Source organism: Camelus dromedarius, chromosome 2 (genome assembly GCF_036321535.1).
Source record: "Camelus dromedarius isolate mCamDro1 chromosome 2, mCamDro1.pat, whole genome shotgun sequence".
Classification (NCBI taxonomy): domain Eukaryota; kingdom Metazoa; phylum Chordata; class Mammalia; order Artiodactyla; family Camelidae; genus Camelus; species Camelus dromedarius.
The window spans coordinates 59,228,668-59,330,820 of record NC_087437.1 but is presented as its reverse complement, the minus strand read 5'-3'; the positions used below and the strand labels follow the sequence as shown (position 1 = coordinate 59,330,820).

Genomic DNA, 102,153 nt, shown 5'->3' with positions numbered 1-102,153 from the left:
CACCCTTTCTTTTCCACTCCTGCCGGAGAGGGCGGGTGCTAAAGGGGAGGAGGTGGGCGCGGCCCGACCATGGACCCGCCCACTCCGCCGGCCCCGCCCCTCCCGTCGTCCCCTCTGCTCCCCTCCGCCCTCGGCGCGGGATGAGGCAATCACGTGAGCTCACATCCGGCGCGGGAGTCCCGAGCTCGCTGCGCGCGCTCCTCCACTCTCCCGCTGCCTCTACCCGCAGCTCGATCCAGGCGCCACCGCGGAGGGGAGGGGGTCTGCTACGTTGCTGACGGCTGGAGGCCGTTTCGGAGTGCAGACCGCCCCTCTCCCCTGCCTGCTTCCCCCTGCCGCCCGCCCTTGTTCTCGCCCTGCTTCGGCTGCGTACCGCCGCCGCGGGCGCCAAGCAGGAGAGCGCGGACGCCCCTGCGCCCGGCTCGGCCCGGGCTCCGCCGCGGCGCCTCCCTCCCCTCACCCCGAGCCGCAGCGCGCGGCGGCGGCGGCGCCTCGAGCCCGAGCGACCCGCGGCCGCCGGCGCCGGCCGAGGGCAATGGGGCTGGGCTGAGGCGAGGCGGCGGCGGCAACAGCTGCGGACCCGGGCCCCGGCCCCCCGTGGTCCCTCGGCTGCTCCAGCCGGGAGGCCGCCGAGGAGACGGCGCGGTGGCGCCTGGTAAGTGGCGCCGGGTTCCCCCGGGCACAGGAGGGAAGGGTGAGCGGGGCGTGGAGTCGGTGGGTGGTGGTGATGGGGGAGCTTGGAGGAGGTGAATGATACTGTCGGGGGTAGCGGTACCAGGTGAGCCTCCTCGGGATGGGATTGGGCATCACTTCTCGGGGAAGGTGTGTGGGGAGGGGACCGCTGAGACTGCGGAATGTCCGTCTGGGACAGGTGAGGCGAGAAGGAAGGCTTCACGTTGTGAATGTGAAGGCCTGATTGGGATACGCCGCTTGAGGGGACTACGAGTGTGTGTTGGAGTTTGGGAGTGGGATGGTGGTCCAGCCCTTTTAGAAAGTCCAGGAGATGGTGAGGTCGAAGGTAGTGGTAATTGGCAGGGCGTTTGATGGGTTTGTGCGGGTGCTGACTGAAGGAATCTTGAGTTCGTCCTTAGTCACGGAGTAGTAGAGCTCCTTGCCAGTCACCGCATTGAGCTGAGTGAGGTCAAGACGAAAAGTGACTTAAGACTTGCTTAAGGCCTCTCACTTTGATTCCGATAGTGAGGACTAGAACCCATGGTCCTTTTCTCCAATACTTCCAAGGCCACTTTCCTTCTCTCCGCTCCATTCGCAAAGTTAGTTTCTGGTGAATATGTGACTTTGTTTGGAGGGGGACTCGAGGGAATCTGGGGATTGACAGTAATACTTAAGAGTTTCCCAATTTGAAAAGCTTTTGTGACAGGTGTTTATCATTTCTTCTTCCCAGAGATCTGACAGAAACATCCTTGAATCTTGGTGTCTGGACATAGGAGGTATGAATCACTCACATAATTAACTACTTTTAATCATCAGTGTCTTAGAGCTATATTTGTTGGTTATATTAGTGCAAAATGAATGAGTATGGAGTCGTAAACCTAGAAGCAGAAATCTGTGTTTCCTACACATGATTCCAAGCTAAATGAGTAGAACATTTGTGTATGTAATGACTATTTTAGATCCATGAGTCAGGAAGTTATAATTAAAAAAAAAATCTAAGAAGTGCAGGAATGTGAAAGATTATTGTAAAATGAACACTTTCTAAAGGCTTTGTTGCTCAAGTGAAGATGTTCTGATTGGACTGTCTTTTGAAGGGTTATTACTTAGTTAAAAGTTCTCTACCTTTGCTTAGAATTCAGCCTCTTTACCAAGGCACATGTATTCATTTTGTTTCACTGGAACATATGTGGTTTTCTTTTCTTCGGAGGATTGTTGCATTGCTGAATAGGCTACAGTTGCCAAAATAAATGTATGTGGGCATCCCATTCTGGTTTAGCGACCCTTTTTAAAGGCAGATCAGTTTCTGAGAATTGCTTGAAATAGTCAGCCTATTGTTAATATTGTTATGGAAGTTTATTTTTGCTACTATCCTTGTTTTGCATTATCCTCTATTAGATCAGGTGAGGGTGAGACAGCTAAGTGCGATTTTGGAAGGTTAGGTTATTGGGTAGGAAAAAATGATGACACTAATTGCTTTAACTTACAAGTAGTACCGTTATAAATAAGTAAAAATATTAAGTAGCGGTTTATTTTGATAAGAAAGCTGACAGGCCTCAATTTGACTTAGTGTTCAGTTATGTAGTAGGAAAGAGGAATTCTTTGTCTAGGCCAACCAGGGAGCCTTATTTGGGGTAGCTCTGGTTATTAAGATTTTAATTTACAACTGGTTTGCGATAAATAGGGTAAATTCCTATATAGATAAGGAAGTAGTTTCATAGTGATTAGAACAGAACTCTATAACCTGAATATCTAAACAGTATTTTCTGATGAGTTTTCTACTTGGTTCTCCTTATTAGATGTTAGAGCTAAAATACTTCTGTTGGTCTAGTTAGCCCTTAATAGTTATTTCATTTAGGTAACATCAGTTCCCCATCTATGTTATATTCCCAGTATGGATTCTTATGTGGATAATAATGTGTTTGCAGCTACAGCACATTGTAGCAGAAAAAGCATGAACTGGGGAATCAGACCTGAGTTTGATTTCTGACTTTTTTTTAGTAGCTATTTGACTTTGATCAATGATAATAGTTATTGAGTAATCTTACTGTATACTAAGTTTTGAAGTAAACATGACCTGAATTACCTCATTTAAGCCCCATTTTACAGGTGGGGAAACTGAAGTTAGAAATACTAAGTTGTGCAGAGTCACATAGAGCTAACCAAGTAAGCCTAGAAACAGAAACTTCTACGTCACATATGGTAAATGAGCGCTAGGACTCTGGCTGTCTATACTGTAAGTTGCTTAACTTCCCTGTTCTTCTTCTTTTTTTTTTTTTTATAATTAACAAAGGAGAATTTTAACACTTAGCTCAGAGTTTTGAGGATTAGCTGAGAGCCCGTGTAAAGAAAGGAGCACTCTTCTGTACATAGTAAATAGTTGCTTTCCCCCTTCCGTTCTTTATACCAAATCGGGCTGTGCTCGTTTAGCGTGGTGGTTTTGTAACCATTGTGAATGTAAGGTTTTAAAATGTGAATATACTTTATTGCTAAAATTGATAGCAGTCCTAGGAGATGGGCAATGATATGGGACATCCTGTGGGACTTTGTCTTTATTCCGTATTTTTTTCCCACTGGTCTAGGTGATGGTAGAAATAGGAAGTTCATACTTGTGAATCACAACAAGGTGGTGGTTGTAATTTCTAAAATCTTAGAAGACAGAATGTAATTTCAAAATGGTATTGGTCACTTGGTTTATCTAAATCTGGGCTTCTGTTCACTGGTATACTTGGCAACCTAAGCAGTAGACCTTGTGAATGCACCCCAAGTTGAATAGGAGTTAGCAGCTTGTTGTTTGTTAAAGACAACATTCTTAAAACAGCTCGTGGTAGTATACTAAAAGAAGATAATCTGGTGTCTGACATCTCTCTGATACATAACCAGAAGGTTTGTTTCAGTGATACTGTATTCTGAACGTGCTGTATAGCTCATCTTGTTGAATCTGGATCTAGGAGTTAGCTGATGGGATTTAGTCTTTGGTTTTGGAACGGAGTTTGTGTGATATGAAGCCAATTGGCCTGTTGGAGAAGAGTAAATCTGTAGCCATCAAAACTGTATTCTAATTAATCTACTTAACTAGTCCAAACAATATGCAAGAAGCAAGGAATTATCATTAGAGTCTTGAACTTTGTTGATCTTCATATTTTGAGAGTAGAGAAATAAGAGAGGATCAGAATTGGGCCACATATTTTAAGATTTAGGTTAAAAAGTAAAAGGTTCTAGGCTTATTTAACCTGGAGAAAAGTGCATATCATAAGGCAGAAGAATATCCTGAAGTTAATGGTAACTAGTAATTACAAAACTTAGAGTTAAAAACATTTGTATTAGTAAGATTAAAAATAGAGGTAATGTGAAATGTCATGAATAAATGGTAGTTGGGAAAAACAATCACTGTTATAATTGTGAATTAAAAATGTTTTTTTTTTTATCATCAGTAAAAAGGCAGAAAAGTGGAATGAAGGAAAGGAAGAGCTGTCCAAATAATCAAATGTCTGAGACTGAGGAAAGTTGAGGATGGGGATTGTTAAAAAGTGTCCATAGACCACTCTCCAGAGAGAACTGTCCCAGCAGCAGACCTCCTAACATCTTAACCCTAAAGGCTCATGTTAGGGCCTTTGCTATGCCTGAGATGGTAAAACGTTAAGTCAGATAGCAAACTTGGAGACTGCCCAAACTAAAAAAGGACTTCTGTACCACACGGTGTCCCCCTGAGGGAAGAGGCCATATAGACTTACGAAACGGAGTCCCCCAAGGCATGCTACTTTGGAAGTTCCAGGTGAAAATGCATCTTTATCTCGTCCTATCACCAAAGGCCGCACACACTAGGATGAGCTGAGAATGCAGGAAGAAATACACTGTTTGAAGTCTATTTTTTGTATATGAGATGGGGTGAATGAAGTGAGTTATAATTAATCTCTTAATCAAAATTTCTCTCCTGTTGACTTTCCCACTTACTTGCTGTGGAACTTCCTTTTCAATGATCTGTTGACACTCAGGTACTAGTTAGGTAAGAAATAAAATTCTGGTTAAAGTGAATTAACTGTGTAAAGTAGAATCTCCTGATTATATGATGTGGACCTTGCTGATGTCTGTAAAATTTTTCTCAGAAATTTTTAATAAAGCATTTATATCTGTCGGGTGGTGGGGTGAAAGAGAGTTCTACCTCACTGATAGCAGGCTAGATGAATTGACTCCTATTTTAAGTTTTTCTTTTTTTTTCCACAAAGGAATTTGTGAGTTGGACATAAAAATAGGGAGGTATGAGATTGGGAAATAATAATGCTGAGTGGTTGTAGGTTATTTAGACTAGCCCCTTCTTTTTACAGAAAAAGAAAACTGATGTCTGGAGAGGTAAGTGCCAGCATATGAGTGAAGGAGAAGCTTTGTCGTAGCTGGGGGGTCTTCTCACCCTCGTCTTCATATGCTGTAGTAATGGCACATCTCAAAACTCTATGTTTTGTGCTTTTTTTTTTCCTGTTGAGAACCAACTTTTAAGGATTGCTTTTGATCACTTGACAGACTTCTGTTACATTTTTAGTTTATTTTAAAATAAATCATGAAACAGCTTCCACATGTGTGTCTGGCGTGGCTTCTTTATAGGATCCCTGTTGCTCTATTTTTCCTATTGTGAAATAGGCCGAAAAATATGTTAGTGACATACTTTGATATATAAAAGAAAAAGGTTTTGGTTCCTAATTCCTTCTGATCTAAAGAGCTGAGTAAAGTGAAATCCCCTTTTATGTGGGGGCTTTAGGCCTAAACTCTTATGTAAGGTAAAAAAAAAATCTTGTGTAGTCAGAATTACCTGGAGAAATTTCACCAGTTTGAAACTTGATTAACTGACATTGTTTTTCAATTCTCACAACAAGTTTTTCCTCCAGCTTTTAGAACAAGTTACTTTTTTGGTGAGCTGGAATCATAATTGGTTATGTGACATATATTTTGACCCATGAATAGGACTTTAGATTGACCAAGGACAGCAGGTTTAGTCTCCATGGCATGCTCTCTCTGCAATAGGGATGTAAGGGTGGGTGTCCTGCCACCAGTATTTAGAGTATTTTTTTCTCTTTTTTTTTTTTCTTATGGCACACAGATAGTTGAATTGATGTAATTAAGTCCACAGATGATGTGATTCCATAATGTGAATAATGAAGAAAGAAATTAGGTGTTTGAAAATCTGCTATCTCTAGGGTTATACTGGCTGTTTTATATCACACAAAGAACCTAGCATAATTAAAGGGCTAAGTAATAAAGTTGGGATTATTGGGGCACTGTTGGTAATTTTTATAATTCTGGGTTGATACTCACCTACTTTCCGTATCTTTGAGAGTTAATGTCTTCCTTACTGCTAGCAAGACCTGCATTATTTTAAAACAACTAAGTAAGCTGTTCATGTTTTCCATGAAATTTAAAGTATATGAACTCCAACATCACTCTGCGGGTAGCAATGGTAAGAAAACACTGGTCTTGATAAAGAAATGTTATGGTGGTTAAAAATTTAAGTCATATGCCGTGGGAGAGGGCATGGTGTATGGGTTAAAACGTGGCCTCAGAGCCATGTACAAGTGATTTTGAATTTCAGCCTCTTCATTTACTAGCTCTGTAGTCTGGGTCAAGTACTTAACCTTTTTTAGTTTCTTCATTTGCTGAATGGAGGTACTAAAACCTACCTTAGAGAGTTGTGAGGGTAAGAGGCTCAGAAGTCGGTAACTTACTATTATTTGTTAGTTTAATAACATTTAACACATTCAAAAGAAGTTGCACTTGTGTGTGTATGTGTGTGTCATGAGAGAAAGTGTGTGGAGTGTGATTGAGGATTGCTTTTTTAAAAAACTGAAACAATAGGCAACAATGACATACTATTAAATTCAGGCTTTTCATAACAAAAATACCATGATTTTGCATCTTTAGCAACATCCTAAAAAGTTCAAGATGCTAATTTCATGTATCGCTAATGTACTTTTAATGTATATTTCTATCTTTCTCTTTGTGTCTCTGGGCATGTTTGCAGTCTTTTTCTTCCCCTGTCCTCTGTGTTACTGATCCTCTGTGTAACTGTTAACTTGTTGTCTGTCTCCCTGGCTGCATTATAAAATTTAAAAATCTGTTTAATTATGTTTATTTAGTAGGATTTCATGTTCCCTTATTTTCATTTAGAAATTCTGATTAGTGAGATGTGTCTACATCTTTTCTTTGAAAAGAAGACTTGAAACTATTTTAATTCTGTGGCCTTTGGATTGATTTCTTTAAATGTGAGTCACTAGTTCTTCATAGACCAAAGATTTTTCATCAATCTCTAGATTATACTTTAGTTTCTTATCAGTTTTCTAAGATCATATATAATTTCTTTTTGTTCCATGATTACCTATGTTTATCTTTAAAACTTTTTTCCTTATTATTTTCCCAAGTACCCAAGATGGAGTTCTTATTTACATGCTAATTATAATGATACAATTCAGCTTACTAAGTAAAATGTAAAGTACACAGGCAAGTAGTCTAAGTAGCACTTAATTATTTGAAAGACTAGACTAACCTAGCAACTTGTTAAAGTAGATTTTTATTTCATGGGTCCTTTTGATATGAAAATATGCTTTTTATGGTTATCACTACTCTCAGAGTCAGTTGGTGAATAATTTTTAGCTAATTCATGGTTGTTTTCTGTTCAGTTTTTGGTGAGAAAAATAGAAAACTGCATAATTTTGTCCGGTTCAAAAGCATCTTAATGTGTTTTTTTCCCCAAATCTTTTCTCATCTCTAGTGCAGTCCATAGTGAATGACCGTTTCCCATGTTCCTTTAAAAGTTGTGGTGATTAGCAGTTATTGTAGTGCAGAAGACAGTAAGGAAGGAAGCTGGGTTAGGGCCTCTTGGTTATGCCCTAAGATTGTGTTAGCACATCTGTTCAACACTTCTTTAGTTCCTGTCTTTGCCAAGCACAGGGCTAAATGCTGGGTATACATTGGTGAGTGAGTTCTGCCTTCTCAGAGATAGACAGTCTAGCAGGTGAACACTGCTGCATTGCACACCGTTCCCATTGTATTCTTTGGGAATGTGGTCCCTTGGCATGGCCTTGGATCTCTTTCAGTTGAGAAAAGTTCAGAATCTCCATCACATACAAGTTAATCCATATCTTTATTACATCAAACAAGGTCTTTCATCATAATCTCATTCTGTTCCATCTTCTCCCCCTACTTAATGGAGGCACTAGGGATTGAACCCAGGACTTTGTGCATGCTAAGCACGCACTCTACCATTGAGCTGTACCCTGCCCCCACTCCATCTTTTTAAACTCCATTTCCCGCCATTCCCCAGAGGCCATCCTGTGCTCCAGCCAATTTAAGTAACTTGTGTTCCCGACATTTTCTAAGATTTCTCACCTTAATACTTCTGCATATGATAATTCCTCTACTTGGATTCCATCCTTCTCTTCTTTCTTTTCTCCTCTTGACTGCTTGTTTGCTTGATGAACTTCACACCTGTCAGGTCTTAGAACAAGGAACAGCTGTTATCTAAAGTCTTTTCTGGCCCTTGCCCTCCTCTTCCTTCCTCCTGGTGTCTCTCTCTGCTCCCATGATACTTTACTGCAGCACACAGCCACTTTGATGTGTGTAATTAACTTACTTGTCTACCCTAGATTTGGCTTCTTGAGGTTAGAAATTTAATCTTTGTAATCTCTAGCATTTAACACATACTTGGCACATGTAGACAATGACATTCTAACAAATGATTTTTTCTTATGAAATAGGAAGTAGTGATAAACCATGATGATTCTTGCTAGAATGCTAATTTAATATTTACAGATAATATTTTGAAATGTACCTGGGCAGCATCTTGGTTTTCTCAATTAATTTGCCTTTTTCTAAATCATACAATGGTCTGGGGTCAGATTTCAGGATACTACTTGGTTAGGATAAAGGCACTGTTGCAAGTTCATCAGTGAGCTTGTTGGTAAAACTTTCTGTCCATAATAATGAAAAATTGACATTGATGGTATCTAAAACAAATAAAGCTTTTCAATCCAAGAAGAGTGGGGATCTATAGGATTGCCGCAGCAGCAGCTCCATCTGTGTCTCTGCCAGTAGCACTCACTGCTGCTGCTGTGCAGGAGTGGATGAAGTGACCAAGTGGGGATGCTTCAGGGAACCCCAGTCAGAAAGACTCCTGTGCTCTCTGAGTGGTGGGACTGCAGTGCCTACTCCCCATATCACCTCCATACTTTTTCTGTTGTTGTTACTTAGAGATTTCATTTTAGATTTGTCAGCTTTGAGATTTGTCAGCTTTATGACTCATTGATGTGTTAACCTCTGAACAGAATAACTTGATGAATTGAAAGAGGAATTAGTTAATGCTAATGAACGTAGTACTGTGGTGGAGGTTGCATAGGGTTACATGAGGTCAACAAGGACCTGCGAAGAGGATATTGGGAGATTCCGACAGGGCATAGGGGCGAGATGTCGGAGCATGGCAAAATCAAAATTTACTTTGTTGTGAAATTTTGCCCAGAAAAAGGGAAACGATTTTACCTCTTCCTCACACCCTGTCTTGCCCTGTCTGGTTCATTCAGCTATGTTGCTGGGTACTGGTCTGGTTCCCAACTTTTAAAGTTTTTCGTCTGTAAACCTAATATTGAGGGACAAGTGTTCTGACATATACAGAGGAGGGACAAAGTGAGGAGAAGCCCTGTGCTGGAGGGTGGAAGGGACAATCAGAGCTCAGTGGGGAAGATAGTTGACCAGGGTCTGATAGGACTAGCAGGAGCTCTTCAGCTAGACTAAGTTAAAGGAAGGGCATTTTTGGCAGAAGGAACAGCGTATTTAAAGGAATGGAATCAGGAAACAGTAGGGCCTTTTTAGGAACTGCAAATTGTGTTCTGTATAGATGGCGATGTAAGGTTTGTAAGAGGTGAATGGTAACCATTGGTGAATGGAAGATGGTGTTGACAACTAGGCAGGGCCAGATTCTGAAGGATTTTATGTCTTCCAATCAGTTGTGACCTTGTTCTTGGAGCCCAGTTGGGGCTCTTTTCCACCCCACTTTCCATGGTAGGGAACACATAGTAGTAGTGTGTGTTTTAAGACTTTTCAAAAGTCTTGCTCTGTAAGAGGGCTGCTTAACTTTATTTAATCCAGTATTTTTCTTCAATTTATATGGGCAGGCAATGCCTTAAAAAATTTTATTTTGGAGGGACTTTTACCAGTTGGGAAATGCTGCTGCAGACAGTAGGAAGCGATTGAGATTTTAACCAGAGAGAAATGGTCGTCTCTGGTTTGTGTATTGGTTTGAATGGGAAGGCTAGAGAGGAGATCAGGACCTGAGCTGAGGCAGTGCCAGTGCAGAGAGGGCACAGTGAGATGGGTTTGAGAAAGGTAGAAATGATAAGACTTAGTGTCCAGTTGAATATAGAAGGTATGGGATAGGAAGGAGTCTAGGATGATTTCCAAATTTCCTGGCATGGCTTTTTAGGCAAATCCTATTCTTTTTTTAAATTTTATTTTATTGAGGTATAGTCAGTTTACAATGTTGTGTCAATTTCTGGCGTACAGCACAATGCTTCAGTCGTACATGAATGTACATGTATTCATTTTCGTATTCTTTTTCCCCATAAGCTACTGTTCTTTAAAGGAATAGAGGGAGTTGATAGTGGCGGTGGTAAGAAGAAAGATGTTTGGACGAAAGATGAAATGAACCTATTGAATGTTAGCTGTTTGCAAACATGGATAGTAGACTTTTGAATCTGTGGGACTGGAGCTCATGAGAGATCAGTGTTGAAAATACTGATTGGTAGTTGCCACTGTAGATGGGCCAGTAGTGCCCACTCTTTGCCCGTGATACTGTTACAAAGAGAGACGCCTGGAGAGTATTAATAATTAAGAAGTGGGCAGAGGAAATAAAGGCTTGGTAACCTGGCTACCTGCCCCATGGCCCAGGCTAATGGAATAGGAAGTAGAATTCAGCAGAACTGTGGGAGGTAAAAAGGTCATTTGTGGGCTGTCTTGGGAACCTGGTCACTGTTTTCCTTATGACAGTGTATATTTCAAATACATTTTATTTCAGATGAATTTTTGGAAAACAGATTATGCTGCCCGCATGTCACTCCACGCTTGACTAAATAAAGTAGATAATGCTAGTAGAAGTATTTAGTCAACTAAAAATCCCTGTACAAATATCAGTTACTATTATTGTGGTTGACATTGTACCCAAATACATTGATTATTATTATTATTTTTTAATCCTGGATAGTGGATTACAGAATGACCATAGGAAAGGAGGACATTTAGGTTTCTATGATGGTTGTACCATGAATAAGGCCAGTATCCTCTTCCACAACAATTTGAAGTGCTGTATTATTGAGATATTTGTTAAATGTAGATGTTAAGGGCTTTGTACTTCCTTTTTATGCTGAGTCAACATGGGTAGGTCTCAAATTGGGGAAAAAGGAGTAAAGTGGAAAAAGACAAATCCACATAATTTTAAAAAGCTGATCCAAGTGCCTGTCAGTTAAAGTTGTAAATTTGCAGGATTGTACTTTTTGTGTAGAATGGTTTTCTGGTGATTTTGTGCTTCTTTACGGTTGGGTCTTCATAACATTTGGAAGAATGAACTGTGAGCCATGCTGTAGTATATAGATCATGAGTAAAAGCAATTTTGTTTTCTTGCACATGTAATACAGTAATCCGGAAGTGAACTATGCTGAGTTAATGAAGAAAAATTATTTTGAGTTTTGTTGTTAATAAGAAAGATGAGTAAGTATCTCTGGAGTCTCCGTGTGACTCCTTAACATGCTGAAGACTTAGAAGTATAATTCTCTGGAAAATCCTCCTGTTCTTCCGTCTTGTTTTTTGTCTTCTCTGCTCTTTCCTATTCCCCCACCCCTCCTCATCCTAGTCCTTTCTTTCCACTCTGCTTCTCTGTTTTGATCTTTTGTGTGTGTGTGCAAATGATTACTTTTTGTTTCAATATTCAACTCCAGTGTAATACTTTTGAATACTTTTAGTCATCGATTTAAACTCAGCATTGTCTGCCAACAGTGCACTTTCCTCGACTGAAATGATGATGCTATGAACAGTTGACACCAGCTTTGAGCATTGACCACTGCCTCACCACCAACTGCAGCAGTAAGGTTTCATCTAAGCTGCATCCTGATTTTAACTATGCTAAAATGTGGAAAGTATGAGTGTTAGAATTAATGAATGTTTAGATTTCAAAGACCATCTTTTAAATTGCTGATTGAAATGTCAAACAAGTTATTAGAGACTTGGATATAGGCACATGTGACATGGATTTCTATTTGGGATTGTTGGATCAAAGAGTGCGAAGTATGTGGCAGATTTAAATTTTCATATACTGTCAGTTGGTTTCTCACAAAGCTAGTACAGAGTCACTCTTACAGCCATGTATAAAGGTTCTCCTTATATTTTTTCTTTGTGCTGGTTTAATGGGAAAGTAATGTTTCACCACATAATTTCCTACTTTACTTCATCTTGTTCTCTGATAGGATCATGTGCTCTTTAATTGTCACTTGTTCTACAACATTGTAAGTTCCCTAAATTCTAGTCTCAGGTGATTGTGAATTTGGGAGTAATCTTTATAGAGGGAGTAATACACCTGTCTTCCCCTCATTATCATTTGTTTTGTGTTTATTGCATGTCTTCTTTTTCCACTGAGACACATGCAACAGAAGTTCTATTATAAGCAACTCCTACTTTCTCATATTAATATTTCCATTGGTACTAAAAAAAATCTATATATAATTTCTCATTTTCAATCATTCTTGATCAGTGACTGCCCTGTTAAGTGTTGTGAAAACTGTCAGCCTCTTCTTACCAGTGTTGGAATGTCACCTAGTGGTGACAGAGTGCAACAGCAGGCTGTATACACAGGCAGTACTTGCAGAGGTCAAAAACTAATGGTTGGAATGAATCATGAATTATTACAACTGTATCATTTTAGTGGAGAATTTGAAACCAGGATGGTAAAGGAACTTGTGAAACAGTTCATGTTGAATTAACTGACATTTAAGAACAAGTTAAAGCTGACTCTTGACTTCTGTACTGTTTTTTTGTATTTGGGTGGTAACGTTGTATATCCCCTATTCTTCCTAATACAGTAACGAACATGGCATATGTGCTTACTTAATACTTATAGATGAATTAGTTTGATAAAATAATTTAGAATCTGCTGCTGCTTATGCTGTGTCACTGACTAGTACTTATTATCCTCAGTGGAGCTGAAGTATGGAAGAGATATAAAAATGAAAACAGTCAACTGTAGCTTCCCAGAAATGTGCTTGTTTAAAGGAGCCTTCACAATGGCTCCTTTCCCTTGTCTGGGGTAAAGTAAGAGTAAGAGTGAGATCCAGGCAGAGAGAATGGGATGCTGTGATGGAGCAGTGTGGAGTGCTTTGGTGGTTCCTGTAAGTTGAGGCCTACAGTTGGCCATACGTGGTACAATTGCAAGTGTGTACATATACTCAGTCTTCCTTCTTTCTCTTCTTTTTTCTTTAACTGTTTTGAAATATTATTGCACGTAGATGAGAAAAGCATTCAAAAAGCACTCAAGTCTCCCTTATTCCCAAACCCACGCGTTGTCACCCTGGTAGCCATATTTTATAGATATATTTAGCCTTTGTTTGTCTTAGGGGTGGCTGCCAGTTTTCTTTCTAGGCCTTTTGGGGCCATTTTTGAATATTCATTCTTTAGGACTGGTCTTGTCACAATGATCCTTTCCACTATTTTTAATTGTCTACTATAGCGTTTTTCATAATAGGTGGTAAGATTTTGAAATCAATCTAGCAGTTATAACACTTTCATAACTCTCAGGCCTTTAGTGTGGAGTTTTGAAAAGTCTCATACATGAGAAAGATTCAAGGGGAAGTATAAAAGTTTTAAGATCAAAGTAACTTGAATCAATGAAAAAAATCTCTCATGTTAAGTAGACAAGCTTTATTTAATTATGCAAACTTAATTATGTTGTATATAAATGACTTATTTTACTCATTTCTTTTTTTTATAAAGAATAAAACATAGATACTACTTGTCAGGCCAAAGGTACCTTCTTCTATTTTTTACTGATTAAATACTATACAATTAACTATAATACTCAAAGCCATTATTTTCTCTAATGATAGTCTTATGACATGGAGTTTCTCTGAATAAAAGGGTTGATTTCTTTCTTTAAATAGTGTACATATAAAAGTGATAAAAATACATGCAAGTATGCTGGAGTGCAGGCTATTATAACTCTTAATGTTCTTCAGTTGAATCTAAGACAGATAATTGCATTATCTTTCCTAATTATAACTTATTTTTTTTTATAGGTATCACATTGTTTTGTAACATACAAAAAAAGTATAATTATACAAAGACTACACTTTACAAATGTAAATACAGTTTTGGTTTGGTGTATATTGGATACAATGGTCTTCCTTAAGCCTAAACACAGAAACAAAAGCATGTATTATAAGAGAAAGTTCAAGATGGGAAGTGATAAAATGGGTATTGAGTAGAGCTTTGTTAAAACTTAGCTGGTATGCTTGTAAAATTTCCATGTATTCATTAAATTATATTATGTCATTCTTATTGTTAGGAGCTGACTTGAAGTGTTGAGTTTTGCCTTCGTGAGTTGTCACAGTTTGGTTATTGTATTTGGGAGGTTGAGATTTTTTTCACTCTTTTAACACAAATATTTATGTAGATATTAAGGTTGTACAGTGAGTAGAGTTAGTATTTTATATTTATTGGGGCACATCTTATTTCAATTGTAATTAAATTAAGGTCATTTAATTGCTGTAGTAGTTACAAATTTAAAAATAAAATAGTATTCTGAATGCTGGCTGTGCTGTTGATACTTCAGATCTTTAAAACACACTTTGCTTTGTGGTGCTGAAAGATGGGTTTATCAAATCTTTATTTAACATGCATAGGTATGTTTAATTCTCAGGGAAAAAAACCTAGAACTACAAAACAAAGTGGGATGATTCATTTTGTCTTTCAACTATACAAGGTGACCCAAAAGTTTCAGTGCATTTTTATATAAAAAATACTATTTGAGAACTTTTATACTTACTTAGTTCTGTGAATTTTGAATAATACATTTAAAATTTTTTTTCTTACTTTAGTTTCCCAAAATTGGCAAATACCAATTAAAAAATTAAAAATACACAACTCAAAATTACTTAGAGGTTTTACTTGGGTTGAAGATCATTCTCTAAATCACCTTGTGAAATTACCTACCTTGGAATTCTAGGCACATACATAGAATTTGCCTCAAAAGCCTCCACACATACTATTAGAATATTATTACAGCACATGAGAAACGCAGGTTTTCCATGCTTCTTGAGGCCAACTCATCTTTTAGGAAATGAGGTCTGACTAACTCTTCGTCTGGATTCAAGACTGTACTTTAAATTGTTCTTAGTAATTATACAATGTGAAAAAAATGAGTAAACTTTCACAAAAATTAGCATCAGTTTTAGTGAGATTTATTCCTGATAGCTTCACTTTGTCTTGTGCTGCTGTTTTTACTCACACAAAAAATCAAGTTCATTGTAAATGCAAGGAAGGGTTTGGTTGAGCACAATAGCCTATAAGCTGCTTGCTGTTTAGATAACATCAAGGCTGTGGCGTGCACCGCGGAACTGGGACTTCAGCGTGCTAGCTGGATAGGACTTACTCAAGCAGTAGGAGCTCTGCAGTGGCAGTCAGATGGTAGGGGACAGAGCTTCTGAAAACCCATTTGAAATTGGTGAATTAAAAAACCCTAAATTTTAATATCTTAAATCATTTTGAAAGCAGCTCAAAAAGAACCAAAACAAGTATGTGGCAGAAAATTCTCATTTGAATGGATTTTTATGCTTAGTTTTATTTTATTTTTATTGTTAACAGTTGGCTTTTGAAAGCTCTGCTAATATCAGCTTTTGAAAGGAATGATGATATAGTGTTATTGGTAAGAAAATTTTATTTGTTGTTTGTGATCTAGGAATTGACTTGATTAAAAAACACATGCACTCAAGCAAACCACTGAAGTTATACTTCTGTAAGTTAAATGGATTTTACAAGCTTGATATTAATGCTTCAAATGTCTAATTGGATAAATGGTAGAATACTATTTAATATTTATTTTCATCTTGATAAGCAATGTATTTTGAAATATGTTTATATAGATTTTTATCTTCATGATGTCAGAAATGTTAAGAGCTTTTTACTTATGTACATGTTTTTAACATTTAAATATTCATTTACAGTATGTATATGTTTTAAATGTGAGCTGTTGCAGTTGTTTCATTGGGTTTTACTGAAAGTTTATGTGAAAGGTGAATTCTTAGTAATTTCCTATGAAGTATAATATATTTAAAGAGAATAATAATTGGTGACTTTTAGAGCAACTTTTAATTTGAATTATTTAAATCATTTTTAATATTTCAGCTTTGGTAAAATTTAGTAAAACTTAAGAATTTTACCTTAAAAAATAAGCTAAATTTTAGAGAAATAACCCTTGTAAAAAGAGCAATGATATAATATGGTCAAGAATTGTTTAGAGAAGTATGAAAATAGATTGTTATAGGCAGTGTACCATGTGTGTATCTCATTTAAAATTAACAGGAGTATTTTTTGCTGTGGTCAGTTTTTAAGTGTAGAAGATAAGATGAAAATATAGTTATCTCAGACTAATGTGAACTATCTATCAAGAGATATTTGGGGAAAAGACTTTAAATATTTATGAGTATATGGAATGAAAGAAAACATTACATTTTAATGGTAATTCTTTTTCTAAAACTATGAAAAGAATGTTTATCTACAGATATATTCTGCATTGAAAAATTAGGATTTACAAAAATGGGGAAGTACATCTATATTTCTAGGCAATGGATAAAAGACAAGAGTGAAGAAGAGTTAGATTCTAAACCCAGAAGTAAGAGTTTATAGATAATACCTGGTACGTAATAGGTTGTCAGTGGATTTGGGACTCAGAGGCAGAGTCCTCAAGATTTATAGCCCTTGGTGCTAGGAAGGACTATTCTCTGAAAATTTTCTTCTATCTGAGAACTTCAGATGGGTGGCTATTTCATTTATTTTAAAAAAACTTTCTATTGTGGACAGTTTATACATATTAAAGAGTAGAAAAATTAGTATAATGAACTCTCATGGACCCATCACTCAGCTTTTAACTCAGCTTTAGCAGTTATCAACTCATGGCCATCCCCTAATGGATAAAGAGATTAAAATTTTTTTTTCTTTTAGTTTTTTATTTGGAAGTAAGTTCAAACTTGCAGAAAAGTAGGTATGTTTGTGTAAAGTTGTTTGTTAGGTTCCTTGATTATCCTTCTGATATCTGCATAGGCTCTCTTATTCCTGATATTGGTAATTTGTGCCCCCTACCCCTTCTCTTTGAGTTTATCTAGAAATGATCAATTTATTGATGTCAGAGAACTAGCTTTTGGTTTCATTGCTTTTTCTTCATTTTCCTGGTTTTTAATTTTTATTTATTTCTTCTCTGAATTTAAGTATTTCCCTTAAGTGTTTGCTCTGGGTATAATTTGGTCTTTTTCTTGCTTTCTTAAGAACCTTACTTAAAAAAAAAAGAACCTTTTAGGAGTATACTTTGATTTATTTATTTTTCCTATCTGAGGACTACTTTTGACATTTTTTTTTACAGTGTAGTTTTGCTGCTGATGAATTTTTTTCCATCTTTATATCTGAAAAAGCCTTTTATTTCACCTTTGATTTTAGGAGATATTTTTGCTAGGTATAGAATTCTCAGAATAGGTTCTTCTTAGTACTTCAAAGATGTTGCCTCAGTGTCTTTTTACCTGCATTCTTTTTAGCGAGATATTTAATGTCATTTTAAAAATCTTACTTTGTATGTGACGTGTCTTTTTTCTCTGCCTCCATATATATATATATATATATATATATATATTTTTTTTTTTTTTTTCATCACAGATTTTGAGCAGTTTGATATACCTTGGTGTAATCTCTTAATGTTTCTTCGTTTGATGTTAGTGGGACTTCTTGGATCTGTGGGTTCATAGTGTTTTGTCTAATCAAGAAATTTTAGGGCCATTATGTAATTACATATTTTTTGCCCCTCCTGTCTTACATGTGTGCATGTCAGGCTACTTGAGGCTGTCTCACAGCTCACTGATGCTGTTATGTTTGTTTTTTCACCCTCTATTCTTTTTTTCCTCTCTATTTAAAAATTTTTGGATATTTCTGTTACTGTGTCTTCGAGTTCATTGATTTTTTTCCCCCTGTAATGTCTAATCTTCTGTTAATCCCATCTAGTATATTTTTCATCTTAGACCCTGTACTTTTTATTTTATGTTCAAGTAGGTTCTTTATATCTTTCATGTCTCTGCTTCACATGTTCAGTCTTCCTCTTGCTTTTTGAACATATGGACTATAGTTACAACAGGTTTTTTAATTGAAGTAATAGTTTACAAGTGTTAATTTCTGGTATATGGCATAGTGGTTCAGTTATACATATATATTCCTTTTCATATTCCTTTTCATTATAGGCTATTATAAGTTATTGAATATAGTTCCCTGTGCTATACAGTAGGCCCTTATTCTTTATCTATTACAACAGTTGTTTTAATGTTCTTGTCTAACAATTGTTACCTCTGTCAGTTCTATATCCTTTTCTGTCCATTGATTTTTCTCATGGTGGGTTGTATTTTCTTGCTTCTTTGTATGTCTGTTAAGTTTTAATTGGATGTCAGACATTGTAACTAGATATTTGGTATTCCTATAACTCTCTTTGAACCATCTCCTGTGAAGCAGTTAAGTTACTTGGAAACAACTTTATTCTTTCAAGTCTTAAAAGCTTTGCTAGGCAGGGCCAGAATGGCTTTTGGTTTAGGGCTAATTTGAACCCACTACTGAAGCAAGACCCTCTGAGTACTCCCCCTGATTCCATGCAGCTCATGAAGTTTACCACTGTGGTTGGTGGGAACAGGCACTCTTCCCAGCTCCGTGTGAGCCTGTTGCATTTTTCTCCTAATCCTTTTGGTGGCTTTCCCCCTGGTCTTGGTAGTTTCATCACACACAAGTGCTAATCAGTAATTCAGCAGGAGACTTGAGAAGGGACCACCATGCAGATTTTCAGTGTTCCTTCTCTGTACAGATCTCTCCTCTGGTGATGTGCCCTGCGAACCAAGTCACTTTGGTGCCTCCCCACACTCCCAGCTTCAACTCACGAGGCTGCTGGGCTCCCCCTGGGTTCCCTGTCCTACATTTTTTTTTTTTTAATCCTGTAAATTATTCAGTTTGTGAACTGGGACAATTTTAGAGCTCACCTAGATGCTTCCCATTCCTGTATCAGTTTCTTTCACTGTCTGACATCCAGTTCCTTGAAGACTACAGTTTTATATATTTTATCCATTTTGTTGTTTTAGGCAGGAAGGCCAGTCTGTTCCATGTTTTTCCATCTCAGTTGGAAGCAGAAGTCTCTCCATTTAAGAATTTGAGGTACTTCCTCCTCTCAAGAAATGTATTTTAGATAATGGTGGGAACTGGGGATCAGAATTGTATGTTTTGGTTATTAAAATGGCTCTGGTGAATCCTGAGTAATGATCCTTAGATTCAGTCCAGAACTTAATGAAGAACCACAGCTTAAAGGTTAAGAACCCCAGACTGGGTTCTTTAGTGGGGACAGTGTCAGGGCAGAGTTCCTTTGCCTTATTACCCTTTGGAGGTAGGCATGTGCACATTTGAAACCTTGCAGAATTGGACTATACTTTACAGGTTCAGGCAACAGCTGATCTTTTCTACAGGGAAAGAGGTTGGACTTGCTTATTCTCCCCATAGTTCATAGCAAGGTGAATAGCCCTTGCGAATAACTGCCACCTGGAGTTGCACTGATTTGATAGAACAGTCTTGCAGTGGTGCAGTGACTCTAGTGTTGTGCTTCTCAGGGCTGTAACACTACCCTAGACTGAGAAGAAGTTGTTGCTAAATTGCCTAAAAGTTTTTGTTTGATAATATGACTTGTTTTCCTCTGAGAAACAAGATACCCCTGAAGCTTCTTTTCCAAGATGACACCAAGTCAAGTATGTTTTGTGTGTGTGTGTGTGTGTGTGTGTGTGTGTGTGTGTGTGTGTGTTTATGTTTGTAATCAAACTCTGGCATTTTATTTTTGTAGAAAGCCCTGACCCTACCTAGCCCTGACCCCACCTCCTGCGCTACCAGAAAGTAGAGAAACTTTGGGTGCCCAGGCAGGAGGCATCAGTATTTTTTATTGGTCATTTTGTTGATGACATAGCCAAGAGATTTCAGTAGTCTTATGGGGGATTAGTTTGAAAGCCTGCAGTTGGTTTTTACTTGCTATTAATTCATATCATGTAAATGTTACATAGCTATTGCTGTCTTAGCACAAATTCTTTATTCAGTCATTCATTCAGCAAGTATTTTTTGAGTGCTTACCATGTGTCAGGCCTGTGATATACACTGGACAGATGAGTAGTGGTATAACAACTGGAATTAGGAAGGTTATTCCCACTGTGTTCTGCAGTGGTCAGCCTCGTCTAAAGCAGTGGCTCTCAAACTCTTGGGCTCAGGGCTCAGACCCTTTTACATTTTTGAAAATTATTGTGAACTCTAAGGAGCTTTTGTTTATGTGGGTTATATCTATTATTGCCACATTAGTTACAGATATTTAAGAGTATTAATTTGATAGAACAGTAATCGACCATTACATGTTAATTAACATTTTCCCCAAAAACATGTATTTTCCAAAAGCCAAAAAAAAAGAAAAAAGAAAAACTGGCATTGTTTTACATTTTTCAACTTGAATGGGTAGCTGAGTGTCTAATATTTGAATTTACTCTCTTTTTTAGTATAGGAGAAAATTTTTGTCAGTAAGTTTTCTCCTAGACAAACATCATAGTTAGTCCAAAACAGTAAGATTGCTTAGTGGACTTGGATCGGAATGGGACAGTCAATTGAGTGGTTTCCAGTAGGGGTACCCCTGCTGTAGGGATTGACAGTTGGCCAGGGATTATCATTCATGTGTGAAGTGCTCAGTGGATGAGTCTGGGGGAGTGAAAAAGGAAGATTCTGGCTATGGTAGTTTCTCTTAGAATTTAAATTGCTTTATAGCAAAGCTAGTGCCAGTATAAATTAATTAATGAAATATGCCAAGTTTTGTGGTTGGAAGTCATGCAGGTTCAGGAACTGGCACGGCATTGAAAACGTCATGGGACTCAGCAAACACTTCAGTAACTGCTTAAGATACCAGTTAAACTTGTATCAAAACAAGATTTCTGATAGCATGAAGTTATATGTATAGTTTACTAAGACACAAAATAATGTCCTAATATTTGTTCCTTTCTTCCCTCAGTTATCTTCAGTTGTTCTGAAGCACAAGACCTTTCCAACCACTGTAGATATGGACAAAGAAGAAAGGAGGACTATCAATCAGGGTCATGAAGATGAAATGGTAACCAGCTTTTATAATTTACTTGTAAAATGTGAAGAGTTTGTTTTTCTAGGGAGGTAGAAAACTACATTAAAAAACTGCTAAAATAGATATAGTGAAACAACGACTAAATCAATCTTCATTCTGACTTGTGTTTTTTGAGCTGGGATTACGTAACATCTCTGGTTCTAGTACATTTCCTGTTTCACTTGTGAATGCTTAAAACTTACAGGAAAGAAGTATGTTGTTCCATTTGATAATTTAAGAAGTTACGTTAGCAAATACTTAACTATAATCTCAAATGCAAACCTTCTAATTTTGATTTATTAAAAAATTTAAAATCAGCTTAATAAAAACTCACCTCTTTTTTTGTGGTGTGTGTGTGGGAAGATAGGATTGTCACTTTGGAATTTAACTCCTATCATTTGAAATTTAATCATGTGATGGCCTTGTCCTGAAGGAGATCTATGGCTATAATTTGTGTCGCTGGAAGCTTGCCGTCGTCTCTGTTGGAGTGGTGTGTACTGGGGGCTTTCTTCTCCTGCTCCTCTACTGGATGCCCGAATGGCGGGTGAAGGCGACCTGTGTTAGAGCTGCAGTTAAAGACTGTGAAGTGGTGCTGCTGAGGACTACTGTAAGTCCACGTGTTTACCTGTAGCTAATGATTTGAGGAGTAAGATAATGTTGTTGTGTGTATTTTGTTCAAAATAAAATGTGAGGAGAATATCACTGCTAGGATATAACGAGGAATACTAATCCTGGTATTTTTAAAGCATCTGCACTTGAAGTGAATATTATCCCAGTGGGTAGAGTTTAAGGGAATCTTAAAGACGATCAAATCTACCCTCTTCTCTAGCTCTTGTTGCACTGAGAGGTTAGATGGACGGCTATTCTGTCCAGGTCACCTGACAGGACTGTATCCCAGATCTCTTCTACTGTGTAGTGCTCCCACACCCCAGGTTCTTAGAAGAAATCCTGATTGGAAGCATTTTATAAGAGGCTCTAATATCTAGTCTTAGTATGTAGATGGGTAAATTACGAAGTTACTCACAGTCTTCTTAGATACTCTGTCGGTGAAGTGTAACATATAAAAAGCATTTGATGTTTGAATTTATGCATCTTCGTGGAATGGTTTAACATTTAGTAAATTGGAAGTGATATTTTCTCAATTAAAGACAAGTAAATACCATGTAAAGAATGGAAATAAATATATATAGTTATATAATATGCATAATTGACTCTTTACCATTTTCTCTTTTAAGGATGAATTCAGAACATGGTTTTGTGCAAAAATTCGCTTTCTTTCTGTGGAAACTCACCCATTTTCAAGTCCACAGTGTTTGGCTAATAAGATTTCAAGTGGCCGTGCGGTTCACTTACCTGAAAATCTGGCTGAAGAGAATAAAGTTGAGATGAGTAAATATTCACAGACTCAGTCACAACAGGTATTGTGACCTTAGTCTCGAAGTTTATTTAAAAACAAGAATTATTACATTTTATGCTATTACGGATAGTCTGTAATTTTGTACTTACAGTTATTTTTGTTTGAGATAAAATTCTGTGCATATAAAATGCCTATTTGTCGTTGTATATAACACAGCTTAGTTATTTACTGTGAGAAGCAGATTACATGTCATGTATATTTGCTTACATTTTAAATAATTGTTATCCCATATGCTAAATTTGTCTTAGTAAACTTAATTGTTAGCAAGTGATGATAATGTGCTTTGATGTAACATGTATGTATGTTCTACAGATTCGTTATTTCACCCACCACAGTGTAAAATACTTCTGGAATGACACCCTTCACAACTTTGATTTCTTAAGGTAAGTACTTTTCTTTTGTTTGGATTATATTATGAGTATCTTGAAAATATTCTAGATAGAAAAGAGTTCATTTTAGTGTCACATAAAATTGAAGAGGTTTTTATTACATAACTTGTATTCACTTATTCATTAATAACTCTCTGGTATTGTTTGAATACTCATTAACCACTTTAGAATAAGTCCTGTCTGTAACTTGTACCTTGACAAAATTGACATAAAAGTTAGACGCAGTATGCTCCCCAAATCCAGCTTGAGTTTGAGTTCTTTTCTTTTTGAGGATTCATCTCAGAGTGAATTTTGAGTATACCTTTAGCCTGTCAGTGTTTGAATTACCACCTTTCAATTTGCTGACAGTTCCACCCACTTGTACTTGAGGGATGGAGTGATAGACAAACATAAACTTAACTTTAATATATGAATAAGGACAGGACATTGTCAAATGCGTTAAGCCTTGGTTAAGACAAATTGGAATAATCCCTTAAAATTTATTTTTTTTGGAGGCTTCCAGTTATATAAGTACTAAGTTAACTAGGATTCTATTTTTATTGCTGTTGTTAAAGTGATGATTATAAACACTTGTGAAGTATCATTGCTTGAGAGTGCCAAAGGAATTCTTAATATTAGTGATAAAAAAAGAATTGCCTTATGAACATTTAACAAACACTGCCAATGAGCTGTCATTTTTGTTTTTTAAAAAATTTGACTTGGAGCTGATCCCTGCTGCCTTTGGAGAAGTAACGTCAGTAGGGGGAAAAAAAGTCAAACATAATTTGCTGTGTAGTCTTTGCCAACCATACCAACTTGTAGAGTTTAAACTTATCCCAGTGTTAGTGGTTAATTATGGAACTTAATGTTTCTCTCTGAAAGAAGTAGAAAAGGATTGGAGTTAAATGATTCTTTTCAGAGTTTTATGAATAATATCTCAGTTAGAATAAGCATAATTCAAACATTTGGGGGAAAAGTAGATATGTGAGTTGAACCCCTGTTTGAATTGTTCCAGATTTCTGACATTGCCTGTGACTCACACAGATTCTGCACTTCTATCCTGAGTATGTGTTAGAGGAGGGAAGGATTTAAATTGATGCTTTTGTGGAAAGAAAAATAAATGAGGAGGATTTCTTAGTGTAAAGCTTAACATTTTTTTAGGTGGATAAAAAGTAAAAATTTTTTCATCAATAGTTTGGAGTTCTCAAGTTACCCATAACTTTACCTTTAATATTATTAGCTTTTACAGCGTTGGCACAGACTTAAAGGATAATAATACTATTATATAAACTTGAGTATTGCGAGCCATCTTATCATATGATAGATACATTGGTTAACTTAGGCGTTGCCACATTTGAGACTAAGACCTTTCATTGCTGTTTATCTTAGGAATTTGAGATTTAAAAATTCTTATCCATTATCTCAATTTTTGTTAGGGGTTTCTGTTTGTAAGGAAGTCACACTTTAAAATCAGAAATATAGAAAAGTGAGGCATTAAGAAATTTGGATATTTTAAACTTTGTTTAAAGTAAAAACTTTGGATTTATTTAGGGGACTGGATGGAGGTGTTTCTTGTACGTCAATTTATGAAAAGCATAGTGCAGGACTGACAAAGGGGATGCATGCCTACAGGTAATTTTTATCCGACTCAAGTTAGATGTATTATCAAAATTCCTAAATAAAGTAGTATATACAGCCTACCCTTTTACCATATAGTTGTAATATTAACAGGTGTTTAAATATTATAACATAGTCGTTAACAACTTGTTGATATTTTATTTGGGTAAGACCATCTCTCAGTTTAAGAATTGTAAAAATGTTGAAGCTGATATTGAAGTGGATATCCCTGAAAATGTACTGTATTTCATCAGTTCTAAGGTACACACTTTCCTACATTTTAACGTCTTTAAAAGGAGACTGTGCCATACAGTGGGTGGAGTGTCATCCTTTACTTGACAGTGTTTTTAATCTTTCTCGATAGTACATAAAATCATGGTATGTCTTAACAATTGATAGCATCTTAGATTAACTGAAATATTGGGAATTGTAAGCACGAGCTCAAATTTACCACAATGAAAATTTGTAAGTTGGGAGACACAGCCTTTTTTATAGTGTTGTTATTTGCTGAAATATAAAAGTATGCTAGTGTATTACATATTGTAAAGATAAATACCATTTTCAAATTAAATTAGGAATTTTCTTGTACTCCTATAGCATGTTCTTTCAAAGGGTTGAAATATGAATTCATTCAGGCTTCTAATTCATGAAAGGCAAGAATTATTTTGTCATATAGAAAGCACTATTGTAACATAAGGAATTTAAACAGAAGGATTTAAGCAACTTTTTAAAAGCAGTTTTTAAAAAAGCCAAATGTGTAATGTTACATTTTTAGTACAGTATTTTTATTAGAAAAATAGTGTAGGATGCCTCAAATTTACTTAATGTATTCTCTTGCAAAAATAAATTGCAGTTCAAAATTGTTGAGATATATTGTATTCATGGATAGTAAAGAAAGTCTTTTGCTGACATGGTTATTATGGACTAGTGGGAAAGGTACTTGTCACACAAAAAGATAAAATGGAAACCGTATAGTTAGTTATCCAGTATTGACTATGTTGATTTAAATACTTTAGCTAGAGAATTTAAATTGTAGAAGACAACTGTTTAGAAACGTGAATGTTTAAGTTCCAAATTTAAGGAGCAGTCGGTTTGAGCTTCATCTAATGCAATGCCCTCCCTAAATTGTGCTTTTACGATACAATATAATGTAATATTCTTACTATATTTTCCTGTTATAGAAAATTGCTTTATGGAGTAAATGAAATTGCTGTGAAAGTGCCTTCAGCTTTTAAGCTTCTAATTAAGGAGGTAAGACGATTGTACTTGTCTCAACATTTGTGATCAGTAGGTTTGTCAATTGAAAAGGGCCAGCATTTAAGTAATAAGAAGGTATTCTTGGTTTTTTGCTTCCTAACTTCTCTTTGCTTATTTTTTCACTTGGAAGGTCAGAAAGATATTTCTCTGGTAGATCAATAATTCAGGGCGTGGTTATTGTTTTAATTTTTTTGCTTTTCTTGTCTGTAGATTTTTTTTTTTTTACTCAGGAAGTTGTACACCTAAAACTCGCCCTATTTTACAGATGTATACACCTGTCTTTTCTTTTCCCCTACTAATTTAAAAAAACAATTTATCATGTTTTTTTCATGCGGCACACTGTTGGGAACTAGGCATCATGCCAGAGGTTTGGAACAAAAAACGTTACGTGATAAGGACGTTGAGGAACTTGTCTTTTAGCCCGAGAGGAATGCATGTCGGTAGTTTTACTGTAGTGACTGTTCAGTTGTAAGGCCGTGGAAGGGGTGTGAATAAAGGATTGTGAAGGCTCTCCAGCCTTCCCTCTGATTTTGGGCTAAAGATTAATAATTAGCTGTGTTGGGTGAATACTTTTAGTAGAAGTTACTGATTGTTTTCCATCAGTTTCTGAGAGTGGCCATATAATGCTGCTTTAGAGCATAGCAAAGTGTAATGATTAGGAACTAGAAAGACTGGTTTGTAATGTGACTCCATCAGTAACTAGCTTTGATCATTTGAAGACCTTTCTCCCTGCTGCTCCTTTCTTGGAAAAACTGGAGTCAGTCCTTTCTAGTGATCTCATTTGATTTTTAAGTAAAATGGGACTATATATGTAAAAGTGCTTTTTGAAAAGTACAGAAGCATCAGTTTTAAAACTTTGGGGGGTTATTAATAAATTGATAAAATACCATAAAATTTGAGTAAACAAAGTCCATTTTCAGGACTTCTTTTTTTTTTCATTCAGGTTTTAACCCTTAATTATTTCCTTAGAGAAAGCAAAACAGTATAACTTATCTCATGTTTGTCTTCTCTTTGGACTCTAGTGAACCTTTGACTTACAAGTAAATTATTGTTCCAGTTCATAATAAGTAAACATCTGTTCCATTTGGTTAAAAGTTTTGTATTGTTTAGCAGCACATTAACTATTGGAAATAAGTGTATTTTATTGCTAAAGCAGAATGAAGAACAACTAAATTTACACTCTTTAGCTGTTTCTAGCTGAATGTGTATTTGGGTTTGGTATGAATCTAAATGGATGCAAGTAATTCAAATTAAGCTTATGTTTTTTAATTTTTTTTTTAAAGGTAATGTCTTTTCCTACTTTTTGAGTAGTTATATGTTGCCCTAGCACACTGTAGAGCTTATCCTGTGGTATCTTGTTGGTTATTTCTTAAATCTGTATGGTAATACAGATTTCTTTCAATTTGACTAAAAAATCTTGTTTTTTAGGTTCTCAACCCATTTTACATCTTCCAGCTGTTCAGTGTTATACTCTGGTGCACTGATGAATACTATTACTACGCTGTAGCCATTGTGATTATGTCTTTGGTATCAATTATAAGCTCGCTGTATACCATTAGAAAGGTAAGTCTCATTTATTATGGGTTTCACAACTATATTTGTATTTTTTAATAACATGTACGATGTATAGAATGCTCCTTGGTATAAAGTAAGTACGCAATACAGTTATTCTTCTAGTTATGTGAGAATGTACTCCCTTTCCCTCCTTTTTTGAAGTGGGGAAAGGCAGATGCTTTTTAAAGTCAGAGTGTCACTTGACGGCTTCAAGGCTGAAGGGATCTATAATTGCTTCTCTTAGACTGCAATACTGGAGGGCTGATTCTGCTGTTTTCAGGGCTTGTCTCATTAAAGTGCTTCTTATTTTATCTTGAGCTAAAACATTGAATAATCTTTGAATTTTTTGGTCTTGACATTTTTAAAGGCAGAGTAATATTCATTTATTATATTAGCTTTCCTTATTTTATATTACCCTTGCTTTGAAATATCTTGAAGAGTGGGTTTATGTTAACTAGTTAAAATTTTTTCTTTCCTGATTCAGCAATATATTATGTTGCATGACATGGTGGCAGCTCACAGTACTGTGAGAGTTTCAGTTTGCAGAAGTGAAGGTAAGTACTTCAGGTTGCTGTTGGAAAAATAAACCAAAAAAGATGTCTACTAAACACTAATGTGTAAGCAAGCCCAGTGTATTATACATATTCACTCATTTCCATAAGAAATAAAAATGTGTTTAGGTTTGAAATCATATCTCTATATCAAATTCATTCATTTCTGTCAAATTGTATATTTATATAATGTGATAGGTACTACATTAGGCTTTTGAGATGCAGTGGTTAACTAAGATGGACATAGCCCTTGCTGGCACTGAACTGCAGTCTAGTTGGAAAGACAGATGGTGAACAGACACAATGAAGTGTGATAAAAGCTATGATAGGGAGAGGTCAGGGAACTTAGAGAGAGCTGATTTACTGCAGGTGTCAGGGATGGCTTCTTTGAGAAAGTATTTTTAAGTGGTTGAGTTAGCCAGGTGAAAGGTAGGTGAGAAGGTGGTAAGGTCAGGGTGAGAGAGGGAGAGAAGAGGGTTTTAAGTGCTCAGAGGCCTAGAAATTAGAGAGTTTGGTCATTGTAATAACTGAAAGAAATTCAGGGTCGCAGATGCAGCAACTAGATGGTGGACAGCCTTCTAAGGCCTGTTCAGGAATTTGGACTACTCCAGGTGCAGTGGAAAGCCATTGAGGGGTTTTAGCAGGAGAGTGATAGGATCATACTTGCCTATTTGAAAAAAATCATTCTGGCTGCCATGTTCAAACTGGTTTAGAAGAGAGTAACGTTGAAGGCATGAAATGGATCAAGGTGAGGGTTGTAGAGATGGAGAGTAGTGAGATGGGTTTGAAAGATACTTAAATGTGGGCATTGTAAAAGATTTGATGATTCATTGGCTGCAAGGTGGTAAGAGTGGAGTCAGGCTCGGGGGATGGGTGTTGGTGTCAATTAGATAGGGAACACTGGAGGAGAAGCTGGAGTGTAGGGAAGGATAATGTTTTGGACATGTTAGTTTGTCTGGTGAGGCAGTGAAGAGGTAAAAGGAGATAAAGGGGAAGCAGCACAGTGTCATGGGCCTTGGAGACAGTAGCCACTTTATCAAGAAAACCAAGTCATTCTGCATTCTTTTGGCTTAGTGTACTACATCCAAGTGTAAACCCAGTTTGGCCTTAGCAGGTTGCTTCCTTCCTTGTGCTACTTGGTCACTTGCTACTTTAGCTGGGAACATCTGCCTCCCCTAGCTGCAGCCTTAGTGGTGCTCCTCCCCTCCCAACTCTGCCACTGCCAAAGGTCCTGGGGATGCTAGGACAGGTGTACTGGGCAGTGTGTCTTCCTTGCCCCTTTGCATAGTCCAGCCCTTCACTGATACTTAGTTTCTTGGTACACCTCGGAGGGTCAGAATTTCAAGAGGCGTTAAGGCAGTAAGAGTCAAGTTTTTAAAATAAGGGATCTCATTAAGAAATGAAGATTATTATACTTACTATGTGTTAAATAGCATTAGAATTCTTTAAGTTGTTTGCTCATAGCTTAGTAAACCACCTCTACCTTTTTTTTTTTTTTAAGAAAAGAGTGTCCTACAGGCTAACATCACAAATGGTAGTTTTCTCCTCACCCATCTTTGCTTACAAACTAGTGTCAGTCTCTTCTAACCATAGTTTAATAAAATATGGGGTGGGGGTAGAATGAGAGAGAAAATGCCCAAGTATAAGGTCACCTTTTATTTGGGAAGCTCTTTTAAAAAAGTATTTAACTAACTTGGATATAATACATAAATTTCTAAGGAAATGATGAACTAGGTAAGAAATTAAAGTTCAGTTTATTTTATAAATTTGTTTTAAATAATATCTAAAGTATTTTGGGACTATTTTAGGAATATTGAGAAGACAGTGAGACATTATGGGTAGCAACAAGAAAAAGAATGCTGGTAAAAAAAGAGTTCCAATGCTGTTATCTGTTTCCATGGCATTATAGAAATCTGAGTTTATTTACCTATTGCAGGGCATCCCCTGTGTGGACTCATTGTTCGTTTACTCACAGAGCTGATAGCTGAGGCTGACAACCACCACTGTAATGAGTGCTGAAGCTTCCCACCTGTTAGGTTAGAGGGGACTTGGCATCACCAGTGTGCAATTGGCATCCTCCCTGGGGACAAACTAGCTGACACACTTAAACACCATGCTTTGTTAGCTAAAGGAATAATACTCTTATTTGTCAAAATTTTTCATCTATTGAGATTTTCCTATTGAACTCCATCCTATTTTTAACATCTTATTGCAATCAGGTGACCTTTGGACAGATCTTTGTTTGCTGTATTTTTATTCCAAATTAAAGGATATTCTTTTCAGACTTTTCTTTCTTCTTCTTTCTTTAATTCCAGAAATAGAAGAGATCTTTTCTACAGACCTTGTGCCGGGAGATCTCATGGTCATTCCATTAAATGGGACAGTCATGCCTTGTGATGCAGTACTTATTAATGGTACTTGCATTGTAAATGAAAGCATGTTAACAGGTAAGCTAAATTAAATGAGTAAAAACGAGATGAGTTATTTATAACGATATTAGGGTTAAGTAGTTACTGACTAAGCTATGTCAAAATTAACTGCGCTGTTCGTGTCCTTTACTCATGAATGTCATGAATGTGATAGATACTGGAGATTTTTTTTTTATTCTGAGTGAACCAAATTCTGCATTATACTCAACTGTGATACTAAAGCACAGTGCTGGTGTTCACTGCGTCTCTTGTCCTGCTTTTGTCCATTCTTTTGAAAATGAGGAAATGATTTATAGTAAGGGAAGATGAAAGAAATGCTTTGCCCGCAGAGATTTCAGCATATTTAATTCTCACTTTGATGTGCAAAAGTGGGAATAGGGAGTTGATGTTTTTCTTAAATTGTGGGAAAATAGACTTTAAAATAACTTCCCTTCGGCAGTTCACAATCTGGAGGTAGAGCTTTGTATCTTTTTATCACATAACTAATTTTTTTATTGTCATAGTCAATCTGGCAAGAAAGTGATTCCTATATAATACATTTTTGAACTGTTAAGAGTCTGTCTTAAAACACACTCATACACATAAATATCCCCACGCACCTGCTGCCTTTGACACAAGAAGTGTGAATGCTACAGAGCATTACATTTTAATGTTAAAAAGAATTTGGCTGTTGGTTACTGTTGGAGAGAATACTGTACTCCTGCCTTGCTCAGTTGCCTGTTCTCTTCCTACTTGTGTGTGTGTGTGTGTGTGTGTGTGTGTGTCTGTGTGTGTGTGTCTGTGTGTATGTATCTGTGTGTGGCAGGGTGGGGGTGGTTAGGAGGAGGAGATCATCATATGTTGTGTGTGCTTGGGGTTGCAGAATACTTCCCGAGTTAGTTCTAGAGGTACCAGAACAGGTGCTGGGGTGACAGCAACAACCTCGTCTTCTTATTTGAAGCGTGTTTCAATTATTTCCAAATGTTTACCTTTGAGTCACAGATCACTTCAGGAATTACCATAGAAGACAAGATTTGATATTTCTGGGTAAGGAAATTGATAGACAAAAAGCTAATTGATTAGGCTATGTCATTCACATGGGAGGACTCAACTATTGTCGATAGTATGATAACATTTAGGGTATTTAACAACTCAATATTTGTGTGTTTGATACTGATTTCTATGCTTTAATTTATGATTTTTTTTTTAAAGGAGAAAGTGTTCCAGTGACAAAGACTAATTTGCCAAATCCTTCAGTGGACATAAAAGGAATGGGAGATGAATTATATAATCCAGAAACACATAAAAGACACACTTTGTTTTGTGGGACAACTGTTATTCAAACTCGTTTCTACACTGGAGAACTTGTCAAAGCCATAGTAGTTAGAACAGGTAGAAAACATTTAATCTATTCTTGCATGGTTTAGTATGTTTGTTGCCTATTGAATGTTTAAAAAGAGATTTTGTTTTGGGAGATAATCCTCATTTTCTTATAAAAATACTGTATAGTCATTTTCTTCTTTAATTTTTTTTAAAAGGATTTAGTACTTCCAAAGGACAGCTCGTCCGCTCCATATTGTATCCCAAACCAACTGATTTTAAGCTCTACAGAGATGCCTACTTATTTCTACTATGTCTTGTGGCAGTGGCTGGCATTGGGTTTATCTACACGATTATCAATAGCATTTTAAATGAGGTATGTATGTGTGTGGGAGCCTTAATTATCACATGTGGCTGTTGAGGATTTGAAATGTGGCTAGTGAGATTGAAAAACTAAAATTTTAATTTAATTTAAATTAATTTAACTGGGAAAAAAAAGCCATATGAGACCTGTAGCTATTATATTAGAAAGTGCAGATATAGAATATCATTATAGCAGAAAGGTTTGGTTGGCTCTGGTTTAGATGGTCTACTTGCTCTCTTGTGACTTAAAAAAAGGGAGGGGTGATCATATACCGAAGGCTTTCTTTTTTCTTTTTTTAATCTCTGATGTATATGGCATTAAAATTATTTGTAGTTACTGAATTGGAGGTATTTCTAAGGGACCTTGTCAAATTTCTCTTTTCTGTCCCCTGTAGAGGCTGGCGTAGTAGTAAGAGTCAATATCTGACAAATGTTTGTTGAACTTTGAAGTGTGTAGTGTATGAAGTATGTAGGGCTATTAAAATAAGATTCTCTTTAAAAATAGCTCTCATTCCAGAGTCTGTTGACAATTCATTGAGCTTCCTATTTTGCAGAATCTCTAAAGGGAAAAAAATTACAAATGGTTAATAGATGTATATACATACACACTTATTATGTATGAAATTGAAAATGGCCTACAGATTTTTCACTAAAGAAACACCCACATTAGATTAGTAAATATTTAATATTGGGGTCCTGACATTTATTTTTATGTTAATTTTAGGTGGAAGTTGGGGTGATAATTGTTGAGTCCCTCGATATCATTACAATCACCGTGCCGCCTGCGCTTCCTGCTGCAATGACCGCAGGTATTGTGTATGCCCAGAGAAGACTGAAAAAAGTGGGTATTTTCTGCATCAGTCCCCAAAGGATAAACATCTGTGGACAGCTGAATCTTGTTTGCTTTGACAAGGTTGGTTCAGTTTAATTATCATTCTCAAAGGTCACTTTGTAGCTTTTAAATATTCAGGTTAATGGTTTCTGTATTCTTTATGAGCTAATTTGCACAGATTTTTTTTGAATATTTCTTTAATTTTCCTCTTTTTCAACTTATTTGGCACATGTATCTTTGTATATTTCTTCTCATTTTTTTCAATGTTTAATACTTTGTATATTATATATTTGCCCAAATCTACAGTTGACGGACCATCCGTATCCAACATTATGCCTTGCGGTGGTGGTAGTAGTGAAAGTTAGCTGCTCTTTCATGTTTTTAACAGAATGGGCTCCGTACAGGTTTTGACTGGAATGTTCTTGCTATTAAGCATATACGTTTCACGTTCGCTCTGTGACTTTACTGAATGTGTTTCAGATTGTGAAGGACGGTGATTATTTGATTTTATGTGAAAATGACAAGTTTTGTACCTGTATGACATGTACCTTGCCTCTTACAAAGGGGTCTCCTTTCCTCACCTGGAATTAGTTTTCCTCAAAGTTTAAAGAATTAAACCTTGACCAAAAAACCTTTCATCTGACTCTTTGTGGGTAATTGATATAAGAATTAGATTTTTATGCATCTTCTGTATTAAAGAAAAAAAGATGTATTTTACTAAAAACAATAAAAGGTCATATCCCATGGCTATGTTGCATATTGATCTGTTCAGAAAGTTTCACTTAGGCTTCTCTTTTTTGGAAATGTATTTAAAAATTTTAAGCTAACCCAGAAGTGGACAAAAAGATACAAGTATCATAAAGTCTCATTTGCCCATTATCCATCTTAAACAGTTACCAGCAGTTTGTTAATCTTACTTCATCTGTCCCCTCATTTTGAAGGTGCCAGTGTCAGATGTTATTTTATCCATATACTTCAGTATCTCTAGAAGGAAGATAAGCTGTTCAAAAAAAAAGAAATTACCACAATACCACTGTCACTGCTTACTAGACTTAAAAGTAACAATTCCTTGGTATTGTCTAATATCCAGCTCATATTCAGATTTCCCTGCCTTTCTCAAAGATATTTCAAATTTTTACAATCTGTGTTTTCAGTCAGAGTTGAAATAAGGATTGCATTGGTTATAATTAATCTGTGACTGTAGCTTGTCTTGCCTCTTATTTCCAATTGTCTTATTGAGGAAATCGGGTTATTTGCAACCTGAATTTGGCTGATTGCATCTCTTGATTTCATGTAACTGGTTCCTCTTCCTTTTTGGCTCCCGGTGCCCTAGTCTCTCCCTCCTTGTTGGCATCCTTTATTGATTGATAGGTTGATTGGTACGTTCCACTGTTTGTTTAATGATAAAAGCACATAAATATACAGTTCTACACATACCTCCCCCAACCCTGCCTCACTCACATAGAGGAACCATACCGTAAGGAGCATTCTACACTCTTTTCCCCACTTTTTGTCCTGGAAGTTATTCTGTCAGTACACAGAGATTTTACTCATCCCTTGGCCTCCTCCCGCTTTTAACAGCTATCTAGTACTCCACTGTGTAGATATAATGTAGTTTTTCATGATTTTTTTGTTTTTGGAGGCATTAGCTACACTTTGTAAATGTGTGCTTTTTTTTTTTTTTTTTTTAAATAGACTGGAACTCTTACTGAAGATGGTTTAGATCTTTGGGGGATTCAACGAGTGGAAAATGCACGGTAATTATTAGCTAAACTAGATCACTTATTAGTTACTTTTTAATAAATATTTTTATATATGAAACATTCAAACATATAGAAAATAACATAACAGACAGCTGAGATTAAACAGTTGACATTTTGCCATATTTGCTTCAGATCTCTTTTAAAAGATTTCAAACATTTACAGATATCGCTAAAGTCTTAACCTATTTATTTCTCCATCTCTATTATCTATCATTCTGAGGTTGTGTTATTATCTCTCCATGTTTTTATATTTTTGCTTCATATATATCTTCCTACAAACAAGGTCTATAAGTAAATATACGCAGCTAATCTTTACTGTACATGTTTTTGCTGCCTTTCTGCCTCTTAACATATATAGAGATCGAGTTTATTAATCTTAACTGTTGTTTAGTGTGCTATTAAGTGATTAAATTATAATATTGTTCTTCAGCTAAGGGACAATTTCATTTATTCTCCCTTTTCCCTTCCACTTTCACAAACAGTGCTGCAATTAAAATTCTTAGGGGCACAACTTCCGTGGGCATGTGGTTGAGTTTCAGTAAACTAGCTTCTTTAAAGTATCAGTGCTGGGTCACACAGCACACGCGTGGCTACCGCTCTAGTAGGTGTTGCCTAGCTGCTCTCTGAGTGATGGTGCAGAGTCACGCTGTCTCCTTCAGTGGGCTCCACATCCTGGACAAACTCAGTACTGTCAGATTTCTCGTTTTCCCAGTGAGAAGATGGAGAAATACCAGATGATATCTCACTGTGGTTTTGTTTGCAGTTTTTTCATTACTTACAAATTTGAGTGTATTTGCATGTTTTTGGAAGGAGGGTCATTTAACATTCTTCTCTGTATTGTCAGTTTATATCCCCATTTTTGGGTGTGTGTGTTGTTTGTCTTTTTTTAGTCCCTTGTTAGAAGTACTTTGCATTTTCTGGGTGGTAATCTTTTTCAGTACTATCCATTGCAGAAATAGTTCACCAGTTTCTGTCTCATCTTTTTACCTTGTTTTTGTTGTCTTTTGATGCTTAGAAGTTTTACTAATACAGTTGTGTTTTTGTCAGTTTTTTCCTCCTAAAAGTTTGTGGGATTCTGGTTTATAGTTTAAGAGACTGTTGTTTGGTTCATGTAATATTAGAGTTGTCATCTTCTTGGTAAATTGTATGTCACATTGTGACCTTCTTTATCCCTAATAATGCATTTTTGCCTTAAATTCTGTGTCGTCTAATACTTATATAGTTACACACCAGCTTGCTCTTGCCTAAGGTTTCTCTAGTGTATCTTTTTTCCATCTCTGCTTTCCAATCTTTCTGTACCATTGTGTTCACATTTATTGTAATTTCAGGTATATTTGAAATCATTTCTCCCATCCCTCACTCCAGTTCCCTATACATTTTCTCATATTTCTCTCATTTTCCTCACAATTTATGCATCCTAATCTTTTACTAGTCCTCAAGTTATTCATATTCATATTTAGAGCCAAAGTCCATGGATGTCTTTATTGGTTTCTAAACACCCCAGAAACCCATGGATTGTAGACTGCTTTTAATTTGATTATTCCCCTCCCTTCTTATATGTACCTGCTACATAACATTTTGTGATTATGATTTTGGTTTTCTACAGTCTGCATGCTAAGATTTACCTAGGTTTACAAACATCTTTGCTAACCATTGCTTCTTGTATCCCATTCCTCTGGATTTAAATTGTCATTTTCTGTAACTACATTCATTAGTAGTTCTTTGTTTTGTTATCCCCCTTCAACGATGGTGTAACTATATAGATTCCTAGGTTGACAGTTGTGTTCCCTCAGTGCCTTGAAAGCGTTATTCCATTTCTCCTGACTCCTTTTGTTATTGCTGTTGAGAAGTCTTAGTCTTCTCTAGTAATTTCTTTTCTCCTTTGCTGTTTGAAAGGTATTTCCTTATGCTTGATTTCTGCAATTTCACCATCATCTTTCTGTTTGTGTAGGACCCATTTTACTTCCTGATTCCAAGGATTCATTTCATAAATTCCAGAACATTTACAGCCTCTTTCTATTCCATTATGGCTTTTCCCCCATTGTTTGTTTTGTCTCCATCTGGGAATCCTAACCATATCCTGCACAAGAAATTTCATTTGGTTCTTTCCAAATCTGCCTCTTCCCGCCATGGTGTCTAATTCTTTTCCTAAGTCTGTAATTTTAAAATGCCTTCTTTGCATTCTTTCAGACTGCCATTCTATTATCTCAAGTTTATGGGATTCTAATTCTGTCTTTGTTGGGCCTGCCTGTTGAGTCTTGAGAATTGTTTCCTGGTTCGTTTTCAACTTATAGACTCATCCTTAGCAGGATTTTTCTGTGAGGCTCCTTTGTGGCTGTGTTGTGGGAGCTCCTCCCCTAGGAGTTTTGACTTTCCTTGGCCAAAAGCATTGTCAGTGGAGCCAGACAAATTTTGATGTTACTTTCATAACTTGGGGATTTCTGGACTAGGCAGTAGTGAATAATCAAGTCCAAATCCCATCCTGAGTAGTGTATTGGTTGAGTTTAGACCCTAAAACTGAACCTCCTGTCTTTGAATCCTTACTTTGCCACTTATATGCTGTGACTTGACAAGTCATTTAACTGTTCTGCTTCAGTTTCCTCATCTATATATAATGGGGATAATAAAACACCTTTCTGTGGTATAAAGGATGAGGTGAGTCAAATATATTTAAAGTTCTTAGAACAGTGCCTAATGCATAGTAGATATTATATAGATGTTAACTATTTTCCTGAGCTTTGGGTGGGGCAAAAGAGATACGCTTATTCTTAGTTATGCCTTTGGGTCTATAGATAACAGACCTGAAAAGGCCTGTTAGAATGTTGTCTTCAGTCTTGGGGTTTATGAATCTGACTCAGTGTATTTTCTGTTTAGTTTTCTTTTGCCAGAAGAAAAGGTTTGCAGTGAGATGTTGGTCAAGTCTCAGTTTGTTGCCTGTATGGCTACTTGTCATTCACTTACAAAAATTGAAGGAGTGCTTTCTGGTGACCCACTTGATTTGAAAATGTTTGAAGCCATCGGATGGGTAAGTTCAGTGTTTTAAAGTACAAGTAACTTTAGGAAAATAGTAAAAAACTCATTTACAGAAGGATTGTTTCTTCAAGTTGTTTTGACAATAGTCTATTTTGTACCATAAAAGGAAACTACATAATTTCTAGAGATACATCGCTGAGAGTTATTTATGATTGTGTAAAAACTCTGTTGTAGTTAAATTGATTCATTCAAACAGCCTTTAATAGAGGATGACCTGCTCAGGCCCCCGCTTTATGTTTACAAGAGAAAGTGGGTGTCAGTATCTTGGGACCATAAGCCTGAGTTAGTAAGATGATCTCAGTGGCAAAATTCATTGGCCATAGGTAAAATGTATAGAGTGGTCCTGTGTCTTTGGTGTTCTTTTGTCACCGTCTTTACTTCCTGTGTCCTTACACACACACACACACACACACACACACACACACACACACACACACACACACACACAGAGGTTTGTTTGTTTACAACTTCCTGCTATTTGTTGTGCCATTGATAATTTTAGTTTCTGAGTGCTTACTTATATTTTCTGTTTCCATTTTACAGCATCCAGTTCTTTTATAGATGTAATCATAGTTTGTTTTTCAAGTTCCCTTCTTCTTTCTAATTTATTTATTTTCTCTGGGTCAGGTTTTCTACCCACGTTCCTACACTTAATCTTTTCCTTCATGCCTTTTTTTTTTTTAATTCAGGTATCATTGACATCTCCTTCGTGCTTTTTGGTTTTCATTATACATCTTTTTTTTTATTGCACATTTTAATTTTCATTTATTAAAAATTTTTTTTTGTGTGTGGGGGAAGGAGGTAATTACGTTTTTATTTATTTATTTGTTTGTCTTGGAGATACTGGGAATTGAACCTGGGACCTTGTCCATGCTATGCGTGTGTTCTACCACTGAGCTATTACCGCTGCCTCTCCCTGCCCCCATTATACATCTCAGTGGTACTTTCATACATAAGAATGAAGGTGTGATTTGATAATTCTGGGTAGCTGCAGCAAGGTTTTTATCCTTGCCCATATGTATGTTGGTCTATTTTCCTGAGAAGTGCCTTCCCTGAATGGGAAGGCTGACTGGGGCAGCTTGTTGTATGTGGAGGATGGGGCCTCAGCAGCAGGCATTCTTCAGTTTTAGGGGAGCAGAAGTAGTTTTTGCTCTCCCCACCCACTCCCCCCAATGCTTGCACAAGCAGGACTGTACTCTGGAATGCTGCCCTGCCCCTCATATTAGCATCCCTTCATCCTCTCGGGGAGGTAGTATATATCTGGAGCATGACTCCTGGGTTTTTGGGTTTTTTTACTTTTTTTGCTTTGCTCAGCTATTCTGGCTGATAAGAAATGTTCCCACCTCTCCTGTGTGTCCTTTTGTGTTTATTCCGGCTACTGTGTCCTTCATTGCTATATCCATCAGTATTTCAGTTTTCCTTTGTCTCCTCTCCCTGCTTTGCTTTCTGTTTACTTTGACAGGGTTATTTCTTCTTTTGTGTCCTGTTAATACTTTGAAAGGGAGGGAGATGAATGAAGAAGTACTCTGCCATCTTCTAAAGGCCTACAATAAATACTTATCAAATTTAATTCCCCAAAGGAGGCCCACTTCATTATAAAGAGTAAAACAAAGTAGAGCTGGTTCATCTCTGATAATCTCTACAGCTTTTCTCCAACTGAATAGATTTTTAGTAGATTTATTGTGTGTATGTGAATATTTAAAAAATGGGTTAAATAAGTAAGTTTGTGTAATAGCATGCTTTTTTTGACTCTGAGATGCTTTGATGCTTGATTTTATAGGGTGTCTGTGGAATATTTTCATACAACTGGGCACTACTGTTGTTTGATGTGATTGATGCCATGTAAGATACACCTCAATTTCAGAGCTGTTAAAATATTTCTTAAGGATTGTGTAAAATGGGCTACTTGGACATAGCTCTCTTCCCCATCATTTTCCCACTGATGATTTCTTCACTTATAGAGTCACATTGGTTTATGCATCTCGTATATATGTATTTAATTCAAATTTTTGATTGGAGTTATACGCCAAAAATTCTTTTTAAATTAAATTTCAAATGGGTTGTAGTAGTAGTACATTAATTAGAAGTGTTCAAGTGGGAAAACTGCATTCACATCTTTGTACGTCAGTGTGCTCTTGCCCAGTGATTCTACTAACCCTATCTGAGCTCCATGTATTTCTGAATCCTGTTCCATTAGCAGAAAGGAATCCCTGGATGATAGACTGACAATTTTTTGGAACTGCAGGGACTTTCTGTACTTTGCTGCACTAGTCTGAACTAGTCTCTCAACCTAACTGGTTGTAGGAGCAAAATTTCTCTATTTCTTTATTCCACTTCTAACTTCTGCTCCCCTCTCCCATGGGTTGTGAGGACTTTAACTAGCTTTGTTTATATTTTGTTTTACTTATGTTAATGATCTAGTAGTGCTCATTTATTCCCCGGACACCCTTTTCTTTTTTTTTTAACACTTCGCTGAAGATAGCCAGAATGTTTCATTTTAAAGTGGAACCAGTAAATTGAATTTTATGAATCAGTGCTTTGAATATTTTCCTTTCAGATTCTGGAAGAAGCAACTGAAGAAGAAACAGCACTCCATAATCGAATTATGCCCACTGTGGTTCGTCCTCCAAAACAGCTGCTTCCTGAATCTACACCTGCAGGAAACCAAGAAATGGTGCGGAATCACTTCAAGCTAGCTGATACTGTTGGCACTCATGTTTTGTCCTCATTTTGAAATACTGCTGGAAGATGAAATCATATTCTTTTGTTCACCTCTAATGCAGATATGAATGTCTTTGTTGCATTGATCAGAAACTATGCCTGGTGTGTTGTAGGCATTCTTTGTAAAACATTGAGATTTAATTCTTAGTACTCTTTCTTTTCATTCCTATTTACTGAGCAGTTAGTGCCTTGTGATTTAGATACATGACAATGAAGCCTTTTAAAGTGCATCTGTATTCCTAGGATTTAATAAAAAGAATATGAGAGGCTTTATTTTTAGGTTAATTTTTACATATGTTCCACTTAGTTTATTTTAGAACTTAATATGTTAATATTTCTAGGATAGCAGAATGTTTTAAAATACTCAAGCATGTACTTTTTAGAAATGGGAGGTGGTAGAGAAGCAAACTTGAAACCTGACTTTGAAATATTTAGAGTTCTTTGCTATTTTCCAAATAATGTTTTGTGGATGTATAGTTAAAATTTTTTTTAACTTGAGTGTATTAATGGACTTAATCTGTACAATTACTTTTTTCTTTTTGTCTTATTTTTAGGAGCTGTTTGAACTTCCAGTAAGTGAAGAATATTTGTTTCCTAAGTATATCTTTAAAAAAATTTTTTTAATTGAGGTATAGTAGATATGTATATTTTAAGCCTTAAAAAATAATAAATGCTTTGTGCGTCTTTTGAAATTACGTAGGCTGTTTATGAGATAGGAATTGTTCGCCAGTTCCCGTTTTCTTCTGCTTTGCAACGTATGAGTGTGGTTGCAAGGGTGCTGGGGGACAGGAAGATGGACGCCTACATGAAAGGGGCTCCGGAGGCCATTGCCGGGCTTTGTAAACCCGAAACAGGTAAGGAGGCAGCTAGGCTTTGAGTGAAATTCTGGTATTTGTGTAAGCTGTGGTCACAATTGTAACAGTGACCTTTATTTTCTCCTTTTTAAAAGTTCCTGTTGATTTTGAAAAAGTTTTAGAAGATTACACGAAACAGGGCTTCCGTGTGATTGCTCTTGCACACCGAAAATTGGAGTCAAAACTGACATGGCATAAAGTGCAGAATATTAACAGGTGAGGTTGATGAGTGGGTTTTCTACAGTTTTTCCAATAAGGCATCATTTTTGTTTCTATAGGTCTTGTACAGTAATTTATATTCAATTTATCATTTATTTACTAACTATATTGAATGTATGCAAATACATAACATTATGCAAGGTTTGTTTTCAGTGAGATAAAAGTACAACTCTCTGGAACTACTCTTAATTTATTTGTTAAATATTTATCAAGCGCCTGCTATGTGTCAGGCATATTCTAGGAACATAATTATGTTTTTGGTAAACATAATTAAATAGAAGTGTATTTTTCCCAAATGATCTACAGTTACTTCTTGGTATCTATAGGGGAATGGCTCCAGGATCTGCCGTGGATTCAACCATGGATCATATAGTACTGTAGTGTTTATTGAAAAAGCAGCCATACTTGCTTTTGCCCAGTGGTTGAAACAAGTGCTTATTTGGTCAGAGTATCATGAGTCACAATAACCATACCTCCCACCCTGCCCCCAAAGGTCAGATGGCCATTAGCAACATCACATTTACTTCCAGGTATAGCTGTGGGTTTCACGTTGCAGAATTGTCACTTTTACTGTAACCGGTATAGACCAACCTTTTGAAGATAACACTTTTGTTTAGGAAAATTTCATGGTGTATTTAGCATTTTGGAAGCAGAAAGAAATATTTATTGGCTCTCCTGCTAATTCTGCCTATGAAATAGACTCTTCTTCTCACTTTCCCCGCTGCCATAGTCTCTAATTTGGGAACTCAGCTCTTTTCTCCAGTCTTTACTGGGTCTAATCTGTGTGCCACACACTATGTCCAGAGAGAGCTATTTAATATTCAAATCTAATACCAGTCTTCTACTTGGAATTCTTATAAATGGCTCCCAGTCACCTTCTGGAGGAGTTCACTATCAGGGATGTGAATCAAGAAAGAAACAACAAACCACATACTTAATTTGAAAAAAGGTAAATGATGCAAACAGATAATCATCAGAAAAAGACCTACAGATAGCCACTGAACACATGAAAAGGGTAAGACAGTTCAGTTCTTGGGGAACTACAAAATTAAACCACAAGACATAACTTCTTAAGATATATAAAATTGAAAAGATTGGTAATATCAAATGTTAGTGAAGGTTTGAGAAAATTTTTAGCCACATACTGCTGCTATATACTATTATAAATTCATAAAGAACATGCCTTGTGCCTATCAAAATTTAAATTTGCTTGTACAGTTTGATCCAGCAAGTGCAGTTCTAGGAATCCCCTATAGAAGTATTTCTATGTGTGCATAAGGTTCATGTTTAAATAGTGTAAATAACATAATACTAATATGGTAGTGGTTAAATCATGAGCTATTAATACTTTGGTTAATTATTCCAGGTATGTCAAATGAAAAGGGTAGGACAGTGTTTATAGTACATTCCTGTTTCTCTGGATGAGAACTAAAGGAGTGGAGTGGATAGCCAAATAACTGAAAGGAAAAACAACTTTAGGAAGTCTGCCTATTAAAACAGTATTTGGGGGATTTGGTCTAAGCAGGGACATTTCAAGAAAAAAAAAAAAAGAGCAGTAACCTAATGATCTGATGCATATGTGTGATTGGGAGCCACACATGTAAAAGATTATACCCTAATTCCTACAAAGGGCATATTAAGGTCTTCTTTCTCCGTAAGTCTTGTCTTTTATCACTTGCTTCCCCCTCCCCCCCATAAGAATTGAATTGCCTGTGGTTTTGAGTCTGTCTTTCAGGCATCCCTCCATGCCTTGGATAGGCTGTTCCTTCTGCCCAGAATACCCTCTCAACACTTCTCTCTCTCTCTCTTCCCATTCTTCCTCATCTTTAAACCAAGACCTCTCTGTTTCCATTTTACCTGTAGGAACAGGTTTTGGCATTTCTCTTACAACTTGAACCTCTGTATCTTGAATTGAATATTGTACTATTCATTAACTAGAGGGCAAGATTTCCATGACCAATACATTCGTAGGAGAGTTGGAAACCAGCAGCAGCCAGAAGCTAGTATCTCACAGGAAAGTGGTAACAGAACTTTGATGCAGTAGTTTCACGTTGGTACAGCTTTGTGCTTTGAAATGCATTTTCATCTTGCAAGGCTTATTTCTCCTGTTACCACCAGCAGTATCATTTGTATTAAGTTTTCTAACTGTTCTGTAACATCGTTACCATCCACTGTATGTTATATAATTTCAAAGATGTTTAGGTTTCATTGTTGTTTACTTTAAGCACCTTTATTGTTGAATTGTGTAGAAAAACCACTTGGTTATTGCAAGTCTGAAATTTGGTCCCTAACCTCAAGCCCACCGCCCCCTCCTTCTCCATTGAAAAGAATATTTCTGTGATATAATTTTGATAGTTTTAGATTTCTTAAGAATGCAACTATCACTGGATAGACTTCATCTCCATTATAGTGCTGAAGCACATATTATTTTTGTACGATCTCTTTGCTTGCATGTCTGTTTCCCCACAAAAGGGTCTTGAGAGTAGAGAGCATGCCTTTTCATCTTTGACCTCCCAGTGACCAGAGTGGTACTTGGTGCATTGTAGATGCTCAACTATTTGAAGGAATAGCATCTTGATAAATATTGAATTTAATATTCTAAAAGATCCATCTGTGGGTCCTGAAAAAATCTCATTGTCGGACTGCTAATATTTTTTTTTTATTATTCCAGGATCAAGAATTTGGTCATGAGTTTTATAAAATTCCTCAAAAACTTAATGATGAATCTAGTATAATAACTGTATCAAATCTGCTTGTGGTACAGTTTTTTCCTTTTCTCTTAACATTTAAATTAGGGTATGTTGTATAGGGGGCAGTAAAGAATAGATGTATTTTATGCTCATTCATTTGGTAGGTAGGATACAAGATAGTTACTCCTTAATACTAGAAGTGTTTAGTGCCTTACAGAGACACACATTTCTAAATGATCCTTATATGCCGATGTTTCTGGGGGTAAAGTTTAATTTTAAAATGTATTTCTTGGAAATTGTTTTGGCAGATTTAAATTTCTTGAGATTGAACTCATAAACTTACACATTATGGTTTATTTGGCATATAAAGTGTTTTAATTTGTAATTTATGATTATTTTAAATTGCCTTACCAACATAAAGTAAACAAATACCTATTCTCTTAACTAAACCATTATGTTAAAATTTCTTTTTCTGCAGAGATGCCATTGAGAACAACATGGATTTTATGGGGTTAATTATAATGCAGAACAAATTAAAGCGAGAAACCCCTGCAGTACTTGAAGATTTGCATAAAGCCAACATTCGCACTGTCATGGTCACAGGTTAGACTTCATGAAAGGACACAGAAAAAATTGAGTGTGACTGTTAGAGTTCAAGTTATCTAATATTGAGGAATGATAATGATCAGTTAGTTATAAAAACGTTTAACTGTTACTCTATAGCTCCATCTAATACCATACTTATTAAAACTGTATAATTCAAGTAACTAAATTTGTTACATTGTGGCTCCATCTTACATTGTCCTATTTCAGCATTGAGTATTTTTCTGAGATGGAGGACAACTTTGCAGTACACTTTGGAGGTCTAGCAAATCTGTTTATAATAAGTATAATAGTGAAGGGCACACTGTAAATATTTAACTTTGCTCTTTTTTCTTCTCTCTTTAATCATCTATTTCTTTGAGTTATTTTACCTTGTCTTGTGTTAGTTATTTGTAGATTTGTTTTCTGTACTAGAAGATTCTTGAGAGTTAAGAATATATTTTACTTATTTTGAGATCTTCTATAATTTTTAGAACTGTGCCAGATACATGGAAAATGGTTAATAGATATATATTAGAATTATATTTTTGTATATAAGATAGTACGTTTATCATTGCTTGAATGTGTAATTGTGAAAATAGCTGTTTTTTTGGTTTGTTTCTTGACTGCTGCATCTAAATGATTCTCCAAGTGTTATACTGTGGATAATATTATATAATTCCCATTTCTTAGCTATGTGAAATTGTGGCAGCTCTTAAGTTTTTTTTTTTTTTTCTTAACAAATAATCAGATTTAAGATATTCACTTAATGGCATTTATGTGTTCTGTAAGACATGTGGAGAAGGTCTGTGTACATTTTTATGTTTTACACTCTGAGGTCCATCTGATACCATACTTATTACCTGTAGCTCAAGTAACCAGATTTATTAGCATCCCAGCAATTCTTGGTTCTAATCATTCTGCTTCAAAGTACTTTCTGTCTGTATATCTCTTTGCCCTTGTTTTCCTGCCATGACAGAATATGGCTTTGTGTCCCAGGAGAGTCTGTCAGGTCACAGGAACACAGGCATGGAAATGGTGTGTGGGAATTGGGAGGAGAGACAATAGTGCCCTTCAGTTCTGGTAGCAGTGGGTGCCCTAAACCTTTGCTTGCTTCTCCCGTACATTTATATTTCCCTCTTTTGATCTTATCCTTATAGTGTCTTCAGTTCTTTCCTCATGACTGAAAAGTTATCTGTCTTGCTTCTCTTTATATCTTGTAAAGATTGTGTTCTTGTTACTTCACTTATCTTTTTGTTTTGTGTGATTTGGCTTTTGTAATTCACTTTTTTCTGTGAAACTACTCTCATATGCTTGTACAGACTACCTGTCACTCCTCAGTTATTTCAATAATATTTATTGAACATCTGCTCAGGTGCCAGGTGTTGAGTGGGTACCACTAGTGCGTGACTCAGAAAGATTGAGAATGTATTTTGCTTTAAAAATTGTGGGTGAGAATGTTCTAGTTAGCGTCTATGTGCTTGAATTCTTTGAGGCTTTCTTTGATATGTATGTCCTGATTTTATTATTTTTAAACTCTAAGAGTAAGGACCATAAATGACCAGATGACCCAAATGACCGTATCTTTATTTTGCCCAGCCCAATCATGGGGACTGTAATAGATTCTCAGTGACTACTTGTTTAATACATTCATGTTTCCATTTTAATTTTAATGTATTTTCAATGTTTTGAAAATCAGGTGACAACATGTTGACTGCTGTCTCTGTAGCCAGAGACTGTGGAATGATACTACCTCAGGATAAAGTTATCATTGCGGAAGCATTACCTCCGAAGGACGGGAAAGTTGCCAAGATAAATTGGCATTATGCAGACACCCGAACACAGTGTAGTGATTCATCAGCAATTGACTCGGAGGTACCGTCAAGTAGAATTTTTTTTCGAAGCTTGCTTGTTTTAATTTATTCTGAAAAAATTTAAAGTGATGCATTAAAATGCAACAAAACAAAACATAAAAACAGAAGCCTGAGCATCTCCTCACAGGTTCTGATTCATTAGGACTAGGGCAGATGCAGGTATCTCAGTGTTTCAATTTTGATACGTAGCCGAAGTTGGGAAGCACAGTTTTAAAATACAAGAATCCCAAACATTTAACCTATTTAACCTATTTTAAATGTAGTAGCAAATGATGCAGGTGGATCATTTCAAATTGAAGCTGATATTTAGCCTTCCTTAAGTCATATTTTTTAAATAAACAATAAAGATAAATTACCTTAAAATGGAATTTTCTTTTACTTCTAATAAATGTTAAACATTCAGTGTCTTACATAAAATATGAAATGAAAGAATTTAGTTTTGAATCAAACATGTTTAAAATACGATTGGTTGCTTGGTCTGGCTGCCTGCATATTGTTCTGAATGTCTTATACGCAGGCTATTCCAATTAAATTGGTCCATGATAACTTAGAGGATCTGCAAGTGACCCGTTACCACTTTGCAATGAACGGAAAATCATTTTCAGTGATACTGGAGCATTTTCAAGACCTTGTTCCTAAGGTTAGTGATTTGGGCTTATGTATATATTCACATGAGTACATTGTGAACAATGTTTTGAAGAAATTCATATTTTTTCCAGCTGATGCTGCATGGCACGGTGTTCGCGCGTATGGCGCCTGATCAGAAGACACAATTAGTAGAAGCGTTGCAAAATGTAGAGTAAGTATTGGTGGTTTTGTTTTTTAATTCTTAGGAATTATAGTTTTGTTTTCAAAACCAGAAAATTAATGTATATAAACTTGTCACCTGTAAGACAGGGAAGGGCCTCTTTAAAAGAGGCTCATGTGCTTATCTATTTAGCTCACGTCCAGTATCCACATTCCTTTTCTGGGTGATGTCTGTGAGGTAGGGTCTGTTCACTCAGCTTGACGGAAGTGTTGTAATAGTTTTTAGTAAATAACTGTATTTCAAGTTTTTAAGGGAGAAAACTTTGCTGATAACCTTAAAAGTAAACGTACTAAACACCGTGCAGGCCCAAGTCCTTTGCTCTGAAGATTAGGAAATGGAGATGCCAAAATGATAAACTGATTGCCCGTCTTGTGACAGAAATAGGACAGTGACCTAGGTCCTCTGACTTGCAGGCTGGTGGTGTTTGCAAAGGAACGTTCTTGTGGTTATTGTAATGAAAAGACTCATTAATTCCACTGGGGGAATCGTGGTCTGTTAGCTCTTCATAATACTGTACTGGAGAAAAATCTTAAGTTAAATGTTGTGTATTTTAAGAAATCAAAATCTTAAAACATAATTTTTGTCTCTTAGTTACTTTGTTGGGATGTGCGGTGATGGTGCAAATGATTGTGGTGTAAGTATAGATTTTGTGATTTTATAGTTCTTTCTCTGGCCTAAGTCACATGCACAAAACTCAGGCAATTTTATTCTTCAAACCATCAGGCTCTGAAGAGGGCACACGGAGGCATTTCCTTATCAGAGCTCGAGGCTTCAGTGGCATCTCCCTTTACCTCCAAAGCTCCTAGTATTTCCTGTGTGCCAAACCTTATCAGGTAGTACCCGTTGAAAATTTTCCCATTGTCTCTTTGTAACTTGCTCTTATAATATAGGGAAAAATGTCATAGAAAGTAATAGGAGTTTGTTTTAATGGTATGTTATTGTAAGTCTTTAGCAACAGATTGATGGCTACTCCCCATTTCTTCCGGTTCTGCTTTGGCTTAGTTCTTTTGGTAGAAAAGTGCTTTGTTGTAACTGTTGAATGTTGATGTTCATCTGTCAAGATATAATTGTGGTTTGGAGGAGGCATTTAGAATGCTTCTGTTCACATGCCAACATTTGTTTTCACAGGGAAGGCCGTGCTGCTTTAATGACTTCCTTCTGTGTGTTTAAATTTATGGCTTTGTACAGCATTATCCAGTACTTCAGTGTTACTCTGCTGTATTCTGTGAGTACTGAAGTTGCTTGCAGAGATGGTACTTAGTGTTAAGATATTTAAATTAAGATATCGAGTATATATATTTCATTTTGAATGCATCCATGGTGGAATTAAATAACTAGCATCTGTAAATTTTTCTTTAATTTACTATATTTTGAGTAGCAAATTGAAAGTCTCATTAATCTGGAATAGCATTTTCCATAAGGCCAGCCACTGTGGATTTAGCATTGTGAATAAAAGATGACTGTATTCTTTTTTGCCTTTAGCATGTATTGGACATCTCTTTAGAACTCTTCAAAATGTCAAGCTGTGACATATTTTAGAATTGCGGTTAACTTTGCTATACACTCACAAGGAAAGGCCAGAATGCGAGTGGATGTCTCAGCTCTAGTTTAGAATTTAGCGTTTGGAGAAGAGGTGTGAACTAGTGGTATCTGAACGTACACCATGGATTTTATAGTTGAAGTGTTTTCACTTTAGATTTTTCTCTACATGATCGTTGGTGACATCTCAAAGAGTCTTTGTGAGGCTACCCCTTTCTATCATTGTGGAAAGTATTAGGAGGGATGGTGTTAGATAATAAGGAGGCTTCAAGATACTTATTTTCAAAAATATTGAATATTGTGAGTAGAAGTTTATGTTTTCTTTTTGCCAAAAAAACTTTCAAAAGGCTTTCATTGGATGAGTTTTGGGGCACTACCTTTTATACTAATATATTAAATTGAATTTTGCAAGTATGTCATATTTCATTAATTTAAAGGCAAATACGTTCAGTTTTTAAGCAGGTCCAAGTGTCATTTTGAAATTGTCATTATTGGGGGAAAAAAATTAAAACCAGAGAGGAAAAAGCTAATAAAACCAGGGGGGAATGGTATAAAAGTGGTACAATAAAAATAGTTCCTGAAAACTAACTTTTAAAATAATTGCTTCTGTAGATCTTAAGCAACCTAGGGGACTTCCAGTTTCTCTTTATTGATCTGGCAATCATTTTGGTAGTGGTATTTACAAGTGAGTATTTTGCTTTGTTACTGTTTTTAAAGTGTATGAAATTCTGATGTGGCTTATTAAACTTTGGTAAATTTATGTGAACGATTGTAACACAGTACATGTCTCTCCATTTTTCCTATGAATATGTTCTTTTATTATAAGTTGTTTATATTTTGCCCTATTTGTTTTATTCTTTCTCCACTTTTTCCTGAAATATTTGGGAATAAGTTCATGTTATCATGCCCCTTTGCCCCCTTTGCCTCTGAATATTCTAGTATATATTGCCCCAGACAAAGTTGTTCTCTTATACAGCTAAACACAGTTATAAATGTCAAGAAGTAACATTTATATAATATTACCTAATCCATACCTGTATTCAAGTTTTGTCATATGTCCCAATAACATCCCTTATACCTATTTTTCCCTGTGGTCCCCTTGCCCAGGATCTAGTCCAGGCTCCTAAGTTTCATTTAGTTATCGTATCTCTTTAGTCATCTTTAATCCAGAATAGTACATCAGCCTTTCGGGGGGCTTCTTGACATTGATGTTTGTGAAAGAAGATGATCTGGTTATGCAGGTTTGTTTGTTGTATTTTCATTAGACTCAGGCTGTGCATTCTTGGCAGGAGTATCAAAGAAGTGATGCTGTGTCCTGGGTATATCGTATAAGGAGATAAGATGTTGATTTGTTTCAGTACTGGTGATTTTAACATCAAAATAAATAATGATGGTAATGGGATATGACTTACTTAATCAAGTAAAAATTCACAAGTCCATAGTGGAAATAAATAAATGATTGGGAGAGAAGGGAAAGCTCTTCCTTACAGTAAAATGCTAACTAATAATATAGACAGAATGATTGGCTTAGACCATGGAAAGACTCTGGTCCTGCTGACGTTTAGGCCAGCTAATTGTTTATTGTTGGGGGGGACTATCCTCTGCTTTATAGGCTGCTTACCGGTATCTCTGGCCTCTACCCACGCCCCCATTTATGATAACCAAAAATACCTCCAGACATTGCCAGGTGTTCTTTGGGGTCCAAAATCATGTTGGTTGAGAACCACTGAGTTTGACAGTCTTTAGTGGATGCTAAAACTAGTGAATGAAAGTTGAGGAACAGGGTTTTTACACAGTCTCAGTGTCTTTCCACAAATTACTTATTAATTACAAAGAGAAAGACATAACTTTACAGTGGAGAAACTTGGTGGACAGAAGTGATCAAAGCCTCTTTTATGTTACTGTTATGTTTATATAGCTTCAAACCTTTGTTAATATCTCCTTAAGAAAAAGAAATATGTGTTATTTTAACTGTGGCTTTACAATTACAGATTCAGAAATAAATTCTTAGTTAAGCATATAAGGTTGGTGATGATATATGCTTGTCTTTAGTATTCTTTTTACTTGTACTAGGGTTTCCTTTGAATTTCAATAGATTAATGTAAAAAGTATTCCTGAGGCATTTTTGAAAAAGCCTTTACAGATTACTTAAATATGTATGGCATCTGGCTTGGTTTTTGGACATTTTTCATATTAAAGATTTGTTGGGAAAGAAACCCAGTTTTTTTTAAGTTCCTAAATGAATCTGACTTTGTAGTGACAAATTAATTTAGATATAAACTTTTCCTCTCTTTCTTCTTAATATAGTGAGTTTAAATCCTGCCTGGAAGGAACTTGTGGCACAGAGACCACCTTCAGGTCTTATATCTGGGGCTCTTCTCTTCTCCGTTTTGTCTCAGATTATCATCTCTATTGGATTTCAATCTTTGGGGTTTTTTTGGGTCAAGCAGCAAGACTGGTATGATAAATGGCATCCATATTCAGAGTAAGTTGGTCAATCCATTAAAAAATAAGTGTAAAGTGAGTGCAATATATATGCATGTAAGAATAAGTTTAAAAATGTATGTAAAAGTTTGCATGCAGCTTGGTTAAACAATTAAAGTAATTCGGCCCATATTTGACTTCATCTATCTGTAGGAAGGTGGTCAGGCAAGGTCCTAATGATCAGATCAAGATGGGGACATTGGACCAGTTTCTTCATTTGCTGCTGAGCCTTGGCTTTCCTTATCTATAATATGAGGAAATTGAAGTTAATCACTAGGGTTTCTTCTAAGCCAGAATGTTTGTGTTTCTAACTTCTCTACCCCCAGTTTGGGAAATGACATTTTAAAACCTAAAAAAATTTAAGAAAAGGTATTAAGTGCATCTTGTGTTTGTTTATGGGCAGAATGTCTTCAAGTTCACAGATTATGGTAATGTAATTTTAATTAATTATACATAGGTAAATGCAAAGTCTGTTTACCTTTACTATGCTAAAGTTACTCCCTAACTTAAAAAGTGGGAAGAGTTTATTAAAAGTGAGAGGGGCTTATTAATTAATGAGGTCTCTTACTTCCTTCTGAATTTTAACTGATTAGAATGTGACTAGAAAGAAAAATTAGTTTCCTTTGGGAAATAGATACTGTGTTTACTAACACAAAATTTTTTTCTGTGTTTTAGTGCTTGTAACACAACAGGAAGCCAATATAGGAATTCTTCAGATTTAAACAATGAAACTGATTCTGATTCACATAATATACAAAATTATGAAAATACCACAGTGTTTTTTATCTCCAGTTTTCAGTACCTCATAGTGGCAGTTGCCTTTTCAAAAGGAAAACCCTTCAGGCAACCTTCCTACAAGAATTGTAAGTTTGGCATTTATTGTGATTTCCATCCTGCTTCCCTTCTATAAAGTAATGTAAGAATTGAGTTAAAGCTGTTCTTTCAAAGTAAAATGGGTCTTCACAAGTAGAATGAACCTAGTGATTTAGATGTTTACTGTCTTGTTTTATTCTCATGGTAGCTGCCACCCTAAGTTTAAAATTAAAGACAGCAGTTCTACACATTCCTGGTTTTCACACCCTGTTACTTCTGGCTCCAATTTTTATTTTTACAGCCCATTGCAAAGAGAGTTAGAATTAAAAGCAGGAATAGAAGTTCTTCAGTTTGAACAGTGGGTATTATACTTTCCTTCTGGGTGGTCTGCATGGCACCAGCTGTCTTTTCTCATTTTTGACACTGTTCCAGCCAATATTCACCTGGAATTCTTCACTTCTGTCACCTTTGCATCCACAGCAGGAGGGGCCAGTAGAATGGAGGCTTATGCCTGTGTAAGCTTGTCTGCCTGTGGCAATAGAATACAGCATTTGGATTGATCAGTTAGGGTTCTTGGGAAAAAATCATTCACTGTATATAAATTGCTGGTTTTAAAAAATTGAGGCTCTACTAATTAATATATGGAACAACTTAAAAATTATTTTTTCCATATAGAACTTTAAGACTTTTACAGTACCTTGGTGTGAATAGTAGTTATTCTTTTGCTGTAAAGAAATGCCAGTGTTCTGGTTGGTAAAATGTCAGGTCACAGATTTCGCTGTGGCATAGGACTGATAACTGCTCACATCTGTATATCTCACGTGAGAATTTACAAAGCATGTTCACATACATTATCTTGCTTAGTCTTCTGTGTGGTTTGTAGGACAGATTTTGTTACTTTATATTTTGGACAAGTAAGATTTCAAAATATAAGTAACCAATAATAATTGAAATCTGTTTTTTACTTTTTTTTTTTAAAGAACTGATATTTCTTATCTAACAAATGGAAACTTTAGAGAATCATGTTAAAACCACGTTGTGGGACAAAAAGCTTTGCATAGTAGGTGAACTTAATAATTAAAGTTGATGTACATGTTTTTTGGTTCACTGTTTCAAAATTTCAAGGAAATATTGAGCATGCCCAGGGGTAGCTAAAATATCTTTCAAAGAACAATACTTTGTTTACAGAAAGAAAACTGACATTCAGACTTGTTGGTAAGCAAGACAGCTACATCTTTTATATTATTTTGGAAAACTTCAAAAAAAATGAGAGGCTTAAAGTGTTTTATATTCCCATTTAATTTCGGATTGATTTAAATAAACTCAATTGTTGATCACTGGACTGTTTTTTTAAACATGTGTTAAAAATTATATTTTAGCAGAAATATAGCCACCAAACCTTTGTCCTTAAGCTAAGCAGCTTGTGCATGTCTGTTAGTGGAGACAGAAGTGTGTGCTGTCATAAGACATGCCTTCCAGAAAATACAATAAAGTCAGTGTATTACTTTGCTGATTTTCACGTCTTTGTCTGTCTGTCTGTCTGTCAGTCATTGGAGTCCCCTAATCTTGGAATATAGTTGTTACTGATGAGTAAAGAAAGAGAAGTAGAGAAGAAAGTAAGAAATGATAGAAATAAAGTATTACTGTATAAAGTGTTAAACGATGTGAAGTATAAATATGGATGGAGAAGAGTGGGGGAAAGGTTAAGGCTTTACCAAAGCTGTCATCAGCCTTTCCTTTCCTCCTCAGAGTAGACAGTTCACAGATCTTCACCAGACCTGCTAGTTACTGTTCTCAGTATCTAAACTGTGTAATGTGTTGTCTATCTTGAGCATATTATTTTAAAGGATTAATCTCAGTCTTAGCTATTTAAGGTATCCTCTACAGAATCTGTTGCTCTCCTCTACTGGTTCTGGTTGAGACTAAGTAAAACCTGACTTCCGTCTGTGGTCACCCATTTTCACCTGAAGCGCAGTTATTTTCTTGCTTGACTTCACTGTTATTTCAAGGGCCGTGATCATATGGACTTAATTCTGACACTCTTTTAACCAGATGTGATTTCTTGTGATCTGGCTTCAGTTTTTGCTGGTTTTTTTTTTTTTTTACTTGATGCTTATCGTTTGCTGCTTGTGAAATCCAAGTTCTTTCTCTGTATGAAGGCATTATTACTGAACTGCCAGCATCTCTCCTGTTCAGGCTTATGTATCTTTTTCCAGTTCATCCCCATATCCGAAGTGGTTGGAGCAGATACCTAGGGGCCCTGCAGGCTGAGGTGGCCTTTTAAAGACAAGTAACTGAGTCAGGAAGAGGGACTAGGAATAAAAAGACTTTAAATTTGTGGTTGTAGGTCAGAAGATCCCAGTTAGTATTTTTGAGGAGGAACAAGAGAGGTATATATCAGAGCCACAGACAAGTATTGCAGATTTATTTACTCTCTGTAAGTTTTTACTTTTGAGTCACTTACTGAGGGGAATATAAGGGAAGTCCTTTATAAGGTTCTTATTTTGATGCCAGATTCCATCAAAGGGAACTGGTGTCATTCAGTTAACAAGTCTGTGATGCTGTTGCTGGGACATATTTAATAATAACTTAAATCTGCTCTTCCCTTACAGGATCTCATCTTATCTGTATTTTACGGTTAAAATAATTTGACTCTGAATGACTTGGTGATGTTCACCTAGCTTTGTGGCAGCATCTGAAACAGAATCTAAATCTTTAACTTGAGGAACATTCTTCCTCGGCCGCCAGTCACCACCAGCACAGAGTTTGTTTTGATAGCTGTCTTCAGTAGGGTTAGTAAGGAATCACTGACCATGCCAGGAGAACCCGGAGCTGAGAGCATGGTCTGCTAGAAACTCATGCCTCTCTAAAATGAGTACTCAGTTTTTCGATTCTTGTTTGAAATCCTTATTGATCTTTTCATTTTGGTGGTTATGTAAGTCTGCCAGCCTCTTTTTCTTTCCTGGTGAAACAAAGGAAAGACTCAAGTATTTATTTTCTCCTTCAGATGGAAATCTTGGCAGATTTTTAGAGGTGTGATCAAAGGGGGTGGTTATAGGAGAAAGATGAAAATTTGAGAATTACTGTTGAGGTAAATGTCAGAAGTTTCCGAGCCTGAATTTAAAAAAAAAAATTTTTCTTCTGGCAATATGTCAAGACTAGATTGCAAATCTATTTTTGCTTATTGTTTTAAAAATGCAATAGGATTTGAAAAACGTTCAATATGGGCTATTATTTTCTTGAAACAAAACTTTCTCTGCTTCCATGTCTCTCTTTGGCATTTGTATCCTGACCATTTTTTTTGTGTGTGTCCTTTTTCTGGTTTTGTCTGGGGTGTGTGTGAGTGTGTTCATGTACTTCCAACTAGCACTTTCCAAACACTTTAAACTGACTCTAAACATTTGAATGACTATATAACATGTATTACTCTCTGCTTCATTTATGGAAGAGAATATTGCATTACTTGTTTGTAATTTAGTAGAGTGTTTTAAAAATAAAAGTCTGGAAAAAATTCCTTTTTTATCTAACTGGATTGCAAATTTTTCATCCTGTTGGTCAGTGGCTCATAGTAAAAAGGTTTCCCCACTTTTGGCATGAATGTTAGCATAACTTTCAGTCTAAGCTGTTAGAACAGTAAATATGTGTGTGTGTGTGTGTATATATATATGTGTGTGTGTAACAGTAAATATATCAGAATATTATTTCTATTCACTTCTTGACACACTCTAAAGTCTTTATGATAAAGTTGTGGTTATATGTGGTCTTAGTAGAGTTTGAATTTGAAGCCAGCCACTAATAGGAGCTTGGAAATAAATACCCAGACCAAGAAAAAAGAAAGAAAAAGTTTGGGGCTGTTAATATAATTGAGACTTTTTTTTTTTGGATTTGTGATTTTGTTTTTAATTCTGAGACTATTTCTGAGCTTTCTCATGGCTCATTATATATAAGGGTGTGCTTGTATATGTGTGTGTGTGAATGTATGTATGTACACAGTTAACAAAATGACCACAAGCAGGGAGTTTTATTTTTGAGTTAGGTAAGTGATTCAAAGTGCTGATGGATGGAATTTACCATTCTTAGCTACCACAGCAAGCCACTGGCTTAGCCCACATTTAAAATAGTAGATCAACTCAATTTCTGGGTCTTGAGCTAGCATTTTCTATGGAAATATTTTCACAAAGGAAATCAATGAAAAAGTGGGATTCACTTAACAGAAATATACTTAAATTCAACTTAGAATGCCTGTTTAGGGTGATAACATACCCAATACTGAAAATAAATGTTATTCAGCATTTTTACAGTTAGCAATAATTTCATTGCATACATATTTTAAATGATAATCTCATTTTTCCATACATAATCTCCTATTTGTGATTTGTATAGTGGCTTATCCTATAAAGTAGCGTGAGAAGAACAAATAAATGTCCATAAAGGTTTGTCTTGTATTTTTGTAAATGCAGATGATTTTCACATTGTGTAAATGAATCCTTTGGGCCTGCATGATGTATTATATGCTAGGAAATATCACAGAGCACACATTTTATATACTGAATCAGCCTAAATAGAAGTATTCAAAACTAAATTTAGAATTGACAGCGAACCAGTCATTACATTATATGCCTTTTTAATTTAAAGGAACACCCTAATTTAATTGTTTTACTTTCTTTTTCAGATTTTTTTGTTGTGTCTGTGATTGTTTTGTATGTTTTCATATTATTCATCATGTTGCATCCAGTTGACTCTGTTGACCAGGTTCTTCAGGTAAGGTGTAAGCACATCAAGTTATTACTGGTTGTGCGGGAGTGGTGGTGTCTGGGGCAGCAGGGGTGAGACAGCAATGGAAAACGGCACTTGGTATACACGGCCCAGTGAGACTTCTGGATGCTTGCTAGGACTTAGGATCTGTCCCCTTCCTCTACTTTTGTGGAGAAAGAGACTGAACTGTTTATGTTTCTTTTTTCCAATATCTCTTATTTCCTAGTTTTCTAAGTTAAAGAATAAGGAACATAAATAAAACAGCAACTTATATTACCCTGCCTGTTATTTTTCTTTCCTGTTTCTTCAGTCTTTGCTTCTAATTCCATTTCCCTTTGTCTACAAACAAATGTCCCTTGGTCTTTAAAAATAAGGAACTTGGATCCTGTTATTTGACCTCTCCCTTATCAGCCTGCTCCTTGGGTCGTCTGCACCCGCTGCCTCATTTTCACTGTCCATTGTGTTCTTCATGCTTGTTCTCTTTAGAAACTTTATGAAAAATGAAATACTTATTTTATACAAAAGAATGTGCACACAAATTAAAGTTGTTAAGCATAATAGTAATAAAATAACACCCATGACTCTATCATCTAGCCTAAAAAAAGCATTACCAACACCAGCGAGACAGGGCCGTGCACCTTTCTCCAAACATCCTGAGGGCACCACTACTTTGTTGTCTTACTTTTCACTGTACACTTGCCGTATATGTATAAATCTTAAAAGATAGTTTTGCTTACTTTGGAACTTTATGAAATCGGTGTCTTGTGATCTCTATTTTTCTGTAAGTTGCTTTTTCCCATCAGCCTTACTATGTTGACACATGCATTTCATTTTCATTCTATGTAGTATTCTATTATAGGAATATACTGTAATCCACTTCTCAGTTCTCCATTGGTAAACAGCTGGTGGGTGTATAGTCTTTTCCTGGATTGATGGTGCCGATGTAAACATTCTTACATACGCCTCTTAGTGTAAGGGAGTAAGTGATGGTGCACCAAAGAGTTCATCCAAGTGCAAGCAACAGGGGGTGGTGCAGTGCTGTAGAGAATTTAAAAACAGCAGTAAAGCCCACTGAAAGTCCATCTGCTGTTAAATATCACCTTGTCCTGGGAATTCTAAACAGTGTCAGTGGTAAAATGCTCCTTCCATTAGCAGCAACCCTACCTTGGTCTACCACTACGGGCAAAGGGGTCCTCTGGTATATTCTGTTACAATTTTGAGCTTGTCCCCTTTAGCTTTCTGAGGTTCCAGTTGCTTTCCAAAGTGACTGAACCTCCATCAGTGTATAAGATCTTGTTCCATATCATTGCCAACATTTGTCTAGTAGGTTAAAATGTCATATATCCTGATGGTTTTAATTTGCTAATTATATTAATTTTAAATTGCCAATGGTATTAAGCATTTTTTATGCTTATTGACCATTTTTATTTCCTCTGTGAATTGTTTGTCTTTTGCCCATTTTTTCTATTCATATGATGTCTTTTTCTTATTATTTTCAGGAGTTTCTAAAGTATTTGGCTATATATGTGATGAATATCTTCCAACTTGTGGCTTATCCTTTTGCTTTGTTTATAATATCCTTTTTAAAAACAAGTTTTTACAGTAGTCAATTTTAACAGTTTTTTTTTCTTTACGTTCTGTGCTTTTCATATCTTTTCATATCTTAACTTGGCAGCTTGTCCTGTCTCAAGGTTACAAAGAGACTAACTCTTTCATAGTTGGTCTTTAATCCACCTGGAATTAATATTACGTATAGCCTTTGAGATGACGATAAGATTTCTGTTTTCCTCATGAATACCCACTTGAGCATTATTTATTGAATAGTCGTATCTTTACCCACTGATCTTCAGTGATACCTCTGTCCTCTATCAGTTTTCAGTTGAATGTGTGTGTGTATAAACTGTCAACCTGATAGGGGTGCTGCATTTTTTTCTTAGGTCTCTGTATTCTCCTCTGTGCTAGGACCACATTGTCCAAACTACTGTGACTTTATACGTAATTTTGATATATGATTGGATAGGACCCCTTATCCCCCACCTCATATTGTTCATCATGATCTTTTTGGCTGTTCCTGAGCTTTTCCTCCTCCATATAAATTTTAAGGTTAGCTTGTCAAGTACTGGGAATTTTTATTACAATTACAATGGGTTTATCAAAAATTGAGTTGGAGAATTGATTTAGTCTCCCTTTCCATGAACAACATCTCTGTTTCTCTAGGTCTTCTTGAATATCTTTCAGTAAAGTCTGACAGTTCTCTCCCTAAAGGGAGACAAGTGTTTGTTAGATTTTTCCTGTAGTAGTATGATTTTTGTTCTTCTGATAAGTATCTGTTTAAAATTACATGTTCTAATTCTTTTACGCTGGTGCACACAGTGCAGTTATCTTGGATAGCCATCTCATCTCCAGCAGCCTTGTCAGACTTTATTCTTGCAGTTTTAGATTCTCTAGGATTTTGTTTTAGACAGTTTTCATCTATAAATAGTAACAAGTTTTTTGTTTCTGACATTTCAGTCCTTATGCCTTCTATGTATTTTTCATGTCTGTTGACACCACATTCATGTTGGCTGCATGACAACGAGGCCTGTCTTGTTCTGACTCCTCAGGGAGTGCTCCTGGTAGTTCACCCTTGGGTGTATCATGGGCTGTAGGTTTCTGGTATATACTTTTTATCAGGTTGAGGAAGCTTACTTCTTTGGTGTTGTTAATGTAAACAGATGTTTAATTTTATCTAGTGCTATTAAAATGATCACATAGTATTTCTCCCAGGAGATTGTGGTGAATTACAGTTAACTGATAAATGTTGAACTAACACTGCATTCCTAGAATAAATCCAATTTGTTCATGATGCATTCTTTTTTATATCCTCTGGATTTGGTTTGCTGTGATATTGTTTAGGATTTTTGCTTCTCATTGCATGAGTGAGATCAGACTTCATTTTCTTGTATGTTCGGTTATATGAACTTTATGCAATGAACATTCCATTTCATGGATTTTCCAAATTTTAACTAATCCCCTTTTAATGGATATTTAGGTTGTTTACTATTTTCTTGTTATAAACAATGCTATATTGTGAATTCTTGTACGCTTCATTAAGATAACATGCATTTTTAGAGGTTAATGTGCAGAAGTAGAATTGCTTGATCAAAGAATATCTAGAATTTGGGTTTTATAAATACTGTGTTATTGAACTTTGAAGAGGTTGATGGTTTATAGTCTTACAAGCAGTGTATGAGCATCTGTTTCCCCACATGCTTCACTGAGGGATTTAGATAAGCACTTTAAGCAAAGAAGAAAACAAAACATATTTATTATTTCCCTCTTACTACACATGTCTTCTGCTTCACAGCCAAATTATGGTTTTGAAAGAGTGCTACATTCAGCTCACCTCCCACACACTCATCAGCTGGTCTGGCTTCTACTCCTGCCAGATCTGCTGAGACTGCCCTTGCCCAGGCAGGTAACAGCCTTCGTGTGAAGTCCAGTGGACTTGTCCCCTTGTTTATTTGTTTATTTTTCCCAGTCTTACTTGACTCCTCAGCAGAATTTGATAGTTAGCCTTCCCATCATTCTTGACACATTCCCCCTGGAATGTTGTGATGCTTTGCTCTTTTCTGGTCTTTTCCTACTTCTGTGACTCCTCATTTTCATTCTCCATTGTGGTTCCAAACCCTCTGCCTGTTTCTTAAATGTTAATGTTCCCACACATGTGTGTTCTTATCCCTTGTCCTACTGTATCCATTCAGATGACCTCATCCTCATCAGGGCTACCTGTAGTTGCCGTCTATGTGTTGAAGACTCCCAACTTTATACCCTTAGCCTGGTTCTCACAATTGTGCTTTAACCTGCATATCCACTGGCACACTGAACGTTATATGTGTGATTCACCCATCGGTTCTCACATTCAGCATTTTTAAAGCTAAGCTCATCATGTTCTCTCTCAGTCCTGCTTCGACTATTTCTTGGTACCACCATTTATCCAAGGCAGAAGTGTGAGTGTGTGTATGTATGTGTGTATGTGTACATGCACTTGTCTCTTCCTTTTCTCTTCATAGCCAGTCTGTTTCTAGATTCTGTCAGTTTTCTTATTCTGAATCTCTGTTTCTCTCTTTACTCCAATCCCATTTGCCCCCTAAAAGGAAACTGTTGTTTCTTGCTCACAACACATCTGACGCCAAATGTGTGGGGATTGTTCCACACCAAACAGTTCTCCAGCACTCCGGACACTAACTGGGTATCTTGCAGTTTAGTTTTAACACTAACTACCTGGAACCAGCACAGACCCTGCAGGTTGAGGGCTCTGTCCCATAAGTCTGCCCCCACTTCAGACATCAGCTGCAAGTTCCAGGTTGTCACCTGTATTTCTCACCAACCAGCTATAAGTCAGGGTTCCCACAACCTCCTCCTCAGGCTTGGTAATTTGCTATAATGGCTCACAGAACTCAAGGAAACACTTACGTTAATTGGTTTATTATAAAGAATACAATAAAGATACAAGTATACAGCCAGATGAAGAGGTACATAAGCCAAGATCTGGAAGAGTCCCAAGTGCAGGAGCTTCTTCTGTCCTGTGGAGTTGGGATGTACCACCCTCCCAGCACATGGATGTGTTGACCAATCCAGAAGCTCTCCAAACCCTGTAGTTTAGGGATTTTTTTTTTCCCTTAGAGGTTTCATCATATAGGCATGGCTAATTCTTGAGTCAGTCTTCAGACCCTCCCCGCTTCCTGGAAGATGGGGGAGTGGAGCTCAGTCTTTCTGGTGACCAGTCCCCATCCTGAAGCCATCCAGGAGCCCACCAAAGTAGCCTTATTAGAAGTGAAACACTCCTGATACCCATGAAATGCCAGAGAATTTAGGAGTCTTGTGTAAGACGCCTCTATCTCCCCCATCACACAGGAAGTTAAGAGTTTTAAGAGCCCTGTGTCGGGAACAGGGACAGAGACCAAATATATGTTCCTTATTATTCCCCGCACCAGTCTAGTGTGGGCTCCCATCGACTCTTGCCTTATCACTGGAGCAGTCTGCACCCCTCAAATCCTTCTTGCTGGAGTCGTAAATATCTTTCTAAAACGTGTTAGATCATACTGCTCCCCAGCACTTAGCACAGTATCTTAGGTGCTCAGTCAATATTTGTGTACTAAAGGGATGAATGCATGAATAGGATTGTTTTTCTTTTTCTTTTTTCTTGTCTTTTATAGGCCTTAGAAAAGAATCACAGATTTTAAAGTGAAAACTTACTTAAATTGATCTGCATAGTTCTTTTATGAATTTGTCTTTATAACAGTGTGGGGTTTTGAGTAGTACTTTAGTATTAGATCACTGTCTGCCTTTTATTATTTAAAGGTAGGACTTTATTTTAAAATCAGGGACTTGTTAGATATTCATGATTTAGTAGAGCATGGACTTTGAGTCTGGATTGGATTTGGCTCTAAGCTCAGCCACTTCAATGCATTTTTTAAACCTCCAGTTACTCCATTTTGAGTTTTATCATCTGGAAAGTCGATACAATATCTACCATGTGGCATTGTTGGGGATTGAAATGGTGTATGGAAGTGCTTGGCATATAATAGGAATTCGATAAATCTGGAAATTACAATATAGTGCTATAATATCAACTGCATTAACTTAACAATTTTTGCCTTACAGATAGTGTGTGTACCATATCCGTGGCGTGTAACTATGCTCATCATTGTTCTTGTCAATGCCTTTGTAGCGATCGTGGTAGAGGTAAGCACATCACATAGTCAGATGGCACCCTTGCTGCTTTGAGATTCTTGGTGATTTAATGGTAATGGGGGAGGAGGATAGATAACATTATGGAAGCCCACAAAGAGTTTCAGTTTCTTTGTAGTTAAATTCATTTAGCCTCCTCTTCTGATCTTTTCCATGAACTGATAATAGCCGTATTAAGAGATATGACTTAGCTGCGCTCATAGAGATGGGAGAAAATATGCAGTTAGAAATCAAAAGTTAGTAATTGATAGAAAGGAGAGAAGATTGGTGTTTAGGTGGCCCATAAACTGGTAAACCAGTGGCCATGAAATCAGAGTACCACCCGAGTCTCCCATTTAAAGGAGGAAAGGGAGGGGGCTGTCTCCATGAAGTATAGCAAATGTGAATAGTAAGAACGTTTATTGTCAGTATAAAATAGTGGCCATTCTGAATTTACCCAGTCTCACCACTGATTGCATTGATTGCTGGAACTGCCTCCTTGGTGTTAACTTTTAAGTTTCCCCTGGGGAAAGAGGCCTTAAGTGCTCTTTGATCCATTGTATACTGTATAGTTATTTTCCTATTCGGATCGCCTTTAGGTCGGCTTCTCTGAAAGGAGATAGTAAGTTCTCACTTGCTGCTTATTAATAAAATGTAGTCTCTTCTCAGAGCTGCTATTATAATTCACTCCTCTGGTGGCAATATATCAAACGAAGAAGGAGATACAGTTGTGATTTTTAAGTTAAGGGTTTCATAGAGTAGGCTTTTGAATTTAGGTAGTTTATGGGACATACGTGTACTTTAGAGATAATAGTTCTAGACTTGGAAATTACATGTAATTTGTTAGCTTTCTAAAAGATGACTTGGTATTTAAATTGGGGCCACAGTAGGCAGCATGATTATGTGGTACTGATCTCTTCAAGTTGTCCAATTTAAAGTATTTTTGCTATTTTATGGACACTAGAAGGCACATCCAAGGTATTATATTTTAAAAGCTTTCCTTTTTCTATAGTTTAAGTTCACCTTTTCATTCAAGTGTTATTTCAGATAAAATCTTTTTAAAAAACAATTTTTAGGTACTCTTTTCTTAATTCCTCTTAATTTATTCTTGCTCACTATCAAAAGAATTGTTTTGGACTTTGATGAAATCATACTCTTTTAGATACAAATAACTCACTGTTAAGAGAAGGGCTTGAGGTTGTAAGTATTTTAACATGGGAAAGACCCGAGGATTCAGATAAAAGCCATATTTTGTAGAAAATTTAGAGGCCCCATTTTATCAAGAATTTTTATGATGATTTCTATTTGTTACTAAAGTCCTGTCGTTATTTATCCTTTTGCAGTAGTAACTGAAATTCTCTATGTGAAAACCAAATCATGTTTTTTACTAATGTTCAGCATTGTGTGAGCCTTTGTAAATGTATGCATTAATAAGGAATGACATGGTCATTTTTAATTCTTCACTCACTGGAATATCTCTCAGAACTTCTTCCTTGACATGGTCCTTTGGAAAGTTGTGTTCAATCGAGACAAACAAGGAGAATATCGCTTCACCATCACACAGCCTCCGCAGGTTGGAAATCAGCCCTTTTTCACGTATATCTAGGCTCTGTCAGTTGTGTGCTCTGCATCGTGTAGGGTGAGATTCTGTTGTGTGTTGTTCAACCTTTTCTTCTGTGCCTGGCATTTCATTTTTTTTGTAAGGAGTCCTAGAAAACTCATGGTGAACATTTGTTACAGGCTTCTTAGGACTTCAGAAGTTTCATAAGTCTCTTCTCCATTCCAATCCTTACCTTCTGTTTTTGTGAAGGTCTTGTGGTGTAAGAGTTAATTTTCCATTTTTGTCTGTCTTAAATTTTAAGTTCTAGTTTTGATGAGTCCTATTAGAAGCTAAATGAGATTCATATAAATAAAGTTATGAAATGGGAATCTTTCTTCACGAGTCAGAGTTGAAAGGTCAGAATTCTGAAGAATTATTTCTGATTTCTTATCAGTTACTGTGCCTCAATTTTGAGTGGCTCTTTTGGTTTTCCCCAGCATGTCTCTCATTCAGAAAAATTTTCAGACCATGCTTTTTTTTTTTTTTTTTTAATACAAACCATGCTTTAGGACTTTTGACTTTTTTTGAGGTAAAAATAAAAGAGAAACAGATGAATAAAACCTATTTTTTGGTGTTAGGCTGACATTCTTCATGGAAAATATGAGTTAGTCTTATTTTTTTAAACCAGTACTGTTGAATCACAGCTCTGAGCCAGCTTTTTTAGTATAGAGAACTTGACGATATAAAGTCTCACACCCTCATTATTTTGCCCGTTGCTGTTTGTAGCTGGGTGATATGCTTTACACTCATGAGTTTAAACCGTTCACTCATCCTGGGCCACAAGGAAGCTTGTGGAATCCAAGAGGATTCCCTGGCATGGGTCACTCACTCATTTTAGCCTTCTTTTACCTGAGTAGCCACATCCTGAGCTTCACTTCGGTAGTTCATTAGGCTTGATGCCTGGTGTGGCATCACGGGATCGGCTAGAGGTCCCGGAGAGCACCATTTCGTTTTCTAAAGCTTGATAATGAGTAGGAATAGTTTTATAATGATGTGATGAGTCCGGCATCCACTTTAGTTTCTTTTTCTCAAGGCAGTGCCTAGTAGTATGACCAGAGCTGTGTTAGAAGCTCGAGTCCTTGAGCTAAATCTCCTCTGTGTCTTTTTTTTTTTTAGCTCTTGGTGCCTCATTCTGTTACTTCAAAGGGTTAACTTTGGCTCATATTATCAGTCCTCATATAAAAAAAGTTTGTATTGGCAAGGCCTAGGCCAAGGAAAACATTTACATTGAATTTTTAGCTTTTCCAAAGAGGTCTCCAACTATTGATCTAAACAGGGAATGTGGGTTCTGAAGAGTTAGATCCTGATTTAGTCGAAAGTGGGTATCATAAAGCTCCTTTAAAACATCTAAATTGGAAAACCCTTCTCACTTTTTATCCAAAATTAAGTGGCAGAAAATTCTATCACTGGCTACGTCTGTTTTCTAAAAATTTATGAATAAGTATGTGTCCTTATTTCTAAAAGGCTATGTTTTTCATGTGAAGTTGTACCTCTAAAAGTGTCCTGCGGAGAGAGTGGCCTAGAGCAGGGAGGCTCCAGCAGCTCCCAATCTTTACTGGTTCTGAGCATCATTGCGTAGACAAGAATTTCAGCCTTCAGTTTCTGTGGTCACAATTAAAGAAGCATTTTAAAAATAATTGGCTTTAGAAAAGAGAGTTTGTATAACCTCTCTGCACGTGAGGCGCACTGGCTGTTCACATTCATGACCCTTCAAGAGCTGAGCAGTTGGTAACGTTACTGGAAGGCTGAGGTTCTCAGTCAGGGGTAATCTCCCCCCACCCCACCGCCACCCCCTCCCGGGGACATTTAGCAGTGCCTGGACACATTTTTGGTTGTCACAGTTGAGGGGGTGGTGCTGCCGCTGGCATGTGGTGGGTGGAGCCTGGGGACCATGTGGTGGGTGGAGCCTGGGGCTGCTGCTAAGTAAACATCTGACAGCAGCACACAGGCCAGAGATCCCTGCCGTAAGCTGAGAAAGAAAGTAAAGGCGAGAGTGACTTCCATGGCTGCCACAGCGCCCCCTCACCACAAACCCCCGTTTCACACCCGCCCGTTCTGTGCTCTTTTCTACCAAGAATCTCATGAGGTCTTCCCAGACTGCAGCTCCCAACCTTCTTTTACTTTTGGGGGAGCACAGCCATGTTTCTCCTTTTCCTTCCTTCCCATATAGACCCGGAGACCAGGGTTGGAAGTTTCAAAGCTAGAGAGCCTGGACTAGGCTGCAGGTCTCACACATTTGAGTTGGGAAGCCAGGAACCTCACCTGGAAGTCCCTAGTAACCATATCCCAAAATAACCTGGTGATCGACAAGGCAAGCTATACAATGCCTCCAGGATCCTTCCTATCTTAAGGTGTTTCCAGCTTCGTTTTATACATAAAGAAACAGCATTCTGTCGACATGCTCTGCTTACGCAGCTCATGAATGGCAGAGCTGGGAGTGGAAGCCAGGGTTTCTGATTTCAGGACTGTTTTTTCCACTGTGCCACACTGCCTTATGCTGTGGGGCCGCAGAGATGCAAACGAATGCAACAATCGGGTGACAAAATGGAGACAAACAGTAGCCACTGTTTTCAATACCCACCTTCTGTGGTGGATGCTGCGAGGCATTTTGTATAAATTCCCTCAATTGTTACAACCGCAGGAGATCAGGATAGAGAGACTAAAGATACCCCTTTCTTCACAGATGAGGAAACAGTGTTAGAACTGGAGTTCAAATTCAGTTTTATCTGGACCCAGGACCATAATATTCCTAGAACAGAAAACTTCCATATTCTTTAAAGAACTTTTAAATGAACTTCAAATGAACTTTTAGGCATCATTTTTATTTAATAGTAGACATTTTAGCTGTTATGTTTATTTGGCCCATTGAACATTCATGCAGCTAACCTAATACAGGAAAGATGTTTACGTAGTAGTAATTTATTTCCCGTAGTGATTCTTTTTCTTTCTCATTTGGCCTCAATAAGTGTCCATTGAATCAAATTGAAAATAGGTTAAATAAACCGTTTGTAAATAATCAAAGTTAAAACTTTCACTTAGCTAAGTTTCTTTTTCCTATAATGATCTTTAGCAGCCCAGATGCTAATACTTATTCTCTGACTGAAAAAAAAAAAAGATTCTTAAGATAGTAATATTCAGAAATGCCTTAAACTCCGCTCTGGATCTGCTGAATGAGAAATCCTCAGTGCAGGCGCCGTCATCTGTGGTTTTCTGTAAAGCTTTACCCAGGTTGGAGAAGATCGGTGCTGCGTATTCCCTTACGGAGACGCATTCCTGCCTAGCCTGCACCCGCTAAACCCAGGCCGCTTAGTGGTAGATGTGGAGCTGGAGTCATGAACCATTATGTATTTTCATAACACCTGCGAATTTGCCCTGATTAAGTTTTCCTTTTTGGGGAAAAATCCAGATGTTAACTATAGTCTTTATGCTACTTAGGATATTATTTCAGCTTATTTAGACAGAATGCTAATTCTGATTGTCTTTGTGTTATATTCAGGATTGGTATGGAGGAAGACTTTTATGAAAAACTATAGTACCATTATAACACACCCCCCCCACCACACGCATGGCTATATGTCTTACATATTACCCATGAAATCCTTTCCTAAAAGACACTGCTACTCCAGGAGTAAGCTGGCATTGGAGTTCTAGAATGAACAGCTTGGACTGGTCTAAGAAGCAGGAGAATTTTAGCTGTAGATCTTTTAGAAAGTTCTTTGTGGTTTTTCTGCTGGACTGTGATAGCCTCTTTCCCTTCTTTAAGGGATATGCTTGATTATTTAACCATTCTTTCCAGGAGCAAGTCACAAGATCCAGTTGTTGGGGCTCCTGTGATCTCCTGCTTCAGGGACGTAGCCCAGACTGGGGAGACCTGGCTGCTCATTCTAAGCCCCGCGATGCTCCAGCTTTTCCCTCTCCTTGCACATGCTTGCCTCTCCCCTCTTGCCATCGTCTGCGCTCCCTTGATTTCGTTGTCATTCTAGCATGCCGGCAGCTCCTTTTATTTCTGCTCGTGAATTAAATTGTGGCTGAGGATGTGTGTGGTATGCTTGTGTTTGTAAACTAACTTAACGCTTGCTTACAGTGTATTTTTTGTGTATGATATTTGGGGAGGTGTGGTTACAAGGACAAAATATGAGTCTAATTACAGTGGAGGGGGGATCCCTAGTGTTCCTTGTGACTTAGTTTATTTTTAAAATTATAACAAGTGTTCGTTGCTTTTAATAGGGACGTGAGGATTTTTTAAAAATGCACATTAATATAAAAAGAATACTATTTAGTCGTGATTCTGTTCACAGTGGAATTAGTTTTAATTTTATTGCTTGCCTCACTTTCCACAGTTGGGGAATGATGGATTTAATTATGTGTGTGTGTCTTCTATTTAAATATCCTTGGCTTAACTCAGCCTGTTACGCGTTGCCTTCAGCCCAACTGGCTCGTCTGGACATACAGACAAGGCCCATGTGTTTCTGCCCTCTTTTTTAAGTCAGCATTTCTGTTACCATTTTCTGTGATCCTTTAACAGTACTACTTGCTATAAAACAAAAAGTGACAGCTTTCACATTGATTTAGGAACAGTGATTTTTTTTTTCCCTGCAATTAGATTGAAGAGTTTTAACACCTTAGGGAGAAAGATAGATCCAAGTAGTGAACTGTCACCTCAGATTAAATACTAAAGTTTGTCATGTGTGTGCTTGTACTGGAAAGGAATTATTTGTTATTTGGATCACCTGAAGCATCCTATACCGAGTCTCTTCTGTATCTGTCCTAATGCTAAATATTTTCTTGTGGACTTCGTTTAAGGTGAGGGTAAAAGCTCTCTTTTTAGCTATGACAATAAAGAGGCTACCAGATGAATAATCTTCAAATCTGTATCCTCACCTACCCACCCCCCACTCCCAATCTAATGTAGCTTCCTTGTGACAAATCACAGTTTTTGCCTTCAAGTTCTTAGTAATGGTGCAGCTTACTGTGTTTGGTTGATAAAGTAAACTAGAAGGCATTTAAAAGCACATAGTTACTGGGTATCGTGCCCTCGGCACTGCCACATGCCCACTCCAGTTTTTGAAGGAGAGAGTAGTGGGTGCCTGGCGGTTGGCTCAGTAAGATGAGACCTACCAAGTCAAAGTGTGAAAATGTTTTAGAGAGTTTTCATTTTTAAGTATGTTTGCTGTTTTCCACTGGCCAATTTAGAAACATGTGTTCAGACTCTGTTATAGCAAATTTGCCTTTCTTGATCATGCAGATATTTTGAGTGTCGACATTAGAATGCCTGTCCCAGTTACATCTTGCCTGCATTTTGTGAGATTACAGTTGACGCTTGAACAGTGCCAGGGTTCGGGTTGCTGACTCTCCCTGCGGTCAAAAATCCACTCTAATTTATATAATTTATGGGCCCTCGATATGGAGTTCCTCCACATTTGTGAATTCAACCAATCGTGGATCATGTAATACTGTAGTATTTACTACTTATAAAAAAACAATCCGTGTATAAGTGAACCTGCATGGTTGACCAGTGTTGTTAAAGGGTCAGCTTTACATCCTTGAGATCTGACCTGGTTGCAGCCTGGATTATATGTTGATGGCAAAACAAAACAACCTGGGATTGAAATTTTGCTTTTGAGGAGCAACAGCCAAAATAATTAAAAATTGACTGTTCTTCAGAGGTGAATATAGCTACAGGTCTCAGGATAGTCATTTAGTTTTATTTCATTTATTTCCAACTTCAGTTAAGACATATTCTGGAGGTTTATATTGAATTTACATTTTTGTACAATAACCAGGGACTCTGCTTACTTGTTCTCCAAGAACTGTTTATCTGAGATCACATTCATTAAAAACAGGGTTGATTAGAAGGATTTCCGTGACAGTGGAGCTTTTTACAATAAAATAATACCAAGAAGTAGTACTTGCTTTATGCCTTTCTATGTGCCTCTTTCCAGTTGTGGAGCACCAAGGGGAAACCATCATTATGAAATAAAATTGTTTTTCTGTTGAATGTGGTTTTAAAATAAGTAAATGACATTAAGCATAATCTGAGTTCTGATTTTGACCTAACAGTATTTACATAATGCTTTGAAAGGTGATATTAACAATAACAATGGTATTTGTACACCGATCAGGTGCTTAGGTTGCTAGAAGCAATGGAACCAAAAGATAGTTTGGGATAGAATATGAGGGTTTTCACATTAAATATTAAAAATGTTTTCTCTTTCTGAGTAAAGTTATTCTTAATGCATTAGATGTTTTATGTTATAGAATCACAGACTCCAGATACGCAGGTTATCTTAAGAATGTAGCTGTATACAAGAGGAGACAGGTACATGGAACTAAATAAAATGAAGTAAATTGCATGGATAATTTAAAAATATAATCTTAAAAAAGTGTTCCTAAATAATTGAAAGCTGACTTTTTTTTTAACATGGACTTTTCTTCATGTGTTTGTTGTGCTCAGCAGTCATTTCCTCTTATTTTTCTGTGCTGATGAACTGTGCTTTAACAAACTAGTTAAAAACAGCAGCTCTTAATCTACCAGGATGTTCTTCTTTTTCCTTATTTTCTTAGGAGTCAGTGGATTGGTGGGGAAAATGCTGTGTGTCCTGGGCCCTAAACTGTAGGAAGAAGATGCCAAAGGCCAAGTACATGTATCTGGCTCAGGAGCTCTTGGTTGACCCAGAATGGCCACCAAAACCTCAAACAACAACAGAAGCTAAAGCTTTAGTGAAGGAGAACGGATCATGTCAGATCATCACCATAACATAGCAGTGCATCCGTCCCAGCGGTCTTCCAGCAGCAGTTTTGAGGAGAATATAAATGTGGGGCTTTATCTGATTCTACGTGTCAGAGTGGCACTCTTTCAGTTTATGTCCCTTCCAATACAGTAGCTGATTTGAGAGCTTTTTTTTTTTTAAACGAAACAAAAGGAGGTTCGCCTGTCAGTTAAATTAATAATCAATCTATAAAGTCTTATACCGTCACTCAGTAACTCTAAATGTTATACATATTTCCAGAATTTTCTTGCTTGTTACCCTCAGTAATAATTATAGGGTACAGAAGAAAGTTGGTATTTGGAAGATTTTTAGACATTAGCTTCTAAGACTGAGTTTATGCCTTTACATTTATTTTCACAGCCCCCTTATTAAAAGAAGTCATCATTTATATACAGGTCCTAAATTTGTGATTGATAAATAAAGTAGGTGTTAATTAGTCTCCACTGAAAAGTGGGTAGAAAGCCTATTTTCATTGGATTTCAATATTTCTCCCGAAGAAAACTCGGTGTACATGCATCAGTTCCCTTTGGTAGCCTAGGCTTAGGGGTGAGTTTTATGGTGTTGCTTATAGAACAACTCAGGTAATTTCCATTTATGAGTTTATATTTTCTGTAAAACTGCCTGGGTTTTATTTTTCTAATCAGCAAGGTGCTTCACTGCCTTCTTGAGATGTCCCTCAAAGCTATTAAATGGATCTTGTGCTATGTCTGGTGTCAGTAGTGTAATTTGCTTTAGTTAAATATTGTAGAACCTTTTCAGTAGGAAAAAGGCTGATTTCTCTTGGCAGTAGTTATAGATCTATCCTTCTAATATCTTTTCTTATCTGTTCTTTCCCTCTCAGGTTTTATATTATTTTAAATGTCTTTTTATTTTCTTCTATGTCTTTAATTACCTAAAGGTAATAGTGAGTTGTTTTGGGTTTTTTTTTTTTTTAGTTTTTTGAGTTAGAATTTTACCTCCCAAATTTGTAAAGGTTTGACGTATGTCTCTCCTATCCATAATGAGGCTTAAAAAATGAGTGATTTTGAATGCTATTTTTTCAAAGCAATATGAACCCGGTGAGTTTGTTTTATGCCATTAGGTGGCGCCAGAGGTCAGAGTCACCGTATTTTGAATTGGATGTTTATGAATGAGCATGTTGGTTATGGAAATTTCTGGGAGAAAAAGAAATTGAAACAAAGTTAAAAAGTTCATTGAGCCAAAAGAAATGTGGAAGATATTTTTCACGTTTCTTTTTTGCCTGGGAAATGTTTAAATTCTAAACAAAATTAAGATAATTTATAAATACCTTTATAGGTAAGATCCAGCAGTTTGGCAAAGCCCAAAGAAAACTGATATTGCTGTAAAATGGACACTAAACTACTAAGACTGTGTGATCTTATCCTTTGTTCGTTGTTAACCAGTAGCATGCCTGTGCTTTCCACATCCAGCTGATCATTATTTTCTTGATATATATTTACCAATTTGATCAAATGTTATCCAGAACCGTAGAACCAAAGGGTTCTCGTTTTTTATGCTGCAGAGACCTGATGATGTTTGGTACCTGTAGAAAAATGTAAGTTACACTCAGGATCACTGTTATTGCTACAGCCACTGCTGATTCTGACAAAAATACAATCGAAGTTTTCCATCAGAAAGTATGATACTATATTAATATATATTAGCTGATAAGAACAGTTATTCCAGGAATGATTCAATGAAGCTATGCATTTAGACCTCTTGAGCTGTGAATTAGCACTGTTTTCTATATTCTCTTGATCATTTTATAATTTCCACATTCATTTCCAGTACATGCAAGTGTGAGTCTTCAGTGATCTCCCAGAATTGTAAAGTTTTTCTTTCATTTAAATACTGAAGCATATAATTAAAGTAATTGCTAAGTAGCAGCTTAAAAATCAACTATCAGATTGTATTTAACATCTTTAAGAGCATGATCATAAAGAACTATATTTTTGACACCCTCCCCCCTTTTTTAACATTTAGATTTTATAAGGGTTTTATATCACATCTGTCCATATTGTTTTTCAAAGGAATGAGGTTTTTAGATAGGTGGGAAAAGCACTTGTAGAAGGTTAGATTTGAAAATAGACACGGTGGGTTGTTCAGGTTGTAATTGATGGCTTCCTGAATGTTATTTGAAGAATGTCTGTGAATCCAGATGTGTGTCCTACTCAGTGCCATAGGTAGATGAGTCTTCTCTCAGTAGGTCACCATTACATAGTAATTTTGATTCTGAATTTCACAGTAAATTATTTGAGTGTATACAGACCTAAATTTAAAAATCTGTACATATATTATTTTGATGTATTAAGAGTAATAAATATTGCTGATTTAAATTTTATTTATGCACATACTTAAAGGACAAAAATGTCCAGGAAAGTAATTGTTAAATAATATGTAACTTTTTAACTTTTTAAATAAATAACAAGATTTTTAATGTGTGTCTCCCTCAGGGTTGTTTAAAGTTTTTTTCCTCCCTCAAATATAAATAGTGGTAACTATATGTTTTATATCTTCTAGCACCAACTGCTGTAAAGCAATGCTGCAAATAATGCTTGAATAAAAGTGGCTAAGCCAACAACAAAATAAATACTTTTTATATTAGTTTTATAATCCTTACATTCGAAAGCTTTCCAAATTGTACTTGTGTTTAAACCAAACTCTTGCAATTTTTACTGTTTGTTTTGTTTCCCATGTTTATGAAAATACTGCACAGTTTCAAAGGCATGGTGAATTATATCAGCATTTATGTATTCTGTTCCCCAAAGGCTATGGATCCAATGTCCAGAGAAGAGCAAAATTTAAGCTTCAGAAAACATTCTAAGATTTCATGCATGTAGTTTTGACATATCTGAAAGTAGGTTTTTGTATATTTATGGTGGGAGGCGGTTGGGAACTTTTAACAAAATGTTAATTTTTGTACAGTCTGTGGGCATTTACACATATTTTTAATGTATTAAGATTTGGTAATTATGTGCACATTAATAAAATAGTTACTTCCTGTTATGATTTGTGAATTCCCTAAGACTTTGGATTTTTTTTAAGTAACTTTATATCAGAAATGATACTGCATCTTTATATTTTTAAAATTGTATTGCTGCTCAAGAATGGTACCCTGATGTCAAAAAGGCATACATTGAGAAGTATACATTCAGCACTGTAAATAACCTTATGAAATTTTTTGATTGAAGCTGTTCAAAATAAAGATTTAAGTGAATGATATAACATTTCTTTTTTTTCTGTGTCTTTATCCGTTTGTTTACTTTCTAATTACATGAACATTACCCTCTCTAGACTTAACTTTCCTGCTTAATACTTCTCCCATTTCCTGTTTTTTTTTTTTAACTTCAAGTTTTTCACAAAAATAAATACAATTTCCACATATCATCACATCATGTCTGTGACCATCTCCTGGAAGCGCATCACTCAAATGTAAGTGTCAGGAGGTCTGAGGGAAATGGTGAAATAGAAGACTAGGACTTATCTATTAACAGTTGGGAAGATCAAACCAAAAGCTAATGCCATGCGAGCCGTAGTTAAGTCTGAGGTAAAGTGTCCGTGGGTGCAAAAGGCACTCCACGGAGAGAGAAACCGTGGAGCTGACTACTGGCTGTAGGAACCCCAGAGGGCAGGGTGTGCTGGGCCTCCAGCTTGGGTAGGAAGTGTTTCCTTGTATCAAGTTCTGCAGGAGGCACATGTCCTGCTGCGGGCCATGTGGATGGGTTGGGTGGTGTGAACTCTAGTTTGAGCCCAAGTTCTTCCCACTCACTATGGATTGTGTAGCAAATGATTGTGTCCTTACAGCCTGCCGGTGGTGGCACAGTTCTTCAAGCTCTTCCCCTGTGAACTGCCAAGTGCTTTATTATGGGTATATATTACAAGGAAGGGCACGGGGAGTTCTAGGAATTTGAATGAGACTGTCCCTGTTTGACGGGGTTGTGATTACTCCACAAGTACAGAGGGAGTCCCACTGTGCCCCAGCCTCGGTGTCTCCCCTATGAAGGAAGAAAAGCATCTCTCATCTGAGCAGATACCTGCTTCTGCATGGCCAAATCCTGTAGGCCAGTGTTCTATGACTTTGAAACAGAAGATGCCACTTAGGGCCGTAGATTCCCGACCTGTTTCATGGATCCAGAATCCAAAGGGCTTGAAACACTGGAGCCATCAACTTCATTGCTCAAAGTACTTCTCAATACCTCATCAGTCTGTTCAGTGGATGAATTCCCAGTGTTCCTCCACTGTCTGCAACTTCTGTGCCCGGCTTTCCCTTTTTGGGCCATCGTAATGTCTTCTATTCAAAGAATAAAACTTGGAGATAATTGTCATTGGAGGTCTTCTGGGGAAATAGACTAAAGTTTCACTGGAATTTGACTTGAAGTCTTACTCTGATGATCCCAGAGTACCTCCTCCCAGTCCTCTGGAGCATCTGAGAATGTTCTTAGCCTTACTATTCCTAAAAGGGGGAGAGGGGACCTAGATTAGAATGGGAGCAATGTGGCATGAAAAGGAAGACTCAAAGGAAGTGTGGCCCAAACAGGGGCATGGCTGCTGCAGTGATCCAGCTGCGTTACTCCTGCAACTTCTGTGTCCAGTTTTCGCTTCTGGGGAGAGTCATATTGTGCAATTTCTCTCCCTCCTACTTTTATCATTCAGCTTTGGCAGTAGGATTCAGGTTAAATATGATCTCTTTTTCAAAGTTGGAAGATATGTGTCATTGAAAACCAGAATATGCCCTCTGAGATAGGGTTCTTTCCAAGACTTTTATTCTGGGAAGGTCTTTATCCTCAGGATGCAAGGCTACCTCCCTCTTCCTTTAAAAAGTGCAGAATCACACGCAAAGCTCTAAGCCTTTCAGTTGCTTTGGGTGCAGCACCATTTCAGGTAAGGCTAAATATTTTAAAATTTAGTATGGGCAACTGGAGGGCTCAGTTTAGTCTGTGTGTGCATAAGAAATAGAATTTAGTACAAGAAGCAATTAGTGTAAAATTACGTTTAGGAAACATTGTTTTGGCAGATTAGTATTACTGTGTGAAGTTGACAGATAATTCAATGCCATGATTACTAATTTTTAATTAAGCATCTTAGAAATGACAACTCTGCTTATGGCTCAATCAGAAATACTACTCTCAAATTCCAGCTCTGTGACTCTGGTTAAGTTACTTAACCTTTCTGTGCCTTACTCTCATCATCCTTTAATTGGGGATAACATCACCTACCTCATAGGGCTGTTGAAAGGATTAAATGAATTAGTTTAAATAAAGTGCTAAGAACAATACGTGGCATTAAGTGATAGGTATTATTACCTACTTTTCTCAGTGTAGCTAACAGGGTGTTCACTGTTTTGGTGTGTCCCTGTTTTAGTGAAGTAGGTACTGCAGATTCAGCATGATTGTGATAAAAGGAATCAGATGGTGATTGCTGCTGTTTTAACAGACTTGGCTGTTCCCTTCATGACTGTATGTTATAGCCACCTCGGGCTAACTTATAAAGTCAGAGAAGCAGGGCTCTTTTCACAATGGGCACAGCTCTGTGATGCCTGTGAGCTTGATTGTGGGGAAGATTAGCTGAATTCATTCTCTTTATGTAAAGGTGTAAGGGTATTGACTTTTGTATAGTTTGAAATGCTTTAATTTCAATACTTTGAACTGAGAGTGGAAAATCAGTAAAACAGAAGAATGAGACTCCCATAGTGTAGAATGAACGTCTTTTCACCACCGACGAAAATCAGCACTCGTAAGAGGAGACGTACTTGTGTGTCTGGGTAACATTCAAAGTCAGTGATAATCCTGGCGAAAGGATCATGCCTCTGCAGGGTTACGAGATCGAAATTCGAGCCTTTGCTCTTTTGTGTGCTGCCCACAGATCTGTCACTGTCGCCTGGTTTCAAACATGCTGAGGAGCGCTCTGCTGTGCGCGGCGCTCGGGCTCCTGCGCGTGCAGCCCTTCCCCTGCCCACCCGCCTGCAAGTGTGTCTTCGGCGACGCGGCGCAGTGCTCGCCGGGCAGCGTGGAGCGCATCGCCGGGCTCGGCCTGCCCACCAACCTCACGCACATCTTGCTCTTCCAAATGGGCCGCGGCGCCTTGCAGAACGACAGCTTCAGCGGCATGACGGTCCTGCAGCGCCTCATGCTGTCCGACAGCCACGTTTCCGCCGTTGCACCCGGCACTTTCAACGACCTGATAAATCTTAAAACTCTGAGGTTGTCGCGCAACAAGATCCCTCACCTTCCAGGTGCGTTATTGGATAAGCTGGTGCTCCTGGAACAGCTATTTTTGGACGGCAATGAACTCAAGGGCCTTGACCAAAACATGTTTCAGAAACTGGTTAACCTGCAGGAGCTCTTTTTGAACCAAAACCAACTCGCTTTCCTCCCTGCTAGCCTCTTCACACGCCTGAGGAACCTGAAATTGTTGGATTTATCGGAAAACAATTTGACGCATCTGCCCAGGGAATTGTTTGGGGCCCAGGTTAACCTTGAGAAACTTCTGCTCCACTCGAACCATCTCGTCTCTCTGGATTCGGGGCTGATGGACAGCCTGCGCGCCCTGATGGAGCTGCAGCTGGACAGAAATCACATCCGTTTCGTCGCACCCGGCGCCTTCGACCGGCTGCGAAGCCTGAGCTCTTTGACTCTTTCCAGAAACTGTCTCGATTTTCTGCCCTCCGCCCTCTTTCTTCATTTGCACAATTTGACCCTCCTGACTCTGTTCGAGAACCCGCTGGAGGAACTCCCGAAGGTACTCTTCGGGGAGATGGGCGGCCTGAGGGAGCTGTGGCTGAATGGCACCCGGCTGCGCACCCTGCCCAGCGCCGCCTTCCGCAACCTGAGCGGCCTAGGGACCCTGGGGGTGACACTGAGCCCGCAGCTGAGCGCGCTTCCGGAGGACGCCTTTCAGGGCCTGGGCGAGCTGCGGGTGCTCGCCCTGCGCTCCACCGGCCTGGCCTCTCTCCCCGCGGGCTTGCTGCGCGGCCTCGGCCGGCTGCGCCACCTGTCGCTGCGCGGTAACGTGCTGCGGACCCTGCCCCGCGCGCTCTTCCGCAACCTCAGCAGCCTGGAGGTGGTCCAGCTCGACCACAACCAGCTGGAGACCCTGCCTGGCGACCTGTTTGAGGCTCTGCCCCGGCTGGCGGAGGTTCTGCTGGGGCACAATCCCTGGCGCTGCGACTGTAGCATGTGGCCTTTCCTGGAGTGGCTGCGGCGGCACGCAAACCTCGTGGGTCGAGCCGAGCCGCCGCGGTGTCACGGCCCCGGGCCGCGCGCCGGCCTGCCGCTCTGGGCCCTGCCTGCCGGAGATCCTTGCCGGGATCCGCGGAGCCCGCCTTCCCTCGGGTCCTCCCAGCCCGCTGTCCCTGGTCGCGCTGCCTTGCGGCCCAATCGCTCCGAGTCCGGGGCGTGGGCCCAGCCGATGCCCGAAGGCAAACATCAAGACCGTAGCCTGTTCTGGGGTCTTTATTTTCTGCTTTTAGGGGCTCAGGCCGTAATAACCGGGATCATTATGTTTGCTATGATTGAACTCGGCAGGCTCTTTCGGAAATTAATCAGAGACCGCGCTCTTGTTTGAGACAACGGGAAAAACTTGCAATTAATTAAAACGTGACCAGAGTATTGTCAGACATGGATCTGGGGAGAGTCCAGATCGTTTTCCTCTCCCTTCTTACTCCTCCTCCGCCTTTCCCACCTCCTTCACTCCATCCCTCTATCTCCCCCTCTCTCCCACCTCCCAGTCTCCCCGCCAACAGTATCCTTTACTGTTGTAAATTGGGACTGCCTGCTTGCCTCAGTTTCCCCCTCCACCGTGTGCTCCCGGGGGCTTGGACTGTGTCGGCCCCTCCTTGTGCCCTCAGCGCCGTGCGGGGCGGGAGACGGGTCTCTTCAGCGTGTACAGGGAGGGTGCAGAGGAGCCAGCCAACTCCATGCCAGGGCCTGCCTCCCGCACCTGGTGGGTGACTGGTAAATGTTTGTGAAATCAATGAATAAAATGAATACATGGGATCCAGTGATGATGGCTTTTCCTAGGGGAGAGGATGGATTGCTCTCTTCATCTGCTTTATTTGAAAAGCAGAATTCTTCCAGTTCTTTCTTATCTGTTTCTCACTATATGTATCTCTGATCTCTGGGGTTCGGGAGAGAGCTCTGAACTCCATTCACGCAGAGCATCTTTTCAAAGTAGATCTACTCTGTGATAGGCTGAGAGAGAGAAAACACAGCCTGCCCTCCAGGATCTCAGCACCCATTGACAGAGCCCTTACAACGGGGTCTGGGCTGAGCGCAGAGGAGCGGGGGAGTGGCGGGCAGGAGGGCGAGTGGGACCGAGGTTGAGGCGGGTGGGTAAGGGTTGCTGATCCCCACTGTCCCCAGGGGCATGCCCGGAAAGCACTGCTCTGCTTGTTCACGTGGTCGGTGAGTTTACATCTGCTTCCTACAGGGGTGAAGTACGTCATTTTGACACTCGGTTGGTTTTCTTTTCCTGGAACTAAACGCTACCTCATTTCACAAGCATTTATGGAGCACCTGACAGTGACAGGTGTTCATGAATGTAATGATAAGCTTGGTTTCTAGTTTATTATGCTCAGATCACGTTCTCATTTATTCCAATTGAAAGCAGTAAAACCCTTGTTGCTTTAATTAGCTGTCTGCTTGTGAGACGCAGTGGTTAATACATGGGCTGGAGAGTCAGCAACCGCACGTTCAGATCCCAGCTCCACCTACTAACTGCACAGGGCTGTGGGCAAGAGACCTAAATTCTCTAAGCCTTGCTTTCCTCATCCCTGGAAAGGGATAAATAGTACCTGCGTCACAGAGTTGTTGTGAGAACTAAAGGCAATAAAGCATCTGATGACTTAGCCCAGTGCCCTGCATACAGTAAATGTTCAATAAATGGTAGCTTTTATTATTAAAGGGCAAGGAATTATTACTGCTGTCATGATTTCTAAAGAGCTTTGAGCTGTTTTTATTTTTTTCCTTTGTATATATAAAGGTGAGAGCAAACATCTTCAAATAGGAAATTCACTCAAGTCAGTTTGTCCTGCCCTGTGTGATCAGGCTCTGTGCTCACAGTCCAGAGAAACAGATGCTCCAATAACAACCACTGGATGTGGAGCAGGAGTTGCTGGATTCCTGGCATTTGTAGGTGCCCTTCTCCTTCTAGGCCAAGTTCAAATGGCTCCTGGTAAAGTCTTCCCTGACTGCCCAGGCAGACTAAACTGTTCCCCGCCGTGGGCCCCACTGTCAGGCTATCAGGCACTAAGCATTCACCCACTGCCTCTGGTCCTGCTCACCATTCACTCTAGGGGTGTGTGTGTCTACGAGCATCTTTGTCTTATTTGGTTCCACTGCTCCAAATTGTGAAACTCCTACAGCAGAAAACTCAGACTTTTTTGATGGAATATGGACTCTAGTCCTAACCACTATGCTTTTTGGCAAGCTTTCTAAGCCTCCATTTCTTCACCTGTAGAGAGAGGTTAATAATAGTCCTTGCCATCCTTGCAAGGATGAAAAATAATACAGGCCAATGTATATGGGTCTCTGTAGAAGTCGGCTTTCATTATGATTCATTCTTTCAGAACACACCATGTTCTAGCATGTGTCAGTGCCTCTGCATGTATTCATTCACTCAGCCGGTAGTGGCTCAGTATCTCCTCTGTACCAGGCACTCTCCTAAGCAGAGGGAGAAAGCAGTGGGTAAAACAAAGTATATGCTTCCACAGGATTTATATTTTGGTGTCCCCTCCAACTAAAACATCTCCCACGAACTCCTGGATGTTATCATCAAACATTCAGAAAATTACAGAGAACAACTTTGGACACCTCAATCAGCTATGTGCAGTCTATATACTTTGCTATATTTGCTTCAGATTTTTTTTAACCAAATAAAATACAACAAAGTTGGAGGCACCTGTTTCCATCTCTTCCTTGTCCTTGGTCCTCGCCTCTCCTCTCCTTAGGGGTAAGCACATTAATAAATTTGGTGTTTCACACCCCTAGACAGGTTTTTATACTCTTCCTACAGCTCTAAACAATCTGAAATAACACTTTGCCTGTTTTCAAAATTTTATATAAATGCTACTCTGCATATAGCGTTCTTCAAATTTATTTTTTCTGGGCTAACACATTTTTGAGATTTATCCATGTGAAGCATCTGGCTCTAGTTCATTCATTTTAATAGCTGCACAATATTCAATTGAGTGAATAAACCACAATTTATCCCTTCTCTTGTTGATGGACATTTACTCCCAGTATTTTTCCTTTTTATGCTCCATTATTCCGCATTCTCACCAACTCTTGACAATATCTGAATTTTAAATTTTTATCAGTCTAATAGGTAGGAAATGATATCTCATTGTTGTTTTATCTTACATTTCCCTGACAACTAGTGAAGTGGAGCTTATTTTTAAGTATTTATTGAACATTCAGATTTCTTCTTCTGAGAATTATCTGTACATATACATTGACCAATTTATAATGGGGCATTTTGTCTTTTTCTTATTGAAATGTAAGAACTCTTTACATATCCTGGACACTATTCCTCTGTAAATTATGTGCTTTGCAACTACCTTTTTTCAGTTTGAGTCTTCTTCTTTCACCTTATTTGTACTGCCTTTGTAAAGAGCAACAACTTTAATTTTAATTTAGCTAAATTTAGCAATCTAACTTTATGTTTTGTGCTTTTGAAAAATAATCTTGTTTTAAGAAAGTCTTCCTACTCTCAAGTCATAAAGTTACTCTCCTGTGTTTTCTTCTAAAATTTGCAAAAGTTTGTTTTTAACATTTAGGTCTTTAATCTACATGGAATTTATTTTAGTATGTGATGTGATATAGGGAAACAATGGTATTTTTTCCCAGATGTACATCCTACTGTCCCAGACCATTTATCACATTGTCCATTCTTTCCCTACTGGTTTGCAAAGCTAGTTCTGTCATTTATCAAGTTTCCTTCCACACACGGGTTGGCTTCTGGGTTCTGGAGCCTAAACTGTTGGCCTATTTATCTAGTCTTATACTCACTGTCTTCATTATTGCAGCTTCAATACTTCTTGGTAGAGTCACCACTCCACCTTGTTGTTCTTCAGAAAAGTCTTATCTGTTCTGGGCCCTTTGCAATTCCATGCATATTTTAAGGTCAGCATGTCCAGCTCCACTGAGAAACCCTGCAGGGATTCTGTAGGCAGCTGGCATCCCCCAGAGTGAGTGGTTCAAGAGAGAGCTATCAAGACGGAAGTCAGTGTCTTTTATAACTCAGCCTTGGAAGTCACATTTCATCATTTCCTCAGTCTCCTACAGGTATTGGCAGGTCAGGCTCTTCAATGAGGGAGGGCACAACGTTGAAGTGAGAACACCAGGAGGCAGAGATCACCCGGGGCCATTTGGGAGACTGGCTGCCACACATGTCTAAGTTTGTGTGGCTTATTCTTAACTACTGCTTTAATTTAGTTCAGTGGTTATAGATCTGTTCAGTCTTCTATTTCCTCACTATCATTATGTTACATGTTTTTTAGGAAATTGTTCATTTTGTCTCTAAGTCTTCAAGTATATTAGCCTAGCGTTTTTCATAATATTTTAATTTCTGTTTTGCTTTCAAATCTCTGTTGTATCTATTGTTGGCCCCCTTTTTTCATCCCTAATGCTGTTTATATCCATCTCCCTTTTTTTTAAATCAATCTCACAAGATTTTTTTTTTTCTATTTTACTAATTTTACTAAGAACAAACATTGGGCTCTGCAGCCCCTCCCTAGTGCATTGCTATTTTCTGTTTCATTCACTGTCAGCTTTTATCTTTATTATTTCCTTCCTCTATTTTCTTGGAGTCTGTTTAGCAGTTTTCTCTTCATGACTTCTTAGGTCAGATACTTAGCCCATTGATTTTTATTTATTCTTTCACCTTTTGGGGGATATAAATTTCCCCTAAGGACTTCTTCAGCAGCAGCTCCTATTTTAAGCTGTGGTATTATTGTTAATGTTAATTCTCTGCTATTGTTCAATTCTGTATTTTCTCATTTCCATTATGATTGTTTCTGTGAACTGAGTTGTCTAGAAGTGTGCTTTTAATTCCAGTTTTTTTTATACCTTTCTATTATTGATTCCTAACTCAGTTGTGGTCTGTATGATCCCCATTGTTTGAATCCTTTCCCCTGCTCTCCTTTTCCCTCCCAATTTCTGTCAAGGTTGATGACTTTTATGCTCTCTCATAATTAACATTTTGATAGTTATTGAAAATGAACAGAAAGGAATTGATGTTATTGTTTCTTTGTAAATATTATTTACTATCGTGTCAAATAGAACATTGTAATTACATTTCCTTTCTAGCACTTCCTTCATTTTCCTGGAATTTGTAGAAACCATTCTGAGCAGGCTACCCAGCTATCTCCTGGAGCTTCTCTTCATGGCTTTCCTTGGTGGCTGCCACTGCCTCCTAAATTCCACATCCCTCTCTTTCTAGTGTGCTCTCTCATCTTATAACTCAACTTGCTAGGAGAAGGGATACAGAGGGTATCCCCTTTTCTGAGTCCTTAGCTGAAAATGTCTTTATTCTCCTCTCACACTTGGTTGCTAGTTTAGCTGGAAATAGAATTCTAAATTCAAATAATTGTTTGCACCAAGATTACCAGTGAGAATTCATTGTTGTTATTTACAGCTGGCTCATTTTTCCTTTTTGGGAGCCATTAGGATCTTCTGTACATCTTTTGGGTTCTGACTTCAATGTGATGTGCTATGGATTCCTCTTTATTTCACTTACATGGCTGCGAACGTCCAGGGTCCTCTGGAGACCTGTGTCCTCAAGTTTTGTGAAATTTTCATACACTATTTCCTTGATAATTTTTTGCCTCTCTTTTAAGCTTTTTTATCTTCTCTTTTCTTCTGTCTTTTAAATATCTCTCTTCTACTTTCTGGAGACTTCTCAACTCTATGTGCTAACACTTTAATTAAAATGTTAATCTCTGCTGTTGTATTTTTAATTTCTGTGGTTGCCTGTTCTTTAATTGTTCCTTTTTATAGACTCTTACTTTGTTTCATGGATGTAGTCTCTATTAGAGTTCTCTCAGGATACTAGAGTTTAAAATTTCTTAGTTTTTAAAGTTTCCTTTTCCTTTCCGACTATATCTGTTTTCTCTGGGATTTGTTGTCGTTTGCTGCTTGCTTCCCTTAAATCCTTGGTTGTTGGTTCATATTTTTTAAGTGAGGCAATAAAAATCACCAACTTCGAGAACTTTATGCACAAGGGCAAGATTTGTTGACTGGAAAGATTCGTGGTATGGTGCTGGGGTAGTAAGCTGAGTATTATACTGGACCTCTGCAAGACAGAATATTTGTGAGAGGGTTGTTTTTAATTGCACATTGTAATTTTTAAAAATAACTTGTTTGTTTGTTTTTCTTCCTAGGGATGAAAGCAGAGGCAACTGTTCCCCATAGCAGCGTACAAATAGCTCCCTGGTTTTTACTCCCACATCTCATACCTGTCTTGTGTTGTACCTGGTGTAGCCGATTTTCAAACCTCTCTGGGTTTCTGTTAAGAAAATGGGGTCTCTCTGCTCACACTAGCTATGGCTTCTTCCTCCTCACCTCTTTTCAACTGTTCTGTTCCAACTTGCTGAGATCTCTAGTCCATTGGTAATCCTCTCCCATTCCCTGAGATGTGGTGGGTTTATCATTTAAAATCCTTTGCTACCATCTAAGTGGGGCCATTGGAGGGAGAGGAGGTAACTGGGGACAACTTGCACGTTTCACTGAAAGTCCATCCATTTTTATTCTCCAAGTTTCCAGTCTCTCCCTCCCCACCAATCCCGTCCCTGGACACAGCATGTTGTAATTGGCTCCTCTGTCTGGAATAACCACAGGTTGGGTCTGATCTCTGCTGACATTGGGACTGACCAAGTCTGTTTTGGAAGAAGTCACACTAGGCTTCCCAGCTTTTAAAAATCCCCATTACTCCCAGGGCATGCCGAAGGCAAGGGAGATTCCAGGACTCACTGCCCAGTAGCTGCACACACCCTCAGTAGGCATCTGGAATGTTACAGGATGATTTCATCAACATCATAAAGAGACAAGCATTAATTGAATTCAGTGGCTGGATCCAGAGTACTGGGAGCCTGAGATGCCTGAGGTGGGGAAATGATGAACAGCCTCTCCCCAGTGACACTCTTCCTCCATCCCTTCCACCTCTCTGTTAATGCTTCCAGGTGCGTCCTCGCTTTTATTACCCCAGCACAGATACTGATATTTTCAAGTCCAACACTTGGGAGGGTTCTGTGTTCCAGCTGCTACCACATTCAACCAAGCTTTATTAAACATCTAATACATGCTTGGTACCATGAAATCAATTTTTCTAACCCTCACAACTGCTCTGGGAGGTGGGTATTATTATCCCACTTTGTTGATGTGAAAACTGAGGTCCAGAGTGGAGGAGTAATGTTCCTAAGGTTATGATTGGCGGAGCTGTCATGTGGGCTCAAGTCTCTTGGCTTCTGGCCTTGATTACTCCAGCCCCCTTCCCCCACTGCTTCTCCTGGAATGAATGGGTCAGCTGCTCAACCCAGGACCCAGGAGCGAGGGAGGTAAGCACCAGGAGGACACTCACATCCGCGGCTGTAGATGTCCTGACCTCGTGGTTCTAGTCCCTTAAACCTACTGGGGACTCCCTGAGATCTTAGAGTTATTTGTGGGGGCTTTGGCTGCTGAGAAGGAGAGAAGAAGAATCAAGAGAGAGGAATACAGAAGAGAAAAGGGTGGGAGAGAGGTAGTTGAGAGGGGAAGGAGATGAGAGAAAGGAGGTAGAAATCTAAGTGTGGGCCATTCTGACAGTTGCTGCCGGCTTGGCCCTGATCCTGCAGGAGCCATTTGGGGGCCCATGGGAGGCACCCTTGGTTGGTGGGAACAGCACAGAATTGGTCTCAGAGGTGGGTCTCAGCAATGCCACTGACTCAGTTTCCCCATCCTCCTGGGATGTTATAAGAATCAAAGAAGATAATGGAGGTAAAAGTGCATGGTCTCGCTCACCAGGGAAGGGTTCCCTTGTGGTTTGCACACAGGAGGGCGAGGCGGTATTTGACCCACTGCATTCACACCCCAGAGCATAACCCAGAACAGTCCCACTTGGCACAAAGAAGACCCAGGACAAAGAACATCAACAGAGGGTGCCAGGAGGTGACAGGGGTGTAGGATGCATCTTCTGCACAAGCCTTTCCCAAGGTACCGTCCTCCCTCCCCAGACCCCACAGCCCAGAGTGCCCATGCTCTCTCCCATTGGCTGTGGGGCTGCCAGACTGAGGCCCACCAGCTACCTTGGGCAGAAGGCAGAGAGTTGGGCCTTCTCTCTGGATCCAAACCCCTAGCAATTCATGTCTGCAGGGACATCAAAAGAAAAACAGAATATGTCAGTATTTCCAAGTTTTTGCCCCTTCAAGCTCATGTTCAAAGTCAGCCTCAGTTTATTTTTTTTTCAGTTAATTTGTAGGACAGGAGTAGAGGAGATGGCATCAATGAAACTCTGCAGGCCACCCACCTTTGGGAATACTCTGTTCTAGTGTGTTATTGGCCCAACAACCCAGGGGAATTTAGGTGGAACACAGTCTATCTGAGGATGAACCTCAGAGATCCTTCTGGATGCATCAGACCCTGGGTGCCATGACTCTCCCAGAGTCTACTACCCTTCTGGTCCAACTAAAGTAACTCCTGGGCTCTGTAAGATGTATGAACATTTCTGGTGATGATGGAGACCCCAGGCTTTAATTTAAGGAAGATTCTTCTCTGTTCAGATCTGTCAGTAGGTCAAACAAGCTGCCTTGACAGGTAGTTTATCTCACAATCCTGGAGGCAATCAAGCAGAGGCTGGCTCTTTTTGGAAAAACAAAACAAAACAAAACAAAGAAAGCAATCTTAAAAAAAAAAAGGAGGAGGGGGACAAAAACTAGCCCTGCTTTCTTGTCTCCACGCCTAGTGTGAGCACATCCTTCTTTTAACTCTCTTTTCCCTTTTATGCCAGGGTGCTCCTGGATAAAACCGCAAAGTCTTAAAGGCTACATCCAAATGTAACCACTCCCACAGGCAGAGTTAGTTGTTCTCTGTGGAACATGATGGCCAAACAGGTGGCCACCGAAGATGTCCATGTTTTAGTCCCAGACCCATGACTGTGTGAATAGGTTACCTTGCGTGGCAAAGGGGACTTCGCAGGAGTGATTAGGTTGAGGAACTTGAGTTGGGAAGATTATCCAGGTGAGCCCAAAGTAATCACAAGGGTTCTCATAAGCGAAAGGAGGCAGGAGGTCAGGGAGAGATCTGAAGATGTGACAGCAATGCTGTTGGCTTTGAAGATGAAGAAAGGGGGCCCTGAGCCAAGGAAGGCAGGCAGCCTTTAGACACTGGAAAAGGCAAGGGAGTGGATCCTCTCCTGGTACCTCCAGGAGGACACCAGCCCTACTGACACCTTGATATTAGTCTGGTGAGACTCTTTTGGGGTTTGTGGTAATTTGTTACAGCAGCAATAGGAGACTGACTTTGCCCATTTCCCTGCCTCAGTTACAGCATCTAGCACACTCTACTGTAATTCTGCAGGTGTGGATCTCCTCTACTGGGCTCCTCGGGGTAAAAGCTGTATGCGAACACCCTCTGCCATGGCGCTAGCGGGCCCAGCAGGTGCTGAGAGTTAGCTCTCGGCTGGATGAATACGTCACCGCTGAGCCGGCCCCCAGACCCAGAGCTGAGGTTAGCGTCACCATGGGCTGTGCTGGGGAGTTCACCCTCGACCCCGCTGCCTTTTAGAGCGTTAAATATTCCTCCTCTGTAAGGTTTTGGAAAATTAGGATTTGCCACAGCTTTAATCATGAGCACAGGTGACCAGAAATGTTCTCTGAGCAAGTGTGGCTTTCGTGTGTGTGTGACCGAAGCTTGAATCAGGGGGTCTAAACGCGAAATAATAGGAAGGAGAAGGGGCAGGTGGATAAGCCGCCTCCTTAGGTCTCCGGGAGGGTGATTTGAGATGTTGGCCTTCACCTTGAATGCTATGTTCAATCCTGGGAGCCCAGACAACTGATTAATCTAGTGGAGAGAATATAGTAGAAAATGACTAGGAATGGATGGTGGGAGGGGGAGCTGGTGGAGGACTGGGACCAGTCATAGGGAAACTGGTTGAGAGAGGCAGGGGTGTTCAGCCTGGAAAGGAGGGGATTAGGGTGCTTGTCACTGTGTTTCACCAGTTCAAGGGTTGATATGGGGAGGAGGAAGGGATTTATGCCATGGGATTTCAAGGGACCGAACAGGAGGCAGGAGACACAGGGCGGGTAGGGGAGCAGATTCTTGGTCCCAGGGTGGGAGCGGCCGTTCTGTGGGGCCACGAGCTGTCTCTGTGAGCTCTTCCAGCTGCGGCCGAGCCACCTCAAGATAGAAGGAATTGCAGTGTTTGGTGGAGACGGGAGTGAGGCTGGCATGTGTGCTTTAAGATCCCTTCTCCCTCGCACGGCCTGTGATTACTCGAGCCTGCCCTGGGTTGAACTGGGTGGATATGGGCGTATCCCGCTGCCCAGCATCTGGCCACTGGAGACTCTGGCCATGCCTTGCTGAGCTGATCTCACAGAGAGGAAGAGCGATTTGCAGGCACAGTGTCGGTGTGGGCGTGTAATGCTCTGGGGTCAGTCCACATCCTCAAACACAAAGCCAGCCATCCCAACAGCAGGCTTTTTGTAGCTTACTGTTTCCGGGGAGGAGGTCTCTCGGTGGCCAGCAGGGCCTCCCAGGGTTTTATATTCCCGGATTGTTTTAGAAAGTCTCAATCCTAGGTTCACACACAGTCCTTAGAGGGCTGGCCCCTGGCCAGGGTGTGTGTCTGCTTTTCTCCCCCATTCCTGCCCCTTCCGCGAGATGTCCAGTCCCTCCTCCCATGGATCAGATCAATGCTCTGCTACTGAGCAGCTATGTGACTGTGAGTTCTTCCATCTCCCTGGGCCTTAGTGTCCCCATGTATAAAACGGGGGTCTGGACTGGAAGGCCCCTCCCCATCTGATTCTATAGGAACCCAGAGTCTAGGTCCTGAATCAAATCACTTCCCCTTCTTTGTCCATCTACCTCTGTCCTCTCAAAGACACATCCCTGTCACCTGTTTCCTCCACCCCCAGGCTGCCTTGGAATGGCTGGCCCTGCTCCTCCCCCTCCTAATGCTTAAGCAGCTACAGAAAGGGCTCTTTCCCAAAATAGGTGGAGAATCGATCTAAGTGCTTGTCTGGGTGTCCCTGTCCCCATGTTCATTCCTTCTGCCTGTACCACACTTTGCAGAAACACATTTTGGCTGGTTGTCCTCATGACTCCTGGTTGGAGGGCACCCTGGTGAGGGTCCCCTGCGAGTCCCTGGTTCAGTCTGGGCTGTGGCTGGGCCCAAGACTCCCTGCTGACTGGGAACACTGCCTGCGTGCTCTGCAGCAGCTCCCAGCTGCCCCATCCCTGCCTGCAAAGAGAGAGCTCATCCTCTGGCACCACGCCTGGAATCTCACTTTTCCCAGCGCAATGGCCAGAGGTCCCCTAGATTATTGTGACCTTGCTTTCACCCACCAGGTGGCTGGGAATAGGCGTTCTTGGACCATACATCCTGGGCCCTGCGTAGAATTTGCTTTCTATGTTATGGTGATCTCACTTGCTCCCATGGAGGGATGTGCTAAGAAACAACCCTGAGCAGCTCACAGCTCCGTCTGTTAGGATGCTTGATCTCTCTTTTTTTTTTTTAATTTTTAATTTTATTTTAAAAATTTTTATTGAAGTGTAGTCAGTTTACAATGTTGGTTTCAGGTACACAGCAAAGTGATTCAGTTATACATATACATATACATATACATATATATGTATTTTTTTTCAGTATCTAGAGAACACTAGATTCTAATTCCAGCCTGTGACTGAGACTTGTCTGGAATTCAGTTTCCTTTTCTAGAGAACAGTAATGTGTGTCCGTTGATCCCAAACTTCTAATTTAGGATGCTTGATCTTGAGGAGGCTTGGACCAAGAGACAAAGTGCCCACTGTGCAAAGACTTTGGAAGAAATGCCCATCTGATCTATGTCTCACGGTTAATCGTGCTGATTCTCAGCCACTGATCTTCATATCTGGTGGTATAAACAGACTTGGTTTCCTTTTTCTTGTCGTTGTGACAAAGCTTACAGGCAAAAGTACAGCCCCCTTTGGCAAGTTTTCCCTCCCACTTCCTGCCTCTCTGGTTGTCCTACCTCAGTCTCCCCTGCAGGCCGAGCCTCCTCTCTGCAGCCATGCAATGCCAAGAGCCCCCAAAGCATCTAGCACACCATCCTCCCTTCTCAGTCTCTGCTTGTCCCCAACCCCAGCAGTTTCACGAAGTCCTTGGCTCTGGGCGCCTTCTGTATCAGGACTGCAGCTGACTGCACGTGCAGCATCACTGATGACACTGCTCTACGAAGTCGGAGCTGGCTCCCTTCACCTGCCGATGCGCGCAGGGGCAGACTGTCCAGGGGCGGTGCCGTTACTCTGCAGCCTCACTGATGTCTCTGGTTTTAATCTGTGTGCCACTACACCAGATGTGGCCTGTCGCATGTGGCCCCAAGGCTGCAGCCCCTCCAGCCTCATGTGTACATTTCAGGTAGGGGGACGAGAGAGAACAGGAAAGCTAACCTGCAACGTCTACCCCTTTAAAAAGAATAAATCGATTTTTACGTTGCCATCCGTACACCCATATTGAAAAGTACATAAATCACGTGTGTGCAGCTGGGTAAATGATCGCAAAATGAATGTTGAGGTGTTTGCTTCTGGTCATTCATTCCTGGACCCCTCTTAGTCCTTCATTTTTGTTTTTCCTCCTTCTTTCCTTCTTGTCTTTAACTCAAGTTATTTTGTTACATTTGATTTGAGTTACACTAAATCCTTTTTGAAACTGGGAGGGATGAGAGTAGACATGCAAAAAGATGAATGCGTGGATGGATGGATACAGTTGTCTGAGATGACTGGGAAGCTCATCTACCCTGAGTCACCAGTCCTGAGGGCCATGACTCCATCCTAGATGTGAGGAAATGCCTCCCAGGAGGGATGGGGCAGGTGATCAGGGCAGGGGAGAGCCCGAGGGTCATCTTTATTTAGCCCTGACGCCAGCTCTCCCCTCTTCCTCGTCACTTGTCACCTGGGTCTCCATCCATACTGTTAACCACTTCCCACCTTCCTTCTAGGTCCCCAGTCATAATAAGCACCAGCGCAACATTCCTGTCTTCAAAATCCTCTGCCATCAGAAGCAAAGCTTAGTCATTTCTCTTAATTTGCCAGGAGGGAAATGGCCGATGCCAGAGAAGAGTCTGTCATTCCGAGGAGCCCGGTGATGGCTCTGACAGTGGAACCCGGGCACCTCTATTATTTAGCCTTGTTTTCCCTTCAGAGCAATAACAAACAGCTTCATTTACTAGAGCAACAGCTATTTCAGCTGTCTCCTTTCTTATGCAAAAGCTGACCAGAAGGTAGTCTTAACATGTCGCTCCTCTGAAGAGCAGAAACTAACAGTCAAAGGGGTCGGCTAAAACAGAGAATACTGGATTCTAACTCCAGCCTGTGGCTGAGACTTTTCTGGAATTCAGTTTTCTTTTCTAGAAAAGCACAGATTTAAACTAGATGAGGTCTAAGCTCCTTGTCTCCTCACTGCCCCAACCCTTCCCCAGAAGCATCTGGTTTGGAGTGCGTCGCAGTGTGAGAATTCTGACCCCTTTTAGGTGACAAAAATGGTCTTGGATAATAGCACATTTACAAGCATTGTTTGAACAAAAGAAGAAACCCAATTCCTTCTGATACTGATTTTATTTGGAAAACTTCACATTTTGTGGTTTGGTTTTTTTTTTTGACAAACCCTTAAAAAAAAGAGAATGGGAGTGGTGCAAAGGCCTGAGATGAACCTTGCTATGAGAAAGACCTACTTTCTGAACTGTAGATGCTGTGACCTTTGAAGGTACAGGATTGAATAAACGGCCTAAGACACAGGTTGGACTTGGAGTTTTTCAAAGCAAAGGAGGAGGCAGAATTCCAGCTGCCTCAGCTCGGGTGAGCCATCAAAAGGGGCTCTAATTTGAAACTCTCACTATGGAAATGAATCCGAGCACAGTGAAGCCTCTGAACAAGGGGACAGGCCAGCGCAGACTTACCGAGCTCCAGCCCAGCCGACTGCCTCCCATCCTACAAAGGCCGCTGCCCCCATCCCAGTTTGTGGAGTTTGATTCACGCTATGCGCCTGAGCGGTGGAAGAAGGCTGGAGGGAGGGTCTAGTTTAGCATTTATTCTGTAGCTGACAGGTCTGGGCACTGATGTGTGCAGTGGGCAGTGCCAAGAGTAGAGGGTCTGAAATTAGCCAAGGTGGATGCAAATATGTACTGTGAACAAAATTTGCCCACCTCCCTCCTTCCCTTCCCTCTTCCCTGCATCCCTCCTTCCTTTCTTCTCCTTTATCACATGAGATGGGGTGAAAAGATATGGCTTTTTTCATAAAATAACAGACTGTCCTAAATAGTTAGCTCATGTAATGTCCCCACTTTACGGATGGGAAAACTGATACTCAAAGAGGGATGTGACTTGCTAAGATCTATGTTCTGGGCTCCTAGCTGTCCGTGCTTTTCTTGAGCCTGTTTGGCTGACAGCATGTTCTTGCTCTCCTTTGGGTTATCCACTGGGGGGAATTTCTAGAGGGAGTGATGAGCCAGGAAGATTTCTCAAAGTGGGGGGCAGGGGAAGAATGGGGCTCATTGGATTGAGCCCACGTGCCTCTGTTTTTGTGCAATCTTCAGTCATGTAAGGCATTCAAAATAGACCTGTTCATTCATGTAATAATTAAGGAAAACACAGCAACTCTTACAGCACCCATCTCTGACCTTTAATTAAGTGTGGTGACGCGCTGGAAGCTGCTCTAGCCGTGAGGATCACGATGTTGCTAGTTTAATCATTGCAAAGGCTGCTCTGTTTTATTGTGGCATAAAATTTGGAAGTCTCATATGAAAACGTACAATTAAACGTAACTCGAATAAATTGTTTTAGGCCAAAGAGGACTTTTCCCTTCTTCCTCCTGCAGCCAGCCCTGTCCCCTTCCCACCTCCATCGTTAACTGTCTGTTTTCAAACTCTCTGAATCTATTTGAGAGAAAGGCATAGATGAGATGAAAAACTGTTCAAAAAAAATATTTGGCAAGCTTACCGGAGTCAGCCATAGGTTCAGGACAGATACTGGTTAGGCTCAGACTGACCCACCTGCATGACTTGAGGCTGGTGGGACAAGAAAGCAGACTCTGAGGCCTCTTGATCCAGGTGGGCTGGTTTCTTGATAAAATAATGAAACTATAACAACCACCACCCTTCCTGGTTCCCAGTCACCTATGGAAAAAAGTCCGAATCTCTCAGCCCAGCACACAAGGGCTTCACAAGCTCGTCACCTGTAAAAGCCCACGCCCCTCAAAAAGGACACTTTCTTGCCTTTGGGTCTTTGCTCACCCCATGGCTCTTGCCTGGAATGCACGCCCAGCCCTTTCACACCCTTTCAGGATCCAACTCATCCTCCAAAGCCCGGCGTCCACCCCGCCATGCCTCCCTTGCTCTGTCCTGGCTGGAGAACCACCCCCTTCTTTGTCCTTTCAGCACACAATGCTTGCATGAGGTCAGGATGTGTTTCAGTTTGGGGTGATCGATGTTGGTTGTTAGCATGTCTCAGGACCCTGAGCTCTGAGGGTGGGGGCTGAAGATCCTTTTAGTTTGTATCTGCAGACAGTTTGTCCCTGCAGACAGTTTGTCCCTAGCAGAGGGCCCACCTGGAGCCCAGCTGCTGGCCATGAAGGCTGGGACATTTGTTCATCCGGACTGTGAGCCTCGCCTTTCCCTGTGATCCTACCTGCATGACTCACCTGGGGACACAGCATTTCCCTCGGGGGCGGATCCTGGGCTGTGGAAGTCCTTCTTGAGAAGCACTGCACCCTTGCTCACTGGGGCCAGGATGGGGGATGGGGTCTTTAAAATATGGAGAATTCAAGGAATGCTTTCTTTATTATAAAAATCATCAAATTAATTACAGAAAATGTGGGGAAAATATGAAAGACAAAATTATAGGAGAGGGAAGATGGCTCATATTCCCGTCGCCCAGAGGAAGGCCAGTCTTCCTCAAAGGCTCAGACAAGTCTGCTGGGTGAGGGGAGCTGAGTTCAGCCCAGAGCGGAGGGCTGAGTTCTATGACCTGTCCACGTCTGGATGAACCAGAAACAGCTCACTTAGATCAGCTTTCTGTGTTCTTTATTATTAATAATGTTTTCAGAAAGCCTAATTTTTACCTTCATAGGAAAACATTCCACCAGTTAAACAATGGCCCTCAGGGGGAGGGTATAGCTCAAGTGGTACAGCGCATGCTTAGCATGCATGAGGTCCTGGGTTCAAGCCCCAGTACCCCCTCAATCAATCAATCAATCAATCAATAAACAAATGAACCTAATTACCTCCCCCCCAGAAAAAAACCTAAAAACAAAAACAATGGTCTTCAACTCTGTCCAACATAATTCAATATGAGGATTACTTTTTTGTGTAAATGTACATAACATAAAATTTGCCCATTTAACCATTTTTCAGGGCACAACTCAATGGCATTAAGCATATGCATATTGGTGTATGGCCATCATCACTATCCATCTCTAGACATTTTTAATTGTCCCCAGCTGAAACTCTGTACTCATTAAGCATTAACTCCCCGTTCCTCCCTCCCCCAGCCCCTGGCAACCATCATTCTACTTTCTGTCTCTAGAAATTTGAATACTTCAGGCACTTGCTATCAGTTGTAGCATACAGTGTCTGTCCTTTGGGACACTTGGATTGCTTCTCCCTTCTGGCTATTATGAATGATGCTGCTGTGAACATGGGTGTATATGTATCTATTTGATCCTTGCTTTCAATTCATTTGGAGATATATATATATCTATATATATATACACACACACACATATATTCACTTGCCTGGAAGTGGAATTGCTGGGTCACGTGGTCATTCTATGTTTAAGTTTTGAAGAACCACTAGACTGTTTCCCACAACGGTTGCACCATTTTACATTCCCACCAGAAACACACAAGGGTTCCAGTTTCTCTACAACCTCGTCCATGCTCGCTATTTTCTATTTTGGGAAAGTAGCCATCCTGATGGGTGTGAAGTGATATCTCACTGTGGTTTTGATTTGCAATTCTCTGGTGACTAGTGATGTCGAGCATCTTTGCATGTGCTTATTGGCCATCTGCGTATCTTCCTGGAGAAAAGTCCACTCAAGTCCTTTGCAATGTTTTAATTGAGTTGTTTGTTTGAAGGCTGCTTTTCCACGTGTGAAGTCCTCTCTCCTCCACCCTTGCTCCCAGGCTTGACAGCCTCTGACCAAATAGCCTCCTTGGGACACTCATGATTCTCAACACATCATCATCATTGTCATCTTCAGGGACAGAACGCCAGGATGAAGAACAATCTCGTGACACTTGCCTTTGGCAAAACAGCACTAATGACCAGTTATGGATGGAGATGAGTCTGGGAGCTGTCACTGCAGATTTGAAGAAGGTGACTTTCTGCTTGTTTGTCCCAATATTATTATTCTGCATATTTTTAGTGTTTCATTCTTCCTTCATGAGGATGCTGTGTAGTACTTTATGTAGACCAAGTTCCACCACTTTGGGGTAAGTAGGAAGATTATAAAATCATTTCCTCAAAGACTGCCCTTTTCCTGAGAAGTAAAAAGCAACCCTACTGTAAGAAAGGATGGGTGGGGAGGAGAGAAGGACCCTCCCACTACCGAGTATCTGCCACGATCAGGACTGAGCTGGGCATATCGCACATGATTTTTCTTCTAATCCTTTCATCAGTCACATCAGGCAGGGTGTTATCTGAATTCCCACATGGGGACAAAGAGGCTTGGAGAGGTGACTGATTTACCAAGGTCCCAGCCAGCCACAGGCAGAGGCAGCAAGCACGCAGCAACCTGAGCCCTTTCTGTGACAGCAAGCACTTCTGCTTCTGGTGCTGGGAGCACGCAGAGGGCTGAAGTTGGTGTCAGGGACTTGTTTCAAGAAGAAAATATCCTTCTCTCTATCTCTGCTCATCACAACCCCTCCCTCTCTGCTGGACATGTCCACTCGACCTCTGACATGTTTAATCCTCTGCCATCCCCAGAAGCCCTGTGTCCCCTCCAGGACTGGCCTTCCTGCCAAGCCTTCCCTCTGGGACCCTGCCTCCTGCCCCTGCTCATTGTACTATCTCCACATCCCCGCCCAGCCTGTTGGCTTCATCCATCCACCACCACAATCTCTTACACTCTGCACCTCCCTCCCAAACGCCCCATCCCGCTGCTCCTACCCCTTTCCTCATTGCTCTTTCCGGTCCTTTATTTTTCTGGCTCCTCTTCCTTTGTCTGCCTCAGTAATATCAGGGAATCCCAGGTTGCCTTTCTAAACCCTTTTCTTACCTTATTCTGCACTCAGAACCCCTGAGAATCGGATGAAAGTCAGGAATTGCCTCCCTAGAAGAGCACACATGCACAGCACAGAATCTGACACATGATCTCAGGATTCATAGGCTGCATCTCCCTCTCAGTCCTTCAGGTGTGGAGAGCCTACTTCAATGGGTGGGGTTCTTGGATTCCAGATGAAGCACCATTTCTGGACAGTATCCTTATTTATGGCTTCTTAGACCTCTCTCCCCACCCAGACCCTTCCCCTGAGCTCAGACTCTGGTTTTGGACTCTGCTGGACAGTCTACATTGTGGTATCATGGGGCTCAAGTGACTCTCTGTCCAAATGAATCTGCCATCTTGGCCCCCAAGCCCTCCCCTGTGTCCTCTCACCGCTTAATGGTATCCACCATCCGCTCAGTCACCCAGGCCAAAAACCTAATCACTTTCTTTCATGATTTTTCCTCTTTCATCATCTGTGACATGGACTGCTAAATAGCTGCCCCCTGCCCCTGCCAGTGGCTGCTCACCCCTACTTTCACAGTTATCAGAGTTTGACTTTTGTACATGGTGCTCACCTCAGACTACATTTCCCTTGCAGTAGGGGCAGCCAGACTACTACGTTCTGACCAATGGATGTGAACAGAAGTGATATGTATAACTTCCAGGTCATGACTTTAAAGAGAAGGACAGAGCCCTTCACTTCCTCTTTCCTGCCTTTCCTTTGGCTGGAATATGAATGTGAAGGCAGGAGCTGGAGCAGCCATTCTGGACATGAGATGGCAGCCATGGATGGGCTGGCAGAGCAATTAGATAGTTGGGATCTCAGTCCCTGAGATTCAGCCACATCACCATTCCAGCTCTAGATGGAAAATAAGCATTCATCTCATTGTTTTGTGACCTAACCCATATAGTATTAGCCCCACGGCGTTACCCCACTTACCACCATAACCAAACCATCACCATGCTTTACCAGTTTCACTCCTTATATTACTTTTTTTTGATTCAGTCTCCCCTCTCAAGCCTCACTGTCTTTCCTTAGCTCAGGCTTTTACCATCTCCCATCTGAGCTATTGCTATAATTTTATTTTCAGGTCTCCCTGCACCCCCCTCCTCCCAAGCCATCCATCCTCTGTACTGCTGCCAGAACTATCCATCCTCTCTACCAGTGTTCTCCAACCTCGGTACTCTTGGCGTCTCAGCCCAGATAATTCTTTGTCGTGTGTGTGGCTGTCCTGCGCCGTGGAACACGTTTAGCAACTTCTCTGGCCTGTCCTCACTAGATGCTACTTGCGTTCTTTAAGTTGTGACAACCAAAAACATCTTCAGTCAGTGCCAAATGTCCCCTGAAGGGGAGGGAAATCACCCCTGGTTGAAAACCAATGCCCTATACCAACCCGACTGCATCTCTTCCTGGGGAAGCCCTTCCGTGGTCCTCCCTGGCCTGCTGAGTGAGTCCAGCAGGTGGGAATCTTCACATGGCAGCTCTTGCATTCTTCCCAGGATAGTGTTTCTCCTGAGCCCTCACACACACCCTGCCCGCTGGTTGTCTTATTTATTTATTTATTTATTTATTTATTTATTTATTTATTTATTTATTTATTTAACTTATTTATTTATTTAATGGAGGTTCTGGGGAAACACGCACTCTCCCCTCCCCTATCCCACCCCAGTTATCTTGAACTATTTGCTACATGCTGAGTGTGTCATGGTCCTTGGTGCCTTTGAGTCCCCAGAGTGCCCAAATGCCTGCTCGTCCCACTAGCCTTAGACCAAGGGTCACCTTGGGGAAGTCTTCCTCCCACGGTCCAGGCAGGCTGGGTGGCTCCCTTATGTGGCCCCATCTCATACATGCCTTATGCTTGAATATGACTGTCCATGTGTCTGAGTCCCTCTCAGAACAAATTCACTTCTGTATATGGGTCCTTAGCCAGGGCCTGCCCCTTACTGGACACTCAGTTTGCTGAGCGAATGCTGGGGCTCCAAGGTGAGCAACCAGGACAGCGGAGGGAAGGGACTGTGTGATGTGTCCAAGCGTGCAGGAGAGGAGGAGGCTTTGGAATGGGGTGAGCCTGCTCACAGATCCCAAACACTTGAGAGGTTGGCCCACGAGTGAGGGAAGGCGCGTGGGGAAGAGAACCCACTGGTAGAGGTTCCAGGGAGCCAGGTTTCAACATAATAAAAAGAAACATTAAGAAAAAATAGGGGGAAGGGTATAGCTCCATGGTAGAATGTGAGCTTATTAGCATGCACTAGGTCCTGGGTTCAATCCCCAGTACCTCCATTTAAAAAAATAATAATAAACAGATAAATAAATAAACCTAATTACCTCCCCTCACCTAAATATATAAATGTGGTTTCAAAAAAAGAAAGAAAAAAATAGAACTTCATTTCTTGTGTTTTAAAATAGTTGTTCTAATGATCAATTAGATGTAATTCAGGAATATATATTTATTTAAATGAAACAAAAAGCACATATGGTTATAAAAAATGCTCATTCATCACTGCTCCCTGTCCCTGCTTCTGTAGTAGTTTTGTGTGTATCCTCCTCAGTCTTTTTCTATGCATTTATATATAAATATAGACAAAGATATAGATGTGTGCATGTATAAACACACACACATACAGATGTATGGCAGGTGGAATTTTCCTCTCACCTGCACTGTTCTCTCTTGTTCCTCCTTATCTGTGTTGCGGGAGGTTTTTTATAAAATGGAGTAAATTGACAGAGACTTAGCTGGTGGCCACATCACGGTCCTGTTTTGAGAGGCTGTCCACAAAGGCATGCCTCTTTATCTTTGAGATTCACTGCTCTGAGGAACAACCTGAAATTTCTTCTTCAGAGAACAGCCGGGGCTGTGGGAATGAACTGGGAACCACTGACGTGCATCCGGAGCTCAGGGCCCGGTGGCCTTCTCTGCCTCCAAGACCGCTGGGCCCCTGGTGTGGGGGGACAGCAGGGAAGGGCCACCTGGGGAAGGAGAGAAGTGGGGAGGCAGAGACAAGAGCCCTGAGTGCTCATCCCAGGCTGACTCCATGGGCCCTGAAGGGCCATTTGGTGGGAAAACTGATGTTTAGTACCATTTGGCTTTTTGTGCGATTGTGATCAACAAATAGACAGTTTTCCTAAAACCAGTAAGTACAATCATATTATATATATTTGCCTGCTTAAAACATATATATTTTTCTTCCTCAGCTAAAAAAGATGAACCCTGTCTTTTAAATTGGCTACTTGGCAGGGGTTTTCATGATGCATGGAATCGCGGTCTTACGGACAGACATCTGCATTGTTTACAATGGTCTGTTACTGCAAACAGGGCTGCACTGAGCATTCCTTTCTTTTCTTTTTTTTTTGCACTGAGTGTTCTTGAATGTATAGCTTCGTGCTCATGCACAATCATGGCTGCATATGTGGCACTTGACCCTGGTAGATGGGTTTACACAGTTGAGTTTTGATACCTACTGCTTGACCAGTTTATATTCCTGTGCGTGAGACCACTTGCATCCTTGCCAAGCCTGGGCGTCTCCATCTTTTTTATTCTGCCAATCTACACTGGGACTTCATTGTGCGGTACTGACATCCCCATCCCTGAAGTGGACTAAGCAGGGTCATAACCTCATGTCTTGAGGGCGTGGTGGAGGGGTTTCTTCCCCAGTGGGGAGGCTAGATCACATGACCTTCAGTTCCCTGGACTCTGCTTTTTCACCAGATTAGAGAAACTTGCGTTGGTGGGAGGCCTCAGAGTTCTAAAGCCCCGAGGCAACCCTGGCCCTTCTGATTCTCCCCGGGGGGCTGGAAGTGAGCCCTGAGGTTATAGGACCTGAAGGTAGTGAATCTGGCTTTTACTTTCATCAATAATAGATCTCACTTCTCGGGGCTACCTGGGGTCATTTTGCTTTCTCTGTGGGAGAGTGTGTGCTTCCCCATGAAAGAGAGGGGCTCAAGTGATCAGAAACTCAGAGGTCCTGTAGCTGGATCCCCACAGACACCCTTAATCTGGGAAACGGTCCTTCTTGCCTGGCCTGGTTACTGTATTGAGACCCATATCCTGTCATGAGGACCAAAGAAAATGGTAGCAATGCTTTGAAAACTGTTTGCCCTGTGCACACACAAGGGTCCTCCATGAAACCTGGAAACCCTCCCATACTACACTTCCTGCAGTGTGACTCTGATTGTGCCTCTCTTCCTCTACAGCCTTCAGTGGCTCCCTATTGCCTGCAGACGGACACCCCACTCCTTAGGGAGGCATCCCAGCCCTCTCCACTGGGGCCTGTCATGCACCCTGGGCTCCAGCCACATGCAGTGTTTGGTTTTGAGCCCTCTCTCCTTCTTGCTCTGACTCCGTGATTTTCCTTAACTCATTGCCCCTACATTTCCAGATTCTGCTCAACTTTTAAGGCTACCTTTTACATGAAACTCAAGCCCTATCCCTTCAAATGCACCCACACATCTCAACCTTACCCTGAGGAAGCATCTATCAGTGACCCTGCTCCCCTTGTCCCCTCACAATCCTTACTTGGCACCACACTTTGATCTATGGTGGTCCTATAGCATCTGAGCACACAATGTGGAGGAAATAGCATACAATCCACAGTCAGAGATTTGAATCTTGTTTCTGCCACTTAGTGTGTGACCTTGGGGAAATTAGTTAATGGCCCAGGGCCTCAGTTTTTCTATCTGTAAAACAGGGGCAATTTCTCCCACTCATAGGATTATTTGGTAATCAGTGGATCTCAGCCCTGTGTGTGTGTGTGTGTGTGTGTGTGTTGACTCCCCAGGGGACATATGGCACTATGTAGAGACATTTTTGGTTGTCACAACTTGGGAAGGATGCTATAGGTATCTAGTGGGTAGAAGCTATGGATGCTCCAAGCAGCCTACAATCTCTAGGACAGCTCCCGACAACGAAGAATCCTCTGGACCTGAAAGGCAATATGGCGTGGCTGAGAAACCCAGTGTAGACAAAGTGATACATTGATGCAATAAGGAGCCTGTGGGCTTTCTGGTGCACAGTACGTGCTTCAAAAATGATCAGTCTTCCTTCCTCCCCACTGAGTGCCAGCTCTTTATAGGCAAGAAACATATCTGATTTATCCTTGTGTTGTCCGCAGCTCCCAGCACGGGGCCTGGCACAGGGTGGCTGAACATCAGGGTTGGGACGGAAGGAAGGGTTTCTTGCAGATTCTATGGAAAGGCAGTTGAAGACACCAGTTTTGGGATGTGGAGGCTCCAGGGCAGTAAAAGGGAAGGAGTTCTCTATGTGGAATATTATTGGGAAGGAAGGCTGGTGGTTGAAGAGACAGGCTGGGAGCTGTGTGAAGACCCCCTCCAAGCAGTGCCTGCCTCTCTTGGGCCAGTGTTACTTAATTGACAGGGCATTTTTTGTTTCTGTCTCTGAATCATGGTTCCAGGGTGAGGAGGAATGCGGTGTGATTCAGGCTGAAGGGCTTGACCATGGCAAGCCACCCAAATGACTATTTCAGTAATAACACTTTTATGTTTTCCTTTCATCACAGATCTCAAAGCGCGGCACAAACATTAATTAAGTCTCTTAGCATTCCGAGAAGCACTGTGTGTAAATATCACTCTCCCCACTTGGCTGAGAGGGTTAACTGAGCCAGAGAAGGGCAGGTGGCTTCGTCTAGGGCAGCTCAACCCTGTAGAGTCTCCACCTTGGAGAAGCTGGGATTTAACAGCCTCCCCGCCCCTCCAACCAC

The 102,153-nt window shown here is 39.3% G+C and overlaps 2 protein-coding genes across 6 annotated transcripts; both read left to right on the top strand.

Moving 5' to 3' along the window:
- Nucleotides 1–504: 504 nt before the first annotated feature.
- On the top strand, nucleotides 505–74,238 carry ATP13A3 (ATPase 13A3). 5 transcript variants are annotated; one of them, XM_031453544.2, is made up of 36 exons: nucleotides 505–655; nucleotides 1,403–1,448; nucleotides 15,644–15,700; nucleotides 19,062–19,134; nucleotides 21,005–21,103; nucleotides 21,543–21,716; nucleotides 22,345–22,527; nucleotides 22,839–22,909; nucleotides 24,446–24,526; nucleotides 25,693–25,762; nucleotides 27,197–27,331; nucleotides 27,807–27,876; nucleotides 30,189–30,320; nucleotides 31,494–31,673; nucleotides 31,820–31,977; nucleotides 32,689–32,877; nucleotides 34,492–34,553; nucleotides 37,434–37,584; nucleotides 40,150–40,266; nucleotides 40,868–40,885; nucleotides 41,014–41,167; nucleotides 41,263–41,383; nucleotides 44,555–44,679; nucleotides 46,358–46,533; nucleotides 47,050–47,172; nucleotides 47,252–47,331; nucleotides 47,932–47,974; nucleotides 48,064–48,173; nucleotides 48,469–48,565; nucleotides 49,492–49,564; nucleotides 51,187–51,364; nucleotides 52,039–52,226; nucleotides 56,849–56,937; nucleotides 62,578–62,658; nucleotides 64,127–64,216; nucleotides 70,808–74,238. In XM_031453544.2, the coding sequence occupies exons 5-36, from the start codon at nucleotides 21,053–21,055 to the stop codon at nucleotides 71,003–71,005; spliced, it is 3,768 nt and encodes a 1,255-aa protein (XP_031309404.1). In that variant the 5' UTR covers nucleotides 505–655; nucleotides 1,403–1,448; nucleotides 15,644–15,700; nucleotides 19,062–19,134; nucleotides 21,005–21,052; the 3' UTR covers nucleotides 71,006–74,238. The 5 variants fall into 5 exon arrangements, with proteins under 5 accessions (XP_031309404.1, XP_031309394.1, XP_031309414.1 ...); XM_031453534.2 differs by lacking the exon at nucleotides 15,644–15,700; XM_031453554.2 differs by lacking the exons at nucleotides 15,644–15,700; nucleotides 19,062–19,134.
- A 2,664-nt stretch (nucleotides 74,239–76,902) lies between these two features.
- On the top strand, nucleotides 76,903–78,971 carry GP5 (glycoprotein V platelet). The gene has a single exon (XM_031453526.2). The coding sequence runs from the start codon at nucleotides 76,903–76,905 to the stop codon at nucleotides 78,574–78,576; it is 1,674 nt and encodes a 557-aa protein (XP_031309386.1). The 3' UTR covers nucleotides 78,577–78,971.
- The last annotated feature ends 23,182 nt before the right edge of the window (nucleotides 78,972–102,153 follow it).

Bases quoted from the DNA above. Each gene is read 5' to 3' on its own strand.
- ATP13A3 (XM_031453554.2), top strand. From the start codon at position 21,053: ATGGACAAAGAAGAAAGGAGGACTATCAATCAGGGTCATGAAGATGAA. The intron at 44,680-46,357 runs GTTAGACTTCAT...TTTGAAAATCAG, and splicing joins TCGCACTGTCATGGTCACAG to GTGACAACATGTTGACTGCT. The intron at 47,332-47,931 runs GTAAGTATTGGT...TTTGTCTCTTAG, and splicing joins GAAGCGTTGCAAAATGTAGA to TTACTTTGTTGGGATGTGCG.
- GP5 (XM_031453526.2), top strand. From the start codon at position 76,903: ATGCTGAGGAGCGCTCTGCTGTGCGCGGCGCTCGGGCTCCTGCGCGTG.